Below are 144179 nucleotides of genomic sequence, written 5' to 3'. Positions count from 1 at the left end.
TATGTGACTCCCTTAGTGTAGGCTAGGATCTAGCCAATCACGGTGAAACTGGCACTGAACAGGCTCATCCTAGGTCAGCAGCCGATTTGGAATGCTTTCTTTTTGCAGCTCTTATGGAGAAAGCAGGTTGGGCAATAGACCAGCTCCCTGCAGAAATGACCGCTCTGCTCCCATTGAGAAAACCAGGGAGACAGAAGGGCCAGAAGCCAGGTAAATTGCCTGCGAAGTGGCTCCAGCCATTTGAGGCTGGAAGTGTAACATTCCAGGAAAATAGAATGAAGGTTTTTGTCCTGGTGTTTTCTTAAACATTACCAAAACAGAAACACGTTATTTTTTTTCCTAATCCTATGTAGTTTTGAATATCTTTTGTACATTATTCATTTATCTTTGTTCTCCCTATATATTTAGTACAGATTCTTTTGAAAATGTGAGTTTGTTGCTGATGTGCTAAAAGGAACAATAAAAATAGTATTTTTGTTACATCACTTATATTCTGATAATTTGAAGATATTAGTACAGCCCAGCAGTCAAAAGATGACTGTGAATAAAAATATTCTATGTATATAACCTCAAGAAAATATCATTTAAGGTGAGAGAGTTAGGAGTGTGTGACTATTAGTTTAGCTAACCCTCCCCACTTCTGAATTATGAAAGATATTTTGGTTTTATCCAAAGACTTGTATGTTTGCTAGCTAAATTGTCTCTGTATGTGGTTTAATAACCCAGTATGTTAGTTGTGTGTTGCACATGTGTACATATATGCAGCATATGTATCTGTGATCTGTGTTTCCATGAAGCTATCAGAAATTATGAGTAAGTCTTAACATGTAATACATTGGGTATCAAAGTTTCAGTTTCAGATGTTAGTTTTACTTCTTAAACAACTGTTATTAACATAGTACAAATGTAAGAAGTTTCCTAAATGGCATAAAAATTTTTTTTAAAACCCTTCAATTGATATCAGTGGTTACAAATGAATAGATTTTCTAGGAACTTCTAACACATCTCAAAGCTAAGAATATTATTGGAAGCAAAACATATAACATCATCCTACCCATGATATTATCTTTTCATTTTTTTCAAATGTACTGCAAAGAAGACTGGGTATATTATCAGCCATGACTTATAAGCCAGTGAAAACTCCAACATGAACTTGACCAGATTCACAAAGGCTTCTAGAATTGGAGTTACCAGAGTCTGACACAAAATTCTGAACATCCTCAAGGAAATGAAATACATGCCCGGGCATTTTAACAAAAAAGAGTAGAAATTGCAGAATGTGACGGTTAAACTTCAAAATGGGTTATACATTTCTAAAGGTAGAATTCCTGAATTATAATATAGATCAAAAGAAAATATCTAAAACATAATACAGATATTATTCAGTTATAAATCAAGTTCTCCTCCCTCTAGAAGGTCACTAAATGAATTACTAAATGAGGAATTGTATATAGTTTGTGCTTTATAATATTCAGAACAAACAAATGCTCAAAGGAAAGCAGTAACTTTGTGACTTTACTTTTATTTGCATAATTAGTACTATAATATATAATAGGTCATAAAAGCACCATTCTTTATTCTACAGCATGATCACTAAAAAATACAGTATTATATAAACAATTTATACTGTACATTGAGCTCCTACAAACAAGATACACAGAAGCATTAGAACGAAAGTTAGGTCTTAAGTCAGAACAGTGTGCCTCAGTCATAAGTGTGGTCAGTTGTTAAACAGATAGGCCACGAATTGAGGACTATGTGTAAAAAATGAACTAAACAAAACACATATAAAAAAATTGAACTAAAAAAACCCCACAGGACAGAAGTTCTGGCATGCATGCTTTTGAACTTTTAGGGGGAAAAAAGGAGAGGAAGTATAAAGTAAAAGCAATATCTGAAGATACAGTATATATTCCAAGCTAAGACAGTAAAAGACATATGCAGAAGATACTTCATACTGTTCAGGATAATATAGCACAACTGGCTCTTTGTATCCTTAGGTTCTGCATCTGCCTATTCAACCACCAACAGACTGCAAATATTTGAAAAAATGCATCTTCACTGAACATATGAATATATTTTTTCCTTGTCACTATTCCTTGAACAATACGGTATAACAACTATTTACATAGTCTTACATTTACTAGGTATTATAAATGACTTGGAGAATATGTAAAGTATAGATGACTTGCTGATCACATATCATTTTACATAAACAATCAGAACACCCACAGATTTGGGCCCCTGGTGTGTCCTAGAACACTCTATATACGTGGGGGAATGGCAGTATGCAAGGAAACAACAGAAACAAATAGCTACTGAGTATACAAAGCACAACGGAATTCTAAAACTCAGGAAAACATCTTTAACAATCTTATTAAAAGGATAAAAATTAAGGAACCACTAAATCCTTAACATAAAAAAATATAAACTTAGATTATACAAACATATGTGTTTCTCTGAAAGAATATATTTTCCAGCATGAAATTCAATAGAATACAATAAATTCAGTCAATAAAATTTTTACATGCCTGATAAATAGAAAATTGGTTACCAGATACATTCTTACTTATAAAGATAAGAAATATTGAAAGCAAAAACATAGGAAAATACATTATTCAAAAACTAAACAAAAAACAATATGGCATAACAACAAAAGAATATGGCATATGCAAGTAGATACAGTAATATCAAACAAATTAAAACTTAGAGCAGCCTTACAACCAAAGACCATAATACAAGTAAGTCCCAACATCCAACACTAATTAAGTTATTAATTATTACCATTTTTAGTATATTTTAGTTGCACATTCATTTTTTTTCAATAAGTTAAGAAAGTCACAAAGGTATTGTTGTCTAGAAATCTTTTGTAATATATCTTAATATATAGTTAAATATGTATTACCATATATATGTATTGTATATATATGTTATATATATATTGCCATATCTATATATATTTATTGCTAAAATTTTTAAAATCCAAAGTGACCTCCCAGGAAGTAGGAAAGAACAGCAACCTATACTATAAAATATGTAAAGGTAGATCCTAAGTTGTAGAAGAGAAATGTGAAGCTAATAATGTTCACTGGAAAGTGTCATGTAAATAATAAATAGTTATCAAGAGTTACAAGAGAGACACAAATAGTAGAAATGAGAAAATCACTTCAAATCATACAAAAAGGCAATAAAATCATATCCTAATGTGATTTATTATTTATTATTTATTTATCAGTTTAAAGCTGATTAAATAAAAGTTTATAAAATAAAAGATTAAATAAAATAAAGGTTTAAAGCTGATTAAATAGTGAAATTACTAGTAACAAAATAAATGTCATGTGTTAATAACACTATAATTATTAAAGTAATGAAAATTATATTGAACACTTGTAAGCATTAGTGAACTACAAACTTACACATTTTATTATGTAAACATTTCCAAAAATGCTCAAGAAGGAAAAAAATATTGGACTATCTATAGAAATGGGGAAGATACTGTAGATTTTGTTATAGGCTAACATAATCCTCATACAAAGACCGACAAAAATGATATAGATAAATTACAAAAATATCAAACTGAATATAAACACTAAAAATTTATTAGCACGTTGTGCTCAAAGAACCTTAAAGGATGTATTTTAAATGTGAGTAAATGAGGTAAGCAAAGCACACTGGATCAGCATTTTGAAAGTGGTGGGACAGGAGTGGTGACTGCTCTGTTAGTTCATGGATATGACCAGAATACAAAAAACAAAACAAACAACCAAACAAAAACCGGATGTAGAGGACCCTGCATCTAGTTACACACTGCTGATAGACTGTATGCTGTTGTTGCAGACACAAAGTCTCTCTTGGTGTGAGTTGGAGCCTTGTGTTGCAGCTGCACAATGAGCTAAGGTGAAGCCAGATGTTTAGATTTGTGGAATAATTATTGTTAGTATATGTTACAGAATGATTACATTATCTTGGAGAAATGGTACACATACATTACATAAAGAATCTCGATTACTTCCCCCAACGCCCAGGCTTCCCCCTTTTAATCCTTCCTCTTCCCATATATGTAGAGTATAATTGTTTCATATCATCTCTCTTTTGTTTTGCTCTTTATGTTTGTGTTTCTCTTATTAGAGAAAACATATTTAATCTTCTGTATCTGACTCATTTTACTTAATATATTACTATAGTTGAAAAGTCCAGCCATTGCTTCTACAAATGACTCAAATTTGTCCTTCTTTAGGATTGAGTACAATAAGTTGCCGATTTATTAACACTCAAATTGTGAACTTTCACAGATACAAATGAATCTCTTACTAGGAAAATCTGTAAATATAAAAAATTGCAGAAGCAGCTCCTGGGTTTGCCAGACATTACCATGCTTTCTGCTGTGTGTTTGCTATACAGTGTCATAGTGTACAGTGGTACCATTCTCAATTAGAGCCCGGGATGTCTGGAAGTGTGCCAAAGGTGCATAAAACTCATTTCGTGGGGCTTAGAAATGAACAGGGCAGGGCTCAGGAAGAAATCTGTCATACAAAGACTGTCCTGGAACAAAGGTCATTTGTAAATTGCAGAGTTACGTGTTATTACATATATATATATATATATACCATGCTTTATTTTTATTTGTAAGTTATTGACCATAGAAGCCAAAGTCATTATTTAACTGTGGTGAATTATACTTTTAAATATGTTGATATCATAATTCCAAAACACACCATTCATGATGTGAGGTACCAGTTTATGATCATAAGACAGGTTCATCCCTGTGAAACACAATGATTGGTTGCCTTAAATGCTGGGTTATGGCTGAGTTCCATATAGCCTTGAAGGAAACAAACTGTTGTTGATAAAAGTTTGTGGTTCATTCATAATAATTGTTTTATAGTAGTTAAGTAACAATAAATGGTAGTATTGCAGTAAGTTGGTTTGACTACAAATAAAAATGAAACTATGCCAAGCAACTTGCATTAGAGTAAAATGTTGAAAATAATCTTAATGAGATTATTTATCAAGTCTACAGGAGGTTGTAGCAGTGCAATAAGCCAAGAAAAGCATATATAATCTACTACGATGCATGAAGAGGAAATAATTGTCTCATAATTAGCAGGGAATCAAAATAAAATTGCTAGAAAAGATTTTAGCAAATTTTCTAAATATAATTTCAATAATGTGCACTAACTTAATTTTATGTGACATCCAATGGTTGTAAAATATATACAAATTACATGTATTGTAGAGTAAAATAATTTAATATTGAGCACAGAAACAAAGAAACTAAACTGTAAATCACTCAAAATTTTATTAAAACAAATTGTAGACACATAAAACAAAATATAATTATTTGTGGAATGGAATAATGAATGTTAAAGTATCACTTCTCACATTAATTTATAAATTCTATCAACACTAATGATGTTCATTACCCATTTATGTTCAGAAAGTAATCCATATGTGAGATGTTCACATGTAATCTTAGTGTATTTATTTTGTTTTAATTTTTATATTAAGTATATATTTTTGTGGTAATGAATAGCTTTATCATGGAAGTTAGTATATCTGCACACATCATCTGAATTCTATTTACTTTCCCTTCTCCTCTCCTTTGTCCATCTCTTGGTTCTTTTTCCTTTGAAAAATGTCTGTTTCCCTGTTTGCTTCATTTTGATTTTTCACTATTTTTATTATTAGTAGTAATTTATTATTAATGTTAGTACTAGTAGTAGTACTACTAGTGCTCCAAGTAGTAGTATTTTTGTGCTGGATTTCACTATGTAGTGCAGGCTGACCTTAAAAACACTGTGTCGCACAGACTGGCCTTAATACCAGGGCCACCCTGTACTTTAGTCTTCAGTCCTAGGAATACAAATGCACCAAAACAATTTGCTTCCGTTTTAATATTTATATTTTGTATTTCTAATAGAAGAGAAACCATGTGATGTTTAGGGTTATATATCTGATTTATTTTACTTAAAATTATGGACTCCAGGTGTATCCATTTTCTTACAAATAAATATTTTTTTATTCATACATTGATGAAAATATAGGACACTTAGGTATGGGTCGTGAGTCAAACTCTGTAAGTGTATATTCAGTTTTCCCTGCACTATTTTAGAACAGTTTTTTTCCAAATTATGATTCTGGCTTTTGTCAGATAGCTTAATGTAAATGGAGTTGCTTGTGCATTCTCTGTTCTGTTCCATGGATACATGTGTCTATTTCCTAGTACCATGCTGTTTTTGTCACTGTAGATTTGTAATATAATTTCAAATCAAAAATTGTGATGTTTCCTAGTTGACTTGTTACCCATGATTTTTTTTGCTATACTGGGTCCTTTGTGGGTCTATATGAATTTTATAATTGTTTTTTTTTCTCTAATTTTGTAAGGAATGCTGTTATTTTTACTAGGAGTATATTAAATCTATATCTGTTTTGAAAGATCTGTATAGCCATTTTCACAGTATTCATTCTGCTCATCCCTTAGCAGAGATTATCTTTCTATTTTCTGATGTCCTCTTTAATCTCCTTTTTCAGACTAATTTAGTTTTCATAATTGAGGTCTTGCAATTCCTTTCCTTTAGGAGATTAATTCTCCAGTATTTTACTTTCTATGAAGCTATTGGGAACAGTATTGCTCGGTGGATTCATTTTTGATGTATAGAAACATCATTGATTTTTGTGGACTGACTTTGTATCCTACTACCTTGCTGAATTTGTTCAGCAGTTCTAAGAGTTATTTTTTGTAAACTTTTTGAGTCTTCAGTATAAATTGTCATGTCTTTAAACTCTTCTCATAAATATTTTACCTTCTTTCTTTCCTATACACATTGCTTTTATTTACTTGTCTTTTGTTATTGCTTTGGCCAACATTTTGAGTATCGTATTAAACAGGAGTGCTAATTTATATATTGATCCTGAATTTAGAGGAAAACCCTTAAATTTTCCTGATTTAATGTGATGATGTGCTAGGATTTATCACAAAGGACTTTCATCAGATTCAGATGAGGGCATTTTATACATATTTTCTCCACAATATTCACCATAAATGAATGTTGGATTTTGGCAAAGATTTTTTCTACATCTATTGAGATGCTCCTTTGACTTTTGTACTTGCTTGCATTTATTGATTTATACATGCTGAACCATGCTAGCATTCCTGATAGTAAACCTACTCGGTTATGATGTCTGATCGTTTTGGTGATTTGTTGCATTCTATTCACGAGCATCTTGTTTTATATTTTTGAAACTATGCTCTTTAGTGAGACAGGCCTGTAGTTTTCTTTTTTAATTGAGTCATTATGTGGATTTGACATCAAGATAACACTACCTTCCGGAAACAAGTTTAATTGTCTTTATTTTGATGTGGACATTCATAGCTAAAATTTACATAGAAATTTGGTTTGTCTCATAGGCCTTGATAGGTTGTATTAGTTTTAACATTTGATATTAAGAAATGTCAAACTTCTTCTTTGGATTCTCTATATCTTTGAAAATTTCAAAGTGTATTGTTCAATTAGCATATCTTTGCTGAATTTCTGTGGTTTCTTTTTCCACTGATTTCTAGTTTCATTGTACAGTGGTCTGATAATGTGCCTACAAATGTTTTGATTCTTTTGTATATACTTCAAGCATGTTTTGGAGCTTAGAGTGTGATCAATATTGAAGAAAGTTCTCTTTGTTGCAGAGGTTATGCATTCTGTTGTTTTTGGAGAGAAGACTCTCTACATTCCTTTTAAATACATTTATTAGAGATTTTGTCCAACTTTCATGTTATTAATATTTTGCTTAGATGGTGTATCTATTCATGGTTGTGGGGTGTTAGGGTTTCCCATTATAACTGCATTTATGTTTATATGATCTTTTGTCCAGTACTGTTTATTATATGAAATTGGGTGTGAAAATGTTTAGTGTGTATATATTTAAATAATTTCTTACTATTGGATTGTTTAGTTAACCAATGTGGAGGACTTTCTTTGCTCATTTTGATAAGTTTGGCTTGACGTCCACTTTGTCTGTAAATAGGTAGTTCTTGTGTCTTCAAGTTCCCATTAAAATACTGTTGTTTCCCATTTGATTTTTTTTTTTTAGTTCATGAATTTATTTTTGGATTAAATGTGTTTCTTATATACATGATGTTAGACTTTGATTTTTATCTGTTTTCATTGTCTGCTTCTATTGGGAAACTTACACATTCATATTTTGTGTTACTACTAAAAGGCAATAACTTATTCCTCTCATTACATTCTCTCTGTCTCTGTCTCTGTCTCTGTCTCTGTCTCTGTCTCTGTCTCTGTCTGTCTCCCTGTCTCTCTGTCTCTGTCTGTCTGTCTGTCTGTCTGTCTGTGTCTGTCTCTGTCTCTGTCTCTCTCTCTCTCTCTCTGTCTCTCTCTAATTGTTCACTCAACTTGACATTTGACATTCTTCCTATTTGACATTCTGGCATTCTTTATTTCATTTTCTCTTTCCAGGATACTTTGAGAATTTTTAGTCGTGCTGTTTTGGGAATCATATATTTATTAGGATGCTTTTGTCATGGAAATACTTTATTTCTCCATCAAGTTTAACAGATATTTTGCAAGATAATTCAGTATAGGTTGTATGCTGTACCTTTGTAAGGTTTCAAATACTTTGCTCCAAGTTTTCCTGACCTAAGATGTTTTTGTTGAGAAGTCTGCTCTAACTTTACCCGCCTACCTGTATAAGCCACTTGTTGCTTTTTCTCTCACAATGTTTAAGGTTCTCTTGAGAATGTTTTGCCATGATGTGTTCTGGATATTTCTTTTTCTGATCATGACTGTTTGTAGTTCTATGAGCCTCTGTTATTTGTACGTAAATTAGTTCCTAATACCATAAAAGCTATTCATGTCATCCTGCAGCATTGTGAATTTTCACTAACTCTGATTAAACTTAGTCTTCTTCATAGCATGTAGCAGCTATCGAATCCATTATCCAAATTTTTAAAACATTTCTGAGAATAGTAACCTGGATCATCCCTATAATCTGCCCTTCTAATACTACAGCCTTTCATTGTTCATTCCTGCTGCCCATTCAACAAAATAAGCTTTAAACTTTTGGATTTTTGTTTGGTACTTTTTCATGAATTTTCATTAATTACAGAGGTGATCACTCCCTTTTCCTTGTGTACGTCACCTAGTATTTAATTAGTCTTCTATAACCCACTGATCAAATGTTTATTAAGTCCAAAATCTGGCTAGTTATGTCATGTTTATTTTTATTTTTAACAGGGTGAAAGAACATTTGAAGAAAAACAAAATTTGTCATTTTTGTCAATTGCAAGAACAAGTTGAATCAACTAAATTAAAGAGAAAAATAGCTTTTTTCCTAATGGTTTTATCAGACAACAATGGCAGAACTGCAAAGTAATGCATTTGTCTATTTAATAAGTGGTGCTAGCTGAATGGAATGTCTATGTTAATTTTTTCCTCACTTTATTTTAAAGAGATAAAAGGAAAGGAAAAATCAAGAAGCAAACTAACAATAAAAAATCATAACAACAGTAGCAAAATGACAAAAACAATAAAAAAATCACTAGCAGTATAGGATTTCAAATCAAGTAGGTAAGAATTTAACAATTGTTATATTGCATATTATCTTCAAAATAATTGATAAAGCTACCAGATAAAAGCATACAATGTCAACCAAGCAATATTAATTTCCTTTGGGCAGTTTCTTTCCTTTTTAGTATATAAACTGTAACTTTTGGATCTTATGTACTCTTTCACTTTCTTATACTAGTGAGATAATATGATGTTTACACATGTAAGGCTGATTTATTTCAATTATGAGTATGATTTCTAGTTGCATCCATTTACCCATAAAAGCTTTGAGTTTATCATTCTTTATGGCTGAGTAACATTCTAGTGTATCAAATACCACATATTTTTTGCTCATTCCTTAGTTGATGTGTATTTGGGTTATTTCTAAGATCTTGATTTTTTTCAATTCTTTATATGTTCTAGATAAAAGTAGTATGTGTGAAGGATAGTTAGCAAAATTTTTTCCCAATTTATGGGTTATCTTTTCACTCTGTTGGTGATTGTTTTTTAATGTCCAAAAACTTTGATAAAATGAGATACCAGTTGTTGATACTTTGAAGTACTTCTTGACAGTTTGGTATTTCTTCATGAGTTCTTTTCCTACCCGTAGGTCCTTAAGATTTCTAGCTAACTTGTATTCCAGTAGATTCAGTAGCTTCTGTTTTAATATTTAGAACTTTGATCAATTTTTGCATGGTCATATGCATGGTACTAGTTTAAGTATTTGGCTATAGAAGGCTAGGTTTTCCAACATCACTTCTTAAAAAGGCTATCTGTCTTCCAGTGAAAATGTTTGACCAATTTGTCAAAGGTAATGTGATTGAGTGCGTTTACAATTCTGTTTGCATTTTCTATTGATCTTCAGGTCTGTTTTTTTTTTTTTTTTTTTTTTTTTTTTTTTTTTTTTTTTTTTTTTTTTTTTTTGCCAGTACCGTGCTGATTTTATTATACCAGCTTTGTAGTATAATTTCAAGTCTGGGATTGTGATGCCTCCTGCCTTGCCATTTTTGCCAAGGACTGCCTTTGCTCTTCTAGGTTTCTTATGGGTCCATATGAATTTTAAGAGTATTTTCTCTAGTTTTATGAGGCATGCTCTTGTTATTTTGATCGGGAATACATTAAATGTGTATAATAATTTTGGAAGTATGGTCTTTTTCACAAGGCTGATTCTTCCTATTGATAAGCAAGGGATATCTTTCCATTTTCTGAATTCCTCAGTTTCTTTCTTTAGAGTACTGTAGTTTCCAACATATAAATCTTTTTTTTTCTTTTGTTAGATTAATTCGTGAGTAGATTATTATTTTTGATGTTCTTGTGATGGGTTTGGTTCCCCTAATAGCTCTCTCCTTGAATGTGTTGTCTGTGTACAGGAATGCTATTGACTGTGGAGTGCTGACATCGTACCTAGCTATGCTGCTGAATTTGCTTATGAAGTCTGGAAGTTTGTTGATGGAATTTTGCTATATAGAGTATCATGTTATCTTCAAATAATGATAATTTAACTTATTCTTTCCTACCTTTCTTCCTTATGTTTCTCTCTCTCTTGTGTAATTGCTCTTTCCAGAACTATAATGAAGGCAAATGGTGATAGTGGACATCCTTGTCTTGCCTCACATTTTCGAGCGAAAGCTTTCAGTTTTTGCCCATTTAGTATGAGAATGGCTGTTGGTTTGACACAGATGGCTTTGATCAAATTGAAGAAGATAGTATATATTTGGGTTTTCTCTATGGTTTTTACCATGAATGAATGATGGACCTTATCAAAAACTTTTTATATATCCAATGAGATGATTATGTGATTTTTTTCTTTGACTTTGATATGGTGAATTTGATTTATTGATTTTAGTATGTTGAGTCATGCATGCATTTCTGCAGTGAATCCTACTTGCTCATAGTGTATAATGTTCTTGATGATTTGCTGCTCTCTGTTTGCTAGTATTATATTTAGGATTTTGGCATTTGTGTTCCTTGGGAAGCTTGGGCTATACTTCCATTTTTTGTTTAAGTTTTTCTCAAGTTTTGGTATCAGGGTAACACTTGCTTCCAGGAATGAGTGTAAGACAATTGCTTCCCTTTCAATTTCATTAAAGAGTTTGAAGAGTATTGGCACTAAATGTTCTCTAAACATCTTGTAGAATTCAGCTGCAAATCCATCAGGATCTTGGCTTTTCTTTGTTGGTAAATATTTTATTACCATTTCAATTTCAGTAACTGATACTGGGTTATTCAAGGTTTTTATATCTTCTTGATTTAGTTTTGGTAATTCATGTTTCCAGAAATCTGCCCATTTCTTCTGTGTTTTCCATCCTATGAGAGTGCAGATTTTCAAAGTAAGCACTGATGATCTTCTGAATTTCTAAAGGCTCTGTAAGTGATTTCACTCTTTTAATTTCTTATGCATGAATTTGAATTTTTCTTTATGATAAGGTTAGCTAATTTTTTATCAATTTTATTTATTATTTCAAAAAACAACTATTCAATTCATTAATTCTCTGTATTGTTTTCAGAGTCTCAGTTGCATTAATTTCTTTTCTGGTTTTTATAATTTCCTCCCTTATTTGGCCTTTGAGCCTGAATTGTTCTTTTTCTAGAATTTCTAGAGTTTGGGTTGTTCATTGGTTCCCTTTTTGTTTTCCTGATATGAGACTTCATGGCTATAAATTTCCCCTTTAAGACTGCTTTCATTTTGCCCTACAGGTTTGTGTAAGCTGTACTTCAATTTTCATTCAGTTGAAGATGTTTTTTAATTTCATCTGTGATCCTTTGGTTGTTCAGGAGTGTATACATATTTTCCATATGTTATGAAATTTTTGTTGTTTCTCTTGTCATTTAATTTCCAATTTTATTGCACTATAGCCAGATAATGTACATGGTATAATTTCAATTCCTTTGTATTTACTGAAGCATGTTTTATGGGATAGTAGATAGTCTATTTTAGAGAATGTATTATGTGTAGCTGAGAAGAATATGTACTAAAAAACAAAGAAGAATGTGTATTCTGATATTGTTGGGTGGAACAACCTATAAATATCTTCCAATTACATATGTTCACAAGTTTGATCAAGTTCTGTTATTTCTTTGCTGATTTGTTGTTTTGGTAACCTTTTTAGCTGTGATCATTAGGGATTAAACTTCCCTTTTATACTGTTATTGTTTGTTTTTTCATGTCTATTAATATTTGATTTATATTGTTGAGTTCTCTTGTACTTGTTGCACTTATATTTATAATTGTTAATTCTTCCTCTTGAATTTTTCCACTAACAAGTATATAATGACTTTATTTATCTCTTTTTATCACTCTTGGTTTGAAATTCACATTGTCTGCACACAGGACAGTTGCTTCTACTTTTTTTTCTCCTGTTGCATGGAATGTTGCTTTCCATCCTTTGAGGTTCAGTCTATGAATTTCTTTTGAATTAGATGCATTTCTGAACACAGCATATTGTTGGATCTTGCTTCTGGATCCATGCTGCTAGTCTTTTTTCTTTTGATTGGTGAATTGAGTTCATTTACATTTATGGTAATAACTGATATATGTTGGCTTGTGTTGGTCATATCAATTTCTTGCTCTTGGTTACCTATTTTCTGTTTAGTTGCTTGTCCTGCTTAGTGGTTTCCTTGTGTTATTCTGAAATGGCCATTTTGGTCTCTGTCTAGAACATGTTTTGGCACCCTCTGTAGTGTTGGATTAATGATCACAAACTCCATAAGTAGTTCTTTGTTCTTTGTTCTTTGTCCATTGATTTTTGAAAGGCAGTTTTGCAGGGTACATCTCTCTCTGTTGGAAGTTAAGACTTAAAATATTTCACTCCAAGTTCTTCTTGCCTTGAGAGTTTGTGTTGAGAAGTCAGCCAGCATTCTGAAGGGTTTCCCTTACTGGTGATCTGTTTTTTTTTGCCTAACAGCTTTTAATATTCTGTTTTGTTCTCAGTTTCTGAGATATTGATTATTAAAGGTCTGAATATAGATTTATTTTGATTATGGCTAATTGGGTTACTCTTTGTCTTATATATCTATATGTCAGATTCTTTTCTATGTTTGGGAAATTTTCTGCTATTACTTCAGCGAATAGTTTTTTGTTGGTTTGTTTGTCTGTGTTTGCTTGTTTCTGTTTTTTTTCTTTGACACTCATTATTCTCTTATTATTTTTATTTGCATCATCTTGTAGATGTTGAATTGTTATTTCCTGATATTTTGTTTTCGTCAAGTGGATGGTCATAACCTTGATCCTATCTTTAAGGTCTGAAAAATCTATCTTCAGTTTCATTCAAGGAGTTTGCCAGATTTCAGTGGAGTTTTTTATTTCCTGGATGTCTGCTTGAATGTTTCATGTATTCAATTTGTTTTCTATATTAATCACTTATGATTTCCATCCTCTTCTTATCATCATCTATTTTCTTTACCTCTGTCCAGATTGATAAGTATTTTGTTTATAAATGTAACATTTCTTTTTAACCTGAGAGTTTACTTCTGATCTGATTTCCTTTATAGTAATATGGATTTGTTTCTTTACTTCAGTTGCTATTATTTCAGAAATCTCAGGTTTCTTATTTTCTTCTATGTGGATGACTATTGGACTTGTTCTAGGTGGGCAAGAGTCTGAGATTTCATTTTTGTTTTGTTTTTTTTTTTTTTTTTTTTTTCATTTTCTGGGTTCCGATGGTGGTGAAGAGATGATGGGAATGTCTCAGAGTATCTATGTTAAATATGAAAAATGGGTTCTTAGAATGATTATGCAATAGAGCTGGGTATTTTAATTTTGTGTGCTTTTGGTGTTTCATACTTCAAGTAAAGATAATTTATAAAAAAAATCATTGACTAAACTAGATTCTCGCCATAAAATTATTTCTTTAAGCCCACAATTCAAACTTAACAGGAATTTGTACATTTCGTGCAATTATTATGTAACAAAATAAGATGAAAAAAGAGATGATTAACATATAACCTTTAAAAAATACATGACAGCAATTCCTGGGTGCTTCAAACTGAAAATATAGAAGTAAAAAATAATAAGTGAGTATGTGAAATTTAGCTAATAACCTCTCTCAATCTAATTTTATTCATGTTAAACTATAAAAGATGGAAAAAAAACTCATCAATGATCAACAGAGAGAAAGCCTGTTAGTCCCAGCAGGAATTTTTCCCATTAAATCCATGAAAGTTAGTGAAATAGAAGTTATTCTCTTCAATTCAGTTCAGTTCAATTTACTTCAATTGAACAGAGTTATTTTATATAGGCGTGACTCTATATAAAGCCTCAAGATGCGAGATATTTTTCTAAGGCAAAATAATGAAAAATTAAAGGAGGAGTTTTTGGACTCCTTGTTCAATTTTTCTTTAGATCAGTTTTCTAATTTTAAAAAAAAAATAGACAAATTTTTATTTTAGATTAAAATATTATGTGTATTTAGATATGACAAGTTTGGAAGGCAAAAAACAATCAGAAACTAAGGGACTGTATTTAGGAATAATACAAATACTCATAGAAAATTTCATCATCTAGCAGCTTTCTAACTGAGAATTTTTGATATGCTGCAAATTACACATAACTAAAATAGCTAAACTACATAACTAAACTACAATTTTTCTCATATTCACTGCATTTACCTTTATAGTTGGTTTTTTGCTGTCATTCCCACCCTGTTTTGCCTATTTTTTCCACTGTACTCAAAATTATCAGATCAAAAATACACTTCTTTATATTTTTAATAAAACTGTGATAATTGAGCATAATCAATCACTGTCTATAATAAAAAATGAATATTATATATTTTGTGTATATACTTTTGGACATCATTCAAAGAAGTAATAAATTAATCATACAAGATTAAATCTAATTCCTTATGAAAACATAATCAGCCATAAATGTCATTTATTTATACCTTTCTTGGGAAAATGACAAATATAAAGCAACTTAAAGATTCACTGATCTGTTGATTACTGTTTTCAAGAGTTAATATTAAGGAAATACTGATTGCCTTGGCTTTGTTGATTTGAAAAACTCCTAGTGCTTGTATTTTAAGGCTTTGTTCAAGGAAGATTAATGTATTCTTAGTGTTCATGTGGTGATCCTTAACCATCAAGGGAGCAAATATTGCATTGTGTATATTGTACTATATTTGCTACTCTGTTCATCAGATGATGAGCACATTAGCCAGAAAGACAGTGACTTGTAAAATTGAAGGTGAAAGAAAAATGACCTCCCTCTTTTTGTCTGTGTTTTCTTGACGAAAGGCAGGAATAAACAAACACTAATGTTTGGAAGATAAGGTCTGATTTTCTCACCTAGTGAAGGATGTGTGACCCTCTCTCAGAATTCTTGCACTATCACAGGACTGAGGGTTTGCATACAGGTAACTGCTACTGTGCTACCAGATGAAATCTACTAAACCACGTTGTAAACCAATCTATTGGGTGGGATTAAACAGTCCCCAGAATAAGAAAATAGTTACATCAGGCAGATTCTGCCAGTGTAGCTGGTACTTCAATGGGAAAACAGATTAATAGTGTTTACTATTCCAACATCTTCATATAATTCTCCCTTAAATTATTGTTGTATATAATAGATTTTCAGCTCAATAAAAGAGTCCTTTATTCATACTAATGTAACAGGATCCTGGCATTAGAACAACAAATTGATCCTTAGAAAATCACATATGTATGCATGTGCATATGCATATATGTTATTGACAGTGTTCAATTATATAACCGAATGTTGACTTTAAAATAGTCTATACTGTGCTAAAGTTAAAGCCAAGTGAGAAAAAACTGCTTGAATTATTCACTTTTTATTTGGTTGATTTGGAATTACCCAAATAACCGCAAACTCTCGAAACTTATTGTTTCTGAAAGGACCAGGGTTTCTGCTGTGGGAGTGTCTTGTACACTCCATGGAAGCATACCGTACTGTCTACTGCACATTAACTATGACATCTGACTTCCACTGCCAGACACAGATATGGATATCTATTCCTTAACATCCTGAAAACACCTGCAGTTCCTATAAAATTCAGGTCCTGAGAGTCTGTGAATGACAGAATTTTCACACACACTTTATACTATGACAAAAAAGAGGAAACCTTTGTGTGTCAGAGTCAAACATGGATAGCAGTTCCAGAATACTAATTATAACTGAATAGTTAGTTAAAATTTGCTGAAGGCGGTGGTTTGACTCATCCATCTACTAATTGAGGCTGCTGACATAATCTCTGCCTCTCAATTGGTGAAACTGAATTCCCTAAGAAGGCTTTCAGCTCAGGTAACAGCACACTGATGATTTTTGTAAGATAGTGTCATGGATAATATAACCCCTCTTGCTTGTGTTGGGCACCTGAGCAGCCTGCTTTGCAGAACAAAAATGGACTCTTGCTGTGTTCAGTCCAACAAAACATGAACTGTGCAATCGACATTCCTTCAGGAAATGTTTTACTAATGATTCTCTTGATTCCATTGGATGGCCCAATTATAAATCTTAATTTATATTCTCAGGTAGAAAATAAATGAGGTTTCTATATTATTTCTTGGAGAATTTTTACATATCTGGAAATTTTTACAAATTCCTTTAACATGCTTACAAATTCATTTTCTAAATGTTCTTGATTCCAAAGATAGTTGAATATTTGAGTATTTAACAGTCTTGTTGTTTTGGCTTGGTTTGGCTTTATATATTTTGATTCATCTAATTGTATTTATAAGATTCAACAGAACGTCTTTTTCTACTATAGTGTTACTCAATTCCCTTACAATGGACCTAAATTCATTGTGCTACATTTTATATATTATCCCCTTTATCATTTCCATAGTGAAAAAAAGGAAACATTTTTCAAAATTCTCAAAAGAAATACTGCTGCAAAGAGTTGAATAGCAATGCTAAGTCATCCCCTAAAGATTTAAATTTGTAAGCTATCAGCTCTTTCGCTTTCTCTTATGAGTCTAATTTTTGTTACTAATATTAATAATATGTTAAATATAACTGAAGTATTCAAGCAAGATTATTCACATTGTTTCCACTAACAATTTTCAGATATATCTATGTCTCTCTCTATATATATATTTATGTCTATCTATATAGATATATTGATAGAGAAAGAAACTATAGTCTTAAGATTTCATTCAAGCAGTGAATATATATATATATGTATATATATATATATAAAATAAAAATATTTACAGTGTTCCACAGTAATTTGTCTCAAATCCTATGTCCCTTAGTCATTTAGTCAACCATTCATTTATTACTATTTCCTCTTATTTATTCATATTTTACAATTTTCTTACACAGTTCTTAACTTCCTATACATATTCTCTTTTGAGTTGAACTTGTACATTTCCAAAACTGCCAACATATTTTTTCTTTTATTTTTCTAGACTATACTCCTGTCTAGAAGATAGCTGTACTTAAGTAAGTTTAATTATCTCCTTTGTAAAACTTCACTCCTCCTGTTTCATTTTCAGCCTCAAAATCTCATGTTTTGTCATTGATCTTTAGTAATTAGCTGTTCATTATTCAAATACTTAAGGTAAATTTCAGATTATTTGTTAATTTTCCCTTTTACTGCTTTTGGAAACGTAATTTATTAATAGATCCTATCATTTATATATTCTTAAATTACTTAGAAATATATCCACTTCTCTTTACCTAATTATTCTAATTTGTGCCTTCATGAATGTACCATCAAATTATGAAGAATATTTCCATGCTCATGGGTACTTCTTCATTTCAAATTTTTCTTTTCTTGAGCCTCATTAGTATTAAAAATTAATGCCACAATGCAGAAATTCACATGATCAGACATTTCACTGACCTCTGTTTGCCTTATAAATATAATTCAATAAGTGCATATATTTAAACATAATTCTACTTAAGATTTACCTCTTCTTTCACTTATGGTCTGTGTCTCACAATTTTGTAGTGCATCTGAACATTTTTTTAATTTGTTCAAGAATTTAAATATAGGGAAAACATTTTCTCAAGGTCTCCAGTTGTGTTTATACTTATCCACGTCTTTCAGTAGTTTATGCTTGTCTGTGCATTAAGAGATGTGCTTATAATTAAGGCAAGCCACTTTCTTATCTTCATTTTAAAATAATGTATACATTTTCAAATTAATAACATTGTACTTAAGATAAATCAGGGAAATAATGTGAAAAAGTTGCTCGAAAATTTACCCCACTCTGTCCTTATTAACTTTAAATATTCAGACTAGGCCACTTTTTCATATTCTATCATGATACTCTGGACAAACATTATGAACTGTTACCTGGGTTAATACACAAATTTATTAACTGGTTATTAAAGTCCTGTACTTGACCCTTATAAACTATATTTAATATAATGTAAAGTAATCTCTGTAACCCTTGAGTTAGATCTGTCATGTCTCTGTTTGAAATCCTCCAGTGATTACATATTTAAGTTAGATTAAAAGCCAAATCCTGGGAATGACATTTCCAAGTAAGATCCACAGCAATCTGTCTCTCATCAGCTACCCACTAGGTTTCTAATTCAGTTCCAGTATACATTCTTCTTACTCTTCCTTAGATATTTATAAATACTGCAGGATCGTGGTGGTTGTACTTTCTGCTTTCTTTATTCTTTTTAGATCTGTATAATTGCAAAAGACCCAGATGGAGTGAAAAACTACATGAAGAATTCAGTTATGAATACATGACAGTAAAATGTCTATTAAATTTCCAAGTGGAAATATTATATAAACACAGTGGTCTAGTGTTCAGAGCAGAGCCTTTTAGATAGAGACACACAAGTGAAAGTCAACAGATCATTTATGTTTAAGTTATAAGTCAAGATCAAATGGCTCTAAGGTTAAAATATGATAAAGTCTTAGTCTAATTCAAAGCTCTGAAGTTTAGATGACAAGGAGGGACTTACAAAAAACACAAAAAGGAAGTTGTCAGGAATGTAACAAGAAAATAAAATAGAGCTAATACCTAGGAAGCAAGAAACCAATAAACACTAAAAATAAAAAATAATATTGAAAATTGTTACGGCAGTCAAATAAGATGATATTAAGAATTAACTATTGAATAACAACATAAATACTCATATATCTGGTAATACATTCACAAGTAGAAATAGTATAGATCAGTGATTACAAGCCTTTTAGAGACCAGGTATCCAAACTACAATCAAAACCTACTTTTTTTAAATCATCAAATCACTGAGTGTCTACACTGCAATTAAACCTGAATGTTCAGTTGCTGGGGTGACATCTTGGCTCACATGCCCATGGAGAGGGCTCTATGCTGCAGCACACATGCCATATGTTTGCCTCAACTGTTGTACAGCATAAAGAGAGATTGCTGAAGGAAACGAAAAATGGATCGTAAATTTTATATTCTACTTCCATGAAAATATTGTCAGGATTTAAAATTAAAGGTTGTGCTCTAAATTTCATATTCCAGTCATAGGGAGTGTGAAGGTATTCAAAATGACCACAAAACATGATTCTGGAGTGTTTTTTTTTTTTTTTTAACCATAAAACGTAAGGTTCTAAAGGAAATATCAAGCTATTAAAAACTACAGTTTTGGAAGAAATGTGTGTGGATTGTCAACCCTTAATACTTACATCATGAATAATGTACAAAGAATGACAGTGAGCCAAGAGCTTTTTTTTTTAAGAAATAAGAGAGTAGGGTTGATCCCTGCCAACAAGAGGTAAGGCTAAGACAGAAGAGCAGGGATGGTGGGGTGCCTAAAGTAAAAGCACCACACATAGGTCATAGCAAAGGACAAGTTATTCAAACTTGGAGTAGTTTAGGGCGGTGGGGCAAATAGTCTAAAATTGGGCATAAAAAACTTGAAAGAATCCTCTGCCGCACAAATTCCAATGGTTTTTCAATAAATGTAACTCTTTGACACTTTCCCCTGGATACACACAGGCAATGCTTTCCTCATTGTACCTGAAAGCCTGACCATATTGGTCCTTTCCACATTTCCAGGTCCTAGTTCCTAACACCCAGTTCAGCTGTAAATTCTCCAATGGATGACTCTGGGCATCAGTATAGCACCTTATGACTCCATTAATTTCAAAACCCTCACATCTGAGCAAAATGATACTTTTGGGGGAGGCCTTTTAAAATTTAAAACATAGCATTCTGCCCCGGGCCTCCAAAAGGTTCATGTGCATCTCACTATTCATAATGCATTTATTTTATCTTTCAGCGTCACCAAAATCATAACAGCTTTGCATTACTGAAAAGTTCAAAGTGATCCTGAAACTAAAACCAAACTTTTTGTATGAGTCACCCAAAATTAAAAATGAAAGACATAATAAAAAATTAGAAAACCTGTTTCTGAGATAACTTTGAGCTATCTTCTCCATTGTGCTAATGCCAAGTACTTGTTTTGTTTTAATAATAAACTTTCAGCACTCATACTCTCCATGAACCCAACTTTGCTTTGCTTCTGCAAGTTTTCAAATCTTTCAGCCCTACTGTTGGCTCCCGATTTTCAGCGAGAATCTTGATAAAGCAGCCAGCAGTCCTCATGCCTCAGTCTGTAATCTGAGCTGCTTTGAAATCTCCTGCACCACATTTATTAGTCCACGCTGTTTAAAATTAACCTCAAAAAATGAATTAGGACATGTGCCAGGATGTCACACACATGGCCTCTAGTACAGTTGTCAGTACAGATCTCATTTCAATTTGAAAATTCATAAACCTGACCTATACTGTTCATATTCCCACTAGCATCCTGGCCTTCTTAATTCTGACCAGAATCTCACATCAGAGCCTTCTTAGACCATTAAAAGATTTATCTGTTGAGTTTTTCCATCCATTTCTAACCCTTCCACAAACCAGTTCCAAAGATTTTTAAACCAAAAAAATTAGTTATAATCATAACAGTGAACCCACTCTTAGTACAACTTTCCTACGTTAGTCAATTTTCCATCACTGGGACAAAATATCATATACGCTTAACATAAATTAATAGGGGTTTATTTTAGCTCACAATTTTATGGGATCAGTCCCTGGGCAGATGTTTTCAAGGAAAAAATAGCATGCTTATTGCATGACAAAGGAAAGCTCTTTACAGAGAAACACAGAGGAGAAAGGAGCCAGAGACAATACACTTTCAAATCATGACTTAGTGACCTGCCGCTTCTCTCCAGGCTCCATCTCCTACCGCACATTCAGTTTTTATCAATCTGTACAACTTATCAATTGGATGGATCCACTGATGAATAAATATGTTGCCCCCATGATTAAATCAGCTCCCAAAGCCCCACTTCTGAATAAAATAAGACTTTAAAAGAATATTTTACATTAAAATCATAACAGAGAGAATTAATATCATTTATAAAATGGAGAATTTTGAACACAACCTGTATACCCACCAATCCCACCATCAAAGTGTGTGCACACACACAGACACACACACACACACATACACACACACACACACACACACACACATACACAGATGCTACTATTAAATTGTACTTTTCAGATATTTCTATCAGCATTTATTCCTTCACATGAAACAGAATTATCTTCACATTAAATATTCTCTTTTTTAGCATATTGTTTTATACTCATCAAATATATATTTGTTATTAATATTTTAATTTAAGTTATATACACATGCATATTCAAATAAAATTACACTCTTGGTCTTGCCCTATTTTATTTTATTTCTATTAAGATATGTGTTTTAAATCTTCAAAACATCATTTTAATAGATTCTTAATAAATTTTAAATAATTTGACAAAATTTCTTACATTATAATATTACTTATCTATTTAAATGAATGTTAATAAAACTCTGCTATAAGTATCATTAAACTAGTTGGAAATAATGGTGCAGTGCATACCACTATTTTCACCTACTGTAAAGCCTAAGAAAAGTGAATCACAAGTTTAATGTCAGCTTGTCCAAGTCTCAAAATAAAAATTAAAAAGGGATGATATAGGAGAGTAACAGCCCTGAATTTCATCCAGCTTTTGAAAAACCATCAATAAGATAATCACTAAACCACATGAGGAAGAAATATTCTAGTAATATGACACTAATTTTGGAAAACCCAGAAGCAAAATTAGAATAGATTAAAAAAGATTTAATTGTGCTCTACAAGAGATACTTAATCCATGTTGTAATTACAATCACTGCTGTTTTGTTATATATAGTTACTAGGTGCCAAAGTCATAATTAAATCTTCTGTGGTTGGATTAAAGTTTCAGGTACACTGATATTAAAGTGCAAAACCAATATTAGCTCAGAAAATGTATGAATAGTTGCCATCAATGTACAAAATTAGTTCATCTTTGAATGTTTTTCCAAGATTTATGTCCCTATTATTGTTCATTTAAGTTTATGTTACAGAAGTTATATGCATATCTAAATTTAGACCAATTCATGTTTAAGGTGAGATTACAGATACATTATTTCATTATGCATTTCATTTTTATTTTCTCAAATGCTTCTAACACATGAACTCAGCTAATTAAAAAAAAACTGAAGAAGATCCAAAACTGGAAATAACAGTTAAAATATCATAAATTTGCTTTTGCTTATTTTTAATAAGAAAATAAGTATATAAGCAACTGTCATTATTTTACCAGATTATCAAAAATAAGTGATCTTCAGTTGAACCAGAGGTGAGATAATAAAAAGTTCATCATATGCTCTTATTAATAGTGCTATTTTTTAGCAAGAGATCTTAATTAGACAAGACCATAACTTTTTTCTTGCTACAAGTGTTAAATTCACTAAGTTTATGGATACAAAACCTGAGAACTGTATGATTAAATAATTAATGAGCTCAGAAAGCAAGACCTATAGGATATATTTTGCATGGAAAACTACAACTTTTTTCATGCTTAGTATCTGAAGCAATTAAAAAATACCTGTGTATTTGTACTTAGATATTAGATGCTTGTATACGTGAATCGATTTAAATACTCCTTAATGATATAGCACTTGTACAGAAATGCCTTTAACCTACTAACCGATGGCAGCTGTACATGAATACACACAGTGAACTTTGCACTGGTGTTTGACTCAATTTTGTGTAGTCCTTTGATTCACTCAAATAAAAACACATCCTAATTCACTGTATATTCTACAATCTCTTTCTTTATTATTCATAGATAAGTGCTACCTCAGATTCCTTTTCTACCACTCTCTGGTCTTGGCTTATGATATACCCTTTCTGCTCATTTTCTCTTCTTGGATATTTTGCTGCTTTCTGACTTTGAACCTGCTCTTCCTCACCCATCGCTTCTTTTCTCACTGACCATTTGGAGATATCAATATTGTTCACACTGTGAATTTACATAAATTTCAGGCCCTCAAGAAATTTCTGAAGCATTGTAATGCAATATAATTTTAACGTTTAAATTCATTAACTATACACGACACTCTCCATATACATTAAAGATATTTTTAGAATCCAAGTCCATGTATGTCAGTTTCTTTTTTTAATATATAGACGTTCCAGTTTTCTACAAGATTATTTTTCAAATTTTATCATGGTTCCCAAAACCTTCTAAAATACTCTTATCTATGTTATCTGGACTTCATCTTCAGTGATGTTTTTCCTGATTATTTGTTAGCTATAGGCTAGTGCAACTACAGTAGGTCAATTCAAACAATCAATGTTCCTTGAAAAAACGTATCATGCTCTTAAAAAATGACTTAATCACTTTTACTAAATTTTATTGATAAAATTTTTAAACTTTAACTTATGGTGATTGTGTACTGTATATTATATAATTTTAAGAATTTTATGTCAGCTTTTACGTATATTAAAATATTTCTAAACCATAATGTATATGTCCTAAAGTTATATATTAATATATAAATTATAATAAAATCTCATGCAAATTTATACTCCCCCAGCAATTATAAAATATTAAAAATTTGATCACTCTATCACATTTATTAGATTTGTAAAATTTTTCACATATGAGATAAATACTGTTAAATCCTCTTTTTAACTTCATTAAGAAACAAAAGCTAAATAGCTTGAGATTTTAAACAAAAAAATCCTGCTGATAGTCATAAAGAATGAAAATTATGAGACACTTCTGGGAAGATGGCAGAGTGGTGAGTAAAGAATAAACCTCTTCAAGATTGGGTATCCAGACACTGAAATATAGCAACATGAAGAAGAGAAAAAGGCAGAAAGTGGTCCCCTGGACCAACGAAGGATCTTCTGAAGTGAGACTTAAAGCCCATGGAGAGATAAGGCAGAAACCCAACAAAAATAAGAAAACTAGGCCCAGTGTTGCAGGACGGAGCAGAAGAAGTCACTTCCAACAGTGAACCTGCCACTGCAGGCCCAAGAAGAAAAAGCCATACCCCTATTGAAGACAGCAACTGTAGGTCAAGAGGAGCAGGAGCCACACACCTTGGTGAGTCAGCTGTTGCTGGCCCAGAGAGGAAGAAGCCACACCCCACAGTCAGTCAGGCTCTGTGACCTGAAGAAAAGAAGCCATGTCCCCAGTGAGTCCACCACTGCAGGCCTGAGGATAACCCCTGCTCCTCCATGAAAAATCCAGTGTGGGTTCAGAGCAGAGGAGGCCATATTCCCTGATGAGCTTTCTGACATGGGACCAGAGGAGAGGAGGTCATGCCTTGGGTAGTCTTGGTGGGCCACTGTCTGTGCCTCCTCACCAACCTGGGAGCTTCCAATAGGAGGAATCCAGGTCCTGGCATCATCCCCAGCACCACTGGGTGGGCACCACACCTTGGGCTCAGCAGCCAGAAAAGATTTAAAGTAAGAATTGACCCCCCCCCAGGATAGCAAATAGGGAGACCTCAATGCAAGCAGTATTTCTGAGCCTTGATTCATCAAATGGGAGAGGTAGCTCAAACCTGCAGACACATGGTGAGTGCTGGTGAACCCAGTGGAATCCATGCACCAGTGGAATGGAGCAATGGGTGAAGTGGACTGCAGTGGCCCATGAGTTGTTTGTTTCCAAATGTCTCCCAGGAAAGGGAAATTGGATAGCAGCCACTCCGAAGAGAGATCAACGAGCTTGGAACACAGAGCTGCTGGAGGTTGGCAACATCTTGCATTTACCACTTTCAGGGAAAGGTAAAACTGAATCCATTTCAGGAGGAAGTCAAGGGGGTGAGTTCAAGTGGACTGGAGGAACACATAGTGTTTCAGGCTGAGCAAATCAGGTCCTCGCCTCAAAGCCAGAAACCAGCCTGAACTTCAGTGGAACTAAAGATGTAGGCTTACTGGGATTAACCACTACTCTGCTGTAAATCTAAAGGAGTCTTGCTAGGATTAAGCAACAACAAATCTGGGCTCGTTCTTCCTATGCTTTCTATCAGCAACAGCAGAGAAATGTCCTAGATATTATTTTTATTCTTTTCTTCTTTGTTTTTTTTTTTTTCTATTTTTTCAATGTGTTCTGGTTTTTATGTGAGTATGAACACTTTTACTATGTCGTTTTTCTATTCTTGTTTTTATTTCTTTTTTCTCTATTTTCCTCTTATCCTCCTCATCAGTTTTCCAAAAGACACATAATCTTTCTTTCTTCTCTTGCCTTGCACCTAATCTCATCTACTTATTCTATTTCTTTGTTTTCCCCTCTTCAACCCCTAAGGGAAAAATCAACATATAGAGGGAAAATTTACTGTACAGTTTTCTGATTTGCTTTAGATTTTTGTTAGATAGCCATGACTATAGTTCATATAGTTAAGGATGGCAAATTAATAGCTAGCACAGTTAGTTATTTTCTAGACTGTGTTTGATGTTATTTTTATTACTTATTTTGCTATTTTAAACCAGGGTGACATAATTGTTCTAATTGTTCTAAGACTACCCAAGGCATGACCTCCTCTCCTCTGGTCCCATGTCAGAAAGGGAATCATGCTTATCATGCTCATCAGGGAAGATGGCCTCCTCTGCTCTGAACCCACACTGGTGGCATACTAAGACTGAGATTTCCTAAGGATCATAAACAATACTGTAGAAACAGGGGCTAGGGAAAATAGGCAATAATTTCTCATCCTGAATAAATTGAAGACACATGATCATGGAACATACTCAAAACTTAAAAGCTACATGGAAGGCATCATCTAAAAATAGGCTTTATCTAATATTGACAACAAAGCTACCAGCCATGAGCAATTTATAAGCACCAACCCAAGAATTACACTAAAAAAAAAAAAAAAGAGAGAGAGAGAGAAGACACTTAAACAAGATGTAGCCACATACTTAGATCTTAATCAAGGCAAGCCTAGGGAGCAGTAAGGTAGAATAATTTGAAAGCCATCCACCTGAACTCTTTGAAGTGGTAACAGTGGTAATAAATCAAAAGAATGAGGCTCTAGAAAAATTCAAATTAAAATAATTTCTGAGGTAACTATAATAAAAATTCCACTATATGAAGCAGAATGAACCAGTATGAGACCAGAATATCACATACAGAACTCAAGATTGTAGTTATCTAACATACAAAGAAAGCTTTCTTAAAATACAAAAAGATCATGAAAAACCAATCCAACAGCTTCTAGATGATGCAAACAATAACATAAGTTTGAACAGAGTCAATTAAAAGTTAAGAGATAATACAAACTGAAAAAGTTTTGGACCATACAGGACACTGTAGCTGGTGAAGCCTTAGAGGAGGAACAAAGGAGCTCCTATCTCCCCCACCCCTAGGAATTTACCTGTGATTCCATCTTCCCCGCCCCTAGGAATTTACCTATGGCACCAAACAAAGATCAATGGGCTACCTGTGCATTCCTAATGCCCCCCTCAGGTTCCACCTCAAACCGAGGCTACTTATATGCCTCCACTCCACGTGTTCCATGGAGAGATTGCCCACCCCTGGGGGAAGATGCCATGCCCCAGGGAATCAGGGGGGGTCTCTCCCTGCGTTCTCAAAATAAAGATCATTTATATTTCATACTTCTTATCTTTTCAGCTGCCGCCGGTCCCCCACAGTTCTATCATATGGTTCCCTGACTGGAAATGGCAGACTAGAGACTCCTGGAGCTTTTACCCAGTTTGAGTTCCCTGTTGTTCAGGACTAGGACGGGACTGCGTCCTGCATTAATTCCTCACTTCTACACTCGGGAGCTGTGAACTTGTCGCTGCTGGTTCGCAAACAACACCAACCCAATTTACTGGGGTAAGCAACCCCCCAGAGATTGCTGCTGGGCCAGGCCCCAGGCAAGTTTTCTATTCCTTTCCGTGGGTTCCCGTGATGCTCTCACATCCTTAGCCCATAGCAGGGTCTTTCAGGGCCAATCTGTGTCCACACTAGGAGACTCTCACATCCTTTGGGTTTGGATAGCCCAAGGCAGAGTCTTCCTGGGCCAGCCTATGTCCACACTGAAAGACTCTCACATCCTTCAGAGCTTTTTAAGTTCTCAGGGGCAGAGTTGTTACTAAACTCATGTGAAATCCACTCATATATTGGTGATGGCCAATTCTTATGAGCTTTGGAACCATAAAATACTGATCGGTCTGGAGTAAAAAGTGATGACTTTAAACTTAGCAGACCATGGTCCATTGCTTCATCTGGCTATAAATCTGTGAGCTAGACCCCACACCAGATTTTGTCTTGGGGACCACTTCCTGCTCCCCACCCCACCCCTCAAAAAAAAAAAACCAAAACATACCTATCTATGGCTTATCGCACTGACGACAAGTTTACAACTCTCTATCTTTAAGCCTTTGTTTTGGGAATGTGTGTCCTTTCCCTCTCTTCCAGTATCTCTCCCCCTCCCCACACTTGAAGAGATAATAGCTTCTTTCCTTGCAGCCTTTCAGAGCTTTCTCAGTGTCTCCTTTCCCCCTTGCTTCCCCTCCTCTCCCCTCCCACCATGTGCACCGACCCATTCCCCACCGAGATGGGGGAGGTGTGCCCAAACAGTGTTGAGAGATAAGTGCAGCTACTTTAACCTCTCAAGCACACTCCAGCCCAAACAGTGTTGGGAGATACTACTGCTTTAAGCTTTCACGCTATGCCCCAACTCCACGCAGTATCTCAGCTCTCATTCGGCGGACCCACGTGGGGTTTGGATCTAACACCCTCATCCGTGTGTCCCTCGAGCGGTTCCTCCATGTGTCATTCGGCTACTGGCCACACTTCCAGGAGCAGCCCCAGCTTCACGCAGCATCCCAACTCGGCCTCCCAGCTTTGCCCCCCCCCCCATGCACCACAGCGGCCACCTTGCGCATTTCTGGGGGCAGTCCCAGCCCACCCTGCACCCTACATCCCAGCGCTCACCCTACCTTCACTCTGCATGCCCCGCCCCCATGCTGGGCATGCTCTGTGCACATGTCAGGCCAGTCCCCGCCCCCAAGCTCAAGCACGGCTCTGTCTGCCGGTGCAGACAGGTGCAGCAGACAACTCATCATATTGCTGATCTGATGCTGTATTAGCATTTTCAGATATTAAGTTCAGATTGTTTCTGCTGCCTTTTTTGTGTTCTAGCCATGACAAATGTTTTCATTTAGATCCAGATATATGCTTAGAAGATATACAATCTAGATGTTTAACAACTAAAATTAAAAAATAATTATACATTCCTTTTGCTAGCTCTTTTCCAAGACAAGGGTTGTATGATACATGCAAAACAACAAAACCAACACTGTGGCAGAAGCCAAACTTAAACCTTTTCCCAGCCTATCTGCCCACCTGGCTCAGCCCTCTACCAAGCCATAATTAACTATATTCAACTCATTAAATAACACCATAGCTGATTTCTCTCCTAAATAAAATGGTAAAAATTAATTAAACAGGCCATCCTCCAAAAATCAGATGGCATTAGACATTTTAATAACATAAAGAGATACTTATATATATGACATAAATGACATGTCAGTTCCTAAAATTCTCTGGACCTGTCTTCCTTATGAGAAGCCATTACTAAAATTATAAATACCCTGTTGATTATATTTGACTCCTGCATACTTACTTAATTCTACAGAAACCTTCTACTGTAGTCCAGATCCCAAACAAAAAGGCAAAACTTGAGCTTCAAACCTCATAGAGACCTTAATATGGCTTTTCATATTTTCAACAACAGAAATTACACTTGTGACACTTGGAGTTCTGAGACAGGTAAACCAACACAAGGTGGAGCTGCCTACCTCCCCCATGGATCATGCCTCAAATGCAGCAGAAGACATTGGCTAAGAGAGTGCCCCATCCTGGCGTTCCTTTGGGATCTTACCCCAGGGCCACTGGACTGTCCTGGCCACCAGAGAGTGGGTAAGCCATCCTAACTTGTAGCCCTCACAGGACATGCCAACACTGCCAGATTCACTGCTGACAGATCTGCTTAAACTTGCTGCCGAAGACTGATGGGGCTCAGGGCCAACAACAGGCCCCTTTATGGGTGTCCGTCTCAGAGTCCAAGTCCCACTAAAAGTCTCAGGTAAGACATTCTCTATATTTGTAGAGATAGAGGCCATATATATGGAGTTCTTCCTGAGTTTTCAGGCTGCTATATTAAGTTCTCAATCTCTAGGAGAGATTGAGGGTCAACCTATGCCACTTACAAACAGGGCCTGTTTCGTGCAGGTCCCAGTCCTAAATCTTAAAATGCTTTTCATTACAAAGTAAGTATGTAGGTGAGTTGTCAAACAGCACTCTTCATATTGGTTATACTTTCACTGACACCTTCTCCACAATTAAACTTTTTCATTTGTAAAAGCGAATAACATTAGTTTAACACTTAGAATAAGAACTAAGAAAGTGTTTGAGTCAACAAAGATCTTATATTAAATGAACACAGAAAATGAAACTCAAAATTATATAAACAGCCTTTAAAAAAGTGTTGGCCTAAATGTATAATTGCATGAGATGCATTTGGAGAAAATGCTCATATCAAAATATAATCAACTGGACTTCAGCCAAGATGATAAAGCAATATCTTCCAATTTCTACATGTTAGACAACAGCTTGAATTGCCTGCTTATTTGTTATAGATTCACACAGATCTCACCAAATAAATCTCTCTTAATAGCACAGTTTGATAACAGCATGACAAAGGAAATTGCCATTAGCAACTATTAGTTGCCAAAGAATACTAAATTATTGTGGGACGTTGCCCAAATATAGGGACTCATAAAAAACCAGTTAATTGGCCTCATTTGTCTATTCCTATAGTAATGCTTGAATTAATTATTTAATTAATTTATTCTATTAAAACTGGATAGTCATTTAAAATCTTCAAGAGAAGCCTTGGGATTTTCCTACACATGAGTGCTGGCAGGTTTTTTTTCTTTTTGTTTTTTGGTTTTACTGGTAATTGGATCCCAGATTATTCTGTTTTATCTGAAGTCATACAAGCTTCAGTCAGTCCATATCTTTCAATAAGTTTGTGTTTCAAGCATTTATTTATTCAGCAAATAATCTAACAGCTAAGTGCTAAATATTACTCTGAGAAAGACAACAAAGATAGATAAGCATTTCTCAAAGACCACTCTTTTTTTAAGTTACCTCACAGTAAAATGTTTCAATAAGGAATTACTTTGAGAAATTTACATAAACTATCATATATTCAAATTTTAAAAAACTACTTTTAAAATAATTGCAAAATTTTCTGGTTAATCCTAATTACACTCAAGACTGAAAATGCAAAACACTGCCAACAGCAAGTACTAGAGTAATGTGGAGCAATGGGAGCTTTTCTGTTATTTGTGGGCACACAATGGACAGCAGCCATTGTGCAAGATGGTTTGGCATTTTCTTCCAAAGCCAAATAAACCCCCACCAGTCTTAGTTCATTTCCTGTAGCTATGCCAGATTACTTGAGGCAGGATAGTGAATAAAAGGCTGAAAAATATGGCTTACAACTCTGGAGACTACTAAGTACAAGAGCATAGTGAATGTCTTTATGCAGAATCACCCTATTGAAGAAGACAAAATACCAAGAAAGAATTTATAAAAAAGCAATGCTATATCTCACAGCTTCAAGCATTTCATAATTAATATTAATTGATTCAAGAGGCTGGAGTTCTCCAGACATATGTGTGTCCAACTAGAAGGCATACCTCCAAGACTATTGTGTTGGACATTAAATTTCCAACCCTTGATTCTTGGGAAAAATCCTCAAACTACCATTGAGCTATCAACTGATGAAGAGTCATGGAGAAGACTTAAAAGCATATTTCCAAGTAAATAAAATGCAGTGGTTCAAATATAGTTTGAATTAATCCCCCCTCACATTCTATGCTGGCGTCAGTTGTGGGAGTGCTGAGGTGATGGAACATTTTAAGAAGTGTTGCCTCCTGGAAGATCTAGTAGGTAAAGTTCATGGAGAGATAGAAGCCATATGAGTGCTGCCTCTCAAGAGATTAATGGTGACTTTCCAAAGTGTATTTGTTCTACTTTCACAAGAATAGGTTGCTATAAGGTGAAGATACTCATATACTTGATCTTTGCTGTACACAATTGGTTCCCTTTCCACTGACCGGCCATATTGTGAAGCAGCTATGAAAATTCTCACCAGCACAATTGTGCAATCATCTTGGGACTCCAAAACTATAGACTATTTAAGCTTCTTCCCTTGGTTAAAGCACTCATCTTCATCTATTTTTTTGTAGCAACACGAAACTGAGTACACAATACAAAAAAAAATCTGAAAAATCTGCATTCTAACAAATGCAAAACCATGAGAACAGTGGAAAGACCAGTGGCTATCAGTTAGAAAAAGGGAAAATGAGTAGGTGAAGTATAGTGGTCTTTTAGGAAAGGGAGAATATTTTATGTGCACTATAGTGGTGAAAGTATATTTTTATAAAATGTCCAAATACATGGACTTAATCACCCAAGAATTGGGCAGAGGATATAGCTCAGTAGCTCAGCATCTGCCTATCAAGTTTAAGGTTGTGAGTTCAAGTCCTAGTACCAATAAATAAATAAATAAACAACACCAAGAATAACTCCTACTGGAAGCCAAAGAGTTTCCATGGTAATAATAATGTATCATTGTAGGTTCATTAGTTTTAACAATTGTATCACTGGTGGGGAAAGTTGATATATATGTATATTAGAACTCTATAGAATCTGAAGTTTTGCTCTGAACTTAAAATTGCTCTAGAAATTGAAGCATATTTTGAAAGAAACTATCTCTTTTGATTATAGAATTTTTTCTGAAAATATATGTTCTATTTCTTAATGAAACTAATAACCTAAATAGCATATTCTCATATGATGGACTATTTAATTCACATGATAATGAATCCATCATAAATGATAAGATATTTAAGAAATTCAAGAGTATGTTTCAAAACAAACTATGAAAAAAACTAATCTGTCCACTTATTTTAGTAAGCTGATTATACCAAGTGAAACATTTCACTGTGTATTCTCATTAGGTAAAGCAATACTTTTTTTCTCTCAACTTAAGGAAGAATGCAATTTTAATAAACAGAATATCCAGTGAGGCACCAATATAGGTGATATTTTGTAATTTTCTTATTGAACAAATATTTTCAAGCAGAAAATCTGTTAACAAATTTTTCTGTAAAAGACCAAGATGTTTGAAACACATCTGATCTTTGTCACTGTTACTGATTTCTGACATTGCAATGCAAAAATTGTTGGTAAACAGTATATAAATACATTATATTCTTATATTCTAGCAAAATTTTACTAAAGAAGGCATTACTCAACTTGGCACTTAATTTGGCAACATTTAATCTGGATGTAAAGATACAAATTTTTAAGTTTCTGTCTTTAAAATTTCACAGTCTACTGAAGGATATACATGTCTATTGTTTCTATAATGCTCTTCATGGAATTGTGAAGGGTGAACAAAAAAAGAAAGTATACAAATAATGCATTGCATTCAAGCTTCCTGGGTGAAAAATTGTTTTAGCATAATGCAAGTTGGTGTTTTGTTAAATATTTGGATGCTCAAAAAAATGTGTCACTTCCTGCAAACAATTCTGGAACGGATGGGACTACAGATGACATTCATTAAGTACTTACCCACTCACCTCCCACTTTCTTTTGCACCTTATGGTGGAGATATATCAGAAGACATGTGTGGGAGAGTTCATAATTACATACTCAGCTGAGGACACCTACCACAGATACAGGCAAAATCCAGCTATAAAAAATGACAAGACTGTGAAACAGAACAACTGACAAGGAAGCCCTGAGGTTGAGCAACAGTAAAACAGAAACGCACCTGATATATTCTAGGTGATGGTACAATAGCTCGTATCAGGCTCTGTCTCAAGGGTCTGAAATGAGGAGACAGCAAAGTCTTTGCTTCCAAGATTTGTCTTGTCTTTACTAATTTTCTTGGAGACATTTTGTCTGTAAATTGCCTAGCTATGAAAGGCTCTAGGACAAGATGGCCTGTTCTGTTTTCAATAGATGTAAGCTCTATGTTCTTGGACAAGTGTTTTGGAGGATTGAGTGTATTTATCCATCAGGAGTAGTCCTTACAGAGGATAAAAGAGAGTAATAATTCAGTTTCAAAAATGTTTTAGTTGAAGACAGATATGTATCACACATGTTAAAATTAAATAATACAATGTAAAAATACATCTCCTAGAATGTTTTCCTAATATATTGGAATAATTTTGCAGATTAAAGAGAAGAGAAAAATATCATTTTACTATATCTTAGAAATCTCACTTGACAGTTAAATCTAAAAATGAGAATAAAGTATTGTTCAGTTAAGCAATAGGAATGAGAACAAGAAACATTCCAAGGTTCTGAGTTCACGTAAGTTCTTTTATCTCATATTTTCATAGTTTATTATGCCATGTTCAATGGGTCCCTAGACGTATTTGCTCATTGTTATTCTAACCAGGTGCCTGATGAATGCCTTCCTACGTTTGCCACCATCTAGTGGTAAGACCGGTGACTGCAAGTAAACTCCCGGAATACAGTGTGAGATGGAGATACATCACATCCTCTTTCTGAGAAAACGCCTGACAGCACGTCTTTCAAGAAGTTGGTAGATTATGAAAACAAGCATAGTGGAATATCTTATAAGAAATTTCTTTGAAGCAAATATTTTGGAATGACGATCAATTTTGTTTAATACTATGTGTATGTCCTAACCCTTCTGAAATAGTGTATGTACATTGCTTTCATTATTTTGAAACATAGTAATCTTCTTTCTCTTCAGGGGGCATAGAGAGAATCTTATCTGTAGCCAAACTGTGAGGGACAGAACATATATTGGTAGTGAATATGCAGAGCAAACCAAAGGCAAAAGTATAGAAATTTTCAGCCAACAAATCTACAAAAATGGGTAAGATTGCCCCATGCTTACATGTCTTACAGATACTGTTTATACATTTAATCCGATAAAACATTTAATCAGATAAATTTCATTTTTGAAATACAAATAGAATATAGCCAACATTACAATAAAAATTTTGAAGTAAAATCGTGCTAAAATGTCCATATCTCCCACCTTAATCAAATCAAATCAAAATGTATGGAATACATATATAGAAAGCACTGAATTTAATGGAAGAAGAAGCTAGTGAAACTCCAGAAGGCATAGTGATAGCCAAGGACTTTCTGAACAAACCTTAACTGCCCAGGTAATAAAACTCATAACCAACAAATAGAATTATATTAAATTAGAAAGCTTCTTCACAGCAAAGGAAACAATCAACAGAGTGAAGTGACAACCTACAGAATGGAAAAAAAAATTCCAGCTACTCTTCAGAAAGAGTTCTAATTTGTAGAATATCCAAGACCTTGAAAAATTTAGACCTTCTTTAAAAAAAGACAAAATCAAAAATGGGGAATCAAGATGAACAGACATGTCTCAGAGGTACAAATGACCACTATACATGAAACAATTCAGCATCTTTTGCACAAGATTAGAGAAATGCACATGAAAATACAGAGGTTCCTTCTTATTTAAGTAAGAGCGACCATTAACCAAAGACTCAGAAAAAAAAATGAAGTGACAAAAAATGCTGGTGGTAAGGTTGTAGGAAAAAAAGAAAACATTTCTCCATTTTAGTGGAAATGTTCACTAGCACTACTACCAAGGAAATTTGTTATGGAGATTATCAAAATATCAAAATATAGAAATTATCAAAATATCAAATATAGAAATTACATTAGCCTCTGCCATCCTTGTTTTTGATGTCTTCCTGACAGAACTAGCATCATCATATGGTGATTTTTACATATCCATACAGACAGCAGCACAACTCACAGTAGGCAAGTCATAGAAGCAAGCTAATTGCCCATCAGCATGAATTCATTAAGACATTGTGGATATACACACAGTGGAGTACTATTCATGCATAAAGAAGAATAAAAATTTAGTCATTTGTAGGAAATTGGATATAAATTGAGATGATACTTCTGTCTGAAATAAGTCAGTCACAGAAGGTTTCCTTAATATAAGAACCAAGAAATATAAATAAAGAGTGAAACATAAGACACATGTTAGAAACAGGGAAACAGACTCAGTAGAAAGGAAAGAAAGATTTGCCAAGGAGGCAGGGGTGAGAGATGAGTAAAAATGATCAAGATGAAATGTGTGTGTGTGTGTGTGTGTGTGTGTGTGTGTGTCTACAATCTGAAAATAATCATTATATACTTCAAATGTATAGTAAATGTATACTAATAAGAATAAAAATAAAACATGAAGAATGATTAGTTATGTGAAAGTTATTATGAATGAATATAAGTATATGGAAGACCATATATATATATATATATACACACACAGAGGGAGAGAGAGACAGAGAGGTGAGAGGCTGTAGTTGGGGAATCAAACCCTGAGCCTCATATGTATTAAGAATGTGCTCTACCACTGAGATTCATCCACACCCCTGATACATTCTTAGAAAGTATTAATGTTCTCTGACACAGTAGTGATGATAAAATACCTCAGGAAGCAATGGAGGAACAAGCGTGCCTTAAATTAGTTTGTCTTGTCTTGTATCACAGTGAAGACAAGTATTAGGGATTCACTGAATATGTTACTTGCACATAATTTTCATGGGTAGAATTATATTGCTCAGAGTAATATTCTATTACTAAAATCAGTTCTATTTTAAATTAGTATATGTGTAAGCATAAAATGTAAGCTTTGGGAAACATTTTAGAAGCCTAACCAGGCCCTGTCTTTTTTATCTTCAAAGAACTTAAGGAAACAAAATTCTATTCAGTGTTTTCAGTTCTCAATATTTGATTCAGAAATATGAGAATCTGCAGACGTAAGAAGAGAACATGAGTTCCATCTGTGTTCTTATTGAGTTCTTTTTTTAAAATTTTATTTAAAAGGAAAAAGAGAAAAAACAAAACAGAAAAAAGCAGTGTAAGGGTACAAGTAATACAGAACTACAAAAAAAAAAAAAAAAAAAAAAAACAAACAGTAAGAAATCACCGGTTAATAGATTACATATTATCATCTTAGAGATAGTTGCTTAATCCGTTTTTCCCTAACTTTGGACAAAACTGCTTTCAGTTATTTCCAAATACTTACACTCTTGAACTTGAGTCATCTGATTTTATACCCATTTCTCCTTAGATAAAATATAAAACAGTTTGTGGAATTACATTACAGCTGTTTAGCTGCACATGCAGCAAGTTTTCTGAGCAACATTCACTGTATCTATTCGATTAAAAAATATTTACTTTGCAGTCACTAAGTGTTAATCATTTATGCTGGGTACCAGGGAGAAATAACCAAAAATAAAAGCTACAGGCCTTTCTACCATGGAGACTATAATATAAAGAATGAGAAATATTAGCAGAATAATTAAGAATTCAAACCCATAAAAGTTACTTACCCTGAAAATATTTTTATGAGGATAAATAAACTAATCAAGAAAAGCAACAAATATTTCTCACATAAAATTTTAGCTCCGAGGAAATCAATTTCCTCTTAGGCTGTTCTTGAGCAGAGACCCAGAGACCCACTTCTCAAATGAAAAGGTGACTCTTTTGCACTCTTGAATGTGATGGGTAGGTTGTTGCTGACTTCAGACAACGTTCTTCTTGTCTATATAAAAATATTTTGTGTCTCATTTCTTTAACAACTACATTTCCTTTATCCTCAATTTTACACTTGATTCTTTAGAGCCAAAATTTTGGTTTTTCAAATGGTTCTGCACACAAAATACATCTGGCAAAAATGAACTAGCATCACACGTAGCATATCCTGAATATTTGTCTGCCTCCAAGTTCCCTTCATCAGATCAATTAGTCCTTCACTCTTAATTTCAGTCTCCTACAATGTCTCACGATGTAGAGAAAGTGCAGACAAGTTCTTTGCCAGAATGTGACATGCACACTCTCTAGCCTAGTTCCCAAAAGAGTTCTCATTCCCAACTAAAACTTCAAGAGCCTTGCGTTTATTGTCTGGATTCCTATCAGAATTCCAGTCGTCTGATCCCCAGCAGGATCACCCATTAGGCTGAGCTTTCATCCTTCTAGGGTTTCTTTAGCCCAGTTTTGCAACCTTTACCAGACTTTCCCAACATGAGTCACATGGTCCAGCAATCAGCAACAGCCCCACCCCTGACACTGGTTTTCTACAAGGTCAATTTTCTGTTGTTGACACGAAGTAGCCAACCCTCAAGACTAAAAGGAGAGAAAGTGGTTTGATTGGTACACGGTTTCAGAAGATTCAGTCCATAATTACCTGGCTTTCAGATACAAACATTATTGTGAAAGAGCTTGACAGTACAAAGCTTCTAACTTCATGGTGGCCAGGAAGCATAGCACTGGCATGGTACCAAAGAGAAAAGGGCCAGCGACCATATATACACCTACCCAGATGCCTCAAGAGAAGTACTTTATTAATGCCTTGGGCAACTCCCAAGCCAATCAAGTTGGCAATCTAAATTAACTCTTATAATGTAATAGTAACAATACTAACATATGTTTATTAGTTAATAATTAATTCATTAGAGTTTACTGGCTAATGACATTATATTAAAATTTTTCATATATATTAGTATTTAAATGTTCATTTTAGCTTTAAGATTTCATTGTCACAGTGATTCATTGTCACAGTGTGGTCTGAGACACAGCAGTGTCTAAGTGAAAATTTAGAGATAGATTAGCAAGTGCCATTAATAATGTGATACAATTAAACAATAATATCTACATAATGCCAGGAGTAAAACTATTTTAAGATATCATGATCATCATAGAGTCAAGAAAATTAACATTATTATCTCTGTTAATTCTCAGACTGACTTAGGATATATCCAATAATTTGTCATGCCTTGAGACTTTATTGATCTTGAGTCATTTACACGTCTAACATTTTATTTGATATAAATAACTACCAGGTTTACAGTTGGTTGAAGGAAACTACAAGTTACAAGTTTATGATAAAATATATTATTAATTGTGTGAGTGAGAAACACAATTTAGAATTTAAAGACTATTTTCCAGTGCAACTTTTTAAGGTTTTCAAATATTTTATTAGTCGAACCACCCTACTGTCAGAGGGACGTTTTTTAAATCTAACACAGTATGAAGTGAACACGTTTTACATTTCTGTAACCAAGCCACTTTTAGCTAGAAGTATTCTCTTTAGGGATTTTATCACACATACACACACACACACACACACACACACACAGAGAGAGAGAGAGAGAGAGAGAGAGAGAGAGAGAGAGAGAGAGAGAGAGAGAGAGAACGAAGAAACCGAAAGTAAGGTTTATGGTTTCATCTTGTGTTCATTGCAACCATCTAATTTGATTTTGATTTGTAACCTAGACTTAATGAATCAGTTCCAACTTCATGATTTTCTGGCTTGGAGAAAAGAAGGCACTATGAATAATTCCTTTTGTGGTGAACATTATAGAGTCTGGTGATAAGAAACGCAAGGGTTGCAGCATAGGGAATCTGTATTTCTTCTCTCTGTGTCTATGCCACAAGTTCTCTGAGCTATACTCCATGGTGTCCACCCCAGAGAGTTAGAGAATTAATACCCTTAAAATAAATTCTTTAAATTAACTAGTGTAGTTTCATGCATTCAACCTAAGAGCTTCAGCCTTGCTGGATGACCTAGACTGGTGTTCAATTGTGTGAAACCTAGATTCTACCACAAGATATATGCTGTAAGGAAAAAGAGCTTCTATTTAAGCCTGACCAATTAAGAAAGCCTTGGAGAATGGATGGTAAGGTAAGATTTAGAGCCTAGAGTCATGCCAACCTTGAATCCAAATCCAGGCATACATCAAACACGAACAGCAAACATGACCTGTAGAGGATGCCACAAAATTCTCCTTTAGTGTCCTTATAAAAGAGGAACCAAAGGGAATGGTGCCTTCACTGCAGGAACAGGCATGAAGTTCCTCTCCATCAGCACCTCCCCTCTAGTTGCCTTCTTGAAGCTGCTCCTGGTGATGGTTACCTCTTCTATGTCTCAGAAGATCAGAGAGGAAATGTCAAAGCCGATACCACCGCAAATAAGTCAACAGACACTTTTTCATAAACAATATTGAGAATAGATTACATTTGTCCACACAGATGCTGTGGATCTGAGACAGGAAATTGTAAAAAGTTATGGTAACTGTGTGGACAAGAAGGTATTGTGAAGAAACAACCAGAGACTTTCAAGTATTTCCAGGCAGAATAGAACTAAGGCAATTGTCTGTTGAGAATCTCCTCCGGTTTTCTGGAGTTCCGGAGCACATGCAGAAAAAGATGCAGAATACCACAGCAAATGACAAAGTTGAGCACTCCTGTGCTGCAGGCCCTAAAAGATGAGATAAAGAATTCATTATAGACTTCCCTAACCCACTGTAAATACCGACCTACTGAGAATGCTGCCGTTGGGTAAAGAGGCAGAGGATCTTGCCAATTTACCCCATCTCCTACTGTCTTGATGATTTCCTGCTGTAAAGCTTGAGGTCTTAAGTATAACTGATGCATCTAAAGTGCTCCCTGCATGGGCATTCATTCCCATGAAGAGGGGACATTCCTGTCCCCTGGGTACTTACCTTGTCCTGGTATCTGTACAGAACTGATAGTAAGGGCATTAGGACAATATTTTAACTGTTTTAAATTTTCAGATAATTTAAAAAATGTGAAATTTTAGTTGACTTATAAGTGATTGATATTGATAATTTTACAGTGAATCATTTGAAATGTGGATATTATGCATAATAGTTTTGTCATTATAATATAAAAGTCTAGGCATCTATGAGTATCCTCTTTCAGAACCAGATCATTTCTTTAAAAGCGTAAACTTCACTGATATCACAGGGGCATTGACTAACTGTATATCCTCATCTCTAAAGTACAACTAACAATATCAATTGAAAAATTCTCCAGTTAATACTTTGTATGCCATAACGATAAGTTTAATTGCTTCGTCAAAACAGGAAAGAAACAAACTTTATTATTTTACTGACTAGTTTATTTGTTTTGCAAAGCTTTCAACAAAACAAAATTTCATGTTTTTTCTTAACTAACAATAGCAGCAAATAACTCTGGTGACTTTTATTTTATATATAAATGTATGAACCACACTTGTTTTCTCTTCATTGGCCAAGTAGCTCCATTTACTATTCACTTACTTTTCTAGACAGAAAATAATAAAACTTGTATGCTGTAGAAAGGTATTTGAATAAGAGGATCAGAAGTGAGATTCTGGACGCTCTTATATCATATGTAAGACATTTACAAGTGCCTTATACTTCTGTGTCTTGCTTCATGGATACATATGGGGAAAGTTACTCTTAAGTACTTCACAGGATCCTGCAGTGTCGTGTGAAATATTATAAGCATAGAACCTTTCAACTATCAAGTCCTAGGCAAGAAGAAGGAATTGCACTTAAAAACAAATGTGTTAATCTCTTTATCTTTGTTATAAGCAAATATAATTTAACATTTTTTAATAAATTTTCAACATTTATCTCTATCCTAAGCCTCCCTAACATTGACTTCCACTTGTGTCTTCCACCAGATTTAATTTAGATCGGTACTTTTATATGTCTGACTGAAAAACTTGACAGTAAAATTCTACAAAACAAATACAGTTTATACCACCAAAGGAGATTTATTTTGTAAGCGTAACTTTTGGAGGAAGTATGTTCTTTTCAGCACTTTGCACATTGACCTACATAAAGCAGGTCAAAATTGCTGAAAGGTGATGGAAATTGTTAAAAATGATAAGAACGACAACTATGTTCAGCCTATTATAAAGCTCAAAGTTTCAAATAATTACCTGATGGTGCTATTATACAATGCTTTAAAGTATATATTAAGGAATCCACCCTTAAAATTTTGACCTAAGTTTTTCTTCCATGTACAGTTTAGTCTTTGTTATTATTTAGATTTGTGCAAAATGAATTGTAGTTAGCAGTTTTTATCGACAAAATTTTGAACTTATTTTTCCTTTTATATGCTATATGGAGGAAAATTTACTTAAGTACTATGCAAAGTCATTAATAATTATACAAAATCAACAACCACAAGAGCAATGAAATTAAGTGGCATAACAAAATTAAATTTAGGTCTAATTACATGAATGCTTACAACCAATTATAAAAAAAATACAGACACAATCTACTGTTTAAGATGACAAAAAATCAATACAAAACAAAGGTAAATAATTCATCAAAACTGACACCTTTAACTTAAAAGTTGAGAACTTAATTTAATTTAATTTTCTTTCATTTATTTTTTTAAAGTTTAGTTAAGTTTGCAAACCCCAAAAGAAAATAAACTATTTTTCTGTTTTGTTTTCATCACTGAATTACTATGTCATGTTTCTTTTTTGTTTTTTGCTATGAAATCAACAGAATTCGTGTTTTCTTTTTGTTTTAGAAATTGTTCTTTCCAAAGTTAATGGGTTTCTAAACTGGTAATAGCAGTCTGTGCATGAGGATTTAATTCACCCAATGGCCTCTCACAGCCCTCTATGAATAAATATGAGTGCTGAGCAAATTTGCCATACCTCCTGTGATCCTTGCAATCACTCTTCTCACTCACCAACTTCACAACCATAATCATGTCTTCTACTCCACTGCACTTGCCTAGAGCTTACATGATCTGATTCTTGTGTTCCTCTCCAGGGTACTTTAAATTTGATCTTTACTTTAGTATCTTCTAACCACAATGACTTCCATTCAATACCTTGAGTGCATGAACACTTTTCTCACCTCTAAGGACCAGTGGTTAATTCTTTCTTTTGGAGACTGTGTGACCTTTCCTGAGATCAAGTGCATTATCCCCAGAGATGCTTTTCTTTACCACCTAAAGTTAACTCTCCTTTTAATTTTTATTGTGTAGTTCTGATTATTTACTCATAATTTCTTTGTTGACTTACTTCCTGATCTCTGAAAAGGATGGAATGTTGGAAAGCAGAGACTGTGCTGTGACAGAGTGTTATTTTCCCTTCTAGCACAATGCTAGCATAATCATTATTTCATGAACTAATTAATCTGCTAATAACTTTCCTAGTAATTTAAAATCCATTCTTTTGTGATTTAATACACTTCCTCTTATTAAAATATTATATATTTGGCTTATTCAATCATGAGACAAAATTTTATTATGTGTCTGCTCTTTGGTATTACCACATGTTTCATAAAATTAAAATATCTTCTGTCTTCAGATTTTCAACGCTCAAGATGTATCTTGATATATTTGTATCTTTATGTTCTGGTTATTATTTCAACTTTCCATAACTATTCTCCTCCCCAAATTCTTCTTTGCTCTTTACCGCAGGATCTAGAAACTTGAAAACTACATTTTCCAGTATCACTTATATTTTGTGATAGAATAAATCCCAGTGATGAAAGAATTCACATGAGATCCATCAATTTATTTTTAATCTCTGACATGAAATTTAGAGAAGGAGAAATAGGTGCCAAGAAACAAAAGTGTTAAGTGCAGCTCAGGAGATCAGTGGGAAAAGCAAACAGCAGCAACAATGAAAGGAATATAAAACAGAGAAAACTAACCCTTCTGAGCACAGAACATTAAACTAAATCTTTTCTTTCCTTCCGTCTGAAAGGTAAGTGAGATCGTGATTGAACTTTCCCAAGTATTACTATCACAGAACCTTCCAGGAGCAGAATACGTGATCGTACAGCCACGTCCACAGTGCCCATGGATCAAATCAGCCGACTTCTTAGCCAACTGGGCCAGAGGGAATGAATTTCACGGAATTTATATAACAATTCCTTGTAACATTTTGGCCAATGAAAGTTTTGGATTACAGCCAAAACTTTATATAAAGGTAGATCAAGATGACTGATTCAGCTAGAACTCAACTGACCACATATCAATGAATCTATTTTTATATCTGGTAAGTTAAAATTGATGTGGCTTGTACTATAATTACTTTTGAATGCAAGGTCTTGTAACATATTTGGAGCACATTTGTAATATATATGCACATATGTAATATGTAGAACATATTTGATGCTTTTGCTTGTCTGTATATTCACTGCACGTCTATCAAGGACCTTTCTTGTGGCTGTGTTTGCTTTCTTCTTATATTTTCATCACCTACACTGGTCTGTAATTATTAGTTAAATGAGAAAATGTATTAGAGGATCAGGGATTTAGATCAGTGGCATATGTGCCTGCCTGGCAAGTGCAGGGTCATGAGTTCAATCCCTGGTATGAGAGAGAGAGGGAGAGGCAGAGGGAGAGGCAGAGGGAGAAAATTATTTAGAAAATAAAAATGATTATAATGAATTATATTCTCCACGAAAACACATTTACTCCAGGAACAGTATTGAGATTTTCAACAATGAAAAACTATTAAAATTTCTTTAAAACATTCCCAGTGTAAATATAACCCAGAAAAATTCTATATATTTTGATCATGGAACCACTTTTATTCTCACAAAAATTATTATAGTATATGCAGAATTTTATAAATATAAATGTTAATTATATTAATACTGTAACTGAAATTTAAAATATGTATATTATTTTATTTTAAAAACAATAGTTTTGTTTTCCAAAATAATTAATTCATATAGTTTTATGGAAAATAACTACCTTTTCCAAAAGAAAAAAAAATAAGTAAATTAAACAATTTCCACACTTCGTAAAATTGTTTTACACACTTCTTATCTCATGATACTGGTCTCAGTAGAAAACAGCAGAATTCTGCTGTCTTTCTCTGCACCTGATCTGGAGTCGTGTGTTGTGTAGAATGAAATATATGAAGAAAACACAGAGACCTGTAACTGGGAAGAAATATCTTATTTGTCTTTAGAAACTTGCAGTTATTCTTTTACACTGTATCAAAACATATCAAATTATGGTTTCTTTAAAGTTTGTTGCAATCAGTATCTGAGATTATATTATTGAACTTTTCAATCTTTATTACATTAAATTTCCATGGAATCACTGTGTACTGTGAAAGTGTGTTTCACCTATGCCTTATTTTATAACACCATGCATTCAACATTTGTAAAATGTTAGTTCAATGAGTAATTAAAATATTTCAAATATCTACTTCATTATATAATAATTAAAAATTTGTATTAGTTAATGTTAAATCCATTCAGTGTCAACAGAAATGCCCTTAAGTATTGAGAAGCTGTCATATGCATGAGAATATGTACACATTTTCAAAAATTCTAATTTTCACGTAAGCACCCAAATTTTTTATTGGTAAAGAACAATGTCAGGTGTCATCTGTGAAGGGACTGGCTCACATCACTTAATCTTGATAAAAGTTTGGTTCATTTGCAATGCTAAATAAGCACAGTCTGGTACAGTTATATTTTTCAGGTATGTATAACATGAAATGAATAGAAAAAAATCTATTTCACTTTGGAATTAAATGGATAGTAATTTTCCTGATAACAATTAGCATATTTTTGTATAGGCTACAAATATCCTATGCTTATTTTCTCATGCTAAATATGATAAAGATATGTGTTCAAGGGTCATGATTTAATAAAGTTGTTAATATTTAATCATTCTGGCTATAAAAAAAAAACCTTTCTATTGATACTTCCTCTATACAGCACACTTCTGTGTCCCAGATGTGCTTTGAGTGCACACCCAATTCCCCAGCAGATCTTGTCTTAGTCCATTCTTCCTGTGCTAACACAGGCTGAGTAAAGTTCAAAGTTCAGGATCAAGTTCCTACCATCTCCTCAATAACCCCAAATGGCAGGAGGTAGAAAGTAAATCCAAACCTACAACTCCACTGGCATCCCTTTCACAGATTGCATAGTATAGATCTGTAATGTTGTCCCCGAAGGACCGAGAGTGAAAGGGGAAGTTGCTGAGAACATTAACTGTGAAATGCCAACTTGACTAGAATTGGAAACACTAGAGTCGGAGAGTGAAACTCAGTTCTTGCTCTGTCTGTGAATGACTGCCATACGCACTAGCAAACTGGGGCTAAAGATTCATCCCAGTTGGGACTGACACCAGTCAATAGGGTCAGAGTCTGGGTAAAATATAAAAGGGCATCAGGAACAATCTGTGCTCATTTTTATCAGCTTCAACTCTATCAAGCAGTCTCATCCTTTGCGGTTGTCATCCTTGGACATCAGTCTCCAGTCAGTTTCTGTATCCTTCCAATGCAGACCCGCACTTGCAGGTTTCCAGTGAGTTTCTGTGCCTGCAACCCTGGACTGGTGCTGCATCTCTGATGCCTTAGTTCAACAGATTCCATCTTCTCAGCTGAGATGCTACAGAGCACACTGTCTGAATTCACTGAAAATTAAAGACTCCCACAGTTGGGAACCTATACACGGTGGTACACTTTGTACCCACATGAGGATGGATAAGTTAAGAACCCCTGAAATTCAATGCCACATTGGAGGCTGCTTCAGTTTCTGCCAGAAACTTCAGGTGAGAATGCCTACCTGGCGCCAATCCTCCCCAGCTGTACCCACACAAGTCTTCAGGGGTTGGTGGCAAATGAGGTGTCTGAAAATTGTGCTGGAGTAGCAAAGGCTTCATGCAGAATGGGGTGCCAGGCTGCAGAGGGGCCCATAGCAGATGTCACTCAGGAGAAGAGGTAGGATGCAGATTTGAGGGAGCCGGGCTCCTAGTACTCAGTGCTTATTCCAAGGTCCCAAAGACTTCAGTACAAGTCCATTATTGACAAGAAAATTGTCATGAATTTTAAAATGACAATTGGTTTCTCCTGAAGACTTTTTTCTTGGCTTACAGATAGCGAACTTCTCACTGAATACGTCCACGGTGTTTTGTTTACCTATACATACGTTTGGTGTCTCCTTTTGTGTAAATTTATTTTCTTAAAAAGACTGCATTCATATTGCTAAAGGGAAAGAAGAAGAAACTGCTCAAAAGAAAGAAAATGAGAATGAGAGAAAGGAGACAAGAAAAAAAGAAAACATTACATCTATATATATATAGATATATATAGATATATATATGATGTATACATATTATATATCATATATATGAGATACGTATGATGGGTAATTATACTACCAATCTCTGTTAGCTCATCAAAATGAATGGTTTGTGGTCTTATTTTTTAATCAGTTTTTCATACCTCTATCTTGTAATATGAGCAGTTACTTTGAAGTCAATACATAACATTAACCATTGTTAATCTCATATTATTTTGTTGTGAAATTCTGTACAAATACTTTTATACTTTTTCCTTTATAAAATAAATTTAAAAGCAAAGCTCCATTCACATTGCTTTAGATACCATTCTAATGACTCCATTTTAACTTTTTCACCTCCTTGAAACTTCATCTCCAGCTACCCTCTGTCACATGGACTGAGGCTTTCCCACAGGACCTTATTTAATACTGCACAAATGCATGTTCCTTAGATCATTTTTGTGATTATAAACCATACTCAGCTTTGAACTCTAAAATTTGAAGTCTTTATATTTTCAGACATTTTGCATATTCTAAAATGCAAAATAGTTTTTAAGCATCCAAAAATTTTTGTACAATAGTTTACACATCTTTCTCTCTCTCTCTCTCTCTCTCTCTCTCTCTCTCTCTCTCTCTCTCTCTCCTTTTTTTTTTTTTTTTTTTTTTTTTCTTTTTTGGTACCAGGGATCGAACTCACAACCTCAAACTTGCCGGGCAGACACTTTGACTGCTGGGCTAAATCCCTAGTAGTTTGTACATCTTTTATGAAGTTTTTAATACTCTTGAGGTAGAATCAGATCACATAATACACACACACACATGCACACACACACACACACACGCACACACACCCACACACACATACACACACACATTAGGTAAATGTTTGTGTTTTCCAGAAATCTATTTTCAAGTAGCATTTATGTGTGGATAAGGGCAAAGGGGGAAACTGAAATTGGGAAAATATCTAAATTTGTTTAATAACATTAAGAAAAAATACTAGTAGTTTCCAACATTTAGGGTTAATCTTTTTATCACAGTCTTCTTTGTTAGGGCAAAAAACAAAGATGCAGATTCTCGTGCTATTTGTGAGAATTTGTTATTTATATTAATTAACATTGGCTTTATATGTGTTGAAGTATTAAAAAATCAAATGCACCTGAATGTATTCATTGTACGTACTGTTTACAATCACTTTATGTGTCAGCTCGCTCTAGAATTTAATCTCATGATCATTCTATGATGCAGCCTCATAATTTGTGCACACTTTTTGGATGCTGTTTGAGGAGCACAAATTGTAAGTCATTTACTTTCATTTCCCTAAGGAAAGATTTTTACCAAATATTCAATATTTCCATTATATAATCTGCAAAACCCATTGCCACATTAGACAATATAAAATAACAACTGAGCATGGAAGGAAACTTAATTTAAATAATTATGTATGCTTCACCATATAGGCTGAACTAAGCATACTTCTCAACTTATGTTTCTTCTTCTACATATAAAATTAATAATTTCTCAATTGTTGCTCAATTTTAAGAATAAAATATAAACTTCTCCATTGTTTTATAATCATAGTCTTGATAACTCTTTTAATTCTCTGAAGACTCAAAGGTAAGGCAACAAATTAACAGTTCCCTAATTGTCTTATTTTTTTTTTCCTTGCAAAAACATCTTCTTTTCTAAAAAATACAGAAAATTTCTCTTTGTTGTTATTGTATAAAACTTATTTCATGTGTTGGTTCCCTTTCCCCTCTTTTTCTATGAACTCTCCAATTTTTATCAGCTCTGTTACTAAGAGTACCATGCTCTTATCTCAAAAAAGCAAGAAGATTGACACAAGGAATTTCTTAGAACTATCTTTGCATTGTCAGTTACCTGCGTATAACAAAAACATTCGTTTTAAAAATCTAGTGGTTTTTCTTCATTTTTAAATGTTAAATGCACTTTTAGCTTCTGAAGTTGTAGAGCAAATTTATTTTCTGTGTGAAATAGATTTACAATCCAAATATTAATATACCATTTCTGTCCACATATGAATCCGTAAAAATATTTCATCTATAAAATATGTAAGTCAGGATATATAAGACTATTATATAGTATGTATTTTTGCTTAGCAATTAAAATTCAAACTGGTTCTGTGTGTACATAAATGGAAAATATTTAACCCAAACAGCAGTTCACTTACCCATAGCAGGCTTCTTAAGTTCCATGAATTGAAATATTCTTTTTTCAAAGAACTGAAAATAGTTTTTATTATGCTCTGACTGTAGAATATGATGTCTCAGGCACAGATGTTTCCATGTATAAAAAAAAATCATTTATCCCTCAAACATCTTAAATCAATGACATTTTTTAAGTTATGCAAATGATATGGAAGACCATTGAAAATTCTTTATATTTGAAACATAAATATTGTTCTCTTTGTAAAAATCTAATTGCAATTGACTATGAAAGTAAATTTCATACGCATGTAATTGTGATAATTTATTAATTAATAATCTCAGTCTGTAGTATAAAATTGCAACTTTTTTCTCTCTAATGCTATGTTAGTCTGCTCAGGCTGCATAGAAAAATACTAGAATCTGGGCATCTTAAATGAGTGAAGTTAAATTTTTCTCAGTTTTGGAGGCTGAGAGCCTTGGAGCAAGATTAAAAAGTACTTTTTTTTCTCCTAAAGCTTCTCTTTTACTTGTAGATATCAAACTAGTAAGTGATTTGTATGACCTCATTTAGGCTTAAATGTCTTCTACCAATTAACAACAGTGACAAAATGCTACCTTCAGGAGAGGTGATACTAAGGAATTTCTAGGAATGAGATAAAATCTGTAGTTTAAATTCCAAAGGAGATAATTATAGATTACAAGGACATTTGGCAGTCAATCCTTTCAGCTTTATTTGTTTGATTTTTGTAAACTGAAAAGGTGACATTTGTGCCATTGTATGCTTAACTCTCTTTTCATTTGCAGGAGCTTGCAGCTAAGTGTTTCTTTTGAATAAGAGGAGACTTTGCACTTGGACTTTTCAGTAATGCGGCAGTTTTTAGGATATTGTCAGCTATTGGAAATGGACTAAATGACTTTTGCATACAAGGCTGTGCATAACTCTTTGAGAGGCTGGGGGAGGGTCTTGTTGCTTGCCTCTAGATATTCCCTCAAAGCCTCCTGGGGTCACAGGTGGGTTTTTTCAGAGGTGGCTGGATCTAGATATGTGATGCTATGATTGATTTATGGTACAACGCTAGGATTAAGGGTACTGGGATTAAAGGTGTGAGATATAAGGCTTGCTTAGCACTTATCTCCTGCTCTGATTCTTCATTATTTTCTGTCTTTTGCCACCATGTAATGTTTCTTCTAGGCAGTGCCCCTCTGCCATGCCACACTGTCTTGGAATCACCCAACTATGGGCTGAAACATTTATAAACTGAGTCAAATAAACCTTTCCTCATTTAAAAAGAAGTGTAGCACATATTTAAAATCACTAAATAAAGTATAAATTTGTAAATTATAAATTTGTAAATTATAAATTTGTAAAGTATAAATTTGTAAAGTATAAATTTATAAATAAAGTATAATTTTGAATTAAATAATATAATATGTCAAGTTAAAAGTTTTACATTATTTTACAAGATACTTATTCTTTGATCATGGACCACCTCCGAAACTGAGTCAAAATACTTTCTCTTTTTAAGTCAGTTATTTCAAGTATTTGTTACAGTAACACAAAGCTGACAAACACACTTTTTGTAGGCCAACATATTCTTGACAGATTTTGAATATCACCAAATATTTCTATTGTCTTTTAACCCTTCTCTATGTGTACACATTTGTACATGAATACAGTATTTCCATGTACCTTCCCTTGTATGTAAATAATCAATCTTATCCATGCCTCTAGTATTAGACTCCTGATTTGGGATTAAAAATAGAAACATAATTCATAGATATTAAACAGAAAAGTTCCCATAAAGGAAAAATATAATTAAAAATGCATTGATAAAATATTCTCTTGGTAAAAAGTATTGTAAGCCCTCCATATATTTAGGTCATGTAGGACAAAGGTAAGACTTGGGAAAATTCAACTCAAGGTACTATTTTTGTCATAATCGTTGAAACTGGCAATTGAAGTGAGGATAGCAAATTTTTATTCCTATCTTCATTGCAACCTTGAGTGTCCAAAACCACTTGTAGCCATAAGAACTCTAAGGGAAGAGTTATTTTATGGGTGATTCCATATGTTATATATTGTCACTTTGTACTTACATGATAAAGCAAAATTATACGCAAACCTTTGTTTCTGGGGACAGTGTTGGTTTAGAGAAAGGCCCACCCTTTTTCTTGCAAAGAAACACCCCCCCTCATATCAGTTAAGTAACATCTACCAATGTCTTGTTAGTTAATTTATGAGGAGGCGAGAGATTTTTCCAAATTCCTCAAAATTACTTAAACTGTTTGTCCTCACTGACGATTTGGAACAATATTTTTTTTTTTTTAGCCAAATTTTTGTTAAGTAAATCTCTTTCCAGGTCCCTGAACTTTGCTGGCCCTTAGAGTTTAACTGGCATATAACCTGCTAAAATGTACCCGTAATACACTGACTTGAGGGTAGAATAATTTTTTTTTCTTCTATGTTAAAACCCACCCTTTCATTCTGGGTAGGATGAAAAAAACTATTCATTCTTCTGAGGCTTCTCCTACACCCAGTTCTTTTTAGCCTTGTTTATTTCTCCCTGTAAAAGATAAATTATGTTTGCCCGCCTTTACAGACACAGATTTTTAGTCATAAGATTGTCCCTATTGGAATAGCATACTTGAGATGGGCTGGCCAGGAAAGCAGGTGTGATCTGTTAATTGCAAAATTTCAAGACACATGCACAGAACTGTCCCCAAGACCCTGCATGTGAACTTCTAGTGGGAACTCCAGCAGTTTTGAATAGGATAGCATAGACCTGACATCAGTCTGAGGAATGGAAGATACAGGAAGTCACCATTAAGTAAGGGCTACTTGTTTTCTCAGTGTAGTCTGTTCTCATGTAGTGTTGGCAAACCCATAGCATACTTGCTGCAGTGGGCATTGAGTGCCCTCTACGCACAGAAACCAAGACATGCCAGCAGGCAAGCATGAGAAAACGGTTGTTTTTCCTCAACCAATCTAAAATCTCACTATTCAGTTTTAACTTCAGCATTGGTATTTGGCAGTTGGCTCACTCAGTCTCTAAAAGGTTCACCATCACTGCTGAAGTGTCCTAATTTTCTGACTTTTACTTGACCCAAACTCGCTGTGCAGGACACATTTCACTTCTGATTAATGCAAATTTTTTACGAATTCTTTGTTTAGGACAGAAAAAATCTAGAAGCCACCTCAAAGAGTAGACCCCTGCATCCAAAACTTGTTCGAGACCTACTCCAAGTGAAATAGTATTGACTACTCTTATTGCAGCTGTCTTCAGATTAAGTCCATACGATTCAATATTTGTTTATAATTTGAAAGGAATGTTGCAGCGTCATTGAAGTCTAGTACAGTTGTTAGTATATGATGATAAAAAATTAAGAACTACTGCTTGATATAATACTCATTTGAATTATGCCTCTTTATATAAGTTAACTTTTATTATATCACTGAAAAAATTTTTGTAGAAATTGTGATAACTAATACCTACTATATAATGAAAAAAGGAAAAGAAAGCGATAAAATAAAAATATTACAGAGAAAATATATTGCATAAATTAGAAATGTTTTCCTCAAATAGTGTAGCTTAACTTATTCTAAAGCATGAACAATAGATAATCTTTTATCTTCAGTACTACAAAAGAGGGAATCTGCATCTAAAGTCAAAAAATAGTAAAAATAAGGTGCTGATTCAGTCTAATACAAGACTCTTAATGAAGCTCAATCAAATAAATAAGGTCACTTCTAGAACAACTTATTATATCATAATTTATGTGTGAAATACTAATAAAATGTAAAGATAATATTTAACTTGATTTCAAAATTTTAAGCTTTTGACAAGAAATTTTGTAAAGGTGATCAAAAAAGAGGCAAACAAAATATAGTTACCCTGTAGAACATAGAAATCACTGCTGAGGATTGCACAGTTAATCTTAGTTCTATTCTTAAAGAAAACTGTAATACTACCAAAAATATCTATGAGAATTACCACCGTAGGGAGGCTGAAAAACAAAATTATAATTATTCTCTGTCATGTGTGAAACTAGATATTAGCTTAAAAATTTTAGATTAATCATTTTAATACAAAATATGATGGGTTCTTCTCAAAGGATTGGTAAAAAATTGTAAAAGTTTTTAAATCTTTTATAATATAAGTTTTGGTTTTAACACTTTAAATGTGCCTGAAATTTGTTCAGTGGTTCAAGAATGAACTCTGTTCATTAGGATATTCTCATAGAGATATTAGAAAGATAATATCTAGATATTAGGACATGTACTGTAGTAGATACATTAGAAAGACTTTTTACTATAAATATTAGAAATAAATCATCTATATTTCATATTCTATATCTAACAAAGCTAGGGGGAAAAGATATAGAGCATCTTGTCAAAACAACCAACAGGAGCAAGTAGGAAGGTGCAGAAGCAGCAGCCTGAATACTATTTTCACTTGTAGTTTGCTTCAAACCTAATTCGCAAAGCTGGAATCTGACCGCATTCCTCCTTAATTATTCAAAATCATGTGAATGCCAGTTTTAAATTACAATGGATCATATATTGGAAAATTATTTTCATAGAAAATTAGTTCTTTCAATTAAAATAGCTGATCTCTGAAAAATGCATTTCCCCTTGCTTATTCACAGCCATAATTAAAATATTTCAATCACAAATCAAATTGTGATTCAATTGCTTCAATTCAAAGCAATGATTACTATTGGATCAATCAACAGGAAGTTCTGCCAGTTACCATAGAAATGACTGAGTCACCTATTAGTCTTCTAAATAAAAATTAAATACATCTTTCAAAAGTTTAAAAATATGTTAAATGGAATAAATATGATTTATTGTCAAAATATAAGGGTCTACTTGAACAGTATCATTATAGTGTATATAATAGTTGTTATCCACGAAAAAGTTTATTAAGAACATCAAAAAATACTTTGGTGTTGACATTTGTCAGACTAAGTTCAAATGATCAAAGACATTAATATGCTCATAAGACAAGTACTTAAACTTTCATTTATGTAATATAATTATTAATATACATAAAATAGCTTTTAAGATGTACATTATACATTTATCTTTTATTTCAAAAAAGACCAGTGTTTCTTTATTTTCACTAGTTTTCTATGTGAAATACAGAACAAAAAGTGAAAAAGTTAAAACTGAAAAAGAAAAGGAAATTGAAAAAGATGAGATAAAATTATGAAAGTACACAATAAATGGATATGTGAATGGAATAGATAATAAATTTGTATCAAAATAAATTATCAAAGTAAAACATGATTTTTTTAATACAGCATGTGTCTATGCCTCATAATTTGTCATAAATCAACCACAGCATGGAAAGATATTGAGATTCTCAGTGCATGAAATGTTTGTTATAAATATTCAACTAAACTGGAATGTTAACACAGCAGATATGAGTAACTGCAACAAAAGAAATTCATAAGACAGAAAAGCTTTAATCTTTCTCTTAGATATTTTGTGATTACTAATTACTAATCAAATATTTTCAAGCTTTATATATTTTAACATGGTACAAAAATCAGAAGAGAAAGCTGTCTTTCACATAAACTTCGCATGTTAAAATCTCCATCTTTTATATTTTTAAATTTATATCTTCACAAAAAGAGATGATTCACTTAATGATAAATTCTGATTAAAATCTCAGCAAAGAAAATCAATGTAGCTAAAGAAAAAATATTTAAACATGAAAAAGAAACTTGCAATTTTCTCACAAAACAATAGATAAGCAGCCTAAATTTCAATGTGTTTCTTGTCCTATTTCATACAGGTAGTGTAGAAAGTGAAACACCCTTCTACTAATAGGCATATGGTCACTGATGTTTTCTGTTTCCTTTTTATTTACGGCAGGGGTTCTTAACTGACACATAATTGAAAAACAATAAAGTTCTCACTTTAAAAGTGTATCATTCAGCGACTCTTACTGCACTCAAAAGTTATAAAACCATAATCTCTGACATGTTACAGAACATTATGATCAATGCAAAAGAATCCTTACACATAAGTACTGAATTCCTATACTTTAGATCCCGCAACCCCTGACAACTACTAATTAACTTTTTGTTTTTATGAATTTCCCTGTTGTGGACATGTTTGAAATTTAAAAATGTGTGAGCTTTTGTTTGTGAATTCATTCTTTTGGTATAATGTTTTTAAGATTCATTCATATTTTGGCATATAACAATTCTTCAATTTTAAAGAAAATAATACTAAATTACCAACTTGTTATCTCACCGGTTGATGGTCATTGGCCTGTTTCTATTTTTTTCATTAAACTATGAATCACAGTGTTGTTATCCTCCCAGCTGACATGAATGGCATCTCGTTATGGTTTTGATTTGCAGTTTCTAAAACCTCAAGATGTAAAGTATCATTTCATATTTTTATTACTCATCTTTTTCTTAGAAAATCTCTGTCCAGATCCTTTAGCCATTTTTAAAATTGGGATGCATGTCTTTTTGTTGTTCAGTTTTAGTAGTCTATTGCACTTTGTGGATTCTAAGTCTTTATGATAGATGATTTCAGAATAGTTTCATTATTTAAATTGTTTTACTTTCTGATTATATTCTTTAAGTCAAAAAAAATAGTCTTTTCTTTAGTCTTGCAATGCTGGAGATCAAACCCAGGGCCCCACGAATGGTAAGCATTTGCTTTACTACTGAACTGCATTCTTATTCCCAAAAGATTTTTTAAATTTTTTAAAAAGTCCAATTTATTTTTCTTTTCTTACATTGGTCATCCATTTGGTGTCATAACTAAGGACTGTTTGCAAAATCTAAAGTCATAAGATATTACTCTGGTTTTCTTTGAAAAATGTTTTATGTTGCCTCTTACTGTGTTGTAGTCAGGGTTTAGAAGGAAATGAATTTAATAAAGGATACATAATTTTAGAATTATTTTATAATATGCACCCAAAGATTCAAATGCAGAAAAAGAGTGCATAAAATCTGCCCCCATCCTAGAGACCTAAAGAATTCAGCTGAAGGCCTGGTTTCATGACAATATTCTTTAAGAGTTCAGCTGAAGACCTAGAGCCCATGGCAATGTTTTCCACAAGTCCAACTGGAAGCCTAGAGCCCACAACCATGTCTCATGCAAGTCAGTGTCAAGCACCTGTACTGGGAAGTGCTAAAGGTCTGTGGTACAAGCTAGAAATTCTGCACCAGTAAGATGAAGAATCTGTGCCAGCAGACTGAGGGATCTGCACTAGAGTAGGAAGCAAGGATCAAGGAAAGGACCAGATCTCCTTCAAAAAGAACTGCAGCCAATCTCAGAGACAAGAGAGGACCTGCGCTCCTCTTACTATAAGGACAGATGTGTTCATTCTGAAAAACCAGTGTGACTATCTTCTCCAGGAGAATAAATAGCACACCATCTTTTGCTCCAGCTTTGTTTTTACACTGGTAACAACAATCCTCAAGTTGACTAATTCAGTTCAGCTGGGTGTTATAATATGACCATTAGCTAATCCACCACAAATTGTTTAGGTTTTTGATTCACCTTTAGGTGATTTTAATACATAGTATAACGTAAGAGCCTACATTTACCCTTTATTCCAGATGTTTACTCATTCCATACCATTGATTAAAGAGATTGTTATTCTCCCATCAAAGACTACTGACACTCTTGTAAAAATAAATTGAATCTTTAGATCAGTTACAGGAATGTTACCATCTTCATAAAATTAGATCCTCTAATCTATGAGTATCAGATAATTCAATTAGGTCTACTTAATGTATTTTTCTTAATATCTTTAAATGATGCTTTACATTTCAGTTTAGAGTTGTTGCACTCTTTTTGTTAAATTTCTTTCTTTATTTTTATTTATTTATTTACTTATTTTGGCACCAATATATTTGGTATTTTGGTATTTATTTATTTATTTTGGGTTGAATGCACCACTTCCCACTGGCCAGGCAGGCACTTAAGTGATAAGTACCTAGCCCCAAAATTTATTTCTAACAATTTTACTTTTCTTGATATAACTCCTATTGTTAGTTGGTAGCATGAAAATATAATTGCATTTTATGTGTTGTCTTGGTTGCTTTTCTAAGATTGCTGAGATGAAATATGTGACACCCAAAATGAAGGGAGGAAATGTTTTTTAGCTTACAGTTTTGGAGATTTACAGACTTAGGTGGCTCCAAGGCAGGGTGGCATAGTTAAGGTGCAACCCATTCACAGCAGCCACAAAGCACAGGAATGAACGGGCAAAAAGAGAAAGCTCGCCTCCTTCCCTCCCTTATTTTGTATGCCAGCTCCCCACCTCTGGGCTGGAGCAGCACTTACATGCCAATCCCAGCACCTAACAGTGAACCAATCATAAATGCTAGACTCAGCTGCCTTCGAAAGGCCCACCTCCATGACCTTATGAGACTTTGGGAGGACATTTAAACACAGACCATAACATATTAATATAATTACTTGGTGTATATTGATCTTTTATTTTATAGCATGTTGCACTCATTTATTGCCTCTATCACATTGTTTTCTAAATCCTATTATCTGTTAAATATGAAGTGTCACCCCGAAGAGTCATGGATCAAGAGCTTGATCCTCAAGCAAGCAAGTTGGAGTATACAGATGACTGAATCATGGGGACACATGAACTATTAGGAAGGAAGTCCCAGTTGGAAGAATTCAGTCACTGGGGGAATAGTTTTGAATACGTCTCTTACCTAACCCCTTTTCTACCACTTTTTCTTGTTCTGCTTCATAGTTACCATAAACTGAGTGACTTTGCTTCATCATCCCTTTCTACAGTGATGTTCTGGCTCACCACAGCAACAGAATCAACTACCATGGAATGAAACAGTGCAACAAAACAAACTATTTGTTCTTTATGTTTTATGTGTCAGGCATTTTGTTCCAGTAATGTAATGGAATGACAAATGCAGAGCATTTACAGTTTTTTTTTTTTAAATAAATATTGTGTCTCCCAGAAATAGAAACAATTTGAGTTCTTTTCTTCTAATCTGTACCTACTTTAAATCTTAATCCTGGTGTAGAAACTTTAGTGTTTCAACATTAACTACTGTATTTCTGAGGTTATATTTTTTAGCCAGTTAAGGAAGTTCTTTTTTAATTCAGATTTATATGACTTTATCATTAAAGGATATTGATTTCTACCAATGTCTTATATATCATTGAGATAATTATATACACATTTCTTTTACTATATTAACCCAATGCATTACACTGACTGATTTTCACATTTTCAACTAAAGCTATGTCTATGGAATAAATTCCACTTGAAAATGGCAGATAATAAAGATAATCTCTTTAAATTGCAAGAAAATATTTCCTCTGTTTTTTGAACAGTTCATGAAGAGTTGGTGATAATTCTCTGTAGAACATGTAGTAGGAGTTAACAGGAATTCATCTTTCTAGTCATGTGTTTATCTTTGTGAACATATATTCCATTAGTAGACCAATCTCTTTTCTCGTTATAGTTCTTCAAATTTATCTATCTATTGTAGCTAATTACAGTGCTTATGTATTTTAAGCATGTGCAAATTACAGTAAAAAGATGCTACATAGAAAATTTCAGAAATCAGAATATCAAAACACACTGTTTTATGTAGCACCATGAAATCTTGCACTATCCCTCTCCATTCCCCTTCAAATGTGAATCGTCCCTTTGCTCTGTAGTGTTGTGTGCACTACTAATTTATCATTTCGAATACATTTCGGTTGTCAAATTGCCTTTAGCATTATTAGCGTACTCATTTCAAGTAACCCTTACTTAACTTAGTAATGAAATTACTTTGAGTTCTTCAGAGTAGCAGGACCAATAGACTACATATTTAATTATAAAAAAGAAAATATTAGACCGGCTCATTCTAGCAAGGGTGAGTAATCTCACAATGGCCTTCTGAAGGTTGAACTCCCAAGGAAACTGAAGCTACTGAGTCTAAGAAGCTGGGAATCTCAGACAGTGAGACCAATGATGCAATTCTAGTCCAAGCTCAAAAATCTGAAAGATCACTGGAAAGCCACTAGTGCAGGTTTACATGCAGAGGCAGAAGATGGAGTGATGTCCACAGGTGATGGCTGCTGTACAGCACACCTGCGAAGAAGCCTTGAGTGCACCCAGACTAAAGGTCCTGCTGTTTCTTTCTCCATTCCATTGGAGCACGCAGCCCAGTGGATGGTGGTACCATCCTCATTCAAAGCAGGGCTTCCCCTCTCAGATTTGCAGGCTCAGACATAATCCTCTCTGAAAACTCCTTCTCCTGACACATACAGAATTATGCGTCACCAATTTTCTAAGCATTCTTCAATCCCATCAAGTTGACAACTAAAAGTAATAACCATCAGAGGCCTCAGAACACAAAAATACAGACACTGCCAATTTGGCTATACGAAAAAGAAAAAAAAAAGTTCTCCTTATGAGCAAAAGCACTAAAATTCGTTATTTAATGAGAAAAAAGCTGTGTAGTAATGTTGCTAAAATCTGGGTAAAATTGAATCTTCTTGAGATATTGTGAAGAAAAAAAATGTGCTAGCTCCATTGTCAAAATTCAAACTAAAATTTATATCACAGTGTGTTGTAAGTTCTTGTGTGGGATGGAAAAATCATTCAATTTGTGGGTAGAAGACTTAAACAGAAAATGTTTTCTGATTAACAGTAATGGGTTGCGTCCAAATCACTGAGATTATGTGAAGACTTCACAACGGATCATTTAGAAGGCTAACAATAAACTAATTTTGTCACAATGCAAGCATAATTAACCTTAATTCATATTGCCACATAGGTAGTTTATCATCTCAGATGTAAGCAGTAGTGCGTTGTATAATATGATACTTAGATGAGAGTGGAGAGGTCACATCCACATAGAGGTTATTAATATTCTTATAATTGTTCCATTGTAAATTGCTATGGTCAGTATATTCTTGTGTCTAATTTATAAACTACTCTTATTGTAGTAATTTTTGAATTAGTTTTACACATATATCTATAGAACAAAACATAAAATATATAGAAATTAGTACTATTTTAGTTTCAGATATATCTTAGAATTCCTGGAAATTATTGCATATGAAAAAAGCAGATTCCTGCATTGTTTTATATTTCCTTTTTCATCTACTTAACTCTAGCCTTCTAATTTCTAATCTTTTATTTCTAACCCTCGTACTGTTTCCTTTATGCACATTTTGGCCCCTGATTCTAGCTTCACACGATGAAACATTCTGTTTTATGTGAGGTCTTCTCTTCTAAATGTAAACATTTACAGCTATAAATTTCTCTGAGAACCTTTGCTGTATCCCACAAATATTCTACCTTCATTTTCATACATATGGACATATCATAATATTTCTGTATATTAGTTCTTTAAATATTCATTGTTTACTCATTTTTAATTTCTTCCCACTATCCTTTGAGAAAAAACTTTGTACGATTTCAATCCTCTTCAGTGTATTGACTTCATTATTTACTTAGAAATCTCAGCTTTAAAAACTGAGTGTTATCAACAAATTTTGTAATTGTTTTATGTAATTGTAATTCCAAGGAAGAAGTGTTTCAGCAATAACAGATTAATGCTGTCTTTAATGTTTACCAATGAAATTGCTTTCACTAGATTTTTTTTTTATATATATACACTTCGGTGTTACTCTCTGTTGCTTTCTTTTTTGCCTGAGGGATTCTTTTTAGTATTTCTAACATGAAAATTTGGCTTGTGTTCCTCGTGCAATGCATTACTTCCCTCTTCATGTAAAAGGTTGTTTTTTGGGATAAACAATTCTTAGTTAACAGTGTTTTTTCTAAATTGAACATGCCTTCTATCTGGAGATTAATGATACCAGACGAAAAGTCAGCCATTAATCATATTGATACTTCTAATATGTGATGAATCATTTCTGCTGTTTTCAAGATTTTTCCTCTCTTTGATTACAATTGTTTTACTATGAAGTGTTTGATTGTAGGTCTTTGTCACTATAAACTGTGTAAAATTCAACAAACTTTTTGAATCTACTGATTGTCATATGAATATATGATTTTTATATGAAGATCTCAACCATTGATTTTTAAAATAATCTGTTTTTTTTCCTCTTCTGAATTCACATGTTGAATATATTAGTGTATCTGATATCATCTCACATATTTCTCAGGTTTTCCTCACTGTTTTTACTCCTTCTTTTTCACTTCTTTTTTCTTCCCTCTACCTGGAAAGAGATAGTTTCAATTAAATCTAAATTCAACTAAAGTATTTCCAGTCAAAGCTCTGCTTCCGAGCGCCATCTCTGCTCCTCACTGTTGCTATTCTCTATGTAATAAATAGTTTTATACATGATTTCCTGAAGTTCTTTTTCTTTTTTTTTTTTTTTTTTTTTAGTCTTTTTTTAATCAGTACCAGGGATCGAACTCACAACTGCCTGCTTGCAAGGCAGGCGCTTATGCTGCTGAGCTAAACCCCCAGCCCCGATTTCCTGAAGTTCTTACAACACATCTTTTAAATTCATGTTGTAGTCCTTGTCTGGTTAGTTCGACATGTGGGCTTCCTCAAGAATAATTTCTGCTGATCATTTTGTCTTTGCTTCTGTTTATCAGCCATGCTGTCTTTTTTTCTTGTTACTTTTTGTGGAAAGTTGGGTATATTTAATAATTTAATGTGACAGGCCTGGAAAAACAGTTTCTCACTTTTCCTCAGGTTTTATGATATCTGTTATTGTTCTGTTCTTTTATTTTTTGTCTGAACTGTCTTCCATGTATATTCTCCATTGTTCTGACTAGTAAAGTCTTCATTAAGTTAGACTATTGGTCTGCTAAGAATTGGAAAAACATTTCCATAATAAATACTCCAGTATTTGCAGCAAGCATGTTCATAAATTCTGTTATATTCCTTTTATGTTCCTGCTGGCAGTTGTTAGCTTTCTCTTTGTTAAAGCCTCATTATTAACAGGGATGTACCTCCGGGCTTTTTCATCTGAGATTCAGTGATTTTTCTGGACTATTTTAAGATACTGAGATTATTTTAAACTGATCATTTATATCTAGAAATCTAAAAAAGTTGACTTATTTAAAGTCAGTATTCTCTTTGCTTTATGGAAATAGAAAGTTTGGATAATGTTGTAGTCAAGGGCTGTGCAGAGAACAATTAGAATCAGGACATGGAGTTTATAGTATTATTTTTATACTGGTCACCAGGAGTTAACACAAGAAAATGCAGGAAATCTATCCACAACACCAAGACATAGAATATTTAGTCAAGGGCTAAGTCCCACAGCAATGTCCTACATGAGTCCAGATAAAACTCAGAGTTTATGACAATGCCTCACATGAGTCCAACTGGAGGTCCAGAGCCCACCAGAAGGACTCATGCCAGTCTCTTTTACGGATCTATGCCAGGAAGGCCCAAAGGTCAGCAGTGGAAGCCAGAAAGTCCATGCCAGTGGGATGAAGGGGCTGTGCTGCTGGGATGAGGGTTTTACGCTGGAGCCCAAAAGTCACACTCACAACAAAGACCAGTGCTATCCTAAAAAGCACCACAGCCATCCTCAGTAACATGGAGGCCCCGAGGTCCTCTTCCGACAAGCACAATCAGGCACATGCCAGAAACATAGTATGACAGGTTTATCCTGTAGACCAAGTGGCACACATCTTCCTCTCTGGAGCCATAAAGCAATGCCTGATTCAAGGACCAGAGCTTCTCCAGGAAAACCAATGGCTCAAACAGCAACCCTTGGGAAAATCCACAATGCCTCAACACAACAACACATTAACGCCTCAACACCTTAACACCTCCCTTCTTCCCCACCTCTTTATCTTGGCAACCTTCTCAGGTGGAGCATCTTCCCTCAGTGTCATGCTGATTTAATCCAGCTGGCATTAAATTGACCACCAGTTCTTAATCCATAACAGATATTCTTAGTATGGCATATTAGTTCCCATCAGCCCATCTAGTAACTTAATTTTCAACTAGCATTGACTTAGGTTACCAGCCAGTTGTCCTCAGAATTGCAACCATTTTGAGAAAAAAGAAGAAAATCAGTAAGGCACTTCCTTTTTCTTCTTATTATGGAGGAGATTTTATAATCAATGTCTATATCACAGTACTACTTAAAAAGAATAAACTGCATCAAAATATCACCAATAAGTGTAGTCTGCTCCATGTTCGAAGATTGTATGAGTCTAATTATTTCCATTACAATACTCAGTGTTTGTTTCTGAAGCAATGTCTGGTATGTGAAGCTTACACATCTCTTTGGTTGAATGACAATGATTTTATGTCACATATCTGGAAATCTTGATTTCTTCATGTATGATATAAGGGCAGCCTGATTGTACATCACACTTGTTATTGCCAAGATAGAATTGAATTTTCCTTTAAACCATATAAATTCATAATTTAATTAACGTCATTTATTATTTATTGTACTTTCTAAATTTTTCTAGTCTGTGTATCTCATTCCCTCATTTAATCTCTTTTATGAGTTTGTTTTTTGTTCTTTGTGAGCATTTGAAAAGAAAACACTTTACAGTACATATCTCCTTAATAACTTGGTCCTCACCTATTTTGGAGATTAGTGTCTTAAATGGCATGAATGAATAGTAAAATTACTCTAAAATGTGTAGTTAAATTACAACCTTTACTATAATTTCACCTATGTTTTATATGGCTTGTTCAAACACATAAAGAGAAAATATAATGAGCTGTTTTTCAATCTCATTTTCTCACTTAGAACCATTAAGGGAAGTAAAGAGTTATATTCTGTATCTGAAAGGATTACATTTATATTCTTTCATTTCTAAAATAGGTCTCTCACTTTGAAATGGAAACAGTTTCCTAACTTAAAGTAGGTAATTACACACTCCATTAAACAAGTAATTAACAGATTACAATTTGAAAAAAAAAACAAAAAACTTGAAAATGTGCAATTTGGATTCTGAATGTGAAGAGTAGTGTTATAATTAGCATAATACCTTAGAAATAGATTAACAAGTACACAATAAAAAAAGAAACAATCTGTTTCTTCCATATTGATCATACACCACAAATAGCATTTCTTGAGTCAAGCATCAACATGATTTTAAGGAAGCATGATTTTAGAATTATTGTTCTTTTACCCTAAAAAAAAAGGAAATTATGATGTCGATATTTAAAATGTTTGCTCTGCTAAAAGTCTGTAACTCTTCAACAATAATTCCCTGAGGCAAGTGGCCAATGCTAGCAAGCTCAACATGTGTAATTCAAATTGGTAATTTGAAACTGTGAAAAAAATAACCAGGCTCAGTATTGTGCATGTGTGATTCATTTTCGCTGCCAGGTTATAAATGTATGTAAAGAACTGAAAGCAAACATGAACATTAAGTCTGCGCTGTCCTGTCTTCTAGGAAAAAAAAGAATGCATTCTAAACTGGAAGAATCTCCCCTCCAATCAAATACTCTTTAAAGAAAAAATTTAAAAGAAGAGGACAAAGACCGAGTAATGCAAGTCATCCAAAGCGGTTTTCCACAGTATCAAGAAAATAAAAGACTAAAGAACACCTAGTCCTATAAGATCATTTTTACTCATGCAAAGCTAGTCTACACTTCCCATTCAAACCATTTCAGCAAGGCAACACTGTAGAGTTCAAGACAGGGCTTTACTGAAACAAGTTGAGGCTCCTTACAATCACGATAGTTGGAGTAATTTAACAATGTATCATTAGCTAAAATATGATATTAATCTCATTGGTGAAAATTGACCTCAACCTGTGGGTAAAAGATAATTAATTTAAAATAATTTTCTGAAAAAACATGTCCACCAACTCTTTGACTTCCATGCTTATATTATTTTTATTTCTTGTTGAAAAAAGAATGCTCTAAAAATAGTCTGCTCTCATACACCTACTAAAACTAGACATTCCATTACTTCACATTTGCCCACATGAAGATGCTAGAGAAAATGTCAAACAGCCATTGAATATTGAGCTAACAGTTATGCATGACAGTGAAAAGACAGTGCTGTCATATGTTATTATTACCTTTGCCTTACAGCATTAGATATTTTAGTGAAAAACACTGATTTAGACTATAATATTATTTAGTTTCTAACTAAAAATTAATTTGAGTTAATTTTAGTTAATTAGGAGTTATAAGAAGTTATGGCTTTATCTTTATAAGTATATGTTTAACTTGTACTAATTGCTTTATGATCTTTTGTGATTTTGTAACAATCCGTAACTCCTATTTATGGCAATATAAATACACTGTGTTTTTGGAAGTGTGTGTTTCATTGATATTTTCATAAATGTCTGTAGCTTATGCTGGTACAGAGTCTTGCTATTACATAAGATACTATATGTTTGAGAACAAGAGAATGTTGTGAAAGAGGCTTATCAGTTTAGTTATAAATCTGCAAGAATTTTTTGTTTTGTTATGCAAAGAGTGGTCAGTAACAGGCTCATTTTGACTTCTCTGCTCATAATGAATGAACTTTTGCTAAATCACATTGCATTTCTTAAAACACATAATATATCATCATGAATGTCTCCTGTATGCCAAATCCAGAATTCATTCATGAAGAATGATTTGTTTAAATGCTATATTTTGTATCATTCAATTGTATTCAGAATTGAAAACAATAGGAAATCAACTAGACTTTTATATATTGGGCAGAATTTAACAACCATTACTTTCCCAAAGCCCAAAAATACTTTAGAAGCATAATAATTTCACAGAGCAGTAACAGACGAACTGAAAATGGTTAGACTAATCAGGACATTGAGGAGAATTACCTTTTATTTCTCATTATAAATATCACTTTTAGCCATCAGATACCAGTCAGTTTTTCTTGTCATTAAAAAGTCCAGTATCATAATTTTGAACCTGTTAGCTCATAGGCAAATGCATACATTCTGACGATAATATTCACTTCTGACTATAGTCTGGACCTGATTTTCATAGATACTGTCCAACACTTATCAGGTTCCTTACAGTTCAGAGTGTGCTTGTTCATACAATACTTCAGTATTGGTGGCTGATTTGAAGACATAAATTTTTAGGACACATTAAATTGTCTTCAACCATCTCTATATAAATTTAGAAAGGACTTACAAAATGTATTGAAAGAACTTCTGGAAGCTTCCTAGTTATACTTTGCTTTAGTACAGTTGTAAACATTTTCTGATGCCTATAGAATTCTTGATACCACCTTGATTAAGCTATATTGTTAATTTTTGGCAAAAATTCTTTGTAGCTCTGATTAATTTTTATATTTAAGAAAATTGAAAATAAAAACATTACCTTTGATGATGTGGGGCCATATCTCAATTGAAAGACTTAGATACAAAACTATATTTCCCAGAGAAGAAGCAATTCTGACTACAGACTATAACTGGAAAATTTTGTTTGATTTCCAGTCTTCTGGGCTGTCCCATAAATTTCAGACTAAAGTCTGAAAAATCTCTTGGAGCCTTAGTTTTCAGGGTGTTGTTCAGTTACTACATCCTTGTAAGTGAACCACTTCAAATGCATTTGAAAATATAGGTACAAGTACATGCTATTGGTTGCATTTTATGGTTCATCCTAACTGACAGAGAAGTACTGTGATGTGGAATTCTGCCTGATTCTGTAACTGAAGTGAGAGATGACTGATATATGAGATTCAGAATTCAGATGATTCCAAAGTGATTGCATTAATACTAATACTAATTTTTTGTGAAATATTTTTCCTAAATCATTGTATTCAGATGAATTTGACTATAAGTACCTAAATAGATACATTTGTCAGTTGTTCACTGCATTATTAAGCAGCTCCAAAAATGAAAGAAACTATTATGATTGCTGTTTAGGGAAAAAATGTTGAAAGTACTTCCTATATGCTCAATATCATGTAAAATTCCGAGGGTAAACACTGAAACAAAATCCACAATATGTGGTGCATTCCAACTAGTGAGAGAAATAGATGGGGAAAAGATGGAAAATCTATCTGCAATAAGATTCCAGGCAAAGTGAACATTACATACTGAAATATTTGAAAATAATGAGATAATGAACATGACAGCATGGGATTGGATGTATGTTGAGAATACACAGTGCATGTGAAAGATATTGCTGAGGGGCAGAGATTGTGCAGTAGACTATGGTTACAGTTCTGAGACATATTTTTCTCAAATTTGTTTTGATGGAAAAACAAAACAAAGATAGTGTTAATCAAATTAACTTATTTGTGAAAAGACTAACATGTACTATTTAATCCTAAATATGGAACATTTTATTAGTAGTATTGTTATTATAAAGTATGGTCAGTCAGTTATGAACTAACAGACACCGATTATTCTTCTTTACTTTTGTGTCTCTTCCTTTAAATATTATTTAAGTTATGCCATGTTAAGCATGTATTATTGTGTCTGGTAAACACTCAGAAAATTATAGTATTAATTATAGTATTATCTTGTCTGGTAATTGACTGCTAAGCATGTTGTGTGCTCGTTTTAGTAATTCTCAGTATCCTTTGTAATGTGACTATAATGGTGTCTTTGGAGTGTTCTATGTGGAGTATCATGTCATCAGAAATAACAATAATTTAACTGTTTAGAGTGAAAGATTTCAATTTTTGACCATTTCTTAAGATGTTGGCTGTTGGTTTGTCATACGTAATTTGGAACTATACTACGAAGCTACTAAATAGCATAGTACTGACAAAAAAAAACAAAAAAAACAGACCTAAGGGTCAGTGAAAGATATTAGAAAATGTGTAAACAACTTCAACCACACTCATTTACATTATTTTTGACAGGGGACCAAACATATTCACTGGAAGAAAGAGATCCTCTTTATTTAATAATGCTGTAAAAAATAGCTGTCCACATAATGAAGACTAAAACTAAATTCAGGTATTCACCATTCACTAAACTAAAATCAAAACAATCAAAGATCTAAATATTTAGATCTTCTGAAAATTAAATTTTTTGGAAGAAGACTAGGTAAGAAGCTGAAGACGTAACTGTAGGCAAAGATTTCATGAAGAAACCTGAATGGCATGGTAAATACTGTAACGAATCAATAGCTCAAAAAATAAATCTTACTATAAGCTTTTCAAACTAAAGAAAGCACCATAGTCAGTTGTTCTTCAGACAAAGGACTAATATCTAGAAAATATAAAGAACTGAAAAAAATCAGATTTCGGATTTAAAGACCAAATCCATAAATAGGCATCTGAAATGAATGGACACTTCTCAGAAGAAATACAAGCAACAAATAAATATATGAGAAAATGTTCAGCATCATTGTTCATTCAAGAGATGCAAACTAAGATAATGCTGAGATTCCATCTAACTCCAGAAAGAATGGTTGTTGTCTTAGTTACTTTTCTATCACTGACAAGACAAAATACCTGACACCCAAGACTAAAGGAAGAAATGGTCATTTGGATCAAACTTAGTAGAGTTTTCAGTCCTTAATCAGCTGGCTCCAGGTAGGGTAAGGTGGCACATGGCAGAAGGCACCAGTTCATGGCAGCAGAAGACAAAAAAGCCATAAAAACAAAAGGGGAGAACTCTTATATTGTATGCAGACTACTTGCACTATGGTAGGTGTAGCCTTCATATCCTTTATACTAGCATTGGACCATGAAACAATAACAAACCCTCTGATTCAGCTCACTCTGAAAAGCCTACCCCCATGACCACATGAGGCTTTTGGGGAAACATCTAGGCACAAATCCAAACAGCTATCACAAAGAAATCAAATAACAAATGCTGGAAAAGCTCTGGGGAATAGGAACCCTTCTTCACCCTGGTGGGAGTATGGACTGGTACAACCACAGTGAAAATCAGTGTTGATATGCCTCTAAAAACTACACCTGAGATTCTATTCAACTCAGCTGTTCTCCTTATGGGTGTCTTCCCAAAAAAATTAAAAGCATAATACCACAGTGATGTTGATCCATGTTTACAGCATGGATCCATGTTACAACATGTAAACATGGAGCATGTTGATATATGTTTACAGAAGCACAGTTCGTGCTAGCTAAATCTTAGAAACAACCCAAATACTCATCATCTGAGAAATGGATAAAACTGATGTGGTTTATTACACAACGGAGTTATGCAATGGAGTTCTATACAAGGCAGTTTTATACAATGGAATTTTTTTTTCTCAGCCATGGAGAAGGATAAACTTTATTAAAACTAAATGAATTTAAGACCAAATGAGTGCAATTTAAGATCATATTCTTTACTGAAATAAATCAGACCACATATGTAAATACTCTGGTATGAAAAAATGAAAGTATAAATAAGAATCAAAATATAATATAGATATCGTGAAATGGAAACAATTGTTGAAAAGATAAGGAGAATGGAGGGAAAGGAAAGGTAAAGAAAAAATGAGCAAAAATGAGAAAATGCAAACATAGTTTTGTAAATAAGAGGAAGAGGGATTGAAGGGGGAGGGAATTGGAGAAAATAAAAGAGCAATGAACTAAGACATATCATGTAAGTTAAAAATTCCCTACGATGAATATGATAATTATGTATATCCAAACTTTACCAATATACATTTTTTTAAAAAGTACATGCTGTATCTGGGGAAATGCAGCCCTGTCATAGAACATTACAACAGCAAAGCCTTCATGACACTGTTGTGTCATTTGATATTGTCTAAATCACAAAGAAATCCATGAGAACTTCTACACATGTGTCTCTAGAGGCAGTGCTATGATTCCATGCTTCAGACTGATGTCAGATCTAGGCTGTCCTATTGAACATGTGCTTTAATTCTTACAAGAAATCCACAGGCAGAGCTTTAAACTGTCCTTCACATGTGTCCAGGATCTTGTAATTAACAGATCATGCCTACTTCCTCATCCTGCCTTTACCGTGCCCTAATCTATCACAGCTGAAAGAGTCGTGCAATATTTTGTAAAAACAGCTACAATTTTTTGAGTTGTAACTTCACTGTAAAAAGTGAGCAATTTGAATTAAAAGCCCCACAAATTCCTTTTGGGCTTCAATATTTTGAAGTTGTTGGATATTTATACTCAGAGTAATATATACAAGAAAGTCTCACCAAAAAAAATATGGACAATACTGGCAGTTAAAACAATTTGTTTTAACAAATCTAGAAGCAAAGAACATGGTGAGACAACTATTTGTGGACCATAGTATCAGTTAAAACAATAAATGTTTGAGCAAAACTTGGATCATGTGAGTGCTTGAATAGCTGAATGTCCTAAGCCAGGAATGAGACAGATCTCTCTCTTTTTATCCTTATAAGGTTAGTCTCCTGAAAATCAGACCACTCCTGTCAAGTGCACAGCGCCAACCATTTGCTTCACACACACACTTGAGATATGAGTCATTGTCTGAGAAGTTTATTTGCAGGAAAAGAGGTGAAATAATCTTGAATGACCAGGGTCCCTATCTTCCCATAATTGATCATCAGATAACCCTAGACACTATTTCAAGTAGAGATTGACCAGCTGGTTCTACAGATAAATTCTTTTCTTTTGAACAAGGCTATACATTTTTTCATATGCATTTTTCATTGTGAAGTGTTTTTCTGGTAGGGCTGTCTTCCTAAAAGAAGTAGTTGATTTATTCAGCTGTTGTTGTCTTGTTGAAGGACTGAATCATTTCTTACAGTGCCAGGAAGTGGCTATGCTCTGAAGTGTCACTTTTATTGTCACAGCCTGTCCAGACATTTGATGCCAAGTACAATCGGTAGGTTGGACTGTGTAGGCCTAGTAATAAAATCTGTCCAGTAACCAGTGTGACAGCACTCACTGGTCTTAGTCTCAGATCCTTGGAACAATTGTTTCCAAGAATTGGAAGCATTTCTATATTTCTAAGGATATTTTTTCAACATTTTAATTCAAGATTTTTTTTTCTTTCTAGAGAAGGATCAGCTGTATCCCCCAAAATGGTTGAAGATCATAAATATAATTGGCTTTTGAAATAATGTACTACATATTTTTATTACCAATAGTAACAGATATATAATTCTAATGGAAGTATTGCATTTTATTAGACATTTCGGTTACAAAAGTGTCTCATTACAGATAGTGACTATAATAAAGTCTTTAATTAACAAATGAAAATAAAAACTCAAGATCTACAATTTGAGTCAGAAAATACATTTCTCTTACAAAGGATCTCGTTTATCCAATTACACATGTATCATCAAATAGATTAAAATTTTAAAAATATTTTTCTTGTAGCACTTATTAAGATTTTTTAAAACTAAAGTAGCAGTTTTTCAAATGAATACTTTACATAAGTCTTCTAGATTTTCCTGTATTTGTTTATCGATTATACTATCAATTAGTATTTTATGTTGTTCCTCTTCCTAATAAATGCAGTAAAAAGCATATTTTAATCACTTTAATAACGCCATTATATCAAAATAGTAATAGATATTTAAATATTTATAATCAATCAGAAATCATTAATTCCATCAATATACTTATAATTCTTCAAAGATAATGAAAGTTTGTTATTGCATTAGATAATTGAAACTTAACTGAACATTAATATAAGGGTTAATATGATAAAATGATCGCATTTCTTTTTACGTTAATCTATTTCTAGAACCTCAACTGATACATGATTCAAGAATCATCAAAGATCATCTAAAGATATTGTACCTGAGGATTCCATTCAACTTACCGCATATTTGTAAAATAAATTGTATCTGTACTGAACAGGAGTTTTTTTAAAAACTATTTCCCAAAGGTATAGTGTAATAACTAAGCTATTTATATAGCATTTACATTGTGCTATTTATTATAAATAATTTAGGTATTAATTAAAGTATGGGAGGATATACATTTTATACAAGGGGCATATGTATCTATGAATTTTTATATCCTTTGGATATAAATCCAGAGGCTAAATCCTAACCCTCTGTAGGTGCTGAAGATTCCAATTTTACTAACTGAAAAAATTATTTGCTTGTATTTAATGAGAAATTCATTATTAGGAATTCATTATTAAACTGATACACATCAGTTCTTGCTAGTGTAATTGTTACACTTTTACAGATACTTTATGCTCTGAACTTTTCCTGCATGTCTAGGTCTGGGTGGTGGAAATGCGTGCGTGAAGGATGTGGGGCATTACCTGTGGATTTAGAACATTACCTAACCCTGCGATGCAATTTGATTGTGTGGAACAACTCTTTATTTTGCACCTGCTGTGACTTTAGTGCACTTTAGTGATTTAGTTTTTGGCCTAAATTTGTAATTGCACAGTGCACTGTTTGATCTGACAAAAGTATGCTACCATTTCCTTTGCTATATTGTCCTTGCTTATTATTTAAAACCTTTTAGCAGAACATTTACTACATTTGTTTACAATTACTCCATGATTTATAATCTTCACAAGTAAATAAACCAGGATGTGTTTACACATATTTTCACTTTAAAAAAAAATCTTTGAAGTTTCATGATAGGTGACTTGGCATCACATAGGTTCTTATCAAAATATGTGTGCATATATGTGTGTGCCTGTGCAGGTGTGCTATTAGTATTTGGAAGCATCTATAAACCAAAAAGAAATAAATTTGATTTGTTCTTGTTTTTAGCTTCGTGTAAATTTTAAAATATTTTTTAAAATTCAAATTTTCATAATATTTTAAATATTTGCTTTGAGGCAGCTATTTTATAATAACAGAAGTTTATGGTCATTAATTAATATTTATTTATATTAATTAATATTTACATTTATTAATATTAATAATAGTTAATATTAATAATGAAGAAGTATGTAGATATTTTCCCATTCAAGCCAATGATAAGAGCAGTAGTAATGACTGTATTTTCACATATATATTATATGCATATTATTCTGACTACTATAATATTTTCTGAATTTTTGAGATCTCATGCCATGCTTAAATAATTTTCATTTCTATGCACTAACATTCATTTTTCCAAGCTACTGATCCAAAAAGTTTCAATGGAGAAAAATAATGCTAACATAAAAATTATAAAAAAAAAATCTGTTCTACATGTATATTTTTTTCCATTACGTTTTGGTGTGTGTATGTATATGTATAAGTATGTATTGCTATGCTCTGAATGTTTAGCCTTTAAATTTTATATATTGACACATTATCTACAATACAATAGTATTAATCAATGATATCTTTTACAGGTAATTACACTGTGGGTGGCTGAGCATTCATAAATGAGTTTATTTTGCCTAGCTGGAGAGGTCCAGAGGAAACTTGTATTCCTCTTCTTCTACGTAAGAATGCCCTAAGGAGATGGCCTCTGTGAACCCAAGGCCAGCCCTCACCAGAAACTAAATCTACTGTCAGATTGACTTTGGGCTCCACAGCCTAATTATGAGAAATAAATATTTATTATGTATAAGAAGTCTAATTCATGGAAATCCATTTTAACAACTTGAACAAACTAGATGTGTGTGTGTACACGTGTGTGTGGGCATGTATGTGTGTGTGTGTGTGTGTGTGTGCACGCACGCTCATGGATTCATCTCAAAAAGCAACGTGCATTCTTGTGTTATTCATAAACATTTGACAGGTTTGTTTAACTTTCTGACAGTGCTCCGATGAAATGAAAGCCTCAAGCCTCTCTCATCCTGTCTATGCTCCCTAACTGTAATGCTATAACTTTTAGTTCTGAAGGCTCAAACCTTTCGCATGTTTTCTGAGTACCACATCATGATTCACCTGGTCACTGTAAAGCAGATTAATATGCCACTAATTACTTCAGCAATGTCCTAAGGCTTAAATCTCAATTAACCATGTACTAGGTATGTTGGCTGTTTTTTCTATTGTGCCTTAATACTAAAGTCTGAAATAGTTAAATAATTTCTGAATATCAACCAGGTTTAAGTTTTTATAAAGTACACATTACCTGTGAACTACTTCTGATGATACACTTACTGAGCTAAGGGATTATAATAATTTCACTCAATTTATATACACTATGGATTACAGTGACTTGGGTCATTGTTAATGCCTGCATTATCCCTTTCAGGAGGTTTTCAGAGTGAAAAGGGGATTGTAGTTAGGACTGAGATTGGAAAAGAAAAAAGCAAAAATTCCCACACTTAATGTTATTGGAAAGTTCTTTAAAAATGGGCAAATTCTAAGAATATGTGGATGTTGCAGCTGTCAGCCCCAGAACTGGTGACTGTACAAAAGATTGCAGTAAATGAAGATTTTTATTGTCCTCTCCCTGACTTTCTCAAATGACAGAAGCTTTCGTATTCTGGGCACCATTCCCAGAAGTATCGCCTCCTCTCCCAAAATCCACAGATGCTCTTCTGGGAACGAGGTGGCGGCACTGGCAACACAAATGAGCTGACAGTGTGCAACCATTCCTGGAAGCACTGCCTTCTGGAGATGAGACTTTCAAGAAAAAACACCAAATTTCATTCTGTTCTGTTCTTCCCATATTTTATGCATTTTTAAAGCACACAGAGTAATATACAGAAGGGAAAAGCTCTTTTGTGATTATTTGAAAAAGTCAGTAATAAATTTCTGAAACAGAAGGCATGATGATTTGAACTATAAAAGAGGCACAATACAAATAAAAATTGGAAACAGTCATTTAGCAACCACCAACAGATCCATACATTACACTTTCTTAGGAGGATTTCTCACTCTACATTGCTTATCTTTCAAATAAAACAGTTACTGACAATACAGAAAAGGTAGTTCTTTATTATCATAATAACTTGTATTTTTATATTAGATTCATAGGCTGATAATTTTTGAAAGTGACTTTAGTAGTCATGAACTAACTTCTTCATTTTACAGGTCCTTGGAGATTGAGTAACTTACTGAAGATGAGTCAGCTGTGACACAAATGGATATTTCCCAAATTCAAGGACAATATTTTATGTCTTGTCAGTTTCCAAAAGCTTCAAAATTATTGTCTCATCTGAAAAGTCGAGAAAACATATAGAACTATTACTGTGCTCAGTTTTAAATAAAGAAATGTGACTGAAGCAGTATAATAAAGTTTTTTCATAAGGTTTTTCAGGAGGACTGAAAAAATTTAAACCCCAGTGTTGCATATTACTGTAATAAGCATGTGTTCTGAAACAGCAAATTATATTTTGTAATTCTTTTGCTTAAGATTTTTGTGGAATCACACAAGGGAAAATAAATCTTTCTGTTTTACGTACAGTAAATGTGATTCCTCTAGAAATGTTAATTGAATGGCTAGTCAACCCCTTAGCAGCAGCAGTAAAGCATAAAGTCTTCTTTATTTAAGTACTGAGTATTGCACCCAGGGTCTTCACAATGAGCTACATCCCAGCACTTTTTCTTCTTTGAATCTGGGTCTCACTAAATTGCTAACTTTCCTGGCCTGGGCTCCAACTAGTAATCCAAGGAATACACGTGTATGTCACATTTGGTTTAGAAGAAGCATTTCAAATTCATAAAGTTCTCCTTTCTTGAATATACAGGAAATAACAACATTGCTTTCCAATACAAAGATTATTCAGATATCCTTTAATGATTCATATCATTGGATTAGTCATGATATACAGTATGTGGTACAGCATGTCATGATTAATTTGATACTCGAGGCTCTGCAATCATTTTCTTTTACATATCAGAATCTCCTACATTATATCCGAGTATCAAAGATAGGAGTCACATTGCATTTGTCTTTGAATGTGTGGTTCCCGACACAGAACGTGGTATACACTGTTTTCAGTAAAAGCTTTGTGCGAATGAATGGTTCTTGATGTATGACTACTAAAAAAAAAAAAAAAAAATCTTCACTTCAGTTATGAGATTAGACACAGAAGCAAAGAGAAGTGGATGACCCACTTTCACCTAATATCACGTGAGCTTTTGGCCATATATTTAGTTTTGCCCAAATTTTTGACCCTTTTAAGACAAAATTCCTATCTTCAAACTAACTCTCTCCATTTCCCCCGCTCCGTTCTTCTTTACAAAAATTATTTATTAAAGATCAGGCTACAAGATAATGACCAGATATAGCTTACAAGCTGTATTTTTCCAGGTACTTACTAAGAGCACTTCTTTCAGAAATTTCTAGATTTTGTTCATGTTCTAGTTCAGCATTTATTTTGCTTTTATCCAACACCTACACATATTTATGAAAAGCTAATATAGAGACTTAGATATTGATTACCCAATCATTCCATTTTGCCAGGATTAAAATTATAAATACATAAAACAATGCCACCTACATCGTGTATATCCAAGCACAGGGGTTTCTGATTTATAGGCAATGTAGAAAGTAGAGCAAAAACATATTAGAAATATTCTTGTAATTTCAACTGCTTTACTGGGACAGATGTAGCTGTCTGTTGGTTGAGCTGGGCATTAAGGCTTGACAGAGCACTTATCCTATCTACTGACCTGTCATGTCGCTAAATTTCGTTGTGGGATAATGCTGATAAAATAAAACCTCTTTTGTTTTCATGATTGCTTTTGGCAGCCCATTGTTCTGTGCATTTGCAGGTAGGAGTCACTCAAAATATAATGATCCTAATAGATTTCAAATATTGATTTCTTGGCAAAAATTCACCTACTGCCCCAGAAAAAAATTGTATAACAAACCATTATACAACATTTGTGCTCTGCGTTTTTTCTTTCTGTGTTAGTCTAAAATATGGATTGCTTTTTCCAAAGGAAAAAAAAATCACACATGCTTGTCATTTTAAATCTACAGGTCCACATTATCCATGACCATTTAATTGATTATTGAAGTTAGTGCAACACTGAAAAAAAAAAATGGAATGAGTAAAGCAATGAACTATTTCTACATTTAAGGGCCTCTTATTGTATGAAAAAAGTGAAGTTTAGTTAACTTTCAGAAATCAAGCCAGAAAAAAAAAATGTCCACAGTGACTAAGTGTGTCAAGACTAAAAACTGTATTTGTTAAAATTTGTCATTACTTAATTTTTAAATTATTCATCAACTCATATTGCTCTGCACCAGATAACTGGATTTAAAATATAAATTAGTGAATAAGAAATTTAAATTTATTTTTCTTGTTAAGCTTATATATCACGGTACAACAATAGAAGTAGATAAAAATTATATTAAAAATAAAAATATAAAATACTATTAAAGAATGAAAGCATTAATGCAAAACTATAAAAGTATTGAAACATATTAGAAACAAAATATTAAAGACAAAAATGTAGGTAAATAAAACAGAGACTATAAGGGGCAAAGCCTAGGCAGAGAGAACAGTAAATATGTTTTGATATCAAAAATGGTTGGTGTGTGTGTGAGAAAAAACATGGAACAATATGGTAGAGAGTCAGAGCTTTTCTGGATGCAGTCAGACACGTGCATATTGCTTAGGATATTTTGTGGGAGAATATAAGGTAACATTTATAATTTAAAATATTTTAAATGTATTATTCAATGATACTAAATATAGACACATTTTGTGCAACAATTGTCATTATTCTTCTTTACAACTTTCATCATCCTGAAACCCAGTACCCATTGTAGTTACTCCTTCTTCCATTCCCACATTCAGGTCACCACTATTTTACTTTCTGTCTCTATTGCACTGCAGAGCAGTAGAGTTATATGATAGTTGTCTTTCAATGAGTGGCTGGTTTTATGCAGCATAATGTCTTCCAAGCTCATCCATGTTGAAACATGGGCACAGTTTCATTCATTTTTGAAACTGAAAATATTTCCCTGTATGTATATACTACATTTTGTTAATCTCATGGGTATCTGTTTGTATCTTTTGGTTACTGTGGATAATACTATAAATAACATGAGTGCACATGTATTCTGCTCAGGGTCCTGTTTTTTATTATTTTTGTACGTACAAGAAGAGTTACTGGATCGTATGATATCTCTACACATCATTATTTGAGGAACTGTCATACTATTTGTTATGGTGCTTTATCTTTCCCAGAAAATAGAAAAGCATAAACTATGGCCAAGCATAGTTATTCCTAGAATGCAAGCATGGTTCAACATATGGGAATTAATAACTATTATGCACTACATTGATAGAATGAAGACAAAAATAAAAATTTGATCATTCTGTAATTTTTTTTAATACTAGCATCAAACCCAGGCCCTAAACATACTAGGCAAGTGTTCTACCACTAAACCCCTACGCTACATTCCCAGTCACAACTTGATAGTTCTTATTGACACAGAAAGATCAGTTGATAAAATTCAAATCCTTATTTTCTGACTTTCAATGTTTGCCTTTTTTTCTCCTGGTAGCCACATTAATGAGCGTGAATAACATTTCACTGTGGCTTGATTTGCCCATCTCTAGTAAGCATGATTTTGAGCATTATTTTATGTTATTGGCTATTTGCATGCTTTCTCTGTACATATTTTGTAAGTCTTCTGCTTATGTTTAAAAAGATACATTTGCTTTTCTACTTCTCTGATAGTATAAAACATCTAAATTTGGATGAAGTCTGCTCCATACATTTTGCTTTTTATTTTCTAATGCTTTTAGTGTCATATACAAAATATCATTGCCAAATATAATATTCCAGAGTTCTTCCATTATGTTTTTCTATAAATTTTGTAGATTGAGCTCTTATGCTTTTGTATTTGGTCCATCTTGAATAGAATTTTATATAGACTATGATAGGATATATTTTGTAGATGCTTCACTTTCAATCTTTTGACTCAGATAGCCAAATTTCTCAACCACCACTGTTGAAAATACGCATTTGCACAGCATACTATTGAAATATTCATTGGAAATCATTTGATTATATTTGCTATATTTTACTCATGAGTTATTCTATTCAATTAGTCCTTTTGTCTTTCACTATCCCATTGCTTTCATGTTTTCATTACTCTAACTTTGAAATCAGAAAAATATGAGGTCTGTAATTTTGTTGTTCTTCTGCTTTAGACTATTTTATCTATTTGGGATCATTTGAGATTCCATATTAATTTGTAACATGTTTGTTGATTTTGATTTTTTGAGACAAGGTCTTGCTATGTAGTCCATGTTGGCCTTGAACTCACAATAACCCTCTTGCCTCAGCCTCCCAAGTGGTAGGATTATGGTCCTGTGCCACCATGCCTGATGCTCCATATGAATTTAAAGTGAGGTTTTCTATTTCAAAAACACACTTCTTAGGATGTCAAAACGGATGACACTGAACATTATTTCAGGTAGTACAATGCTGAGATGGTTGTTTTTCTCTGTTAATTATTTAGTCAAACATTATTTTGGTTAGCTTCTGAGAATGTTTGGGTGAGATTAACATTTGAATCAGCATGTCATTATTCCTGACATGGGTAGGCCTCATCTAATCAGTTAAGATCTGAAGAGAACAGAAGGCTGAGTTAAGAGGGAAGTCTTTCTCTCTGGCTGCTTTTAACTGGGTTTCTTTCCTTCTGTCAAATACAAAGAAAACTGCAAATTCTTCCTCGGTCTCAAGACTGATGACTGATTGCAAAAATCAGGGTTTACCTCCATAATTCTATGAGCCAGGTCCTTCCAATTAACTGAATTCTATCTATCTATCTATCTATCTATCTATCTATCTATCTATCTATCATCTACCTACCTATTTTTCTAGTAATTTGTCTGTATTCCATTAGTTTCCTCTGGAGAACTCTATTACAGACATCTTACCTATGTTGCCTTTTTTCAGTGAGTATGAGCTCTCCAGTCAGCATTTTTAGGTAGTTTTTCCATATAAATTTTTCATTTGATTGTTTATCATGAAGTTTCTTTCCTTTTAATGCTACACAAGTGAAATTATTTTGTTAATTTACAGTTATTCATTCTTAAAGTATAGAAATACAACAAATTTAAACCTTCCATATAACATTTCTGAATTTATTAGTTCTAGGGGGTTTTGTGGGAAACGGCTGGTCATCCACAGTGACAGTTTTGCTTTTTCCTTCTTACATTATTGTCTTGTATTTATTTTTCTTGCCTAAATGTTCTTGCTGCAAACTACCACTGTATAATGAATGAAAGTCATAAAGCTACACCCTTATTTCTGATTTTTAGAAAAAAAGGTTGTATTCTTTTTTATTAATTTGTGATACTAGGAAAACCAAAGGTTCTTCATCCTCACTCTGGTCTACATCCACAAGCCCTCATCTCATGCTTTATTTTTATTTTGAGACAGTTTCTCACTAAATCCCTAGGATCTGAGGTTGGACTGAAACCGTGATGCTCCTGTCTCTGTCTTCCAAAGTGCTGAGGTTCACACATGTGTCATCCACTTGATGATGCTTTATTCTTTAGCTATTGACTATGATGTTCTCTGTGTTTTTCCTGTCTCAATTTACTGTGTTAAGATAGTTTTTATTCTATTTCGACTTCATAAATAGTTTTGTTATGAAATAGTTGAATTTTATTGATGCTTTTCAATACATTTTAAAATCAATATGTTATTTTTCCCTCATTCTGTCAATGTACTCTATAATACATATTTATTAATTTGCTTACATTGAACCATGCTTGTATTCTAGGATATTGTTATAAGGTTGATATTTTGATATATATTTACTGCTTTTATACCAGTTGAGTTTGATTTGCTAGCATTTTGTTGAAGAATTTTGTGCTAATCTCAACCAAAGTCATTAACCTGAAATTCTTTATTCTTTGAGAAATGTTATAAATATTTAGCTCAGTTTAATCTCCAAACTGCTCCAAAGCCTAACTGGCTTTCAATTCTCATTTATCTTCCTTTATATTCTCAAAAGCTAGTTTTATTTTCCTGTAGTGTCTTTCATTTCAGGACCACAGTATCGCTGGTCTCATAGACTAACTTAGAAAAATTTTGTTCAATTTTTGGAAGAGTATAAAAAACATTAGTGCTAATTGAAAAAAGTTTTGGTAAAATCCACCAAAGAATTCATCTTCTTCAGGACTTTTCTTTAGTGTAACCTGTTTCATTATTAATCCAACTATTTTGCTAGGGTTCAGTTTTCTATGAATTTATCCATTTTGTTTTGTTCATGAAGTTTATAACCATTTATAATAATGATATATAAAACACACAATCATTTTTCTATCTGCATAATTGGTGATAATGTCCCCATTTTCATGTGCTTTGGATTATTGCATCTTCTCTCTTTTTTTCTTGGACAATCAAGGTTAAGGTTTGTCAATTGTTTTTATGTCTTTAAGCAACCACCTAAGTTTCATTAATTTTTCACTATTTTATTATCTAATTTATTTATAGTATATATTTATTTCTTTATCTGACAGGTTTAGGTTTTAGTTGGTCTTTCCTTTTCTATTTGGGGATCATTTCATGAACTTTGGCTTTTATGCTGAATAAAATTGGAAGCTCTCAAAAAATTTTAAAGAGTAATTTTGTAATATGACATATTTTCAAATGATTTTTTATTTTGAACTTCAGATAGGTCATTGTACAAGAGGAAAAAATATGAAGCCAATTAGGTTTCAATAAATGAAGAGCAGTCTCAGTGTTCATAACCAGATTGATTATGGTTGGTGTCACTCTGCTATAGTTTGAAATTTTTTGAACATTAGGGAGCAGATTTTTAATGCACTTAACATGTGTATGAAGAAATAAATAGTTTTAAAGATAAGGGCCCCAAAGAATTTAGCTAAAACAACTAAAAGGATAGATTTTGTTGTACTGGGATTAGCAAAAAGTAGGTAGAAAAATTTTGGAGAAGGTCAGTAATTATTTTGGACATTTAGGTTGTGATCCATCCTACAGACCAAATGAAAATATCACTTAAATTATTTGGCCATGTAAATTTGGGATTCAGAAATAAGTACACATTAGGGAGTTTTAAGATCAGTGTCCGTAACAATGCTTTCAAGAAAATATTTGTAGAAGTTGGCATATAAGGGAATAAAAAACATTTTTTAAAAAATCTCTGGGATTCTCCATGATTTAAGGTTCAAGGAGATCAAAGGAAATCAAAACATCGAAGGGGAAGCCACTGCCAAGCTGCTAGGGAGGTAGAAAAAGAATAAAGAAAGAGTTATCCCTTGGAGACAAATGGAAGAAAAAGTTTCAGGCATGGAAGAATCATCAAGTGTACAGAATACTGCTGATTACTTAACAGGAGATCAGAAAACCTGGGAAAATTTTAGCATCATGGAGGTTGTGCACTTGGAGGAGGAAAGCTGCTTGTTTGTTTGAAGTATGTGGATAAAATTGCTTACTATAGGTGGAGGCAGAATAGAAGTGAAAGAACTAGAGAAGTTATAAAATTTTGAAAGTTGGTAGGAGCCATAGGAGGTCAAGAGATTTTACTTAAATGGAAAAAAATCTGATTACTTGTCACTGATTAAAGTAATCAATTAAAGGGTGAAATGGTAGGAAGGCTGGATTGGTGTCTGGATAACAGAAACATCTAGGCACTAGTGCTTCAGGTTCTTCTTCACAGGAGAGCAGAGTTCATCTGGAAAGGGTCTGACGCTGATAGGTATTTAAATACAATTTTGCAAAACAGGCATAAGGATGGAGAAACTACTCCAGGTACACTAAGCTATCTGATTTTGGGTGAAAAGGTCAATGGGCTGGTTGAAAGCTGGGAAGACTGGCTGCTGACATGCACAAGATTGAATTTTTTGAACATTACAGAGCAGATTTTTTCATATCTCTCACCATGCTCTGAGCTAAAATTAAAATTTCTAGATGTTGAGACAGAACCAATCAGCTGGAAAACATAGGTATAGATAAGGACTTTCTAAACAGGACACCAGTTGCATGAGAAATAACATCAAGAATCAACAACTGAGACCATGTGAAATTTAAAACCTTTTGAACAGAAAAACAACACAGTGAAAAGACAACACACAGAATGGGAAAAATTTTCACCAGATAGTCCTTGGCCAGAAGACTGACCTCTATAAATATAAAGAAATTTTTTAAAAAATTAAATTTTGGACCTCTTGACTCAAAAATGGGCCAATGAAATGAATAGTCACTTCTCAGAAGTACAAATAGCTAGGAAATACGTGGATAAATAAATTCAACAGCTCTGACCATTAGAGAAATACAAGTTAAAATGAAATTCCACCTTACTCCATAAAGGATGTTTAAAATCAAGAAATCAAATAAAATAAAATCGGGCAAGGCTATTGGGAAAAATAAATATTTTTATATTTTCAGAGGGAATATGAACTAGTACAACTACTATGAAAATCAATATGGAGGTTTCTAAAAACATAATAGACAAACAAAAATAATCCCTCACAATAGAAGTTCCATACAACCCACTTAGCTAGACTCCTTCTAGATATCTTTCACAAGAGTTAAAGGTGTCACATTACGGTTTAAGATACATACTCATGTCTATAGCAGCGCAATTCATAAAGTAGGTCTGGGCATCCTAGTTCATGAGTATCTTACAATATATAATAAACAACACAGTGAAAGCTGTTGCTGGTGTCATCCTACAGAAAGACGTGCTCATAATAATGTGTGATGTGTCTGCATTCACTTGCTTCACTGGATCTCACACTGTGAAACTTCTCCCTCTTGCCAAAGTCAAAGTAATTGTGAAAGGTAAGCATTTTGAATTAATGACATTGAGACAGTCACAACAGAACAATTAAGACACTTGTAGAACTATTTAAAGAGTACACATAAGTACCTACGTGGCAAGTGCGAGGTCATGAATTTGATCCCTGTTACCAAAAATACATAAGTAAATAAAGTGTACATATCTAAATATAATGTTCTAACAATATTAGATTAATGTTGATTTAATAAAACAAAATTAAAATTAAACAAAGGTTAAAAATTATTTCAGTTTCTCCATGATACATGCTACATTTTTAACACTTAGAAGCCATTTGTGACTACTGGCACCATATTGGTTAGTACAAATGTAGAAAAATTGCATCACTACAGAGAGTTTAATCCAATATTTCTAGGCTAAAGGAAACCAGAGCTGCAAAAATAAAAGAGGCTGGTTCCACTGATGATGACCTACTGAAGAAACTTCTCCTCTCTAAGTGATGCTGAATTGTTCCAGGATCAAGAAATAAGATTGTCTTTTTGTTAATTCAATGTTGCATTCCTTGTTATGGCACTGAGCACTCCTTTCCTACCACAGCTGGAGAGAAAATTACTGCACTGGACCTCATGGCTCACATGTAGGCATGACAAACTCAGAGCAGCTCCCGGATATGTGGCAGCAGGCAAACATTAATTACCATGGAAGTATTATCACCTAAAGCATTGGGGGTTTTTTTGTACGACTTTTTGGACATATTGATATCAAGGTTAAACATTGAAGTACATACCCAGATCTTCTTCACGATTTTACGGTTTTTGAGACAGATCCTTGCTATTATCCAGGATGGACTCATGCTTGTAATCCTCCTACTTTAGCCTCCCAAAGTACTGGAATTTCAAATGATGCTACAAAACTTGTCTAAAATGTAATTATTTTAGTATCCTTGACAGGGGTAGTATAGATGTAGTTTTGAAAGGTTGCCCATTCTTTAGACTTCCCTACAAAGTCATTTAAGATAATTCTTAAGATTCCATGAAAATGTAATTTCTTCCCGTATACAATTCTGCTTAGTTTTCCTCTCTTTCTAGGTATTTCTGATTCTTTGTGTAATCAAGAGCTCTGATTAATATAACCTCTAAGTGCTTAGCATAATCTCAGTGTCTGATTCCTTGAGAGCATAGTGTATCATATTTGGTGCTGAAATTGGACCAAGAAATCAGATACTGGGATAAGATTTCAAATCTGGATACCTTGCTGTTTTGCTTTTAACAGAGTCTTCATCATTGATGTTTGGCAGATCCTGGAGAGACCATGTTATAAGATGTTGATTCAATTATTAACACTTTTACCGATGACAAATGGAGACAGTGCGTTCTTATAAGGGTGTGCATTAAAAGGGTCCAAATATCAGGCATTTGATGAGAAATAGGAGAAAGTGTACCTCTAAAGAAAACACCTACTATTAATGGGTTATGGCTAAATTAATTATCCCTTTGGGGAAAAGAAAAGGAAGAGCTAAAAATTATAGAATTAAAAGTCAGAATTTAAATCCATTGTCCTCCTCAATAGCAGGCCAAATTCTTTTGAAAGGGGAAGGAAGATATAGCTGTTAATGTGAAGAATACCCAAACATTCAAGTATGCTGGACTACCAAGCAAGGCAGAGTAGGTCAGAAAATAGGAAAGTATAGGTTATAGAGTGTGACATATCTGAACTAATTACACTCCCCTTCAAAAAGAAAGTTAATTCCTAGACAGTGAAACTGCTTGAATGGTAGAAATGGCCCACTCCCTCTTAGAAGGATGAGCAATATCCTTTGCTTGAAGACAAAGTACATTCCTCCTCTCGCATGACAGACAGTATGACCTATTTTGGGGACATGCTCCATAGGCCAATGCTTAAGTTTCTGTTTCAGCATAATGTGTTCCAACGTAGGTGTCATGGTTTATTTTAGTGGCCCCCAGGCCTCATGCGTTTGCACTGTGCATTTGTGATTGGTTCATTGTCTAGGGCTGGGATTGGAGGTGTGAGTGCTACACTGGTCTGGGGATGAAACCAGAATGTAATGTAATGTTAGAAAGAAGGTATATCTTGCTCTATTGCCTGTTTCTGCCTTGCTGTTTACAGCAGCCATAAACTGTGGCCCCGCCATGCCACCCTGCCTTGGAGCCAACTGAATATGGACTGAAACCTCCAAAAACTGTAAGAAATAAACTTTCTTTTCCCAACTTTGGGCTTTAGGTATTTTTTCTCAGCAACGAGTAAAAAGTATCTAAAACAGTAGGCTGGATGTGGTAAAGGATGAAAGAGATCTAGAGAACTGCATGATTCAGACAACATACATTACTAGGAGCCAAGTTAGCACACATGGGCCTGGATATTGAGGCTGTCATAACACCAGTTTGGGAAATCTTCCAAATTTTGTATGATTTTCTGTGCTGGCAAAGTGCTTACAACTTGGCATGATCACTCTCCTGGAGTTATAGAAAAAACAGTGACATTCTAAGAGAGGTAGATCTACAGCCACAGAAGACAGTGTCATTATAGAGCTTGGAGAAACAATTGTGCTGTACAGTGTGGAAGTCAAATCCCATAAAAAATCAAAGATCTTCTACATTGGTTGAATCTTATGGCTCCAGATATCTGAAATATGCTGAGGCATCCATTCCAACAAAATGGACCAGTTCTTTGTGTATTATGCAAATTTGAAAAGAGTTATTGAGAGAGAGGGAGAGAGAAAGGGAGAGAGTGAAAGAGGGCCTAGTGCTAGTACATGTTATTATATACTTAGTGTGAATAGAAAAGTGGCTTAAGTTTAGAAAATATACAGATTTGAAGATAGTCACAAAAGGTTTCTCAAGTAGATATAAAATGATAAAAAGCAGAAGATCATACCCAAGAAAATTAAGTATACAGACATGGGGATGGGTTGGGGGAGGAAGTGAGAAATATGATGGTCTTTGCACACCATCTTACTGTTCATCAGAGAGCAACACCTGCATATATAAAATAACTAACCAGCATCAGTCATCAGATATCTCAGTTTACGCTCAGTAATAGAGTAGTAGCCATAGTAACAGTGATAATTGCTATGATCTTGCTATTTTGATGGCTGAAATGTCATCAAAGGCCAAAACTGAGTCTCTGGCCTGTTCCTCCCTTCAGTGGGACCAATCAGGGACTTTATGGAAGTTGGATGGATGGAGGATCCTCTACCTGGAAGATCATCAATTTCTTTTGACAGATTTTATAAATATATATATATATATATATATATATATATATATATATATATATTCTGTAAGTGTATAGCTACAACAAGATACCACAAACTGAATAATTTATAATGACCTCAGATTTATTGATTCATACACTGGAGACAGGGTTTCCTGAGAACATAATGATTCAGAGGAAGCAATAATAGTCTTGCAGGAAAAAAAAGAGGCTTAGTTCAGGGTGGCTGAGAATCAGAGCAGATGGTCACAAGTCCATGATCCACACAAATATACCCAAATGTGTGCTTTACTAGTTCCATAGGTGTCTCCCAAGTCAACCAAGTTGACATTTAAGTTTAACAGTGACAGATATCCTCAATTTTTATTTTGTAAAAGTTATATTTGTTTTTTATTGCTCTATTACAAGCTACCATAAATTCTTCAATGTCTATTTATTAAGTCACAGTTGTATAAGGCATGCTGAGTTGAGCATAGTATGGTTGAGTTCTATCAGTTATCACAAGATTGAAATAAAAATATGGATCAGATTCAGTTCTCATCAGAGGTGTTGGAGAATAATTCACTTACAAGATCATTCCTGTTGAGGTCATAACTCATTCAGTTCCTGGTTCAGTGGTTTAGGACTGAGATTTTCTTGATGGTTTCACTCCTCCATCCTTAGTATAGCAACAAATATCAAATTATTTGTGTACAAACAGCAACTCTGTAGCTTGTATTCCCATCACTTGCTGGAGAAAACTCACTTTTAAAGTAGTCTTGATTAGGTTAAATCTATCTGGTTATTCTTTCTTTCTTAAATTGGGTTTATCATGTCACATAATCTAGTTAAAGGGAAGAATCATCATATTCATAGTCCTGGTGATTATTGAGAGCCAATTTGTTAGGGATAGGAGGCCTTAGAGACTATATTTTAAAAAATAGAATGTTGGTCAAATAATTATAGTGATAGTGGAAAGAGAGTGTACAAAGAAATATATTGATTTTGATTCCAAAATTCTCTTTACAGTTCATAAGCTACATTTGTTTTTATGTTCATTACTACTACTTCTATAACGTTATTTGACTGTAAAATGCTAACATTGTCATATTAGTTTAAAAATTTAGAATTTTCTAAGTGATTTTATGTAAATGCCTTTTTAAATACAATAATGAGGAGCAGAGGTAAATTTCTTTATTTCCAACATTACCAAGCTTGAAATGCACATACAGCTGCTAATAAATCAGTGGCTCATTGATTTCCACTTTTATTTCATCAGATGATACTTGGACGGAACAAATCCATTGAGATACACATGAACTTTTCTGATTATTAATGGAAGAATAGAGAAGAAAAAGTAGTAAAGCTTTATTCAAAACTCTTACAGGTACAGAACAAACTTTTTGTAATAGAAAACAAATTTTAAGCAGTGATGTAGGCTACAAGGCTTAGGCCCAACATGAGATGCAAATATGGGAATGATTCCGTAGGTTCATTTATACTGTCTCCAGCTCTAAAATATTGACTAGAAAGAGAATTCATGAGCAACACTGACATATACATAATTGCTTACCATATACTCAATAACTAAAAATCACATTTCAAAGTTTCCTATATTCTGAACAATGCCATTTTAGACATGATTTTTGATGTTTAGTAAGTGCATTGGCATTGGTCACGTGGAATATGATTCTCAAGTTCTTCAAACAGCATTACAATGTCATGAAACAATTTGTCAGTACAATGAAAATCAAACTTTATACTATGAATTAATTATGGTGATAATGTTTCAGCTAATACTCAACTATTGCTTTTTTGCCACCATAACAAAGATAGCATGGAAACTAAACTCTTAAACTTGTAGAGAAATGTCATCTATTTTCCTCTTGTCAAATAAAAAAAGAAGAAAATAAACCTGAAATTTTACTGGAAAAAAGGTTAACCATTGCTTTGACTTCTTTAGGTATTTCAGATGTTTTTTATGAAAACTTTTAGTGGAACTACAAAGCATATTTAGAGCACATTGAAAAATGAGGGTGAAATGTCAAAAAATTACATTAGAGGCAGTCATTAGCAATATTCAATAACAGTCTGATGGTTTCACTACAATTTCACTTTACTTTGTTTTTAAAAAGTTCTACTGAAAGAAATATTCAGTTAAGTTATAGTTAATGAGGCCATTGAAAGATTTTATATATCATCAACTGTTTATCATCCTAAGATAGACAAAAATTAGCAGTAGTATTGTTCGCTAATCAGGTCAAACCATGGCAACTTTAATTAGAATTCATGTCAAGACATAAATTTTACAACAGTAAAATGTAAGATGTTTTCCTTGCGTCTTATAAATTTATTGAGGAAGTGAAAAATCTCTTGATTTATAAATTTGCAACCTATTCTTATATGTGTTGTAATGATGCACCTTCACATAATTGGCAACCAGTGTCAAGTGGCCCACCTATCACTTCTAATAAGATGCTAAAATCTAATGATACTGGGGTTGGAGCTATAGCTCGGCAGCACAAGCACCTGCCTGGCATCACAAGGTCCAGATTTCAATTTCTGGTACCAAAAAAATTTAATGATATTACTTCAATTTCTTAGTAATATAACAAGAGCATTAATATTTTAAAACATATATGTTCTCTGAGTGATTATGGAAATGATTTTTCCTACACAATTTATTTCATATTTAATATGGGAGTTTAGGTAAAAGATACACTTACTTGAAAGATGAAATGATTTAATTTCAAAAATGATTTTGCTTGTTACTGAAAGCAGCTATTTCAACTAGCTGTAAACAGACACTTCAGATTCTTTTTATTTTAGGTACGATACATGACTTTCAACAAGGTCTAACATTAACGAGTATATTTTAAATGCAATAACTGTTCTTTTAATTGAGAAAATTATAGATAATTTAAAATAATCAGAATTATTTTTAGATAGGTTGATCTCTTGCATTTTTAGATACTCATTGTCCCTGCAGTTTCTTCTAAGGGAAAGAAAATGATTCTGAATAAAATAAGCAGCAAGTCTTAAAGCAGAAAAATCCAGTTGAAGAAAATAAATATAGCTTATTTTGGCCTTTCTAACAAATACCTTGTTGAAGAATGAAAAGTAATTCTGTTGTGCTAACTTACTCATTTGACATATGTTAATTTTTCACGAAATTAAATTCATTCCTTTAGGGAATAATTTCTTGTTACATACTGACTTTCAGGTCATGGTGTATGCAGCTTAAGGTAATAAGACTAGCAATTACTTTACTATTTTGACACACTAGTCGAAGAACATCGTGTTGCATTTAATGAAGCAGGCTATTCCTGCCTTTAGGAGGTATTTGGGTAGTACTTTGCTTAAGGGACTTAACCGTCCATAACACACAGATATTCAACCTATAATGACCGTTGGATTCTGGAAAATCTCTTTTACTGAACATGGTCCTTCTTTTCATTGTTTCTTCTTATTCTTTCTGTAAATCTATGCCTGGAGCCCTCTATCTTCTTCCAATATATGCTGTTTCCTGGAATTTCCAGTCCTACCCTTCCATAGGACGTCTTGGAAAAGCTTGGGATCATGGACTTCAGCTTTTGTCAAAGGAGAGAAAATGTAAAAAGAGCAGTTGAATCTCTGCCCATTATCTTTCCTCTTCTGCCCTTTAGCCTCACTGAGATCCAATCTTCCCAGGAACTTCCCAGTCAACAATTCATGTTGACTATTTGTCATCATGGATACCAACCATTATTGAATACTGTGACTTTACTGTGGAATTTAAAATTTTACTCTACATCTTTAAGAAAAATATTTTTAGGAAACCCTTTAAAAAAGTAAGAGGAGAATTACCTCATTCTTCTTCACACAGTCAATTATAATCTGTGTGAGTGAAACTTCCAAAGACGACCAAAGCAAAATTAAACTGGGCATAGTTTGAGGTCTTTCATAAAAATAAAAGTAGCTATCACCTCACCTGACCCACATGGAAACATTTAGAAAAGATTGTGGTCTGAATTCTCCTTCTCTACAATTTCAGAGCTTCTCGTTACCCTGAAGTGTGTAGCTTGTTCAGGATTTCCATTCTAGTCATTCATTATCCTAGACCTACCCTTCTTACCCTCTACATGGTGGTACCCTCCATCCAATGTCAACAAGAATTGTTCTTAGAACAGCAGTGCAGAAATAGACAAGATCACTGAAGGTTTATACATTATCCCTGTGCTGTGGTTTCATTGCACTAAACAGTGCTGTATTGAACAGTGTTGTATTTCTGACATTTAGGCATATAAATCAGTTACTGTGATCAGGTTTAAGACCATATCCAAGCCAGATAAATTATTCCTTCAGGTAAAATGTTTTTAAATTTCACAGACTTAAATTATCTAAATGTTTGATACTTCCAAAGGAATGCAGTAACAAATTCATGAATTCTTCTGACACTCAAAAGTTTGCCTTTCTCTGAAAAAGCAGTGCTTAGGAGTTAAAGTCCTGTAAGAGCAGTAGAAAATGCAAACTCGTGCCAGAAATTTTATGTTAATTTTGCCCTTTTTCTCAACTTGGAATCCATTCATCCACGTGTGTGTGTGAGCATGCATGAGCATATATGTCACTTCTACTTAAGTATAACTCCTGGTTACTGAAATTAGAGGGCCAAATACTTTTACAAAAAAAAAAATTACAAACAAGTAGGACTTCATAAGCTTAAGTCTTTGAGCAAGTAGCTCAGTATAACACTAGCCAGGCTAGCAAAAGAATTCTGCTGTTAAAAATTTTGAAAGCAACAGCCTAAATACTGCACCTACTAAAACAGTATGCACGCAGATCCAAGAATCAAAGCCATAAAGCCAGAGGAACTGGGTTTTCTATCAGGTAACTGGTAAAGGGGTGCTTTGAGAAGGCCTAGAGATAAAAAAAATGTCTACAGGTAAGGGAAATAAAATCTGGTAACACTTTAGCAAAAGTGATTGTCACTCTATGCATTGGAAGAACATTCACTTATTCCTTCAATAAATATTTAATATACATATATCCCTGGTGAATATCACATGATATATAGGATGGCAAATATACTTGCTTCGAAACAGAAGGGAATTTAAAATCTAGAAAAAAAGAATATAGTCGGATAGCCTGAGAGGTCAAAGCAGAAGGAACAAGAGAAGCAGGAACAAGTCGAACTGGGAGTTTGGGTATGTGAGTAAAACTATAGATTTGAAAACTCTTTCTAATGAAATCTAAACTGTAAAATAGATATAATACTGTCAATTTAAATTAAACTAGAATTACTGGCCTTTTCTAATAAAGTAACACTACACTTCAAGCCCAGTTAACAACAGTCATCTTTCTATTTCTACTTTATTTTATAGATAATGACTTTAATAAAAAGCAGTAAAGTTATATTTTAAAATTCCTAGGTCACCAGGGAGCTGTCATCTAAACCATGAAATACATCAAGGAATGTGAGGAACCATATCATTTCAACATAAGAGTTCAATACTGTGCCTGAAGAGCTGGCGCTAATATAGTAACAATGGTTAGAGAGTCCTGTTGGTCTGTACACTTTGCAAAGAGGATGATGGAAACAGTTCTGAGCCATAGAAATGCTGAACAGCCCCCCTTCTGGCAAGGCCAGTTAAGTGGAGTGATTTGGTTCTCAGCAGGATGGCACACAGCTCTCATAAGATTTCACTGGCACACTTTTATTACCAAACAAGGCTCAGCAGCTCCAAGAGCTCATCCTCCCAGAGTAATTTATGAGTTCTTTCCCTACCTTTTCATCTGTCCCTGGGAATACTCACATATTCAAGTTTCTACCCACAGCTCCTCCACCAGTCCATTCATTTTGGCACAGAGATGAGAAAAAAAAAATCAGACATAAGAAACATTTTTTTTAACTTTTACTCTTTTACATTACATAAGAATCCCGGCTCAGTAGTTATATCACTGTTGTGTTTCGGACTGTGTTCATCATAGCTCTTTCTGTGACTGGAAGTGGCTTCTAACTCCTGTGTTTTTATCGTGGTTTTCTTCAGTACAAGGAGACTCACACTGTACTTTAATGACGCCACATTTGAAATCTGGAACACACGCCTAATATTTCTTAATTTAACAAATATTTGCTGACCAATAAGGACTGGTCATTTGTATTTAATTTTACAGTCCTAACAGTGAATAAGACAGTGACGCTGTTTTTAAGGAGCCTGCGGTCATGTCAGAGGAGGTGACAAAGTTCTTAGAAAAAGCATGGGACAAGAGGGAACATTGTGTTGCTTTTGTATCTTGTCCCAAAGCTTCTCCGTCTAATCTGCTATGAAATATTTCCCAGTGCCTCCTCAAAGTTGCTAGGAAGTTAAACTATGGGAAAAAGCTGGTGGATACATTATCCCCTTTTTCCAAACCTTCATCCTTATATTTCTCCTTATTCTGATAGATAATTAGGAACCATTATTAGTGAGGAGATGATCACAACTAGCACACGGTGGTGACATTATTTCTAAAATCTTACTTGTGGTTAATTGTGATGAAATTCAGGTAAGCAGCTCAGCATTTGGGAGTCTTGCAGTTGAGATTCTTGATAGACATTTGGCAGGGATTGTAAGGAATTTGAAGTAGACCAGTTTATTTTAACTGCAATGGAAACTTTTTAAGAGGATAATGATAGGCAGAGGCTATTTTATTTCCTGTTTAGGGAAATTCTGAAATGGACATTTTGAAAAAAAACTTGTAAATTTGGCAGATTTTCAATGGCACTTCAATTGCATGTGACTTCTAACTGTAACGAAAATCAGACCAAGGTTAAAAACAGAACTTGACTGTTGAAGTGAAAGGACCTATCATGAACTGAACTGTGAAACTGACAAAATCACATGATTAAGTAAAGTACAGTGTTGATTAATAATACAGTAAAATTACACATTTGGGACTGATTCCAGAACATGTCTAAAGGCAACAGTATATTCCTTGAGCAAGAAAGTCAGATATCTTGCAATCTACCTCTATTGCACTGCATTTTCAACTTACATTTAACTACATTTAATCTGCATTTTCAACTTACATTTAATCAACAGAGGTAAGATATTAGGCTCCCTTTTAGCCAAATGATGGAAGAAACAATTTGACTCGGGATCACAATTAGAATACATTTTGCAAAATTGTTCAAGCCTTAAATATACAGCTGCTGTATCATGGCACCAATATTGTGGCCTTAAAATGACCCGCTGAATTATGGGCAAGGCAGGGGGCATTTCTTCAGTTGTACACTGAACTGACTGATATGCATGGGGGTGGAAATAACCTAACACTGTCATTCTAGGGGAGAGAAGTGTCAAACAAATGGTGAGTGGTACAAACAGTGAGTGTACTGTTACAATGGATCCATGAATAGAGTTTATGTGTTAAAATAGGCATAAGAAGCCTAAAGAAAAGGTCTAGTATGTTTTTGCTTCTGAAAGTTGCAACTTTCAGCAACAAAGACTAGCAAAAGTCCTCTGACTATGACCATCTTTTGAGAAAAGAAACCAGACATTTGGTGACAAGTGGTTACACAAAACACCTCATGCCCTGAAAGAGATTGAGATCTGTTCTTAAGGAATCAAACCTCACTTCACCTATGTGTTTATTTTTCTTATTTAGAGTGCTCATTTAAGAACAATACATGGGGGCATAGACATGTGTGCATCTGTGCCACAAATTAAAAGAAAACTTTGCCCTAACAAGAAGAGTGAAATGAATTTCAATTATGTAATTGCTATATAATTACTGGGACTTGTTTCTCTCTGTCAATAGCTGTATCTTGTACTTAGAGCTTTAAACTTGGCAACTGCTACATTTAACTCTTTGTACTAGAGATTTAATATTTAGTAGAGTCATATGTTTTTGCCTTATACTTGTGCTTGCAAAAGTGTTTTATATTCTAATATTGCTTCATAAGACCTGATCCCATTTTGGCCATGCACTGTCTTATTACTATGAGCTAATTAAGATATTTTGACCTAATTTTGTGTATTAAGTACTCAAAATTGGAAAACTAAGTGTAGACAGTTTTCTAATCTTCAGAATTGAGATAGTGTATGTTGCATCACCACACGTATTCAATCTGTATGGGGTATGTGTGTATATATAAGTGCTTGGAATGCAGTAATAGTAAATAGTGTAAACTATTTATAAGCTATTATATTTATAATTCTTCATATGATTCTTCTGGAACTATATATGGATATATGGATACTGGTTCAGATCGTCTCCAATCTATGTTTCTTCAATTTTATCTTGGTGGAAAATTAATACATATTTGATGGAAAGCATACTTAAAATTTTGAGTTTTGATGATTGACCTTTTTCTGCACAAGCAACATTCAGCACAATAGTCTGTCCAGCTGAGGATTTAGCTCAGTGGCATAAGATAAGCATCTACCAGCACCAAAAACAAGCAAGCAAGCAAACAAACAAACCACAGAACTCTGCCAATGTGCTGCACAGTAATTGCAGTGAGTTGCCTCTCCAAATGGCCATGCCGTCTCAGCAAGAGACAAATCTACTCTGCAGTGTACTGTGCTGCTGCTGTCACTTTAAACTCGTCTTCTTAGATTTATTGGGGATTAACTCTGTTTTAAATATAAGCATATTGGTTAATTCACTAGAGAAAGTAAACCCTTCAACTTTGACTCATCCAGTGACGACTAAGTTGGACTAACCGCTAGACAATAGATGATAGGTAGAGATAGATAGAGATAGTAGATACATTTTAATTCATGTTACGTCTTTAAATTTAGAATTTCTGAACTATGGGTAACTCTAGCTGTCTCATGGAAATGAAGCACAAGGCAGCTGAACATGTGCTGAGATGTCAGCTTTGGTAAGATTTCTATTCAGACGTAATATCTTCTAGATTTCCTGCCAAGAAGAGCTCTTACCATTTTAAGAACACTGCTTAATCATCTAGGTATAGGTTTGTGAATCACTTTTCTTCCAGGCAAGCAGTAGCCTTCCAAGTTGAAAAAGGAGCTGCTGTGTACATGTTTTATGGTTTAACATTATCATATACCAAAGGACATATTTTGCCTTTAACTCTTTCTAATTGATAGACGTATGCAGGAAGATATTAAATCTTTCAATATCCTACAGTATTTTTAAATTTTTCATGCTTTCAAGCCTTTAAATTTATTTTTCTCTCTTCTTGTAATATTTTAATTGGTTTTTTCACAAGACTCAGCTCAATTGCCACTTTCTTGTGAACCCATGCACAAATTAAAAAGTTTTAAAGGCCTTAAGAAATCCATCCCTAAGCTGAACTTCTGACTTTTTTATGTCACAACCCTTTTTAATTTCAGATCATTACTACTGCAACCTATGCGGCTCTTGAGGTTCTTGGTGTGAAGAATTGCAAGAGGATGAGAAAATGAAAGAGACAAAAGGTGGAGTCAGATGGAGCCCTTATCCTTCCTGATGAGAGGAAAGGAATTGCTCAACCAATAGCATGTACATTTATATACTCAAAAGAATGATGTCAATTTCAACACTGTTACCTAACAGTAGATTGCTTGGATTATCTAGGGGCTTGATGTCTCTCTGGGCTGATGCGGCTTTTTCACATGTCTTGCCCCAGGTGCTCTTTGTTCTTGGGACAGCCATGCCCCAGCCATGCTGAAGCCCTGCACATGTGGTCAATTTCCAGTTTCAACAGCACTGAAGACATTACACAAATATCACCTTCTCAGAAAACCATGTCCGTCTGTATACCAATAGTATTCGTTTACTCCTTGTGTAATAATTATCACAAACTAACTGAAAACTACAAACTTACTGCTTGAAGGCCAGAAATCCAAAATAAAATGTTCTTATCTTTATTTTGGAGAAATCAAGCTTGAGGCAGTGTCATACTATCTTCTGAAGCTCTCAAAAGGAATCTATTTCCACTTCCTTCTGCAGTCAGTGGCTTCTGGCATTCTCTGGTTTGCAGAATCCGCACTCCATTTTTCAAAGCCAGCATCTTTAGAAGTCTTTCTGCTACATCCTCAAATTGTCTTCTCTGTGTGTGACAAATCTGCTGCCTTGTTTTTATAAAGACCAAGAAATCTTGGAATGCTTGCAATAAAATTTCCATCCCAAACTCCCATCTGAAGCACATCTTCAAAGCTTTTATCATGTAAGAAAATATTTACCAATTCTAAGAAAAATACATCTTGATTATTAATCTCTTTTTCATCCATTTAGCTAACATACTATGAGTTTTTTTGTCTATTTTCAGACTGTTGAAAATGTATTTGACCTAATAGTTCTTTAGATACTTTGCAGAAGAATGAATAAAGTCAGGAAGAGAAAACAAAGGAAAGATAGAGAAAGGCAGACTAAAAGAACACAAAAAAGAAGGGAGTGGGAAATAATTTATGCCATGAAATTTCCTCCTTCACTTTTGGCCATAGATCAAGAGTAGATCCCATAAATATCAGAAATTTTCAAATAAATGCATTAAATGCATAACTGAGAATGAAAGAAAAATAACCCCAGATCAATGAAAGACATTTCTTTTTAATATTTTTCCTAAAAGCAAGAGAAAAAAATAATTTCACAGCACAAATAAAAAATAAAATGTGCATATGACACCAACATCTATATAAAAAATCTAGGAAATGCAGTTATCATTCTTCACAAAAATTAAAATAAACATGATTTTGTGAATGTGATATACAATAAAACTATAATTTGTTTCTATTCATTAGCAATGAAAAATTCAACTGAAATTGGGACACATAAAATAAATATAAGACCCACACAATGAAAAGCACAAAATACGGTTGAAAGAAATTACAGAATGTCTAAATAGATTGAATAATATCTCATTTACGAGCTAGAAGATTTTTCTTCCTGTCAAAATCTCCATTGCACTTTTCACACAAAATTGGATAAGGTGGTACCAAAATTCATACTGAAGTATGAAAGAAGCCAAATAAACGGAATAATTTTGGAAAAACAAACAAACTTAAAGAACATTGTTGCAGGACTCGTTTTCTGATTCATAAATAATTTGGCTTAAAGATTCCATATTTCCAAATAACACTTCTGAAATTGTCTAGTATCCAAAATATATTAGAATACTTACAACTTGAAAACCAAAACGATAAATGCCTCAATGAACAATGGGAAATTTATCTAAAAACACTTTCCCAAAAAAAGTCTTAACATATTTGGTTACTACTATTGTGCAAATCCAAATCATAATGCATTGCTATTTTACTAAGATCTCTAAAATTTAAAAATGACATATAATAAAGTGAGTTGCAAAGTAAGTGGAAACTTTGGATGCCTTCATATATTTCTAGAAAGATCATAACTTGTTTTGTCTGGTCTGGAAAATAATACAACAGCTCCTCAAATAGTATATGTAGAGCAATTGAAGACCCTTTACTTCTTTTCATAGAAACAAGAGAAATTAGTGCACACGCACATATACACACACATAGACACACACACACACACAGAGTTGCATATAATTGTTCAGAGAAGCATTATTTATTATAGCCTCAAAGGGGAAACAATGTAAATATTCATCAAATAGCAGATAACACAATTATGACTCAAAAGATTACATGTTGTTTAATTTCATTTATATGAAATTTCTTCAATTGTTAAATCCATAGCCATCTTGAGAACGGAGAATGATTCTAATGGAGCAAGAGTTCTTTTTAGAGATGTTGATGTGTCTTGGTAACAGATTTTGGTGTTGATTACACAGATTTGTGAATACATTAAAAAACACTTAAATATATTTTAAGATTACCGAAGTGTAACTTCATAAAGCTACATAAAATATAAATAAAAGAACTAGCCTGCATGCAAGAACAGGATCTGTTTACATCAATAGAAGCAATATTTGAATATGTATGAGGGACCAAAGCATGAGATTGACTCTGGGTAAGTTTGGAGGGTATCTGAGCCATGGAGAAAGCACATGCCACCACACACAGGGAAGTGGCACATGGGCAGAAGAAGCCAGAGTCCATGGGAGTCATGACAATACAGGTGGGCAAACTTCTTTCAAGAAAAGACATTCTGTTCAGCTACCATCAGGGCTGTTAGTTGAGTCTACTGAAGGTATCAGGATCCAGCTCAACTTGGAGCCAAACCAATTACTGGTTACAGAGCAAGTTAAGTGCTTTTCCCTCTACACACAGTTAAGTTGCAATGGGCCGTCTTGGCTTTGGATTTCTGATGGGACTGGCTAACACTGCCTAATGTACACAATAACCAGAGAGCTCCCCAACTGGAATCTTACTTTTTGCCCCTTCTTTTTTCTTTTCCAGATGTCAGTGCTCTATCATATTCTGAAGAATTTCCCTATCCAATTTTTCCCCCCTTTACTTTTTACACATATTCTCTCATAGACTCCTCGCATGGCCGCCCTACCATCCTGTCTCTACAAACCCAGCTAAGATGTTGTAGTTTTAAATGACATGGTTCTTAAGAAACCAAATTTCATAATATGTTTTCATCATAAACACAAGCAGATACTGATAATTTAATTCAAAGCTTTTTAAGATATCACTGAAAGAAACCAGTTGCTTAAAGAAATAAATTATTTCATATAACTACATAAATGATATCATCATATTGTATTCTTTATAGTGTTATTATTGCAGTTTTTCACTGTATGAACAAAATATATTTAATTTAAAAATAGAAAAATTGGGGGCTGGGGATATAGCTCAGTGGCATAAGCGCCTGCCTTGCAAGCAGGCTGTCGTGAGTTCGATCCCCGGTACCGATAAAAAGGAAAAAGACAAAAAAAAAAAAAAAAAAAAAAAAAAAATAGAAAAATTGAGCACATGGTACAAAAAATAACTACAAGATTCATAAAATATTTCTAACTTTCACAAATAATGTTTAGTTTCCACTGTCAAATTATTATTTGAAAAAATTTGGGAGATTGAGGATTTAGCTCAGTGGTGTAAGCATCTGCTTGGCAGTGTGAGGGCATGAGCTTGGTCCCCAGTACCAAAAAGGAAAAAAAAAATGGGGAGAGGCATTTTTGAGACAATGTCTCACTGTGTACCACAGGATGGTGTCAAATTTGTGTTAATCCTCTTGCCTCAGCCTTCTGAGTACCAGGATCACAGGCATGTGCCACCATCCCTGGATTTTATGAAATTACTGTTATGAGCATTTCATATTCTAATTTCAAAATGAAAATATGAATATCTATTTCCACAACAGACAAATTATTTTATTTTTGTAATGAACCAAAATCAAATGGAATAATCACAATTTGAGAATATTTCCTTTAGGAGAGTGTGTTACTGGGCCATTGCATTTTTAAAAAACTGCTATGACATTTTCTTCTCTTGATTGAATGTCAACCATCCTCATTTGTTACCAGATTTATAGCTGAGTCTCCGAACTTTGGCAAAGTTGCTGTGACCGCTCGCTGTTTCTAGAGTCAGAGGGTATGAAAAGGCTCCTGTGCCAATTCTTAGACAATGACTTTGGTTTTCTGGCATTTCTGGATGAAATTTTCATCCATTGTCATTTTTTTTAGCTCCTGTTTGTCTACAGTATTCACACATTGCAGATTTTCACCATCTGTGGTCCATACATAGAACAGTAAGAGGCCTGACATTTCTGCTCGTGACACATTTGTCTCCTAATTTAGAAGCGATAGTAATAAAAACTGTTGTGGGTTGAACTGAGTTTCCCTTAAAAAAAAAAAAAAAAAAGTAGGTTGGAATCCAAACACTCACTAACCTCAGAAAGTGACCCTATTTAGAGATGAGGTCTTTATGGATGTAAACAAATTTAAATGGAGTCAAGAGAGTGGGCCACAATTAAAGAGAACTGATGTCTAATTAAAAAAGGGTAATTTGGAGTGACAGAAAGGCAGGGGAAGATGGTGTGGAATCACATGGGAATTGTCATCGACGGGAAGAGGAGCACCTGAGCCTTCGGAAGCTACAAGAAGGGCATGGGATAATGTCCCTTGTGGCCCTTAGAAAGAGCCATCTCTGCTAGATAATAAATTCCCATTCTTTATTTTATCATTTGTGGTACTTTTTATCACAGCCCCAGGAAACTAACGCACGGGCTATGTTTAATTCATTTTCAGACATACAAACTTCATTTCAGAAGCATTTACTTTTAGAGTCACTTGGTTTTCCTTCAGAGTGTGGGGCTTTGAATGTCTGTACTTCTCCACTTGTTATGGACATCAACTTTTGGCATTTGCTCCTGAAACTGTCCGCTCCTCATAATACGATGAAGAAAGCAGTAATACAGGCTGGGTGAATGGCAATTTTTTGTTTGTTTTTTGTTACAGTAAGTCTTAAATACTCTTATGGTAGGCAGCTTCTAAAATGGCTCAGAGAGATCTGATCTCCTAATTTCATTTTTTAGGTACTATCTTCCTTTTCAGGGCTGACTGAGTTCAGACACTTGGTTCATAAAATCAGTGGAGGGCAGGAGAAATGGAATCATACAAAAACTTATAAAGCATGAATTATAAAGTGATGATCCACTGTTTATTTTTTAATTGCTCACACTAGGGAAGGAAGTTGTGATATTGCAAACGCTTTGTGGAGAGCCCTGTGAAAATGGTTAAAAACTGAGCCTTAATCCAGCTGTCCCCAAAAACTGAATCAAGAGCACAACATACGCCTGCAGGTAGTTAGTTCAACTCTGCTCAAGTCTTGACCCAAACCCTGCAGCTACTTTGAGAGAGTTTAAAATTAAGGGACGCAGTAAGCATCATCTAAATGTTTGAGTCACAAATTACATTGGATAGTTCCTAGTTGTCACCTTCTACTTCTGTTGATGATTTGTTACACAGGAATGCATAAATAGTTAATACCCAGTGTTAATTAGTAATGTTATTCTCCTTCTGGATGATAGCATCATATCTAGATGATGTATAAGTTTTGTGATATTAGGGAAATGGAAGTGATGATCATGCTATGTGGATAGAAAGAATTGTGTTATAGAGGGCTAAGCCTCTAAAATGTGAAGAAAACCTGAATTTGTGATTTCATAGGTGTGTCTACATTTTCTTCAGAAACGAATTTGGGAAATATGAATATAAAGTATTTTTTTAAAAACCTGTAAGCATATTACATAATGCATAGCTCCATTCTATTTCTCTAGGATAATGAAAGAGTCATTTAGTTTTTGTTGTTATTGTTCCTGGAATCATGTTATTTTAAACATACGCTCCCATGATATAAGTGTTTTATTCATTGAAAAAACTATAATGCAGTTAATAAGACTGCACAGTTTCATGAAGAAACTATGGAGTACAAAGAAACATGGCACTCTTTAATAGAAGACTGTCAAATGTGTATTTCTATTACACACTCTCCATTGAGATTTCCCCCAAATTTGTAAGTTTTAACTGAATCACAGATGAAATAAATGTTTCTTTTTTGATTCAGTTAAATCTTTGTAATGAATGTATTAGTTTTCTAATATCACTCTATAAAATTACCACAAAGTCAATGATTTAAAACAAAATAAATTTATTATATTTCTTAAAGTCAGGAATCTAACATGGACTTCAAGCTCCTAAAATCAACGTTTTGGTAGATAATGGTTTTTTTATGAAGTCTTGAGGAATAATCTCTATTCCCTTGCCTTTTCCAGTTTGTAAAAGCTGCTTGAATTCTTTACTTTGTGGTGTCTTTCTCATCTCCAAAGTTAATAGTGGTGCTGGTCAGGTTTTTCTAGCACCTCAGCCTTCTGACCCATTTTCCGTTTTCATATGTATCTCTAGCCACACTTGGGAATATTCTCTGTATTTCAGGATTTATATGACCAGATTACATTAGATTCAATCCAAGAAATAAATCTTGGTGTCTGTAAACTTAATTATAACTAAAAAGCCCATTTTACCATTCACAACATTCAGACGACCCAGAGATTAGAGCCTGTACACCACAGGACATCATCGACCTTTGTTGAAAATGCATAAAATAAAATTTTGTTCTCAAGTTTGAACATCAATATACAGAATCAGGAAATTAAAATAAGTAATAGAAGAATAAACATAACCTTAAATATCCATTTAGAAAAATAAAAATCAGTATGACAACAAATTTTATTTTAAATTAAAATGTACTATCGTGAATTAGAGGAAGTGAGTTCTAATAAAAGAGACTACATACCTAGCAAACTTCATGCACTAAATATTAATATATGTTGGTACTATAAATCATGTTGATAAAGCTGACAGATTTTTTTGGTTTATCTGTTTGCTGCAAATCATAAATATTATCATTGTGATCAACTTTTATAAGTTTGTTTAGTCAAAAAAATTGATTTTTATGTAAATTTAAAAAGGGTTAATAACATTAGGTAGATACATTTGTTTTTAATTTATAAAGTTGTATTAGAAGCATCAATAAATGTAAATGTAAATCTCATTTTTCAGATAATATTTGTTGATCTGTTAATACTGTAGTAGTGTGAAGGTCAGATAGATCTTTCAGTTTCTTTAGTTAGTTCCTATATAAAATTCATGCCCATAAATTTAGAATTGCTGTAGCTCTCATGTCAATAATATAAATTGAGCTATACAAGTAAATATTAGTTTCTCTATGCATGATGATTTGTATTGAGGAAGTGTGTTGCGTTTTGTATCTAGACATCCTCCAGAGCCTCATGTGCTTTATAAGTGGAGTGTTTTGAGCTGGCTGAATCTAGGGCATATGACCCTGGGATTAAGGGTGCATGGTACTAAATTAGTCCAGTGACTGGAATTAACATAAATCTGGGTGTGGATAATAGAAATGCCCACTCTGCATGTGGGTGGCACCAATCAGTAGGTTTTAGCCTGGATAAAAATACAGTGAGAGGGAAGGCAGGCCTACTGATGCTGCCTTGCTGTCTTCTGTCTGCTCCGCCGTGAATTGTTTCTCCTCCGTGATGCCCCTCTGCCCTGCCACCCTGCTTTGGAGCCAGTCAACTATGGACTGAAATCAATTCCAACTATGTACCGCAGTATACCTTTTCTCCATTGCCTTGAGGGTATCAGATATTTTATCTTGGTAAAGAAGAAAGTAACTATGACAATGTAACATAGATACTTTTTTATGCTTATTATAACCAGTTTAGAAAGCACAAGTGTGATTATATCAAAGCTCTGCTTACAATCACTGATTGTTTTATGTTTGAAATAAATGGTAATGCTTATTATTACCAAATCATAGTTTAGAAAGTGTATGAATTTTAACTTTCCTTCCCAATCAAGAGATACGTCATGAAAGTTTCAATTAAGATTATATAAATGTTACATCTATCTATATAAGTGATTGGAGGGGTATCAGTTTTTCAAAAATATGTGAAGTTTACTCATCTAAATGAGACTCAAATCCTTAGCATAAACTGCAGATCCCCACACTCATGGTGATTTTTCTTACAGTGGAAGGAAATTAATTATGTGAAGTTTTAAATTACCATCAGGATTCACCATATCTTATATAAATCTAAAGATACTTTATAGGATTTTAGCAATACGTTTTCCATACTTTGACACATTTTTCTCTTCATTATCTTATTTGCTACTTAAGCTGCTAATCACTCCTATCAGTCATTACTCTTGGTACTTAATCATTACTAATAATTATTCCAATCTGTACAAAACAGACTAAAACAAAACAGAAAAATTATGTGTTCCTCTTTAAAGCTGAAATACCAATGAATCAACTACTACAAGTGCAAAATCTTTCACTGTACCTATTTCCCGGGAATTATTTGTATCAGTTTTATATTAAAAAAAACATACTGAAAGTACCTTATTTGCAGCCTGCATTCTGTCTTTGATCTTATTTAAAATTCAAAATTTATTATCTTATGGAGCTAAAAACAAAGAAAAGAAAATTAATATTTTACTAAAATTGATGGATAAGAAGATTGATTTAAATAGACAGTGGGACTGAGTCTAAGCCCTATATATGTTGAAGTTTATCACAGCAGTAAAATTTCAAACTGTGTGTTTTTAAATGATTTTGTGAATGCATTTTTTCAAACCTAGTGAATGATGTGCAAATCATGTATTTCTAATAACAAAAACATTATGGTATTCTTACCTAGATTCATTCAATATTCATCAAGATTTCATCATGTTTTTGTAATTTGAAAGAATCTATAGGATTCATTTTGCTACTAAAACTAGAAAACATTCTTTCATTTCTAATGCTGCCTACGTGCCAAAATACACTTGGTGAAGAGTATAAAAAGACAGATGTGGCTGACAGGTAACTCTATAGCAAGCTAGCAAATAGTTAATGTCAAAATGAAATAATTAACTGGTAAAATCACCTTAACATTTACAAATCCATGAATTTGGATGTTTGACAATTATGAAGTAAAGACGATGGTGTGTTCTATGCCACAAAATTAGAAGCTGTCAGAGGTTTCAAAATATCTGTCAACTATTTTGTTTTGATGATATAAGGTTAAGGAAAACAAGAAATGATAACTTAGTACTCATTAGAGTGTGCTAGAAATAGAGAATAAATATTTATAAGATATTCTTCAAGGTCATGAATAACAACAGTCCCATTGCTATGTGCTAAATTTTAGCTCCCCAAATTATAATCTCCAAGAGTTAACCCACTCCATGCCTTTGTTTGTATGAGGACTTTCATCAGGCAGTAAAGATTAAATCAGATTATAAAGTTGGTGTCCTTGCAAGGAGAGGAAAAACTAGAGCCAAGTCACTTGTGTTTCCCTTCTCAGTCTTTGACTATGTCTCTCAGTCTATCTTTCTCTCTCTCTCTCTCTCTCTCTCTCTCTCTCTCTCTCTCTCTCACACACACACACACACACACACACTCAGACTCACACTTATACAAAAAGTAAAAAAGGGACAACTTCCAGTTGTGGCACGTACCAGTAATGCCACTACTCAGGAGTCTGAGGCAGGAGGATCTTTGATGGTTTGGGACCAGCCTGAGCTACAAAGTTAGCTCAAGTCTAGCCTGAACTCCATAAAAAAGACTAAATAAATAAATAAAAGACCAACTGAGGTACCAGTTCTCTACGGAGTTGGTACCATGATTTTGAACTTCTGGCTTTTGGAACTATGATGAAAGATCTTATTTGTTTGTTTGCTGCTTGTCTACTATGTAAGCTATTTAGTCAGTGATATTTGTTTGCAGCAGAACTAGCAGGACAAATGAAACAGAAAATATAGACAAAATCAATGTCAATGTGCCCATATCCTGGATGTTATGTTACAGATATTCCTCAGGTTACAACCTGCCTGTATAACAACTGTTTGGATTTAAAATCAAGGTTCTTGGGCCTGAGAAAGAAGATAAGGTGACTCTGTATACACATAGTCACAAAAATTCTGTATTCACCACTGTCCTTTTAAGTCACCAGCAAAGTTTGCCAAGGTGTGGGATTTACTGTCATCACTTATAATATGTAAGTATAAAGATATATGTTAGCAAACCTCTTCTCATGGTTTTACTGTGAGACTCCTAATGTTAGTGGAAATTTGGACAAGAAAATCATAATCAATAACTAATTGGAAAAATTTTAATTGAGAGAAAATGTTTACATTCTTTATTCAAAATGACCACAAGTAACCACTTCAAAAGAATATTATCTGGTGATATATCCCTTCAAAAATAAAATATCTGCTGCACAACACAGCTCAGTCAGAGGACCTAGACAAGGAACAGAGGCAAGGGATGAGTGGAATCAAAAGGAAAGGGAACAGAAGAGGTAGAACAAATATAAAAAGCACAACATAAAATGTTAGATTTTGATCACCATCCTGGTCCATGACATAGTTAATAAGCAGCATTTGCTATGGTGTAATCATCCCCTCCCAAACTCTTGTTGAAATCTAATCAGTATGGAAATAGCATTAAGAGATGAGACCTTCAGGAAGGGTTTTGGCCACCAGGGCAGGGCCATCTCGGGTGGATTCATGCTGTCATTGTTAGGGAAGTGGCTCGAAAGGAAAGTAATCAATCCTGTGTGAACCTTGTCTCACCATAATTTATCTTCAAATCATCCAGCTTATGAAAGCTACTGAAAGTAAAATAAAACAATGCTGAAATAACCAACTCACTTTTGAATTTCTCTGTTCTAGTAAAACTCAATTTCCCTCCTTGTATTGTGTGAGAGTAGAGACCAAAATAGAAAGAAAAACAAAACAACAAAAACAGGATTCTTAAATTTTAGCTCTATCCTTGACTGATGTGTCTATTTGACCTTCATTTTATTTCTGTAAGACTCAATTTATATTGCTTTAAAAAATAAATGCAGATAAAAGTAATATATGCTTACTCTGGGAAGCTTTGAAAATGAATAATGGTATAAAAAGAAAATATAAATCACCATGCAGAGATAACTACTATTAATAATTTGATATATACCTTCCATTCTTTTCTCTTAATGAAGGTGCCTGTTTACATTCTTTTTTTTATTTCAATTCATAAGCCTTTATGCATCTCTTAAATATTCTTCTAAAGTACCCTTTTTATTATATGAATAAATATGCCAATACATGTTCTAGAATATGCTTAGACTTTCTCGTATTTTGGAGGTTTAGATGACTTCCAAATTTTTTACTATTCCATATAATAGCCAAATGAAAATCTCTCTATATAAATCTTTGAGTTTATTACTACTTACCTAGGTTATATTCCATAAAAAGAGGATTAGAGGGTCATAAAATATGACCTTTCTGACAAGCTCTTGATAAGAATTCACAAAATGCTTGAGCCTCAGTTTATTGTTAAAACGAGAATCTTGCGTTAGATAATCTCAGAGGTGCTTCTTTTAGCTGTGAAATCTCAGGACTCCAAATGTAAAGCAGCCCATATGGATTTCATGTTAAGAAGTCTATGATTCATTAATCATGTAACGCTCAGTGACACAATAATAGCCTGGAAACAATACTGGGTTCTTGGTTATTTCTATATTTTTTTAAATGGAGGAATTGGAGGTTGCTTTTTAGTCTCCCAAAAGCTGACTCAGCCAAATATTCAGGTATAAATGATTTAGTAAAGAAAAATTCCCAGGTAAAAAGAGTAAGCATATAGAAAATGAAAAACAGTAAAATAAAAGAAATGAATCAAGGATTTCATTGTTGCTGAAGTCCCAGGTTCAATCAGATACAGACTCCAACCTCATTAAGTCATTCACCTCCTCAGATATGTCAAACTCCTATTTATACATTTTACTTAGTCTATGATCTCTCCTGGGAAGATTCTTTCCTATTCTTTGCACTGCTGATCCCACTGTATCCCTTAGAATCTAGAACACAGCGTTCACTTTGCTTCTTGGCCTTTACCCAACCATCCATCTGTAGTACATTCTTCCTACCATCTGAGATTTGGTGTGTTTATACCATACCATATCTTATATTGTAGGGATTTTATTTGTCCATTTATCTCTTTGTTGTTTGTTTTTAATATTTCATTTACACATAGCATAAAATATATAAAAATTTAAAGAAAAACTCCCAGTGGGAAGCAATTCTGCAGTTTCATACAAACAAAAAGTTAAAACCAATACATTGTAGACTGTCCTTGAGCCCAGGCTGGTGTGATAGTTCCTCAGACCAAAGTTCCAAAGTGAAATTTTTATCATAAATATAAAAGACTGTTGAGTTCTTTTCAGTGTATCATATTAAAAACACTCCATGTGAATTTGTGTCATTTGTGGCATAAAATTTTGTCTGTACATTAAGAAGACACCTGTAATATTCCTCCACTGTAAATTTAAATTATTTTGTACTTAAAGTAATTGATAATTATTTTTTCCAAAAGGGAAAGAAAAGCACTTTCCTTCATAAAACCTTTGCCCTTATCAGTTGAATATAAATGGTTACTATCCATAATCACTTAATAATTTCCAGTGATTTTTATAATATTATTCTGTATTTTATTCATGAGAACTCTATTTAAAAGATTTTAAGGTAAAATTGTACTATAAAACACTTCTCTTTCTTTAATTTAGATATATAATTTTGTGTCATTAGTGTGAGAATTTTCATAAATAAGCAATGTCTGCTATTTTGACTTATTGTTATTAAAATTCTTATACCAAAATAGAAAAGTAGGGCTGGAGATACAGCTCAATGGAAGAAGTGCCTGACGGTCCTTAATTCAATTCCATGTACCAAAAAAAAGAAAAAGTAACTATGGTACAGTAATGGGTAGTTTACCGGTTCAAGTCATAGTGTCACGCAAATTTATTGTCCAAAAATATATGTAAGTAAGGGAAAATGGCACATCGTTATAAAACTATAATTTGGGTAAAAGTTTGATGAAACTCAAAGTCATCTTTCATTTACACCACTTAGATTTAGATTTTAGAGAATAATGTCGTTAGAAGCACTCAAAAAGTAAACCCATTTTCAAAAACAAAAATCACATTTTGCAAAATTCTTCTGAAATTGTGCTACAAACTATTATCTTGAGATTCTGTAAACGTTTTCTATTTTCTACAAGTGAAAAAATATACTAAAATTAATGAAAAATTTTAAAATTATATTATAATGACACACAGAAAATAATGTGGTATCTACACACTATGAAACTATTTTTCATATTTAGTCATTACTATCTTCCATATTACTATCTCCCATTTGTCTTGTGATATATCTATTAAACACAATTTTTAAATAATTTTTTGAAAATTTATATTTTCTCTAAATTGTGATTTCTCCCTAAATGTTTTGTTGTCTATGAGCTTCATTATATCTATAAGTAACAAAAAGTCTTGACTTTTAGTTCTAACATTAAGGATTTGGCTCATAGAAGAAATTTAGAGGGCATTAATTTAAGTTTACTAATACTAGCAACTAATCCAACTGTTGTTGTTTGGGTTTTTGTTTTGTTTTCATTTTGTTACACCGACATTGAATGTTAGCTTTTATTCAGAAATGAGTTACATGCATGGAACTGACTGCATCTGGTCCCACACCATTCCTAAACCAAATACCGGAAAAAGAAACCATTTATATGATTAGAATAGATTCATCAGGATTCACGCCTGAAAGAGAACTATGAGTAGATGTGAGGGTAGGTGCTTAGGGTTCTGTATCAAAGAAATAATGCAGAAATGACTACTCCATATGCAGCACAGTATATCTGCTTCAGTGACTCAAGTAAGTATACCTAATAACAATAAGAGAGTCAATAAATGCTATATTCTTTTAAAAATGACATGAGAGTCTGCTCAAAGTTAGTGACAACTTAGTAGAATGAGACTGTGCTGTTTTCGAGGCTGTATTTTGTTACTTTCTCTCACTATATTTTTTTTCCTGCTAGCAGCAGCATTGTAAGTTGCACCCTGGAGAAGTCAAGGATAAACTTCTGTTTTCATTAATATGCAATATGTGTTTGAGTAGTTTTGTTATTCATATATTTTACGGATATTTACACTCAGTTGATTATGATCTTTTATGGGTAAGAATGTATGATTTACAATATTTACTGCGGCCCCATAATGGTTTTATTATGCAGGCACGGTTAAAGTAATAAACCTACAGCACCACCTCACCTTGAGAGTCTCTTACTGTCGCTGAGTCTTTTATTAAATTTTCTGTGGCCATGGTAGTTAGCTCCAGTGACATAATTCCCTGTGGAACAAGGTTTGGGGCATTGCAGCTCACAGAAGGTGAGCTGACATGATTCCCTTTTCCCCACTGTCAGGGTAGCGGCTTCTGAAATCAGATCTGAGACATCAGAAGGTATTTGTGCTTAATGTCACACACTAGCACATTTGTCCAACCACAATGGGAAATCCTTTAATGATGAAGATATATATGCCTTATTCCAATGGCATTTCAGGAAACGAAATTGAAATTTTCTGGCAATGAGCTGTACTTTTTGGAAGTCAGCTTCTTCCAAATCTTCCTGCATCTCATAGAAAAGGTCAGCTGTAGATAGAGCTGTGTAGCAGTCATTTATCATACTTTTCACTCTGAAAACTCCTAATGGTTAGCATAATCAAAATGTTTTTATGCTAAATCAGTGTCCCTTTCTTGGTTCCCAATATTTCAATGACGTTACCCTTAATAATCACAAAGATAAATCTCTATGAAGAAAAGTATATGGATTGCAATCTATTTGATTTCATTTCACATGCTTTGTAATCCAATCTCTTACAGACATCGGGAGGTTAAAACAAGACTCTTCACGGAAACAGACATAGCCACAAAACATCTACCATTGTCTCCTGATGTATAGATGTGGACTGATTCCAGGAATCCCTGTGGATACCAAATCAATGAAATAGATGCTCCTACGTAAAATGACATTCATTAGCATAAAACCTTCATATAACCACCTATATATTTTAAATTATATGTGGCTTATTTGCAATGCCTATTCTTTAGCTTATTTATAATACATAAATGTGATATAAATAGTTGTTATACTGTATTGGTTAGGGAAAATAATAAGAAATAAAAGATCTGAGGCTCCAGATAAATCTCATTAGTAGACTGCCTGCCTAGTTATTAAAAGATCTGAATTTAATCTCCACTGCCAATAGAACACTACCTATAGAGGGGGGAAAAAGGAAAAGAAAATAAATATTCAGTTCAGATACAAGTTTTTTTTTCACTGTTTTGGCTAATGGTAAAATTCATTGAATTGGAACCTGTACATATGATCTAATTATATTAGGGAAATGTTAAAAAATATTCTTTCATTTTTATAATATTTGTGATATATACATTCTTATGTACATTTGCTAATTATACATGTTAATCATTTGTGCAAAATTTATAAATCATTTGTATTGTTAGTCACTGAGAGTTTGGTTAAATAAAAATTAAGAGAAGGTACATGATCTTTGACGAATGTATTAAACAAAACTTGAAGATTATAAATAAAATATATTTTAACTGTCAGGGCAATAGTCTCAGTGAATATTTTTTAAACTTTTATTTCATAACTGAAGGAGGAAATACTACAAAGTGTTATAGAGAAACAAAAAATAAAACACATCTCCTAGAGTAGAGAAACAGGCCAAACTACACTAAAATATTAAAGTCAACAGAGGAGCAATATAGCTTAGTTGAAGAGGAAAAAGGCTAAACAGATTTTATCTTGGGACAGTACTGGTAATCATGAATCAACTCACTGTGCAAACTTAGGTTGTTTTGGGCTATTTATAGAACTTTACAAAACCTCATTTTCCTTGCAAGTTAAATAAAGATAATATTATATACCTTGCTTTATTATTATTAAATCAAATATGGTATTCAAAACTTCTCTGTAGTTCTTGGCATTCTGTAAAATTCATTTAATGGCAGATAACAATATTTAGTACCTGTATTTCAATAACAGTCCTCAATGGTTTGAAGATTTATGGAAGCAGGTGGTTACTGAGTAACTGCTGAATAGGGTACAGTGCTACGAAACCTGAAGTTCAAGAATTTTTCAGAGCTGAGACAGAAATTCACAGTTTTGAGTGACTGGGAAGGAATCAAGGAAAATATATGACCATAAGAGGAGCAACACACAATGCAGTTGATGGGGGCTTTAGCATAGAGTCATATGATAGAAGAACATGCTGCCATAGAATGAGGAAGGGTCATCCCGCCAGATAGATGGGAGAGCAAAGGAACTTGGATAGGGGGAGGTCGGAGAGAAGGCTGATATAGAGCTGCTCTTGCTCAATACCCAGCAGGGAGGCTTCAGGTCAGAGAAATCTGCAGAACAATTGCAACTCAGGGCTTCACAGCAAAGGCTCTATCTTACAAGTAGATAACCACCATCCTCTTTAGTTTCATAAGATATGCAAAACAGTAAGTTTGTAAGCATTAAAAGTCTTCTCTTTTGGGTTATTTTTAAAGCACATCAATGTCTAGAAATTTGAGTTCCATGCTTGAGCTAATGGACTTTCAAACTGTAGTGAAGATACAAATAATCAAGGAGGCTTCATTCAGAGGCCTCTGTTGACTTCTTTAATAACAGATATATCACATTTTACTGCAAAAGTGAATTGAAGGATCTGTCAGTTAGAAGTTCTGCAGAAACTATTCGTAATCTAACTTATAAAACAACATTTTAACTGTTTTTGATTATGTGTAATCAATGATTCAACCTTTATGTCAATTAATATCATAAGTAAAATTATATGTTTTTAAATCTAAAATTTTGAAGGGGAAAATATCCATAAGTCAGGTTTTTCTACTTTGTTTGGTTTTTGTACCAAGGATCAAACTTACGACCTTGCACTTACCAGGCAGGCACTGTACTGCTGAGCTATGACCCTGGCAAAGTCAGATATTTTAGTAGACTCATTAATTTAGCAAAAGTCTATGGACTTTTAAGGGCAAGGGAAGTTTATATATTTCTGTGATGGTTAAGCTTAATTGTATCAAATTGTTTGACTTGGAAAGTGCTGATAATCTGGGCATGACTGGATTGGTCATGGAGGCATGACCTCTGGTATAACATTCAGTCATTTACTCTTTCCTCCCTGGCACTGTTTCCTTCTCTGATGAAATAAGGGCTTTGCTCTGCCAAGCCTGCCTGTCATGATCTTCCTGCATTGGAGGTAGCAGACGCTGAATCTCCTGAACTCATGAGTCATAAACCTCTCCTATTTTAAGTTGTGGTTGCTAGGTATTTTGTCTCAACAATAAAAGATGACACAGAAAATTGGTGCCAAACAAGAGGATTTATTGCTGTGACTGTGACTGTACCTGATGATGTGTCTCAGAAAGATTTTAAGGAATAGTTAGTAGAGATTAGGAAACATGGGCTAGAGAAACAAGCCTAGAATGCTGAAATTAGAGCCTGTTGAATGATTTGCAACAGGCCTGAGAAAAAGAATCCTGATAAGACTGCATACAGTAAAGGGTAGCCTCAGAAGGTCAAGAATTCCATTGGTATTTGGACTTGAGGTAACATGCTGCCAAAAAAATTTGTGTGTGTTTAGTTTGGGTCAGAGACTTTGAAGAAGATTGAGATTAAGAGTGGTGAACTCATTGATCTGGCTGAGGAAATTACATGATGGCTCAAAATTAAGATGTGGCAAGGGATTGCTGGATGCTGTGAGTCAGATTTATAGGATGTTACTTCAGTTGTACAAGAGCCTGCCTGGCAAGTGTGAGGTCATAAGTCCAATCCCCAGAACCAAATAATAATAATAATAACAACCTAACAGAAAAAACTCAAAAAATTAAATATTGATCAAATGAAACCACTAATACCTTTGCATGCAAATAAAGTGTGGTTGGTAAAGGGAATACTACTATTAAAAAGAAACCAAGTAATTTAAACAGGGACAAGGAGAAAAGCACCATGGGGGAAGCAAGATCCCACTCATCACAGCTGAAAGTGGCAAAATGGTAAATATTTCATGGGAGAAGGCCACACTTAAGGTCCCTTTTAGACAAACTACTTAGGGAATTGTTTTTTTTCAGCATTCATTTCATCACACTCAACTACACAGGTGCTCAGACTGCTACTACTATGGTACAAGGGGGCCTATCTACTGTCTACTCAGGTAGCAGGTCTTGGCAGTAACTAGATGAGGTGTATTTTATCAGCATGCAGAATGAAAATGTTATGGATTCTACCCAGGATTTCAAAAAAGGCCTGATTGACCCGACATAAAGCATCTGATAGCAGTGATTGAAACTGTGCAAGTGAAGAAAAAAATGCATACTGGAGACCACGGGAAGTCACAGACTAGGAATATGGAACATCTATAAGGAAAGCTAAAGTCTGCAAGTGGAGCCAGCCCAAAAAAGACACCATGAGGGCTGCACACAACACGACCATAGAGCTCAGGTGGCTCAACACCCTGGAATTCACATCTTCTGCCCCAAGAGCCATAAAATTGCATGAGGCTTTGGGAAGATGTACAGATACAAATCAAAACATTTATGTAACTTTTTTACATTTTTACAGATGCTTACAACTTTGAGTTTCCCTTAAGTTTCAGAAAAGAAATTAGACTTCAACTTTGAGAAATATCAAAACTGTTCAGGCTTTTTAAAAAGATATTACATTCTCAGTTGTATGTAGGGTAGTTAAAACACTTTAGGTGCAATTATTAATTTGTTGTAATTTGAGGGTTAGGAGCAGTTTAAGGGGTGTTGTGTTGGTGTTGCATAGACAAAGGATTAGATATGACATTTAAATCTAGATTTGTCATTTTATTTGTTTAGAAACCACTTTAATGGAATTAATAAAATACTTTTATTTATAATATAAAATAATAAAATATAAAATAATAACAGTATAAAATTTATAATAAAGCACATAATAAAGGGGATTAATAAAGCACATTTCCTGTGAGTCTGTGAGTCATGAAGGCTTATGCTTGGGTACTATCTCTGATGCTTCATTACTTCCTCTCCAGTGTTCTTCTTCTGCTCCGCTTCTCAGTTATTACGAACTAAGCAGCTTGCTATGTATGCTTTTCTGCCGCGTTATTTATTGCATTGCAATGGCCAACCATAAACTTAACCCTCTGATACTATAAGCCAAAAAAGTCTGTCATTTAACCAGTGAGTATAAAGCATTATGTTCTATCACCACGAAAGCTTACTAATAATAATTCCTAAAGTAACAGTATATCACAAGAGGTAAAATGACCAACGTGGTAAAGGGAATAACAGTTTTCCAATGATTTTCTCAACCTAATCCCATAAACTGTGAATTTTCTTGAAAATTGTGAACTCACAAGGGGATGAATTTAAGGATTTTGAGATGAAGATATTACTCTGTTTTGTCAACCTTGTGAGTCCCTTCCCAAAGAAAAAAGAAGGAGAGTCAGAATGAGAATAAAGAATGTGATGCCAGAAATTTAGGGCTGGGATTAAGTAAGTACTAAGGAAGGATCTGTAAGGTAAAGAATGCAACCCCATTAGATATAAAAGTCATGGAACTAGATTCTCCCCTGGGGTATCCAGAGTAACACAGCTCTGCTATTAGCATCTTATCTCGTGACCTATTTTAGGACTCTGAGTTGCATGAACATAAGATAGCAATTCTAAATCTGCAGTAGTTTGTTATAGCAATAGGAACTGTCACATTGTTCATTTTTTAGGGAAATGACAGAATTTTAAGGACACAAATTTTAATAAGTCATTAAGATAGTATAATAGTTTGATCTTAATAGAATGGTGACTATTTGTGTAACTGACCTTGAACATACAGAGGAAACATATTCAACATGTTATTAGTCTAAGAAAGCTTCAAGGAACTTCTTGAAGACATAATGTGATGGTGATGTTACAGTCTGAGTTGTGTTCCCTTTGAAATAAATGGTGAAGCCTAACCTACATTATAACTGTATCTAGAAAAAGAGATTTTAAGCAGTAGTTTTTACTTAGTAACATGGACAGGACACTAGGCCAATATACTGATTCTCTTGTGAGAGGAAGAAATATCACAGCCCCTTGCCTATTCCATGTGTGCACAGAGGAAGACCTCCCAACTGTCAGGAAAACAATGCCATCTGGAAACAGATGATCGAGAGCTCACCAGAATTCAGTGATGTCATAATGCAATGTATTTTTTTAATGGTGGTCTGAGCAGATTAATGCAATGTACAGGAAATTAGAAAGTAACAGTCCAATTTTTGGCTAAATCATAATCTGCTAATTTTAGGCAAAATTTTAATGGTTTTTAAGCATGAAATTCATGATGATATTCTTAGTTTTTTAGAAGAACACACTCTAAAAATGTTATTAAATAAAAACTATGAAAGTATTCTTTTAAAATAACGATCCCTTAATTTCATAATTTTTATTCATGCATGTTGGCAATACACGATGATTACATTTATCTCTCAAAGTTGGTACATGTACACAATGTAAATTAAATGTGTTCTTTCCCTCTCATTCCCTGCCCTTTCCAGCTTTTGTCCCATTTCCACTTTCAAAAACTGTATTTTCATTTTTTTCTTTTTCCCATCCTCTTTCCCTATCTTCTCTCCTCTTCCTTTCATTTCCTTAGTAGAAATTTAAATTGCCTAATAATGTTTAGTATCAGTACCCAGAATTTCTATTTTAATGTCCACATGTTTCTAATGAACATGTTCATAGAGTTATTATAGCTAATAAAAAGCTTGATTCAGAGCTGGGGATTTAGCTCAGCGGCATAAGCGCCTGCCTTGCAAGCAGGCGGTCCTGAGTTTGATCTCTGGTACCGATAAAAAAAAAAAGCTTGATTCATCTTTATAATACTGTCACTATATTTTATTATTCTTTTTAAAACATCAATGGCTATCTGCCTCATAAAACTTATGAGGGAAAGGACTTTCTGTGTCTTATTCTCAAAAATAACCCTGAAATTAGGATTATGTTATGCATAGTAGTTCCTCAATAAATATTCTATAAAAATGAAATGGAAATAAACGTTTTCAGTATGAAACTTTTAAGTTCATTTATCTATTGTGTACCTAATATTTGCAATACTACGTTTGTTCAAAACAAATGCCCTCTACTATATGGATTTTTCTATTGGAAAATGGCTCAGATAACATTAAGCAGATTTCACAAAACAATTATCATCAACTTTTTGCTGCAATAGGCTATTAATGAACTTCTAAATCTCAGAAAATAAAAAATCTAAGATCGAGTGGAGCTTGTAAATAGGTGGTAGTCACAGAGTACAATGGTAAGTGTAGAGATTAAATGAAGGACTATCAAAATTTAGCAGCCCACTACCTAAAATATTATTGGACACTAGCTATTTTGCAAATATTTACAAGTGAATTTGCATATGTAAAGTATGTGTGATATCAAATTTGGAAATTGTAAACAAATGGGTTGCTGTTAGTATAGTCACCCATTACTCTTGTCTATTAAATTGTATTCACACATTGCTTCATACAGAGAGTAGATATATCATGAAATAAGTTAAATGAAATTCTGAGTAATACGTTTTCAAGCTGCAACAATAAAAATATCCAAAAAGTAAAATCATGTTTCACTTTGTGAGGCTGTGTTATCTGAAGCTCTTTAGATCAATTGGCATCTGGGAGATGAACAGGTAAATTAGGGAAATGGCATATAGTTTTTAACTGAAAGCTCAAAGAATGTAGGACATAGAGAAAGAGCTCCTCCTATCTAACAAGAAAGAGAGGTTGTTTTTTTCTCACTCAAAGAAAAAGAATTCAAGAGAGGTGAAAACTGAAGAATAAAGAAAGAAGAAAGATCCAACCATGACATTTGCTCTAGGATTTCTTTCTGGTCTCCTAATGTGAACATTCTGCAGAGACGTGCACACAATTCCAGGTAGATGTGTGAATTTCAGAGAAGGCAAGATCTTATATAATCTTTCACGATTGAAGTTTCACATCTGCAGTCTCCCCAAGGCACTCTGGAGGTCACAGCCTACCTAAAAGTATAGGACACTTATCTCAATGTTAATTTTAAACTTTGAAATATTTACCAAATCTACACACTCAGGGGGAGATTAGTATCTATTTTAAAAAATGATGCAAACTGTTCTGTAGGCAGAGATTTTATACTAGAAAAAAAAAAGATGGTGATGATGTCAACACTCTGTATGTATTTAGGTTCCCATACTACTCTAGTGTATTAAGAAAGAATAAACTATATGGCATGACCCAATCTCTAAAACGTATTTAAAGCAACTGTGTTTCAATTTCACCTGGACTCTAGCTGTGAAAGAGCGAGCCATTGGCTATGTCTGCAGGGGTCATTGCTCGTCTCACAGATGCCTCTGTGTAAATGTGTGAGGGTCTTGAGTAGAAACAGCAGGCCAAGTTTCCAGTCCAATGGGAGTGCAAGCTTTCTGTGTGGAAAGAAGTGAAACACACTTATCGAAAGATCAGCTTCCCTGACTATCACCTGTCAGGCAGCTCCCTTTGATTCTAGACTTTTTATTTTCATCAGTGGTCTACTATAATAAATAAGCTGGTGTATAATTCAGTTCGAAATAAATATAATTTACAATAAATGGATCCTATGCTCTGAGGTCAGGCTCAGCAGAAACATTTGTAGCCAACACAGTAAGAGAGGTATTTTGTTAGAAACAGGTGCACAAGATATAAAGGTAACTAAGTGCACAGTGGCAAGGCAAGGCAGTGATCACTCCCCACAGAAACCGGCAAGGAGCAGGTGAGTGAATACAGATCAGCCTCTTTCCTATTGCATTCTAGGAGTCATATTAAATCCCCTCCACTCAGTGACCCCTGGGAGAGTATGAATAATGCAGAAGTGATGAGACACAAAGAGATTGTTTAAATGGAAGCACGGGTCTTAATATTAAGTTTAAACTTGAATCAACTTATTTAAATGTTGACTGTAAATAAACAGCCAAGGAAATTAAGCTATAAACTAGAATAGCTGGATTACTTTTAGTGGATTAGGATTATGTCTCTATATCTAAATGCTAGGCAGTATTTCTGAATCTCTCCAAGTAGTTCACATAGGGCTGGACATCATCACTTAGCTAGCAATTAATAGTGCAAAAATATGTAAATATTAATTGATCTCATCCTTTAGTATTTGCATTCTATTCTTCATTTTTCTTTTTTCCCCTCTTTCCTTCCTTCCTTCGTTCCTTCCTTCCTTCCTTCCTTTGATCCTGCTTTTGTTTCCTTCCTTTTTTCCCTTCCCTCCTTTCTTCTTCCTTGCTATGGTTTTAAGCAGGGTAAAATGATCAACATAGGAAAGTAGTTTACTCTAGACCCTTCAGAAACATCGCTGCCTGGTTGACCCTAGCATGTCAGTGATGGTATCAGTCAGGATTTCTAGGAGTCTAGCTTTATCTGCCTCCATTCCTGGTCTTCCTACTGGAACACACTCTTGTTCACATTGTCTTTTGAATGAGTACTTATGTGTGAGTGTAACCTGAGTTTTCTCCACCTGTTGCACATACAGAATTCTTAAGAGTTGAATCCTACAGCAAGATCCAAAGATAAGAAGGGAATTTTTTTTTCTTTTTTGTGTTTGTTACCAGGATCAAACTCATGACCTCGTGCTTGCAAGGCAGGCATTTATGCCATTGAGCTAAATTCCCAGCCCCAAGAAGGGAATTATATTTACAAAATAAAATGAGATTTCCTCCCCCCTAAAAAAACACCCAGATTTCTAATATATTCACTTTACATATGAAAAGATCAGTTTTCAGTGTCAAAATTGACACAAAAAATTTATACTCAATGATGTCTTCTCTGTCTATACTGAGACAAGTCTCAAGGTTTAGCCTTAGTTAGCAGAAAATGATAAGGAATTATAGACGGCTGACAAAAATGTGTATTACTTTAATGTTTTGAAATATCACAGTGCCATTTTAATCATGTTTGTATTTCATAAAAGCAGATGAAGATAATAAAATGCCCTACTAGGTGATCTTAATTCTATTAATGGAAGCAATACATAGATGTTTTAAAAATACTTGTAATGTAGTAAGCAATCAATGTCATCTCATCACTGCATCATTACGTATCTAGTGAAATTTTACTACAAATATGTACATAAAAATCACCTAAGCCACAATCATTCAGAGAACGCAAAATGTTCTGACTGGTAGAATACATTTTCCCTTTGAGTAGTCAAAGAAATGCTTCATTTCAGTTTTGCATTAATTTGGAATTTGTTCAGAATGGACCAATTAAAGGCTTGGTTACTTTCTCATACAGTTGTCTGTGTGCACTATTTTCTTGGACTAAGACAATGTTTAAAACAAAGATTTATTTTCATCTTTCTCTCATTTTTTCTCATTATATGCAACCAAGCTGCTACAATAAGGCCAATCAAAAGTTAGAAAAAGTACCTCTATTACATAATCTGCAAAGAACCTATGACACACTGAAAGGGAACTCCTGGCATTAGAATATTTTCTTTTTCTACAGCTCCAACTGTTTATATTCTTCCCAAAAATGCATAAAATTCTGATATATTTAAAGGCTTTTTGTGAAAATTCAAGTCAAAATATTAATATTTTATACTTTATTATTTAATGCATCAAATTAGGCAATATTCACTCAGAATCAAATCTATAGCTCAAAGTAAAATATATGATCAATATTGCAATTAAGGAAGAAATCATTCAGCACTACATTACAATCTTTAGTATGCTTAAATAGTGGAGGTATTCAGTAAATAAACATTCGGGAAATTAGTACTTAGCATAACTTTTATTTTAAAATATAATTGCCGTAGAATTTAAAACTATGTGAGTTACAATTTAAATTCTCAAATATTCATTTCCATATCATTCTTTATTTAATGGTTTTAATCAATTGTATTGATTTATAATTCTTTTACATAAAAAATAGAAATTTTCCTTATATAAACATTATTGATACAGTACTAATCAAATAAACATTTGTTTGCCATATGGCTACTTTAGCCAAAATATTTTCACCTTACTGAAAATACACTCCGCCCTCATTTGCAATCTGGTTGCAGTTGCTTCAGATAATATAATAGTTCGGGACAATGAAATGAGAAAAGTCACACTGCAGAACATTCTCCCTCTGCCATGGTGATCATGAAGGGCTTGATTTGTGATGAACAAAATACAAGATAATAGCAGTCTCCATATCTAAATCACCAGATGAAGTATCTATCTGAGAAAACCAATAGCCCCACTGTAACTGTAGCAGTGCCTAATTAACCCTGCTAATGCAAATGGGGTCATCGGGACACTTTCAATAATACTCAAAAATAACTATAGTCAACTTTAATTGCTTTCTTCATGTCAGACACTAAACTGAAACTATCGTCACCACAGCAACCCCTAGAGTACGTAACAAAATGAGTACAGTTAGAAAAAGTCAGGGAGGTAGTATTTGATCACTTCCCTCTTTGAATTTTTCAACTGGGCTTGAAGATAACACTGACATGTGACCAATTAATCGCTGGAAGAAATACTAATAGATTTAATGTAAGTATTATATAAGACAGGAGTTCATATAAAGGAATAAATATTCCTCTCAAAAACAGTTGGAATTGAATATTTACAGAGTAAGAGCCAGACTAGTGGATTATGCAATGAGATAAAGCAAGGGGCTTGGTGGGACTAAGATAACAAATCACAGAGAAGTGACTAAGAATATAAAAATTAGGTTAACTTGCACAGATTTCTCTCAACTTCTTTTCTCCATCTCTAAATAAGAGTTATTTTCTTCTTCCAGGTCCAGGGAGAACACTTTCCACATGGGAGTTTTATGTCCTGCTTTTATGACACAACTGCCCTTCCTACATTTGCTATTTTTAAGATGTCTCTAACTCAAAAGGATCAACATGCCAAAGCAAGGTGTCTTAGAGCAGTGGTTTCCCCACATACAGAGCAGTCAGCTGTGCAACAGTAAATAAGGCAGGAAACTCTACAGCCTAAGCATGCCTAATCTAAGAATACAAAATTTGAAATTCTCCAAAATCTGAAACTTTGAACACCAGTGTTATTCCAAAGTGGGAAATTCTGTACCTCATATCATGTGATGGGTCACAATCAAAACACAAGCAGACTCTGTGTACATGGTATATATAAAACTGAAACAAATGCTGTGTTTAGATTTAGCCCCAAACCCAAGATTTTTCTGTTTGTATATGAAACTATTCAAAAGTTCGAAAACATTATGAAATCCAAAACACTGCTGTCCCTAAGCATTTGAAATAAGGAATCCTTGACTCATATAAAGTTAAAGAGAGGATGCATCTTGATGGCCTTTAATTTCTAAAATAATGGATTTTAATTTTGGCATAGTGTAGGGGCTACCTACCTGATCTTATAAAAGTTTTTTCTTAATTTTATAAACTATTTTTAAGTTACTTAAAGAATTTCCCTAACTACTTGCGCTGTATAAAAGAGGAAGTGATTGTAATAATAAAATAATAATATTAAAAATGAAAGAATGAGAATTTGGAAAAAAAAATATTTGGAGGCCAACAGGTAGTCTTTCAAGAAGTCAGTCCCTTTTGCCCATTCTGCATGGTTAGCTGTGTCCTACGTGATAAACTGGATACATCCACAACTCATTACACATGCAAATTAAATATGTCATTATTAAGTATTATACATGTGCCTTGTCAGGTGCAATGTTTCTGTGCAAGCAGATCCAACAGAAATATCTAAAAGGTTAACTCTGCCTTTTGTGGAGAAGTTTCACTAATTTAAGAACTATAAGAACCACCTTAAAATGAATTTTCATCTACAAAAATTAATTCACGAAGGGAAACTGATTGGGTTACAAAGTAGCTCATTGAAATTATAAACATTAAAATAAATTGAAAGCAGATGTTTTATGCATTTTTCTATTCCAATTATTTCTGAGATTAGATTTTATTTCTAGTTAAACTTGGCAAATCACACTGTTTGTGATGGAATCAAGCCCTGGTCTATTAAATATATCTGTCCTATGGGCACCACACACTGGGACCTTCTGTCTTCGTTCTGGGTGAGATTAATAGTGTGACAGTGGGATTCAAAGGTTACACACCTTCTTGTTCTACCTCCAGAAACAGCAATAAAGCCTGTAAAGAATGCCCACTAGGAAACAAACATGGTTTTAATCACTGTCTATATTTTACATTTGCGTATTCCTCCCCCTAGCTGAATATCAAAGTACCTCTTTAGTCAAAACAAAAATAAGTCCAGCAGGTGTCCATTTCTTCTCTAGCACACTTCATTTCTCTTTAGAGGCTGCGGTCACCAACCTCTGCACCACAGGCTGTGTTGTAAGGAAAAGCTTCCCATGGTGACAGCAGAGATATTTAAATGAGCCCTTAGTAGAGGAAACATTTTACTTCTGGATTGTAATATACTTATTGTGTTGCATAGTACAATTTTTTGCTAAAGTGCTTATAAATATATGTACAATATTATGAAAATCTCAATAAATATAGTTACATAAAAAGCAGCAGGGCAGTTTTATTACCCAAATTTTGTTTGCCATTTTCCAATAATAGAATGTATATTGGTATACTTTACAGGAATAGATATTCCTATAACATTCTCTTTATTAAAATGGACAATCGGTAACATTTTAGTTTTTTTATGAAAGAAATTGTTACTGGCAACATACTTCTTCCTACTAATGGTAGATGAAATCAGTAACAATTATCAGTACCCAAGTGGAATTTAATGCCTTAATGTTATATACAATTAGAATATATAATTTTATCTTGGGCTAACTATATGTGTACTTAATTTTATATAAATTATGTACATAGTATGATTTTTTTCTGTTGATGATTCAGTAAAATTTCTTAAATTCATTTTATAAATATATGATACATTTTTCTCTATTTACAATTTAGTAAAATTTCTCTTAAACTTATTTTAAGAGAACTCTGAACCTTCCAAAGAAGGATATAATATAGATTATATATTTGATAAAGGAAGAAAAGGCTATGGTAGTAATCTGTCTTTGGCATTTTATTTCCTACCTGTTGAAAAAATCTTGGTAATTCACTCATTGATTTATTTTCTTTCCATGCAGTCAGCCATTCATATCCATGGGTTTCAGATCCATGGATTCAATTAATTGGGTATCATAAATGTTTTTTAAAAATTCTGCATCAGTACTGGGTATGCACATATACTTTTTTTGTCATCAGAACTATACAGTACATTATTGAGAACATTCAGCCAGCATTTGCATTGTATTAAGATTTCTAACCATCCAGAACTTACGCGTAGTTTATATGGGAATACTAAGTAGTTTATGTATGTGACATGAATAACTGAGGTTTTTCATGTCCAAAGGAGGATCCTCTATAGATATCAAAGGATGACTATATTCACTTAGCATATGAGATGTCTATTCATCTAAAAGAGAATATTATCATTTTCCTTCAATTATATTTTTGCAAAGGAGAATTAAATGACTATAAAATATTAACCTAATATGTTATGAAAATATGTACACCAATAATTCTTATAATCTGTTCTTCTTGTAATTCTCTTGAAAATTTTCCCCAAAATATTTTGTTGTAGTGAAATATCTTTCAGGCTCTCAATCTAGGCCAGTTTTAATACTATTGATACTGTCTCAGAAGGTATGGTAAGTCAGATGATGATCCAAGAAAACCTTCTGGAGAGATAACTTTCAGAAAAACATTAAATACTTTGCACATAGTTTTGAAAAGTTTAGATTAAAAAGATGGACTGAATTGAACACAACTTGATGGCAAACATTTTTATACCATATGGGGAAAGTCTGTAATTATATGGAGGCAACATCCATAGGAATAAAAAAATGAATCTACTGCAAATAGAAGGATATCTACTGCAAAAAAAAAAAGGATAATGAATAAGCCAGAGAGAAAGCAAAAAAGACAGACTGATTGTTGGCATCATGTGAGGTCCTAAACCCAAATGTAATGTAGTCACAATTACCCATCAACTTGACACTACATGAATCCATAAGTTTTACTTAAAATTTGGCAGGAACCTTTCTGAGTTGTGTATGTTGCTGAAAGTTGAAAATAAAGTTTCCTTCTTCACAGATGGTTGCAAGGTGCTCAGAGGTAGAGACTAGTGTTTTAAGCCCTCTATCTTCAAACAGGTTATTCATCCACCTATGCAGAATCCCAGAGATACTGTATGATTTATTCAGTGTCTGATTCATTCTCCTTTCCTTGAAATTATAGAAGATAAGGCAACTATCTTTCAGAGTTTGAAAAGGCCAGAAGTAAGCAAGTATTTTTTAGTATACTCTCCACTGGGTAAAGACAGGATACTTGCATCTCATTCCAATCTAAGTAATAAGGACCGAAGGGAAAAAGAGAGAGTTCTGCATGGACCCCTGGAGTCAGAGAAGGATATGAGTTTCTGATTTCCACATGCCTAAAGAAATCTAAAAGCTAGAGACTCTGCATGTATGCAGAATCCCAGAGATACTGTATGATTTATTCAGTGTCTGATTCATTCTCCTTTCCTTGAAATTATAGAAGATAAGGCAACTATCTTTCAGAGTTTGAAAAGGCCAGAAGTAAGCAAGTATTTTTTAGTATACTCTCCACTGGGTAAAGACAGGATACTTGCATCTCATTCCAATCTAAGTAATAAGGACCGAAGGGAAAAAGAGAGAGTTCTGCATGGACCCCTGGAGTCAGAGAAGGATATGAGTTTCTGATTTCCACATGCCTAAAGAAATCTAAAAGCTAGAGACTCTGCATGTAATATCCTCTGGACTTTTCATTTTTATCCAAGAAAGATGAAACAACATCTTGATTACAGTTTATGATTCCAGTGTTTCATGGATAGCCACAAGTATATTCCCAAGAGGAATGATCTATGGAATTTTTAACCCACCTGGACAAGTGGTTAAATTCATTTCATAATATGAGCACAATACATAAATTATCAACTAGAATCTTCTGGACTGAGGGTAAAGCCATGAAGCACTCTGTGGGGTGTCTGCATCAGGGGAACTCTTCATACAATGGTCACCTGGGTAGTTCCTGTTAAAACCACACCAGAGAATAAGTCAGCCTTTGACATCTGCTTCATCAATAATTCACTAACATATTATTATTATATGATTATTACAAGGTTTGAAGATCTTTACTTTTGTATTTGAAGCTGCAGTGAAAGAGAAACAAAATAAAACTTGATGGAAAGACAAGGAGGAAATAAATATCCTTCTTTAGATACAGAAACTGGAAGCAGTAGCTCACATGCATCCATCTGACCACTTTTGGATTTCAAGAACAAAGTACCTTCAACTTACAGATTCTGAAAAAATCCCCAAAAATCTGAAAAATGAAAAACTAAATAGATTAAATAAAAGAACTCTGTTGAATGCTTCACCAATACACTTGATGAAAGATAATAACAAATAACATGCCTTGAAGGCAAGTAGGATGAATTATCACATTTAGACTGAAAAAAAAACATACGGAAGAATATTGAATAGACCATATAAAACCTATGGCCTACCACTGAAGACCAGTCATACAAATAACCAATGTGGTAAAAGGAGAAAAACAACAGGACAAAGGCATACAAAGCATATTTGGTAAAATAATAATGACAATTTTCCCCTTATGTTGGGAATGACATGCATATGTAGCAAGGTGTGAGAGACATTAAGAATACAAAATAGACAGAAAATCAAAAAAACTCTTTCATGTCATATTTGAGGTAAAGTGCAAAAAATACTGAAACAAATACTGAAAACTGAGAGAGAAAAATATACCATGTCAAAGCGAAAGTCTTAGTGTAACATATTTCTCAGCAAACATTATAAAGACCAGGAGAGCACAGAATATTACATCTTAAATCTTCAAAACAAATAATTCCCAACCTAGATTAATATACCTAGCAAAATTAACCTTCAGAATTGAAGGAGAAATAAAGAGCTTCTAAAATAATAATAAAAAAAAATCTAAAGGAAGTCAACTGCCACTAAGCCAGAAATATAGATCACTATTTCACAAACACAGAAGAGAAAACAGAATAAACATAACCACAAGAACACACCACATAATTACCACAAGAATAGATAGGGAAATAGTAATCAGGAAAAATCAAGCATCATTACTTTAGTGAATGACAAAAATCTATGAAACAAATAAGAGAAAAAGAAATGACACTAGATAATTGAAAAACGGATTGTTCACATTATCCAAGTAAAACAAAATGATAGAAGATAGTACATACTTTTTAATAATAATCCTGAAACTAAATGTTATTAATTCTCCAACTAAAAGATGAAGAATAGTTGATTGAATTTAAAAATAAGATTCAACATTTCTTGTGTACTCACCACATTGGTATACAAACACACTGGAAAAAATGGAAATGTTCCAAGCAAATGGGATACAAAGGCAAGCGGCAGTACATTTACTCATATTTGGCAAAAACAAGCCAGAACCAATCATAACTGACAAAAGAGATCAATAATATTGATAAAGGGAAGAAACCATCAAGAAATTATAATGAACATAAATATATATGTATATATGCACTAAATATTAGGACACATAATTTTAAATATCTTTATATATAAAGATAGGTTCTAGCACAGCAACTGATGACTTCAGTACGACTCTTAAATGTAGATAAATCATTCAGATAAGACATCAACAAAGAAACATCAGCCTTGTGGCTCTCTGAGCAGCACCCTTGCGGTAGGTAAGAACAAGCACTTTACAAAAGGCAGCAAAAAGGAAGCCAAGAAGAAAGTGGTTGGTCCATTTTCTTAAAAAGACTGGTATGATGTGAAGGCACCAGCTATTTTCAATGTAAGAAATATTGGAAAACAATAGACACTAGAACTCAAGGATCCCTAGTTGTGTCTGATGGGCGCAAAGGTCAATTGTTTGAAGTGAGCCTTGCTGATTTGCAGAATGATGAAGTTGCCTTTAGGAAATTCAAGCTAATTGCTGAAGATGTTCAGGGCAAAAGCTGCCTGCCTAACCTCCATGGCATGGATCTCAACCATGACAAAATGTGTTCCACGTTCAAAAAATGGCAGACCATGATCAAAGCTCATGTTAATGTCAAGACTATCAAAGATTATTTGCTTCATTTGTTCTAGGTTGGCTTTCCTAAAAAACACAACAATTAGATGCAGAAGATCTCTTATGCTCAGCACTAGCAAGTCTGCCAAATTTAGATGATGCAAATCATGACCCGAGAGTTGCCAACAAATGACCTGAAGGAAGTGGTTACTGATTCCAGACAGCATTGGGAAAGACACAGAAAGATATTTCCAGCCTATTTATCCTCTTCATCCATTCTCTCTTAGACAGAAAAGTAAACATGCTGAAGAAACCCAGGTTTGAATTGGAAAAACTCATGGAGCTTCTTGGTGAGGGTAGTAGCTCTTGAAAGGCTCTGGTGATGAGGCTGGAGCTAAAGTTGAGCGAGTTGATGGATGTGAACCACCAGTCCAAGAGTCTGTTTAAAATCCAGATTTTTAACAGTGATAAATAAAATTCTATTTGTGACAAAAACAGAAACGTCAGTGTTAAAGTCTACTATTGATAAAAAGTACATAGCAGACATCTACTACAGTGTAAAGCCATCCAAAAGCTGCAGAATAAGCATGATTTTCATCAGTTCTTGGAACATTTTCCAAAATAGGTCATACTTTCATCCACAAATCAACTATTAGTATATACCAAAAATGAAGGATTTCCTTGCATTTTACCAAAAAACAAAACAAAACTTAAATCTGTAGCAAGATAAATGACAGAAATTATACAAATTCTTGCAGACAAAAAGACATTTTTGGAAGGCACATTAGGTCATTGAACATATCAGAGAAAAATTTAAAAGTGCTTTGTTGTGTCTTTTAGCTAGATGTATTCCCAAAGGCCATGTACTCATAGGTGGGTTTTGAGGTGTCATCTCATGGATGTGACAGTGGTTTAGAATACTGGTTTAACATAATTCTAGGTTTCAATGGTGGACTTACTGAAAGATCCATGCTGGATGTAGGTGGCACCAACCAATGGCTTATAGCCTGGGTGGAATAAAACGGGAACTTAAAGGAATGTTCACTGCCTCTTGCTTGACATATCATGGACTGTTTCTCCACTGCCTGCCTCTCTTCCTAGAACCACATGAGTATGGTCCAAAGCCTCTATTATCTGTGAACCAAAATGAATCTTTTCTTTTAACATATAGATGTCAGGCATTTTGTTCCACCGATGAGAAAGTAAGTAAGACTTAACTAGAATCAAATGAAAATCTGAACAAAATACATCAAAATTTAAGAGACACAATAAGACAGTTTGAAAGGGGGAAACATAGTTATAAATGCCAACGTTAGAAAACCAGAGTGATCTCAGTTAAAAAATATATCAGTATATCTCAGTGGTTTAGAATAATAACAAACCAATCCTGAACAAAGCAAAAGAAAGCTAAAATAATATAGACTAAGAAAAAACAAAGAATCAGGAATTTAAAAAGTAAATTAATAAAATATAAATAAGATTAATAAAAATTTATCCAAATAGTCAAAAGTAAAGATAATAAAGTTACTCAAAGTAATAAAATTAGAGGGGAAATGAAGAATTGTAGTATTAATGTATTAATGAAATCCATAGGTCATTAAGGGCAATATTAACATTTTATATTACAATAAATAAAAAAACTAGAAGAAATGGATAACATTCTAGATACACTTAACATATCAGAATTGAATCAAGATTGCATTTTTTATTTATTCAATTGAAAGAAAGACACAAAAAAGAAAAACGAAAAGGAAAAGAAACAAACAACAATAAACGCAAAATAATAACAGTATAGGCTCTCCAAACAAGATGATAGGAATTCAAAAATGGTTACAATACTGCACATTGCTACGCTCAAAAAGTGCTGCTCAGATCGCCAGACACAGACATGCAAAAATGATTCAACCATACGACCATCAACTGTTCCCCTCCAAGAACCAACACAATTAGTAGTACAGACATCCCAGCTGTCTCATGTATATATGTACAAATTTACACCTTTTTCTTCCTTCCCTCCTTATTTCCTCCCTTTTCCTCTCTCAGTTACCCTTCCTCTTTGAGCAGTTTTATTCCTTACACTATATCTATTGAAGAATTTGGATTCAATTTGCTCTTTCAGTTTCTTACACTAGGAAGACAATACAGCATTTACACATGAGTCCAACTTATTCACTCCTGAGTATAAAACCACATAAATTTTAACAAATCAATGTAATCAGTCAGAGGAATGTTGTAATGAAAAATCATCCAAAAAAGAAAAACTCCAGACTGGACAGATTTATTGCTGAATTTTACCAGACCTTTAAATTATCACCAATAATACTCCTCAGACTAGTCCATAATCACAAAAGTAAGAAAAGATTCCAGTAAGTATCACCCTGATACCAAAGTCAGGTAAAGATTAACAAATAAAATACAAAGAAAGAACTATGATGAATACAAATTTTTAAAAATCTTCAATAAAGACCAACTTTTTGGCAGCCATGTTTGGCCAACCCTGGGGATCTGGGCCTGCTGGACTGTGCCCTCAACTCTGGAGACTGGGCAGCCTGGGGTAAGTGTCCCTGTAACATTTCAAGCCCCAGGAGGGAGATTAAGATCACATCTCCTGCCAGCAAAGTAACTTTATGGCTTCCTGGCACACTGAACCAGCTCAGCAGGGCTTGGGCTTCCCTGCATCAACTTTCTGGCAGCTGTGTTCTGCCAGCTTTGGGGTTCTGGGCCTGCCTGTCTGTGCCCTCAACTCTGGAGACTGGGTGGCCTGGGTCAGTATTCCCACACCACCCGGAGCCCCAGGATGGAGTTTAAAATTGTAGCTCCCATCAGCAAAGGAACACTATGGCTCTCTGCCACAAGGAACCAGCTCAACAAGGCTTTGGCCTGCCTGCCCCACCATCAGTGACTATCTCTCAATCTGGGGAACTGGGTGGCCAGAGTCCCAGAAGCAGAGAGCATAGAAGACGATTTCCAAAGGCCCAGTGGAAGCATTGGAATAACACTTGAAACATGAAAATATAGGAAAATGACAAAATGAAAGACCAAAATACAATCTCAAGCCTCCAGCCCATCCCAAGAAACTTAGAAGCTAAGTACATAGAAGAAAACATATGCCATACACCGGAAATACCTGAAATAATAGCAACTGAAATAAAGAAGCAACTCTGGGAAGCTTTAAAGATATTCAAACTAGAAATAATCTCTCAGGTAAAAGAAGAAATGATAAAAGAAATGAGAGAGATGCTGACCATATCTAAAGAAGACACAGTTAAAAAATTGGAGGAACTAAAACAAAAAGATAGAATCCCTGGATGAACAATATAAGAAACAAAAAGAATACATGGAACAGATAGAAAGAGATATATAGGAAATCAAAAATTCCATAGAAAGTTGTAAAAACTGCCTCAATGTAAGTGAAGATAGGATTTCAGACCTCAAAGACAAGATTACAGCTAGCAAAAAGGAAAGGAAAGCTCTTTTAAATATAACAAGGAATCAGGAAATAACAATTCAACAGCCACAACATGATACAAAGAAAAACAACATAAGATTGATAAGGATAAATGAAAAAGGAGACAACATAAAGGATGTCAAAAGGATATTTGGAGAAGTAATAGCTGAAAATTTCCCAAACATGAGAATAGAAAATGACATCATGATCAGTGAAGAATATAGAACTCCAAACAGCCATAACCAAAATAAAACTACACCCAAACATATAGTAATCAACATCCCAGAAGTCCAATATAAGAATAGAATATTAAAAGCTGTCAGAGAGAAAAGACAGATCACCTATTAAGGAAAACTCTTCAAAATCACAGCAGACTTCTCAGCACAAACAATAAAGTCAAGAAGAGCGTGGAGTTAAGTATTTCAGATCCTAAAGGAAAGTGATTTTCAATCTAGACTGATATACCCTGAAAACCTTTCCTTCTAAATTGATGGAAAAATAAGATACTTCCATGACAAAGAACAGCTTAAGAATTTCATGATCACCAAACCAACCCTGCAAAGAATACATAAACATAGTTTAGATACACTTAGAAAAAAAAAAAAAAAAACAGTAAGCAAAGCAGACAGTGAAACAGATCAGAAAGATAAAGATGCAATAGCAGAAAGATAACATGTCAACAATAAACCAACATATAAAACTTATAACCATTAATGTAAATGGTCTCAATGCACCAATTAAAAGAAGCAGACTGGCAGAATGGGTGAAGAAACAATATCCAACCATAAGTTGTTTACAAGAAACCCATCTAACCCAAAAGGATACTCAGAGACTGAAAGTCAAAGAATGGAAAACAATACTTCGTGCAACAGGAGCCCCCCCACCCAAAAGTAAGGGTAGCTATCCTGTTTGCAGACAATGTGAACTTCAAACCAAGAATGGTCAGAAGAAATAAAGAAAGTCATTACATACTTTTTAGCGGAAAACTTAAGGAGGAAAATATAACAATGTTAAATATATATGCACCAAATTCCAGAGCACCCAGTTATATAAAGCAAGTATTAATAGAAATGAAAAACCAAATTAGTAATAACACAATTATAACAGGAGACCTTAACACACCATTGAAATCAAAGGACAGATCAATCAGACAGAAAATCAGCAAAGAAATAACAGAACTGAATCACACCTGTGAACAAATGGACTTGATAGACATATACAGAGTGTTCCATCCAACAACATCAGAATACACATTCTTCTCAGCAGTATATGGGACATTCTCTAAAACAGACCATATACTAGCCCATAGAACATATTTAAATAAGTGCAAAACAGTTGAAATTATCCCTTGCATGTTATCAGATCATACTGTCATCAAACTAGAAATTAATGATAAAGGATATTGCAAAATTCCCACAAACACATGGAAACTGAATAACATGCGTTTATGTAATCAGGGGGACACAAGGGAAATTAAAGAAAAAATTAAGGAATACCTACAAGCAAACGAAAATGCAAATACAACTTAACGGAATCTGTGGGATGCAATGAAAGCTGTCCTCACAGGAAAATTTATTGCACTGAGTTCTCACATCAGGAAATCGGAATGAATACAAATAAATAACCTGATGCTACAACTCAAATATCTAGAAAAGGAAGAGCAAGTTAAGCACAAAGCTAAAAAAAAAGGGAGAAAATTATAAAAATCAGAGCGGGAAGTAATGCAATAAAGACTAAGAAAACAATCCAAATAATCAATTTATCAAAGGGTTGATTCTTTGAAAGAATAAATAAAATTGATAAGACCCTAGCCAACGTCATTAAAAAGTGGAAGAAAATGCTCAATTTCATATAATAAGGAATGAAAAAGGTGAAATCACTACAGACTCTATAGAAATAAAGATCATCAACACCTATTTTGAAAACCTCTACTCTCATAGGCTTGATAATACAGAAGAGGTTGACAGATTCTTAGAAACGTATGAAGTACCAAAGCCAGGTCAACAAGATGTAAAACTGCTGAATAACCCAAGTTCAATTAATGAAATTGAAAATGCAATTAAGTCCTTACCTACAAAGAAGAGTCCACGCCCAGATGGAGTCACTGCAGAATTCTACAAGAAATACAAAGAAGACTTAATGCCAACAGTCCTCAAACTCTTCAATGAAATTGAAAAGGAAGCAATCCTTTCTAAGTCATTCCTGGAACTAAATATTACTCTAATACCAAAACCTGAGAAAGACCCAACTAAAAAAGAGAACTACAGGCCAATCTCCCTAATGAACACAGATGCAAAAATCCTCAAAAAAAAATATATTGGCAAATATGATGCAGCAGATCCTCAAGAAGATTATACACCATGACCAAGTGGGATTCATCCCAGGCATGCAGGGATGGTTCAACATTCGTAAATCAATAAGTATAATTCACCATATCAATAAAGCCAAAAGTAAGAATCACATGATCATTTCTATAGTTGCAGAAAAAGCTTTTGATAAAGTCCAACATTCATTTATGATAAGAACCTTACAGAAAATTGGAATAGATGGTATTTACCTCAATATAATAAAGGCTATCTATGACAAACCAACAGCCAGTATCATTCTAAATGGCTAAAAACTGAAGGCCTTTACCTTAAAATCAGGCAAAGACAAGGATGTCCCTTATCACCTCTCCTGTTTAATATAGTACTGGAAATACTAGCCAGAGCAATTAGACAAGAGAGAAAAATAAAAAAGGTAAATATAGGAAAAGAAGTCAAATTATTATTATTTGCAGATGACATGATACTCTACGTTGAAGACCTCCAAATTCCCATTGAAAGACTCCTACATACAATAAATAAATTCAGCAATATAGCTGGATACAAAATCAATACTCAAAAATCAATAGCATTCTTATACACTAACAACAAATCACAGAGAGAGAAATAACACTAGCAACCAAAAAAATGAAATATTTAGGAATTACTCTCATGAAAGAAGTGAAAGACTTATACAAGCAAAATTACATTACACTGAAAAAAGAAATTGAAGAGGATTTCAGAAAATGGAAAGACATCCTTTGCTCATGGATAGGAAGAATAAATATTGTGAAAATTGCCATTCTCCCAAAACTGTTATACAGATTCAATGCAATCCCAATAAAAATACCATCAACATACCTCATAGATCTAGAGAAATCACTCCTAGAATTCACCTGGAACCAGAAGAGACATAGAATAGCAAAGACTATTCTAAGCAGCCAAGGCAAGGCAGGAGGCATCACAATCCCTGACTTGAAGTTATACTACAAAGCAACTGTAGTAAAATCAACATGTTACTTGAATTAAAACAGGGCTGAAGATCAATGTAATAGATTAGAAGATACAACCACAACTACAAACACACTCAACCACCTTATTTTTGATAAAGGGGCCAAACATGTTCATTGGAAGAACGATGGTCTATTTAATAAGTGATATTGGAAAAACTGGCTCTCCATATGCTGAAAACTAAGACTAGGCCTATGCCTATCACCATGTACTAAATTAAAATCTAAATGGATCAAAGATCTGAATATTAAAACAGAAACACTAAATCTATTGGAAGACAAGTTGGGTAAAAACCTGGAAGACATAGGGATGGGTAGAGAATACATGAACAGGAATCAAGCTGCATGGGAAATTCTTCCCAGAATCAACAACTGGGAACATGTATTATTAAAAAGTTTTGCCTGTCAAAAGAAATCTCTAGCATAGAAAAGAAAACCTACAAACTAGGAAACAATCTTAGTGAACTTTCCCTCAGACAAAGGACTTCCATATAAAACATAAAAAATTTAAAAATCAGACTCCCCAAATTCAAGGATCCCATCCAAAAAGGATCATCTGAAATTAATACACACTTCTCAGATGGAGAAATACAACTGACAAATAAATACATGAAAAAAATGTTCATCATTATTACTCATTAGAGAAATGCAAATTAAAAACACTGAGATTCCATCTCACTCCTGAAACAATGGCCAGAATCAAGAAAACCACCACCAACAAATGCTGGATAGGCTGTGGGGAAAAAGGAACTCTCCTGCACTGTTGGAACAAACAACAAAATGAAAAAACAACCATTGTGGAGGTCAGTCTGTAGATTTCTCAGAAAACTGGGATTGGAGGTCTCATTTGTTCTAGCTATTCCACTTCTAGGCATATTCGCAGAAGAACTGAAAGCATCCTACCACAGAGATATATGTGCACCCATGTTTATAGCAGCACAATTTGTAATTGCCAGATCTTGGAAACAACCTAAGTGTCCATCAACTGAGAAAGGGATAAAAAAGTTGTGGTATTTTTATACAATGGAGTACTACTCAGCTATAAAGAATGATCACATTGAGATATTTATAAATAAATGGATGCAGCTTGAGGCCATACTCATAAGTGAAATAAATCAAACTCACATGTATAAATACCAAGTAGTTTCTCTAGTTTAAGAAATGATAAGTGTACATAAAAGTATGAGGTAAACATGATTCCCAATCATATTGGTTCGAAGCCATATAATGTTTTCACTCATTAATTGGAATGGTTTTAATCTGGGTTGTTTGATTTTATTGTCTGTGATAGTACAAATAGCTATTTTGAAGAAAACAAGACATCATAATTGCTAGTGCTGATTTAATATCATCTTGTTTTGAAGTCCCATCAAGCTGTTGTTCATCTGTTTCCATTGGTTTTAACATGTTGTATCTTATTATATTTTACTATATGTGATAGTATAAACAAAAATTTTATAGGCAAAGAGATAATATAGAAACCGTTGTTCGTTTTCTGTTAGGTGGTTCTAAATACCCTGTAATTCTTTCATTCTCTTGAATGGCTTCACACTGTCTTGATATGTTTGATGCTTTAGTATACGAAGTTATACTCAAATAATTGAAGGAAAGAGACACTATGGTGACTACTATTATGTCAGGTTATCTGGTGGTAAAACACAATGATGCTTAAATTGTTCAGTTCTGACCTGTATTGTTGTGTTACTATGTCCTCTTTTATCTCAATTACCCCCTTTTTAAAAAATTTAATTTATTTTTTCTTATTTTTTATAATTAAGAGAAAACTAAATTAATAATAGTGGGATGTATTATAGTAACTTTTTTGTTTTCCTATTAACCTGATTTGAACCCCTGTATTGCTCTCCACATCTTGTTCTGACTGATTTTACTATATTCTGTTTTGTTTGATAGTATCAAGTTTGAGGGTATACGCAACCATTTTGAAGGCAATAAGATTTACTATGATGCCCATTATGGTTTGACTATTATCTTCTTTTGAAGTCCTGTAAGGTCTCCAGTGTAGGTTTCATTGGTCTTGTTCTATACTGTTTTGTTCAATTCTATTATACCTGATGATATAGGTAACACTTTTTAAGATAGCAAGAGGCATAATGGTAACCATTGTTGATCAACTGGTGTTCTGTTATTACATCATTGAACTATGTCCATCCTTCTTCTGTTCTAACTGACTATTTTGCTTTGTCATATTTGGGTGGGTTTTTTTTTTTCTTTTTCTTTAAAAAAAAGTTATAAGAACTGTGGGAGTAATAAAACCCAAAAAGTATAATTGTTATTGTAAAAAAGAGATGAAAAGAAAGTGGTCTAAAGGATATAACTGCATGTATATTTAAGTGTGAGAATAAAAAACCGTATTACTGAGTTTTTGTTGGATCATTGAGCAGAACTGTCTGCAATCTCACTATAAGAATGTCCACTTTGTAAGCTTTAATTTTATAATTTGGAGAACTGTTCCTGGGATGACAATATGTAACCTATTAACTACTAATTTCTTACTGTATATTTTTTCTTGAAATTCTGTATTACTTGTACCCATTTACTGCTTTGTTTTGTTTTGTTTTTTTTCTCTTTAAATAAAAAAAAGAATGGGTAAAAGCCTTTACCAGCTATGCATCTAGCAGATAATTTATACCCATTAATATGTAAAATATAAAATTCTCAAGGAAAGAACAAATAGTCCAATCAATAAATGGTCAAATATTCTTAACAGACACTTCTCCACAGGGGAAGCACACTAGTCAGTGAAGCATTGGAAGCATTGGTTAAATCAGTAGCCATCAGAGAAATGCAGATCAAAACTATTTTAAGATTCTACTTCACTCCATTCACAATGATGATTATTAAAAAATAAAAAAATAGCAAAAAATAAATCCTAGTAAATGCTGGTGAAACTGTGTAGAAAAATTAAGCTCTTATGAACTTAGTAAACTAGTATAGCAAGTAGAGTAAACAGTCTTTCAAAACACTAAAAATTGAGCCACATATAATCTAGCTATAGCACATGTATATGAGGAAATAAATTCAAAATAAGTTCAGCACTGGTCACAATAACCAAGCTATTTAGTCAGCCTAGATGCCCATCAACCTGAATAAAGCAAACAATGTGTATGTACACAAAGGACTCTCTTCTGCCACAGAGCGAGTGAGCAAGATCATCTTCAGGGTAACAGATGGAACTGGAGGCAATCGCATTAAGGAAAATAAACCTGACTTGGCAAGACAAGTGTCTCATGTTTCCTCTCAGATGTAGAAAAATACAAATTTTACCCAGGTAGAATAGAGATGAGTAGAAAAGGAGAAAGGAGTTGAAGAGGGAGAAAACAGAGGACAAATGAGGATATAAGGCGGTAGATATGATAGGCAGGTAGAAATAGGGTAGATAAACATATGTGTGTGTGTAAGCATCACAACAAAATATTCACAGTCACCAATAATTGATATTTATGACCTTTAAAAATTTTAAAGACTTTTGTAGGAATATTTTTGAAGGTAGTAAAACACAACAAAACTAGGCAGAACAAAACCAATCAAGACAGGGCAGTGAAACTGGTTCAGAGCTTCAGAGCAGGATACCAGGATAACAGTAATAGGTACCACAGTATATCTTGTTATCTTCATAACAGTTGTCCATTCAATCAGGTGTAGCAAAATCAAACCAAAAACAGAACCTTATAATACCTATTGAAACAGAATATTAAATAGAGAAAAACAATTAATCGAAACAAAGCAAAACAGTGAGAATATTTTAAAATCAGATGTTGATGGCTATGCTTAGCGACCTCATGAATGTGTGTGATTTGTGTGCTCCTTCAGAGCTAAGCACACTAAGAGCACTAAGTCTAGTGACTTTTTTTATGTAATTTGCCTAAAAATAGGAATTTTGAATTTTAATATACAAATTATATCAGACAAAATCATATTTTCAAAACAAAAATAACACGATTGGCTATATTCCAAGCAAGTATTTGGGTAACAATGATGAAACAAGTAATAATAATTACAAGTATTATTACTATCAGAAATACAAAGCACTTAATATTTGCCAGATATTATTCTTACTTTTTTGCCTACTAATTTGTTAATTTACTTTACCTCATAAAATAGAGGCCAAATGATGATTATTTAGGAAAAAAAGAAGAAAATAAATGACCACTGCCTTTTGAGCCTGTTGTCCGTTATAGCAAAGTTACTTTCATGGTCAGATCTATTTATGAAAACATTGGGTGTATCCTAATTATAATCCACTCTCCTCTCACTCTTGATATAGGCTGTAACTTATCCAGTACAGACATTTAACCATCACCATGTAGAGAAGGAACTCAATATCCTGAAGACTAAGGAAATTGTCGAGCTGTACAATCTTGTTTAAGACAGTAAATTATGGGATCGGAAAACTGTAGTTACAGGTTTTTTGCAGTGTGCGCCTGAGCCAACTCACATACCCATATTCTGATTACCTCACCACATTACTGGGCCATTGACTCAGAGTTAGCTATGTATTTGTCCACATAGTAATTTCTCTGACTTTATTTGTTTTGATGCACTATTTTCTGAGAAAATGATAAAAATGATAATGACAAGAAGGCAATATGAGATTTGAATTACAAGTCTTTGGCCTCTGACAGAGGGATCTGGTGCAGTTTAAGACTGTAATAAATGAAATTTTATTAAAGGATCAAGGAAATCATAAGTTCATAATTCTTTGTTTTTTTTCCTTTTTTGCAGAGTCCTGGAGGCAAAACAAACCACAGATATAGCAATGAGAAATTGAGATACAAGCTCCTTTCTACACGCAGGGCTTGTTTGCAAATCTTACATTAGGTTCCAGTTCTCTTAATTTGTCAACCATGAGAGAGGAAAGAGCAGAAGGATAACAGTGTACACATGTGTTTAAATGTTCCAGGCAATATAGCACACTCTACTAATAAAAGTGGTTTACTAACTGTCCTGCAACTGTACAAAATAGATCCCTCTTGGATTATAGAAAGCAAGACACAGGAGTGAGGGAAAGAAGGAAGTTTTTTTCTCTCCTCTGAAATATAATAAACTTTTTAGAAGAGCTGCATCTCCAGTGCTCACTCCTGAAATGAACCTCGCTCTTACAGTTGCCCTTTTCAAAGTATCTCCTCTCTAATTACAGCCCAGTGTGTTCATTATCATCGTGACCTATAGTCCCTTAACTTAATCCTCTTCTCCTTGCCCAACATTTCTCAATATATCACCACAGCGATATACAGAGCACTTGTGTCAGATCACCCTGGGGTGTTCATTTCGATAGAGACACATAGCTTCACCAAATTCTTCATGAATTAGCATAGCTAGAGTGGTGCTGTGGAATTTTGACAAGCATCACAGTTTGCATTCCTATCTCCTATGAAGTGTTACACTGTGAGAATCAAAGCCTGAGGCCATTCCAGGCCAGGACCTGTACTGTGCTTCATTCAGCCTCTTGGTTATACACAAGGGAAGCCCTTTAAAGAATTCTTTCATTAGAGGTTAGAATTCCTCAGCTCTTTGCTAATAAGCAGCCCTGGAAAAGCCCTATTTTCTACCTTCATTACTTTTTTCCCAGATACCTGGTATCTCTAGATTGCAGAAATTCTGCTAATTGCATCAGCTGTAGCTATAGTGTGGATTGTCAATGTCCCTGAAGGCCCATATATTAAAGCCTTGATTCTCAGAAATGTGCTTTTGGGAGATTATGGTACCTGGACGAGGCAGAGAAGTGTTAGGTCACTGACATGTGGATTTACAGGGGACTGTGGAACTCTGTTCCTACCCGCTCCCGCCATGAGGTGAGGTGTTTCCATCCACCACCAAGGCTACCTTGTTCCATCTAAACACAAACCTGAAACAATGGGGCCTGCTGAGCAAAGCGTGAAACCTCTGAAATTGTCAAGCAAAATTACTCCTTCGCATTTCTAAGCTAATTTTTTCAGAGAACTCATTGTAATGTCAGTGGTTAACAAAAGTGTATTCTCTGTATAACTTTGGCTATTCTCTTCATGTTGCCTTTTATTTTCAGACTATCTGTCTCTCAAGATACCCAATAAAAGGATCCCCCAAACTGTGTCCATCCTCGCTGAACCCTTCATGCCGTTGCTTAAAGTTCTGATTCACATCAAATAACATTATTGGTTATCAGGGCTGAACAAGATCTCTAGCATCCCTCTCCAACTCCAGGTATCCTTATCGATCACCCTCTCTATGTTTATTCACTCACATATCTAAGAAATAAATTATCTCCTTTCTGACCATAGGCAAGTTTTCTCTCTTTTCCCTTGTTAATACCATTTGCTTCCCTTTTAATGAATGACTCTGTTATTTTGTTGGTACCTTTTCTGTCTTGTATGGCAAGGGGAGTTTCCATAACCTAAAGAAAATAAACATTGTCATGCATTGGAAATATGTGTCCCTCAAGCAACTGTACCATCTTCCTTTTATCATCAAATATATAAGTGAATCAGTGTACTGTAATTATTTTATTTCTCATTTCATTAAGGTTTAAAACTTTGCAATGATTTCTTCCTATTTTATCATAGAGAAATTGCTCTCCAGTGGGAAATAAGGGTCCCCTGATTGCAAAATTCATCAGCATTTTGCAGACCTCATACTCTTTATAGTATGTGATGTTGCTGAAATCCCTTAGATTCTTTGAATTCCGTAATCTTTTGATTTCCTCTAGTGAGCTCACTCCTGGTCCTTGTTTGTCAACTGTCTATTTCCTCTCTGTCACTGCTCCATTCCTCCTCACCCTAAATGTAAATGTTCTTGTCAGTTTCAACTCTCAAAAATGACAAGTCTACAGTATTTCCCCTGGCAAGTCAGTCTATTCCATGGCTATCAAACCAGCACATAATTTAAAATACCTGTATAACTGCATGCTTACTGCAGTACATTTCTGATTTTACTCTTTCACTAGCTGTGTTTCTGAACATTCATCTTTATGCCAGTAGCCTGTTTATGACAACTTAGGTTTTCTTTAAGGTGATATACATTTTCCACCATCATGCCTATCATTTATGAACCTTCAGATTCCGTGTCTTTAATATCACATTTTCACTAAAATCTATTCAAAGAAATACACAGCTTTCTACTCTGCCCCTCAGAATCACTCCAGCCACTATCTGGTGCCCAATCTAAAGTCATTTCCACATTTGTAGGTATTTATTACATGCACACTCATTTCCAGGCCCCCAAACCTGTAGAAAACAAATTTGCTGAGACAAAATGTGACTACAGCAACTCAAATTTACTACCATATTGTTCTAAAGTTCAAGAGACTGATTTCCCCAGGCCAAAATCAGTGTCAATAGTAGTGTTCTCCTTCTGCAATCTGGAGGGGAATTTCGTTTCCTTGCTTTTTCTAGCTCCTAGAAGTTGACATGGTTCATTTTTCCTCTTTTATCTTCAAATGGAACATGGTAGCATTTTATCCCCTGGATAACCCCTGTTCCTGTCAATGTATTTTCTCTCGATTTTGAGCTTTCATCACCTCGTTATAAGTATCCTTCTGATTACACTGGGCCCTACAAGTAATATCAGTAAAATCTTTCCATTTTTTGGTCCTTAATCATATCTACAGAGACTCTTTCTCATCACGTGAGAATAATCACCCGTGCAAGGATTAGGATGTAGATATGTTTGGGTGGCCAATACTCAAGTGAATGAGAATTTACACCTCAGTGTCCAAACTCCAGAGCTCAATTTTAAGAGCTACTCATTCACCATCCAAGTATTTCTTGGCTCTTTAGAATCAATCTCAAAGATCAAAGTTATAATATTTCTGAAAAGACAAATTGATCAACTTGACAACATACTTTATTAATTTTCTAAACTGGAATGTAGTATTTATTCCAGCTTCACAGTGTCTGTTACATTAAAATCCTTTATTTTTTCTCTTATTTCCAACTGCACAAATTAGCCTGTTATTATAGGTTGCCTCCATAATTATTGTTTAGCAAGTCTAACACTAACCCTATTTGTTTATCTGGATCTTTGCAGTTTCTAGGTGCTTTAATAGAAGAAAACATGCTCTAAACATCAATTTATGTCCTGCAAACTTACAGCAAAATCTTGTCTGCATATGTTTGTAGAAATAAAAAATGGAATTCTCCATGATCTGACCTGTGCTACATCAGGTCTACAATGATTAACAAAAATTTGCAATCCAAATTGACATTTTCACTCAAGATGCAATTAAACTCAAGATTGTAGACAGACTTGGTTAATGCCGGGCATTATGGTACACCAATTTATAATGGAGTTACAGCCCCATAAATCCAGCACAAATTTAAACTATTGCAAACTGTGAATTCATGCAATATATCTAACTTACTGTGTGTAATACCTTAACAACACAGTACATTACGCCCATATGCCAGATATTATTCTGACTTTTTTGGCCTACTAATCTGTTAACTTACTTTATCTTCATAAAATAGAGACCAAGGGGGATTAACTGGGAACTGTAAATGGCTACCACAGTTCAGCATCCTAAGCAAATATTATTACAAATACCATTAGACTGTGAAGAGATCAAAATTTAAAGTATGGTTTTTGATAGAATTTCCTGGCGCAGCTAAAAAGGTAAGAAATATGAAATAAAAGTGGCCTTTATTTTAAAAATGTGGAGAGAGACTCCATGACCTCTGGGATCTGGCATTCTCTATGCCAGACACTTGGCATGGGGGCATACATATAGTTTAGGGTTGGGATGGTGCCTAAGGGGCATTATTGATGCACAGGTAGCCCATTGGTATTCATTTCGTGCCACAGATAAATTGTTTAGGGGCAGGAAAGGTGACCTCCAGATAGAGCCTTTTTGATTCCACCCCCCAGGCTCCCACCGCTACAGCTTTGCATTAAGGGCAAAATTCTTTCAGTTTTTATTCAATTCGTATTGCTTTTGCCCATCTTAAATTCAAAAAAAGTCTGGCACACAGTCATCATAGGTCAAATACTGTCTGTATGTCAATAAACAAGTGACAAGAATGAGTATAGTACTGTGTGAAAGGATTTTGCCCCAGATGGGACACTGTAGCAGGTGGGAGGCTGGGAGGCGGAACCAAGGAGCTCTACCTTGAGGTCACCTTTCCTGCCCCCAGGCAATTTACCTGTGGTGCCAAATGAATACCAATGGGCTACCAGTGTGTCAGTAATGCCCCTTAGGCAGCACCCCAAACCTAAGCTACACATACGCCCCCACACCACGTCTAGCCGAGAGAATGCCAGACCCTGGAGGTCATGCAGTCTCCCTCTACATTCTTAAAATAAAGGCCACTTTTACTTCATACTTATCTTTTTAGCCACGCCGAAAATTCTATCAGATGGTTCTCTTCCATGCCGAAAATTCTATCACTGTGGCTGTTTCCAATGGGATCATAGCCTTAAAACTTTGTAGAGTTTTCTTAGCTAAAGTTAAAAGGCACACATTTATTAGGGAACTAGT

At 33.8% G+C, this 144179-nt stretch overlaps 1 pseudogene; it reads left to right on the top strand.

The window, feature by feature from the left end:
* Positions 1-46214: 46214 nt before the first annotated feature.
* Positions 46215-128396, top strand: LOC100713459 (small ribosomal subunit protein eS1-like; annotated as a pseudogene).
* Positions 128397-144179: the final 15783 nt, after the last annotated feature.

The sequence above is a fragment of the Cavia porcellus genome, unplaced genomic scaffold (genome assembly GCF_034190915.1).
Source record: "Cavia porcellus strain 051 isolate PalLab524CR breed Dunkin Hartley unplaced genomic scaffold, mCavPor4.1 scaffold_30, whole genome shotgun sequence".
Taxonomy (NCBI): Eukaryota; Metazoa; Chordata; class Mammalia; order Rodentia; family Caviidae; genus Cavia; species Cavia porcellus.
Note: the sequence above shows the minus strand (reverse complement) of the source record. Positions and strands in the feature narration are given on the sequence as shown.